The following is a 144,179-nucleotide window of genomic DNA, read 5'->3' on the forward strand; positions in this document are numbered from 1 at the left end:
TCTTTCTCGCTCATCAAAATAAGATATATTTTTCAATTACTTGTCGAAACAAATTCACACAACTCTTCTTCAATCTGTTCGACTAATTTGTCCTATCCCAGCGCAAATCACACTAACGCACCAATCAGAAAGCTCTACGTCACTCACACAGACCTATTCCAGCGCGTCTTTACACTAACGCACCAATCAGAAAGCTCTTAATTTGACCACGACTGGCCAATCCCAGCTTGGTTCTTGTTGACGTCAGCTCTACTCCTGCTTCTGCTGACCACTCCTTTACTAAAATTATCGGCACTGTTTTATAACACAATGATTTGACAAATTCGGTTAAATACAACATAAAACACATTTCCATTGTTTGTTTCTCTAAACAAAAGAGATAGTTTATTCAAACAATCAAGAATACTGTTCAGTTCGATAAGCGTAGCACTTCCCTCTACCTTACCCTTCTCTCAAGCAAGAAGTAAACCTGTTTCTCTGGGGATAAAACACACGTGGAGACTATACTGCTCCTGAGAATTAAGGCCAGAGTTTCACAAGAAAACCTGTCACTATTTCACTTAGCTCATTCATACATACATTTCCCTAACATAACACAGTCCTGTGTTATCACTAATTGAAATCAGACAATGCACAAGTCCATGTGACTTCTCTTGTCACATATCCACTTCCTACTTCCCGGATGCTTCAAAATTCCGACTACATATAACGTAACACAAACTCAACATGGAGTGTTAATCATAAAATTTTATATTCAATACTCACTAATCCCCTAAACTGATGTATAGAAACCATAACTCTGCTACCAAGAAAAATGATGCAGCGCAGCTATTATAAAACCTTTCCTTATGACACCAACTCAGAAAACCCTTACACCATTTATTCATCGGTGAGGCCCGTGACACCGAAACACACATTCATTCAGTTTACTAGATCAGTGATAAGTAGACGAGCTGCAAGACATACAGGGTACCTTGTTAAATTTTTACCTAACTTATAGCTATACACATTATATACACTTGGTTTTGGAATTCTCGGTTCTAATCATCAAGGTACTACGCTATTTTGGTCGATGGACCAACTAGTAGTAATAAGTTGATGGCGAATAAGTCCAGCTCAATCACAATTAAAACCTTTTTTCAAATTTTGATCATAACTTTAATTCTATTAATCACAGACTCAGTTTTAGAGTTAGCATAAAATTTTATCTAGATTCATTGAATAAAATTCAACAAGTAGAGCTTTATTAGACAAATATTCTAGACATTATCGCATAAGCATTTAAGTAAAGATTAAGTGAAACGGAAAACACTCATTACCCTTGGTCTTAGGGCCATGACGAGAATGGTTCACCCGAACGTGAACTGAAGATCACAGGATAGGTTCCCAATACTGACTGACTGTCCCTCTAATCTCATCGGACGTAATCCCTTCCGAGATAGAATCCCACGCCGGTCTCGTTCCTTTTCCCCATCAACGTTCAAAGTCCAAAACTGACAAAGTCTTTTCAGCATCAGAAGGAAAAATCGTCTCAACAGACAGCGTGTTGTGTTGAATAGATCGATGTAGAATAAGCTGTAGGTCTCATTGTAAATACAAGCTCTTTTACACTAACTTGCTATACCCGAAATTGAAACCTTTAGGGGCTTCTGATTGGTCCATTGGAGGGGTGGTGATGGTCACCTCATCATCCTCCTTGCTCGAACCGGTTCGCAAACAATCGATGCATACGCCATTTCCCATGATTCGTAAGGTCCAAATGTACTTCAACCTTGTTAATATATTTGCAACATTATTCGACAGTCATGAATTAGTTCATCTCCTGGAGTTCGATTCTCCCATCCGTTCCCATGCATTCATGTTGAACTCTTGGCACAACTCTTGTTTCAGGTCAGGCTGGCCTTGACACCTCTCACTCCGGCATAGGCCACACACTTGTGATTGGAACTTCCACTCTGCTCATGGGCCATCTTTATTCGGCGCACGCAATCACGTCTCTCTGTAGCAGCCATTTTCAGGCAAGGCCTAGCAGGCCCGAAGGCAAACTAATATGAAGACAACTTAGCAGAAATTAGGCATAGAAAATAAGCCTTTCTGTTTACCACCCACCACTCTAATGACCCATGTTAGGCGTTACCTAGCATAAGCGACATTTAAAGCCATTTTACTTACCATCTGCATTCTTTGCCACAATATAATTTTATTTCAAACGAAATGCATGCAATTTACATCTTTTTTCTACACAAATCACAAACCTATCTTAATTTTAATTTCATATTTGTAAATAAATTAGAATTTTGCAATGCCAGTTAGTTTCCCACGTGTAATATCTAATTAAAGGTGCATTTGTTGATTATTACATGGATTCAAACAGTTAGTATTTTTAGTTATGAGGTCATTAATTTCGAAGGGGTACAAATACTTTTTGTATTTCCCCTGCTCCATCAATGGTAAGCCACCACACGTTATGTAAAACAAAATTATGTTCCAATTGCCGCTTCAGAAGGTGCCAAATCTCAAGTAAACTTCTATTGCTTCTCGGATAAGGTCACACTGCATTAATGAAAAAAAAGATTAATATATATTTTTTTAACTAAATCATCCTTGCTAATTAATGCTGAATGGCAATTTGGCTTTCAACAAACACAATGGACAAGTAGAATCCAGTCAGTAGGATGCATGTGAGTTAAAATGTCTTTGTTGCTTTTCAGAGAAAGAGATACACATTTGTGACAAATACAGATACATGTAGATGAGATAAACAGTGATACACCAAGGTCACAATCCCAAACTTGTTTATTCAGTTCGTTCAGTGTGGTGTATGAGATATTGTGCCATAAATACACCCAAATCTCACAGCTGAGGTTCACCATCATAGATGAACTTTCAACCACGTGTCATTGTCATAATTATTCTGTCAAGATCATATAACATATAATACAGGAGGCACCTACACATAATGAGCATGAAGAGCCCCTGTAGTCAGAGACATTATATTACTATGCAAAGATCTATTGGAAAATACCTGAATAATGATGATGTACAAAATAATCTGTCACAAAATGAGCAACTGAACCAGACACATCTACCCCCATTCTATCAACCATTCAAATGCGTCATTTCACTTTAGGTATAGGATTAGTTATTTTTGATGGAATACGTCGCACACTAAGGGTCTAATTTATATAATGGGGGTATGCCTACTCTGTTGCAATTGCGATGGAGTATTCATTCTGCCAGGAAAGTGGTCCATCAGCCATATTTAAAAGTGGGCAAACCTTAGTTTAATCACAGCAGAGAATAATCTGTCTCTGCCATGAATAAACTCCTCCAACCACTGAAGGAGTAAGGGCCATCAGAGGCACACATCTAATTCCGCCCACCTAATTTAGGTGGGTGGAATTTGAGATCAGTTTTCACTGCCCAATACCACCGGAAAAAGACCCTGTTGGCAACGAGTAGTAAAAAGTGCTAAAAGTTCCCCTAACATTGGAGACAACTCCCATGATAAAAAGAGCATTTTCTTTTTCATAAAAAAAAATCCCACTTCAGGATTTTCTTAGTTAAAATAGAAAAGAAAACAGTTTAACAGCATTGTCAGCGTGACAGCACTTCCTGGCAACGCTTTAGAAGTGACCGCCTTCTAATTTTGATGGGCAGAGTTAAGTCCTCCTCCAGGCCAACTGAGATTACTCTATCTGCCAAATTACAATTCGGCCCATATATACTGGAGAGAAATTGAGTCAACAAAGTTCTACCTAGCTGCTGGTCAGCATTGTTCACTCTCCCGTCTTACAATCTGACTCCCTCCCTCCACATCTCCCTGAATAAATCCTCTAACCGATACCTCCTTAGATCTAGTTGATTGCACACCCACTGCATCCATCTTCTATTTTCCTGATGTTCCATTCGTCCACAGAAATGCATGAAATAATAATTTTCTGTGGTACTAATTTTATTAATACAAATGTGGTTCCTAAATAACAACTATCGGTCTGAAGTTTCTGAGTAGGAAACATGTGGGTGGAAGCATTCACCAAATAGTAAATACAACTGCATGCTGAACATTTCATAGTTTCCAGGATGAAGGCTGCAGTTTTTACATTTCTCTGTACTCAATGCACAGTATCTTTCATCAAAGCAAATCTTTGTGAGGGGAGCTTGATGTTCAATATTCTATGCAAAACTGGGTTGTAATACTTGGTTTTGCATTCCCTAAGTTAGAACCACAGGCACTAAAAAGAAACAGTTTTTTTGCCAGAAAAAAAGAAAAGATTTATAGTGCCTGATTTAGAATTTAGCACACGGGTACTCTGTTATATTCTAATTCTCTTGTAATAAGGCAGACAGGATACATGTCATGTTTGTAATGAGGTGCACATCTGGGCCTGGCTCAGCCAGGTCTTGCAGCCAAATCCTGAGGTGCACCACATTGTTTGAGTGTATAGTTTCCTGAGAACAAGCCATGTTCAATGAACAACCTCTACTGAAACAGAGGATGACCATGTGTCATATGGTCTGGCAACACGGCAGACTGGGTGTAGGACCTAGTCACAGGATGAGCTCTGAGGCTTGCCTATATTTCAAACAGTCAAAGGGCACATATGGAGGGGCTGGATATATGGAAGGTCAAGGACATAACCTGGCCACGGGCCAGGTCCTGCAGCCAACAACCACTGCTCATGGTCGAAATATGAAGTATGTGTGTTGGGTGACTTAATGAATGGAAGGTGGGAACAAGGTGTGTTCTAGCCCATGTTCAGTGGCTAAATCAAGCTGTGCATGGCTGAGGGCTGTCGAGATGATTTGCAATAGATAGGAGATGTGAGTAAGATATAATAAAGCCTTTGAAAAAACAAAAGCCACAGAAAACAAATGTGCTAAAGGAAATTTATAATTTCTTTTGCTCATAAGACATTGATGTATGCTGCTAACATGGAATGTGACATTTATTATCGATTAATGAATGAGCCAATATGAGTTAGCTTTTTACTATTTGTTATTATTAAGTTTCAATTAACATGTTTTATTGACCATATGTATTGCCACTGGCAATACATATGTTACAGCCATGTAAATTTGTTTGCTTTCATGACTTGTGAGAAACAGAAAGATTATTCATCCATACAATGTACTTATGCTGTTCGTTTCCTCATGCCCAATTATGGATGGCTCACTCTTGAAGGCTGTATGGAGTGCTGCATGGATGTGACCCCGTCCTCTCTTTTTCCAAAGACCCCCAACAAAGACATAAATGAAAGGGTCAACACTGCCATTAATGGTTGAACATAACATGCTGGCGTGCTGAGCACTGAAGAATGAAAATTTCCCTGGTGGGAGAACCTTATAGTAAAGGAGGAGTTCTAGGATGCGTGGGGGTACGGTGGAGATAAGGAAGAACAGTACTGATATGACAATGACAATGTACAGCTTTGGACGTTGGTGCTGCTGGGAGCTGTAGCCTATCTTGCAAAGTAGGGTCAGGTTGGAAATCACCATGAGTGGAGCAACAATGAGGAAACTAAAGCTAAATGATGTTATTAGCACCACAGAGCACTGAGAATCCTCAGTTTCATACATCTCCTCATCACAGAAGAAGAACTCGGGTCCAGTCATCAAACAGGAGAGTCCCCAGAGGATGACGCACACTATGACCGACTGATGCCGTGGGCGTTGACATTTGTACCACATGGGCTTAAACACCGACAAGCACCGCTCTAAACTGATAGCCGTGAGGAGATAGAGGCTGGTGTTGTAGCCTAGGATACGGAAGAGCCTCAGGGTCAGCAGTACATTCCTAGCTGTGTCAGAAGAGTGCTGTCCAGCTGGGTAGCCAAAGACATAGAGCAGGGTGATGAATGAACTGGAGAGATCGCTCAAGTCTGCCAGAGCCAGGTTAAGAATGTAGACGGTAAACTGGTTTGATGGAATTCTGAAGAATAGATTCCACAGGACAGTTCCATTCCCAAGTAGGCCAATCAGCGAAAAGATGAGAGAGAGGCACCTCAGGGTGAGTAAAAGCGTATGATCCTCCTCGCCAGGCCTGTCAAACATGTCAGGAACTTCAAACATGTCAGGAACTTCACCAGACCACTCTTGCTCTGAAGAGCTGGTTGTGGTTTGATTTGCCATAGTCACCGACTCAATGATGCAGTCACATTCACATTCTGCTCTGTAAACAAGAAGCAAAAAGACTATTATTTTATCAATATTGTATTTTGAGTGACTACAGTTTATTATATATTGAGAATGTGAGAAGTTGGCCTGGTATATGATGTTCACTAGTTAAAGTGACCACCTTGTACCATGCCAAGCAACTCTTATGGTGTGGTTGTAAGTCAACCTTTTCGGACTAGCTGCCCTAGTGGTAGCGTAGGCTAAGCAGTCTTTGAGGCTAAACTCGTTAAAGCGTGTTAAGCAGGCTGTTTTACCATATGTAACCCCCCTTTATACCAATGAAAGGACACCACACAGATATATATTCAAAATATATATGTATTTATTACTCAAAGTATCCCCTAGACTCTTCATGAGCACAGGAGCACAAATCGTTAAACAAGAAAGTATTACAATATACAGAAGTTGCACTTTATATGGATGGGCCCTGGTGGCCACTCAAAACCATATACTAAAATAGTGGTATAAGTACCACGAACAGGAAAGGGAAAAGGCCTAGGGCCTCTAGAATCGCTGGGCCTACAAGGAGCTAACGTTAATTAGTGACCAGGAGGTCCACGGGTCGCGTGTGCAGTGAGGAAAGTTACACGCGGGCTCCCATAGGTTTTCAATGGGTGCGTAAAAGTTTAAAAGTTACTGCAGAAAGGGTCTTCTGGATGGACTACGAACTTAAGACTTGAAACACAGACACTAGAGATGTTTCTCTACACTTGGGCACCGGAGTGCCAGCTTTACCTCACCCACAGGAAGCGGGTGCATAGGTCTCGAAGTGCGTCGGGTTTCGTCTATCGATTCAATGGAGCCTGATGACAAAGATGCTGCAGGCGGTCGGTCCAGAAGAGCTGCGTTGGATCCAAGGGTGGATCGGAGTTGTAGAAGACCTGAAAGCAGAGGGGACAGTGTTCACAGTCACTAGCCAGTGACCGGCGTGGCACCAGGTAGGTACCAGGCGATGTCGGGTGCAAACAGGTGATGAGGTGTAGCTTGTCTCCGCAGCCACGTGGTCCCCGAAGGTCAACGACGTCCAGAAGTCGAGTCACGAGCTGTCCCACGCAGGCTCTCGCTGTCGGCGGTGTCGGCGACTCAAAATAAGCAAACAAGCCTTGGCAAAGGCAGGAGTCGTGGAAAGTAAAGAAAGCTTGTGGTCCTGACCAGCAAGGTCAGAGGGGCTGCTCTTTTGGAGAGCAGCTGGGGCCAGTCTGGAGCAACCAGACCAGCATCATTGATTTCAAATTAGGTTGCCAAAATGGCCACTAGCCAACGGGCCAGGGACCGGGCAGGCGCGTCGAGATGCAAAGTGCAGGGGGGCCCCACGCAGATCGTGGAGATGCTGGAGGGCTCACCTTTGGTGCAGATGCTGCTCGGGTGTTGGGCTTTTCAGGACCTAAAGCACAACTTGGAGGGAGCCTCTGTTGTCGCGCTTGCAGCTTGTCGTCGGTCTTTCAAGATGGCTGGCTCCACGTGTCTCGGTGCCTCCACGGGTTCCTTCTTTTCAGGGACTGTGGATCGGGCGGTGAGAGGTCTGGAGGTCCAGGTCTTGTTGGGCTCTGGGCTCGGGCTCCGGCGGGAGGCGGCGGCAAAGCAGACGTCGAATAGCTGGTTGGTGCTTGCGTTAGCAAGATGGTCACTCCCTGACCATAGGGGAGATTTCCTTCTGTCCTCTGTGCAGCAGAGCGTCGAAGTTCCCGTCTTCTTCTTGTAGTTAAGTTGATTCCAGGATGTCTGAAGTCTTAGGACACAGCTCCTACCTGACCAATACACAAAATCCTGTCTGGCGTGGTGCACGCACCTCCCCTGGCAGGAAACCCTTTGTCCATGTCTCCCAAGCTGGAAGGACTCCCAGCAGCAGGAGGGCAGACTTGTGTCTGTGGTGGCAGCATCCATTTTGTGGAGCTGAGGCTATCTCTGATTTTACCCGGGTTTCAGGTACTGTACATGTCGTGTCCCTCTAGAAGGGTGGAATGCTAACCCCGTCGCCAGAATTGGCGAGGGGTTAGTATTCCAATTCGTATGACACCTTACTCGACATGTTTTGATAAAGCCAAACCAAAGATAGCATTTAACCGCGAGGTTCATAATGCACTTAAGAGTATATGGTATGACGATATCTGGAAACGGTAGAAGGGAGTTGTTCCAACCACTGCAGACAGGCTCAGCTCATGCCAGAGCACCATCTCACATGGAACCAAGCACTCTGCCTTCAGGATTGTTAAGGCCTGCCATAGGAGTGACTTATAGGTTAACATGTGTCCCATTTAAGGTTAGGTATAGGTATACTACACCTAAGTAAGAGGTGGTTACACCAACTTACCCCAGCTGAGTGATCAGCCATTTGTGTCAAAGTTGTTAGGCCAGGCCAGGGGTGGCCCAATACATGCTTCAGCCCCTGGTAGGCCTTAGATACACCAATGCCCTGGGTACCTAGTGTACACTGGTACAGGGGCTCACAGGGTGATCCAATTCCAATTGGTTATGCACCTAGGGTGCATAGTGTCAATTTAGTTAGAGAGAACAGCAGGCTGGGGGTCTGATTAGCAGGCCCACAGCCTCAATATGTCAAAAACCAGTGAAGCAAAAAGCAAAAATTTGGGGTGACCATAGGATAGCAGACCCTACTCTCCTACACAACCCCCCCCCTCCAAACGCAGGGACATTAAACTAGCCTTGACCAGTCTCGTCTTCATGTCCTAAGTGGAAGTACCTGGAGAGACCATCTGCATTCCCATGGTCTGTACCTGGCCGGTGCTCCACTGTAAAGTCCATCCCCTGTAGGGAAATGGACCACCTAAGCAGTTTGGGGTTTCACCCTTCATCTGATTTAGCCACAAGAGGGGCTTATGGTCGGTCTGAATCTTGAAGTGAGTGCCAAACAAGTATGGCCTCAGCTTCTTCAGGGCCCACACCACAGCAAAGGCCTCCCTCTCAATAGCTGACCAATTCTTCTCTCTGGGGGTCAACCTTCTGCTAATAAAAGCAATTGGTTGGTCTTGACCATCTACATTAAGTTGTGACAGCACAGCTCCCACACCCAACTCAGAAGCATCTGTTTGGACAATAAACTCTTTGGAGTAGTCAGGACTTTTCAGGATAGGTGCAGAGCACATGGCCTTCTTCAGGTCATCAAATGCCTTTTGACAGCTTACTGTCCACTGAACCTTTTTGGGCATCTTCTTGGATGTCAGATCATTAAGAGGAGTCACAATGGACCCATAGTTCTTAACAAACTTCCTGTAGTACCCAGTCAAGCCCAAGAAAGCTCGAACTTGAGTCTGGGTGGTTGGAGGAGACCAGTCCTTGATGGATTGTATCTTACTCTCCAGTGGTTGAACTTGGCCTCCACCTACAAGGTGGCCCAAATACACAACCTTACTCTGCCCTATCTGGCACTTAGTAGCCTTGATAGTGAGGCCTGCCTTTTGCAGAGCCTCAAGTACCTTCTTCAGGAGGATCAGGTGATCCTCCCAGGTGGAGCTAAAGACAGCAATGTCATCAAGATATGCTGCACAAAAGTCATCCAACCCAGTAAGGACTTGATTCACCAACCGTTGGAAGGTGGCAGGTGCATTCTTCAGACCAAAGGGCATCACCAAAAATTGATAATGCCCACCTGGGGTTGAGAATGCTGTTTTGGCCTTAGACTCCTCAGCTAATCTGATTTTCCAATAGCCAGCTGTCAAATCAAATGTGCTCAAAAACTTAGCAGAAGCTAGTTTATCTATGAGCTCATCTGCCCTTGGAATAGGATGTGCATCTGTCCTAGTGACAGCATTGAGTCCTCTGTAATCCACACAGATCCTCATCTCTCTCTTGCCATCTTTGGTGTGAGGTTTGGGGACCAGAACCACTGGGCTAGCCCAGGGGCTCTCTGAGGGTTCAATGATACCCAATTCCAGCATTTTGTGTAACTTAGCCTTTATACAGTTCCTGACGTGGTCAGGTTGTCTGTAAAGTTTGTTCTTCACAGGCAGACTGTCACCAGTGTCCACCACATGGGTACACCAGTCAGTTTGACTAGGTATCAATGAAAACATGTGTTGAAATGATTGTAGAACCTGTCTACATTCAATCTGCTGATGCTCAGTGAGGTTTCCTCCAAGGGTCACTCCTTCAACTGAACCATCCTCAGGGTTCTGAGACAACAGGTCTGGTAGAGGGTCACTCTCTTCCTCCTGTCCCTCATCTGTAGCCATGAGCAAGCCTATGTCTGCCCTGTCAACATATGCTTTTAACCTGTTAACATGGAGTACCCTGTGGGGACTCCTGGGAGTTCCTAGGTCCACCAAGTAGGTAACCTCTCCCTTCTTTTCCAGGATTGTATGGGGTCCAGACCATTTGTCTTGGAGTGCTGCTGGGGCCACTGGCTCCAACACCCATACCTTCTGTCCTGGCTGAAACTCAACCAAGACAGCCTTTTGGTCATGCCAAGCTTTCTGTAAGGCCTGGCTTGCCTCAAGGTTTTTGGATGCCTTCTCCATATACTCAGCCATCCTGGAGCGGAGACCAAGTACATAGTCCACTATGTCTTGTTTAGGCTTTTTGAGAGGTAACTCCCATCCTTCCTTCACTAAACATAGTGGGCCTCTTACAGGGTGCCCAAACAACAATTCAAAGGGGCTGTAGCCAATTTATTTTTGTGGGACCTCTATGTAAGCAAACAGAAGGCAGGGTAGCAGGATGTCCCATCTTCGCCTGAGCTTTTCAGGTAATCCTTTGATCATACCCTTTAGGGTCTTGTTGAATCTCTCAACATGCCCATTGCATTGTGGGTGATAAAGAGTGGTGAACTTGTAGTTGACACCACATTCCTTCCACATAGCTGTCAAGTATCCTGACATGAAGTTGGTACCTCTGTCAGAAACCACCTCCTTAGGAAACCCCACTCTGGAGAATACTCCCAGCAGGGCCCTGGCCACAACAGGAGCTGTAGTGGTCCTAAGGGGAATTGCCTCTGGATACCTGGTGGCATGAGCCACTACCACCAGTATAAATCTGTGCCCAGATGCAGTGGGAGGATCCATGGGACCCACTATATCTATTCCCACTCTTTCAAAGGGGACCCCCACCACAGGTAGTGGTATTAGGGGGGCCTTTGTTGTGCCACCTGATTTGCCACTGGCTTGGCAGGTTACACAGGAGCGACAAAACTCCTTGGTATCTTCATTCATGTGAGGCCAGTGAAAGTGAGGGACAAGCCTGTCCCAGGTCTTGTTCTGGCCTAAGTGTCCTGCTAGAGGAATATCATGGGCCAAGGTAAGAAGGAAGCCCCTAAATTGCAGAGGTATAACCAACCTCCTGGTTGCACCAGGTTTTGGGTCTCTAGCCTCTGAATAAAGGAGCCCATCATCCCAATACACTTTATGGGTACCTTGAGCATTCCCAGCAGCCTCAGCAGCAGCCAGCTGTCTGAGGGGTTCAAGAGATGGAGAGGTTAACTGAGCCTGCCCCAACTCAGCCCTGGAAGGTCCCCCTGTCCCCAGAAACTCAACCTGATCAGGTTCAAGCTCTTCAGGGACAGTTCCTTCAGGGTTCTCTAGATCATCTTCCTGGGAAGGGTGATCATCACTTGGAGGCAGGGGGGAAGGCACAGCCTTAATCCTCCTGTTCTTCTTCTTGGTAGGTGCTTGGTCCATTGTTCCAGGATCCAAGACCTGTGGTTCAGTAAGGCACTTTTTGGCCTGTGACCTGGTCACAGCAAGGACATGTGGTGATATACCTAACATCTCTGCATGTGTCCTGTACTACACTTCTGATCATAGAGAACTCTCTAGGTCATTGCCCAACAAACATTCTACTGGGAGGTCTGCACTAACCACAACCCTTTTGAGGCCAGTTACCCCTCCCCATGAGAAGTTAACAACTGCCACACTATGTGAAGTAGTGGCATTGCTGGCATTGGTCACCAGGTACTTCTCACCTGGTATGTATTGTCCAGGGTCCACAAAACCTGGTGTCACCATAGTGACACTGGCACATGTGTCCCTGTAGGCTTGAGCCACTTTTTCATTTATTAAAGGAGTCTGTCTGTACTTGCCCAGGTTACTGGGCTCACAGTCAGGGACAAATCCATGTCCCCATCACAGATCAAGACTGCCTGTGTCAGGGTTCTGTCTAAGTCAGAATCTCCTTCAGTTCCCATAGTGATTCCCACTACACCCTTTGTCTGGGGACCAACACTGCTAACAGTAGTACTGGGAGCAGGTGCCTTAGGGGCAACAGTGTTGGGGGCTCCACCCTTCTTACAATCACTAGTCCAGTGAGTTGTATTCTTGCAAGATTTGCACCAGGGTTGCTTTGGACCTTCTTTCTTCTTCCCTTTATGCTGGGACCCACCCTCGTTAGTACTAGTTTAGGGCCCTGTTGAAGACTTCTGGTCTTTAGACTTCTGATCTCCACCCTTTTGGTCTGTTTTCTTCTGATCACCCCCTTGGCCCTGGTTCTGGTTCTTTTGCTTAACCCTGGTTCTGACCCATTTGTCTGCCTTCTTTCCCAATTCTTGGGGAGAGGTCAGATCTGAGTCAACCAAGTGTTGATGCAGTTGCTGGTTCTGACAGTTGTTTAAAATCTGTCCTCTCATCATCAAATTGAACAATCCTGTATAATCAGACACCTTACTTCCCAGCAACCAACCCTCCAAAGCCTTAGTGGCACACTCAATGTATTCAGACCAGTCCTGAGTCTGTGTCTTCTGGGTGTCTCTGAACATTAACCTGTACTGTTCAGTGGTTAAGCCTAACCCATCAACTAGGACACTCTTCAGGGCTCTGTAGTTTCTGACATCCTCCTCCCTAACAGTGAGGAGTCTATCTCTGCCTCTTCCTTCAAAGGAGAGCCATAAGATTGCTGCCCACTGGTCTTCAGGAACCTGCTGCACTTTGCAGGCTCTCTCAAGAGCAGTCATCCATTTGTGGATGTCATCCCCACTTTTGTAGGTGGGCACAACCTTGGACAGGTTCCTATTGTCAAAGACCCTATCTTTGTCCTTAGGGACAATGCTGCCACCAGTGGGTATACACCCACTCTCTCTAGGTTGCCTAGCTTTACTCAGTTTCTCTTCCATCAGAGCTACTTCTAACGCCTGTCTCCTGATTCTCAGCTGAGCTTCCTTCATTCTGGCCTCATGCTCCCTCCTCTGAGGGCTGGTCATCCCCCTTCTGGAGCGACCTTGAGAGCCTCTAGAGGCATGAGAAGCATTGGACTCACCTGAGTGATTCCTCTGCCTCCCAAACCCCTGGTTAAGTCCACTAGGGAGATCCAATGGCATGATCCCATTGTCAGTCCCCAGTAGCCTTAAGTTAGCTGAGCCACGTATAACACTTGGCACTGGGCTAGTTCTCCCTTCATCCCCACTACCTTCTGTATCAGTACCCTTATCACTTTCATCCTCTGTAGTATGATTCTCATCTAAGGGGTGACTATTGGAAAGGGGTACCTCAGTAGCATCTTCAGAAGGGGGGCCTCCTGTTCCAGTCCCTAAGGGGCCTAACTGGGAGGCTTTCTTGAGAGCTCTCTGATCTTCATCAGCTTGCAAGAGTTCTCTGAGCTCAGCAGAAGTAGGGTTCTTGGGCTGTTTAAGGCCCCTGATGTTTGCCAACTGCCTGAGCTCATTTTGATTTAGGGTAGCAAAGAGAGTTGGTGCCCTCTGGGGGTCACTCTCGACAGAGATGGGTACCTTGGACCCCTCTGCCCCTCCATTGCTCTTAAGTATGGGTGGATGTGTTGCAATCTACCTACACTTGGGTTTTCCTACTAAACCTATCTAGTAGTTGTAGTCAGGGTGTGCTACTCCCTTTGCTCTACAACAACTAAGTTCAGTAGAACTTAAGTATATCTAATCTTGTTTTATATGTACCTAAAGGTACCTGTATGATCTTTCAATTGGTAACAAAGAGATTACAGAGGTAAAACACAGCAAGCACAAATCCAACCGCTGCTCACCAATGTTAGAAGTTGGCCTGGTATATGATGTTCACTAGTTAAAGTGACCACCTTGTACCATGCCAAGCAACCCTTATGGTGTGGTTGTAAGTCAACCTTTTCGGACTAGCTGCCCTAGTGGTAGCGTAGGCTAAGCAGTCTTTGAGGCTAAACTCGTTAAAGCGTGTTAAGCAGGCTGTTTTACCATATGTAACCCCCCTTTATACCAATGAAAGGACACCACACAGATATATATTCAAAATATATATGTATTTATTACTCAAAGTATCCCCTAGACTCTTTATGAGCACAGGAGCACAAATCGTTAAACAAGAAAGTATTACAATATACAGAAGTTGCACTTTATATGGATGGGCCCTGGTGGCCACTCAAAACCATATACTAAAATAGTGGTATAAGTACCACGAACAGGAAAGGGAAAAGGCCTAGGGCCTCTAGAATCGCTGGGCCTACAAGGAGCTAATGTTAGTTAGTGACCAGGAGGTCCACGGGTCGCGTGTGCAGTGAGGAAAGTTACACGCGGGCTCCCATAGGTTTTCAATGGGTGCGTAAAAGTTTAAAAGTTACTGCAGAAAGGGTCTTCTGGATGGACTACGAACTTAAGACTTGAAACACAGACACTAGAGATGTTTCTCTACACTTGGGCACCGGAGTGCCAGCTTTACATCACCCACAGGAAGCGGGTGCATAGGTCTCGAAGTGCGTCGGGTTTCGTCTATCGATTCAATGGAGCCTGATGACAAAGATGCTGCAGGCGGTCGGTCCAGAAGAGCTGCGTTGGATCCAAGGGTGGATCGGAGTTGTAGAAGACCTGAAAGCAGAGGAGACAGTGTTCACAGTCACTAGCCAGTGACCGGCGTGGCACCAGGTAGGTACCAGGCGATGTCGGGTGCAAACAGGTGATGAGGTGTAGCTTGTCTCCGCAGCCACGTGGTCCCCGAAGGTCGACGACGTCCAGGAGTCGAGTCACGAGCTGTCCCACGCAGGCTCTCGCTGTCGGCGGTGTCGGCGACTCGAAAGAAGCAAACAAGCCTTGGCAAAGGCAGGAGTCGTGGAAAGTAAAGAAAGCTTGTGGTCCTGACCAGCAAGGTCAGAGGGGCTGCTCTTTTGGAGAGCAGCTGGGGCCAGTCTGGAGCAACCAGACCAGCATCATTGATTTCAAATTAGGTCGCCAAAATGGCCACTAGCCAACGGGCCAGGGACCGGGCAGGCGCGTCGAGATGCAAAGTGCAGGGGGGCCCCACGCAGATCGTGGAGATGCTGGAGGGCTCACCTTTGGTGCAGATGCTGCTCGGGTGTTGGCTTCTCAGGACCCAAAGCACAACTTGGAGGGAGCCTCTATTGTCGCGCTTGCAGCTTGTCGTCGGTCTTTCAAGATGGCTGGCTCCACGTGTCTCGGTGCCTCCACGGGTTCCTTCTTTTCAGGGACTGTGGATCGGGCGGTGAGAGGTCTGAAGGTCCAGGTCTTGTCGGGCTCTGGGCTCGGGCTCCGGCGGGAGGCGGCGGCAAAGCATACGTCGAATAGCTGGTTGGTGCTTGCGTTAGCAAGATGGTCACTCCCTGACCATAGGGGAGATTTCCTTCTGTCCTCTGTGCAGCAGAGCGTCGAAGTTCCCGTCTTCTTCTTGTAGTTAAGTTGATTCCAGGATGTCTGAAGTTTTAGGACACAGCTCCTACCTGACCAATACACAAAATCCTGTCTGGGGTGGTGCACGCACCTCCCCTGGCAGGAAACCCTTTGTCCACGTCTCCCAAGCTGGAAGGACTCCCAGCAGCAGGAGGGCAGACTTGTGTCTGTGGTGGCAGCATCCATTTTGTGGAGCTGAGGCTATCTCTGATTTTACCCGGGTTTCAGGTACTGTACATGTCGTGTCCCTCTAGAAGGGTGGAATGCTAACCCCGTCGCCAGAATTGGCGAGGGGTTAGTATTCCAATTCGTATGACACCTTACTCGACATGTTTTGATAAAGCCAAACCAAAGATAGCATTTAACCGCGAGGTTCATAATGCACTTAAGAGTATATGGTATGACGATATCTGGAAACGGTAGAAGGAAGTTGTTCCGACCACTGCAGACAGGCTCAGCTCATGCCAGAGCACCATCTCACATGGAACCAAGCACTCTGCCTTCAGGATTGTTAAGGCCTGCCATAGGAGTGACTTATAGGTTAACATGTGTCCCATTTAAGGTTAGGTATAGGTATACTACACCTAAGTAAGAGGTGGTTACACCAACTTACCCCAGCTGAGTGATCAGCCAGTTGTGTCAAATTTGTTAGGCCAGGCCAGGGGTGGCACAATACATGCTTCAGCCCCTGGTAGGCCTTAGATACACCAATGCCCTGGGTACCTAGTGTACACTGGTACAGGGGCTCACAGGGTGATCCAATTCCAATTGGTTATGCACCTAGGGTGCATAGTGTCAATTTAGTTAGAGAGAACAGCAGGCTGGGGGTCTGATTAGCAGGCCCACAGCCTCAATATGTCAAAAAACAGTGAAGCAAAAAGCAAAAATTTGGGGTGAATATAGGATAGCAGACCCTACTCTACTACAGAGAATATTAACACTCCTAGCCCACAATTTCTCTTTCAGAAGGGTTGAACATCAACATTACTTCTTGCGAATGACAATAGCTTGGCCAATAGGCAAAGGGCTTGGAGCAACCACTTAACATGTTTAGCGTTTTGGGACACAGAAGTCAATAGGATTATTAATCTATCCTTACAGACCGCTGTTGTTCCTTTGAGCTGGAAACACCACTTTTGAAAAAACCTTCTTTAGACCCGTCCAAACTTGTTAGCTATCGCCCTATATCTCTTCTACCGGCACTGACATAGGTCTGTGAGAAGGTGGTCTTTCTACAGCTGGAGGCCTATGTGGAAACATCTGGTCTTCTCCATCCGGCGCAGTCTGGTTTTAGGGCAACTTATAGCACCTAGACTGCACTGGTGGAAATGGCTGAGGCAATAAGGGAGTGCCTGGACGCGGGTGGCAGAGCGGCCCTGATTTTATTTGACCTCTCTACCACCTTCGATACGGTGCCCCACCAATTACTCCTTGCTCGCCTCTCAAATATTGTCATTGCTGGCTCCGCCTGGGACTGGATGAAATCCTTTTTGGAAGAGCGTACCCAGCAGGTTTGGATGCCTCCTTTTCATCAACTGCCAAGAAAATGTCTACTGGAGCCCCGCAGGGCTCTACTTTGAGCCCTTTGCTCTTTAGTATCTATTTGACTCCTCTGATTTTTCTGGCCGAGGAAATGGGTGCAAAAATAACTGCCGATGACACCCAGCTCCTATTTACTTGGAAGGACTCCGACCTGTCCACAGAAATTGCCCAGAATTGTCTCTCTGCTGTGTTTAAGTGGTTGGCCCATGCACAACTGAAATGCAACGAGGCCAAGTCCGAGGTCCTTTTATATGGTCAGTTCCCGCCCGCCTTCAGAGAATCTTTATGGCCTCCAGACTTCTCCCGACCTAATTCTGAGGGTGCTCCAGCAAAAAAGTTGGGGGGTCTGGTTTGAAGAGGACCAGCGGTTCACGGAGCAAATTAAGAAACTCACTGGAGTTTGTTTGGCACCCTCAAGTCACTTAGAAGGTTCTTTCCCTTTGCTTCTGAGGCCGGCCAAGGAAATGGTCGTTCGTGCTCTCATTCTCTTCCACATTGATTATGCCAATGCTCTGTATGTGGGGATTCCTGGATACCTACTAAAAAAACTACAGACCATACAGAATGCCGTGTCTAGACTTCTGTTTAACATCTCTGGAAGATCTAGCGTAAAACAGCATTTACGCGAGTTGCATTGGCTGTCTGTGGCTCAGAGAGTGCAATTTAAAGCTCTTGCTCTGGCACACAGAGCTCTGTACGATCTTGGACCTATGTACATTAGGAAGCGTTTTGCTTTCTATGTCCCTAACAGATCGTTGCGCTCAGCCACCCACCGACGGATGGTGAGCCCACGTTTCCGCAGAACACGGCTGGGGTGTCAGTCTCTGTCTGTCAAAGCAGCTATGGCATGGAACTCCCTGCCCCTGGAATTACGGAACACTCAGGACCTCAGACTTTTTAAAAAGCAACTGATAACCTTCCTCTTCAAGCAGTCGTGTTAAAGTTTCGCTCCATCGGGACACTGTTATTTTGTGCGCCAAAACACTCTTGTGTATTTGTGCGCGTTATAAATCCATTATAACATATAACATAACAGAATTACATAAATACTATAGTGCAGGACATTTGCCATTCAGATCTATTTAAGGGTATATGCTGCTTTGATTTGTAAAGTCACAACATTGTCAGATGCTCAAGGTTGTCAGTTTAGACAAGGCATTTGTTCTTGCTAATTGAACAAAGTGCACACATGATGATCAGATAAACTCACAACATTTGTCCTGCTTTATACATTTCCTATCCTTTTCTTTATGGTGCCAGATAGTAGGCAGAGCTTTCTATCCATAGAAAGGCCTAGAGAACGGATTGGGCTGTGTGAGTGTCAAAATCTGAGGGCCCTAGATTTAAATTGCAAGTAACCCACATAGGGAACCCCACCCTAGAAATCCACACAGGACAAGATTCATTTACAAACCATGAAAGTGTATTTAAAATATAGAAATGATTACAGCAAGCAATAAGGCAAATGGTTAGTCCATTCAATTCATCTTCAGCCAATAGTGAAATAATTATAAAATCATAAGGACATCCTCATAATAATTTGAGAGCATTTTGCCTATTCTTTAAAGTATAAATCACTAAAAAGATTGTCATGAAGCCTGCCTTCAATGAATAAATTAAACATTCTCCTAAAATATTAGTACGGATAAAATACACAGATTAACGTGGAGTCTGTTCTCTAAGTAAAGCCAAGAAGGTCTTATTTACATCTCAAATACAGAGCATTATATATCTTTACAAACAGAAAAATCATGCTGTCAAGGTGCTGTGAAACACAATATCCACCGGTATGACAGAAAACACATCATGTGAAAATGACGTTTGCTCAATTACTAATGAATAATCTTGCATTATGCATCTAAGAGAAAAGACCTTCGAGCTCTGTTTGTGCTCCAGGAACATCATAAACACTAAAAAGAATGCAGCTTAAAGAAACATCAGAACAGGACCGTAAGGCAGCCTGAATTTAAAAGTATTCTACAAAATGTTGAAGGACACATTTGCAACTTTCAGTGCACAGACAAGGAAAGGAGAAACGTCTCAACTCTAAATATGTGCAATGTGCAACACATGAGAGTGGAGGCCTAGTTATGTCATGTTAAAACAACTTGAATATGTTAAATAGAGTGCAAGTATATTGTTTGTGACTCATTCATGTTAAGCACAATTTCTTATTTTTAAAATCACTTCTACATAGTCTTGCTATTTTCTCTCATTCCTGCTTATTTTCTCTGATCTTCCCATTTCATTTCTCTGGTTTTCACTTTCCCGCCGCACCTCATTTACTGCTCTGCTTTCTGTCTCATGCTTTTCTCTCTACCTGCCCAATTTACTTCTCACACCCCCTTTCTATCTCTGATATTCCACACTGCCCATGTCCCACTCCACTTCTCATGTCTCATTCGTACTTTCTCCAATGTGTCCTTCAGTGTCGCACTGCATCGGATAGATACTATTTCTTCCATCTATTCAAAGATTTCTTCCTGTATTAAACTGTCCTTCTTTGAATTTTCAAGCATTTCCAAAAGTTCTCAGTACTCCCCTAAATGATCCAAAGAGCACTTGTAGATTATGACACAGATTTACTTTGCATTCCTGTTGTGCTACATTTTTGGCGCAGCCACAACACTAAATGCTAGTCGAGATTTACAAAGCCTTGCCTGGCTTTGTAAAAAAAAAAAAAAAAAAAAGTGGCACAACGTAGCGCCTTGCACTGCCTTGTGTTAGAGTGCATCGGGTAGAAGTCACATGGGTGGACACTGTCATTCCTATGCATCCATCCATGTTTTTTGACGCAATCCCAAGGTTTAATTAAGGCAGTAAACCTGGGTTTGTGCCAAAACGGTGCGCCTACCCAAGAGAGGTATAACAAGGAGAAACATCTTCATTTCTCCTTGTTACGTCTTCCTTCAATGCGTACTGCATTCTGTAGCATACATAGAAAGAAATATGTCACTAGGAATTCTGTTTGTGCAAGAAGGTATCCCTTCCTGCAAATGATCAATCCTGCCCGTAATGAAGGAACCCTTGCGTTGTAGCACAAAAGTACCTGCATTGGCGCTAAGCAGCCAGATGCGTGTCAACACAGGGAGAGAGCTGATCAACGCTGTATATTGTAAATATGATACTGTTAAGCTCGCTTCTGTTAATGCAAAGCAGTGAAACAGCAAGTCTTGCTGCATTGCTTTGCGCAAACGTCTCGTAAATTTGCCATGGATGTCATTCTACAGTCTGGGGATGTGTGCATTATTGGAATTCACTTACAGTGAATAAATGGTAAGGGGAAAGCCTTTTACAAATTGTATCATTGTGCTGCCCAACAGCCCCTATGTAGGCCTTCAAAAGGTAGGCATGCCCAATGCTAATCTGTAGACCAGAGCCTAAGGAAGTGTACACTTTTCAGAAATAACACGAGAGTTCCCATCTAGCAAGTGTAAAGAATATTCCACTGTGAACCCTGAATATCAAAGATCGCGTGACCAGATACCATGGTCATATTGAGGACATGGCCACTGTTCTAACCCCAAAAAGTGTGATAAGTGATATTAAGAAAAGGAATGGTCAGAATGGAAATATTACTATCTCACACATCCATGCTGGTGTTGTGTCTTATGATAGAGGATTGAGAACAGATAATAACAATGGTCAATTTTAAATCTGTTTCAAATCTGTTCCTCGTGGATATTCATACATTACCTAACCTGGTTAATGAAAGTCATTACAATCTGCTAAACAGAATAGCTCAAAGGTTTAAGGTCAAAAAGAGTTAAATGACCATGTCCTTGTAGGAGAATAGATATGTAACCAGATGTGAACATCAAATATGCCCAATAGGACGGTGTAGTGTCATGTTGCATGGGCACTACCATGGCAGAAATTGTTTGAGCATATGCCTGTCACACCATAGGGGCACAGGTCAGCTTTGTCACCCATGGTGTCACGTTTGTTACCCTAACCCCCACAGAGGTAAAGTTCGTAAAATAAGAGAGTCTTGCCATTATTTGTTGAAAGCACCTTTAACATTGCTATGTTAGACATAGTTTGCTAACATTATTTGGGTTTAATAGGGTGGAACAGAAGTGAGGGACAGACTTCAGAAGGAGTATATGTGGATCCATCTCTTCCGCCGCCAGATCGCACCAAGCGCCAGAACCCCTGCAGGATTACCCACCCATCCTGATGTTAGAATATGCTACTCAGGTAAGGAAAAACAAGCACTTAATCCATTAGTTTACACAGCGAGGTGTGCATGTTATAAGTTAGCAGCACTCCCGGCTCTAAGAAATGGAGTTTGTCCCAACTATGGGCTTCCACATAATGGACCCCGATTTGCTCACCTATGGATCACCACTCATTAATCAGCCATCTGTCATAACCCTGCTTGAACAACCTGACCCCCAAGCTGCGATATGCGTTTATAAACCCCTTACCTAAACAAGGGTTTGAACTGGCTGTCTTTATAGATAGTCAGCAACCGGATGTGCTTGTTATAACCGAAACATGGGTGGGCGCATCGTCTAGCCCTGACTTTGCAGCGGAAGTTCCCCAAAGATTTTCAATCCACAGTCTGGATAGACCTCTGAAAAGGGGCGGTGGCCTAGTGATGATCTATCGCAAATGTTTTTCGGCTAAATTTGATATAGTCCCATCCCTTGGTTGCAAAGCACTCGTGTTCAGTATGAAACTTTCAAAAAAACAATCTTTTAAGACATGTTACTTCACTGACCGCCTGTTTCTAGGAGCAGCTATTTAAGATTTATCGGCTTACTGCTGAAAGCTGGCTCATGTGCTAATGACTTCCCCACCTGCGGTGATTTTAATGTTTATTTTGAGTCATCCTCGGATAGAGACATGAGGGCTTTCCTCGGAATTATGTGGACCCTAGTTCTGATGCAATAAATTAATACGCCCACACATCAGGCAGGGCACACACTAGGTGTCCTCTTCTCAAACAATCCCCATATTAGTGCAAATGATGCCTTGCCACTTGTCTGGTCAGACCATCATGCTATTATATTTTAAATTAATGTTCTACTAAATTTCCAACCAAGCGCTGCTCCTGGACGGCCATCCGGCTTTCGTGCTTGGAACAAAATTGACATTGACCATCTTACCCATCAGCTTACACAGTTACAACCTTCACTTTCTCATGATACTGAGAAAGCCCCCTTAGACTATGCTAACTGGGAAAATACAGCCTTCACCAGGCTAGTTCCATATAAAATCTCCTCTGATTATAGGAATAAACGCTCTTCGCCCTGGTTTACTGAGGGCCTTAGACTAGAATAAAAGGGCCAGAGACAGGAAAGATTATGGCGTTCGCAATATGGCAAGTTGGAGAAAGACTCGTATAAGTTTGCTCTGTCCAAATATAAATTCTTATTGAGGTAAGAAAAAAGGGACTACTTCACACAACAAATTGAACTTACAAAGAACTCGACCATAGATCTTTTCCAAGTAGTTACTAAAATAACTACACTCCCAGGCAGTAAAGTAGCAAACTGCAGTCAATCCTTCTGTGACACACTGGCTCATTGCTTCTGTGACAAAGTTGACCAAATCTACTCAAAGTTTGAGGCCTCCAAAAAACAGACCCCCATTAGAAAAACTATTCAGGTAAATCCTTTTCAGGAGACCTTTATTTAATTCTCCGCAGTCACCTGAGATCTGGTGGTAAAAATGATTCACTCCACAAAATCAGGTTCTCCTTTAGATCCATGTCCTCCCTCTGTGCTGAAGTTGGTTCCCGATCTGATAGCTGCAAAACTCACGTGTATCTTCAATTCAATGTTTAAGACTGAAGTTCTCCCTTCTCAATAGCAAAGAGCCTCTATTCTTCCCCTCACAAAGAAAGACCTCTTGAATACGGCAGACCCCAATAACTTTTGCCCCATCTCCTGCATTCCACTCCCTGCAAAAACCTCTGAAAAAGTGATGAACCAACAGCTTTCACAGTTTATTCAAGCAAATCATCTTCTGGACCCAACACAAATTGGGTTCAGGCCTGGTCCCAGCCCAGAGACTGCATTGATTAAGGCCACAGAGGAGATAAGGGTTGTGCTGGATAGGGGAGACGCTGCAGTTGTTATTCTCCTTGACTGGCGGCCTCTGATACGGTTGACCACAAACGTCTGATCGACCGTCTAGGAGATCTAGGAATCAAAGATAAGGCCCTAGCCGTGCTGACTTCATTTCTAACTAGCAGAATAAATACTGTAACTCTTGATCGTTATTTCTCTACTCCTGTCTCTCTTTCTTGTGGGGCCCCACAGGAACCCTCGCTCAGCCCGACGTTATTCAACATATATGTAACAGGGCTGGCTAATCTGATTGAAACTTTTGGCTTCACTCCAACATCCTATGCTGACGACACTCAAATTGTGGTGTCAGCTTGCAACATTGATAACATTTGCACCAAATCCCACGACTGTATGATTGCCATCTGTCTATGGATGAACCAAAATTGCCTAAAGCGAAACTCGGGAAAGACTGAGGTTGTGTAATTTGTAAAACTTTCACCTAGTTGGGCCTCATCCGGGTGGCCAGAGGAACTGGGACCCCCTCTTAGGAGACAAGGAACTTAGGAGTTGTTATTGACAATAAACTGAACTTTGGAAGCCAGGGTATTGCTGATGTTTCCTCCTTCTTCTTCACCCTGAGGATGATTAAAAAAATTATTCCATATATTCTGGCCAATGCTTTAATCTTGACTACTGTAACGGCCTCCATGTGAATATGCAGGAACAGTATCTAAATAGACCCCAGACTCTGAAAAATGCAGCAGCAATGTTGCTATTGGGTATTCCCAAATTTCAATTGGTCTCCAATGCAATTTACAAGCTACACTGGTTGCCAGTCAGAAGTCATATCAATTTCAAGACTCTCTGTATTACTGATAAGGTCTTGTATGACACTGGTCCAGAGTTTCTTAGGCAGGTCTTTGATTGGTACGAACCCATCAGAATTTTGCACTCCTCTGGGGCCAGGAAAAGTGTGGGCCCCAGATTCCAAAGGACGAACTGGGGAGGAAGAAGTTTCACCACAGGGGCGAGCAATTTCTGGAATCATCTTCCTCCACATATCAGGGACTTGCGCTCTCCAACTCCCTGTAGAAAGGAGCTGAAACTTAGCTTTTAAATAACTAAGGGTCTCATTCCAGTTGTTTTAGAGTGAAGCTAGCGCCAAGACATCTCCAGGTAAATGAGCACTCTATAAAGCTCTTTAACATAACATAACATAACAGTTACGCCAGTGGCAAGAGAAACAAACTAGTTTTAGAAATGAACCAGAAGTTAGTACTTCTTTTCTCAAAAGAAGGAATAGACCCAGAGTTCGGGCAGGATGTTGAGGTGCAGGAACATAACATTCATTATAAAGTTGGCCTGCCCCACGCAGATTGAGCAGTTGTTGTGAAGCCTTGGATCTCTGGAAACATTAAAATCATGTTATATTTACATTCAGTATTGGCAACACACATGCTAACATCATGTGGCCTCCTCCGTGTGTTCCACTGGAAAAAGATTCATTATTTTAAAATGTATCTGTATTTGTATTTAGTTATACAGGAAGTATTTCTATCCATGAAATATAGAATTATAAACAGACCCCGCAGGATTTCGCGATTTGCAAAAGAATCGTGAATTCTGCACTTTTGTAAAAATGCCACAATTTTTACAAAAGTGTCCGCAAAATATATTTTTTTTAAAACTGCTGTTCACCCTCTCTTTACTGGCTCTGTGCTGCCACTGAGCCAGTAAAGAGAGGGTGATCAGCAGGCCAGCAGGCAGCAGAGGTGTTAAATGCCTCTGCTGCCTGCCTTTGAAATGCAGCAAGAACCCCTCCGGAGCAATTAGCCTGCCGCCCCACACGTTTGGGTGCCCCCTGCAGACTAACCCCTAACCTCCTACGTCTCCTATTGTTTTTTTTACCTCAAACTTCTCCTCCGCCACCCCCACCCACGCATAAGTTGTCTGGTGCCAAAAAGAGCAGGTTTCATAATGTAATCTGCTCTTTTTGGTATCAAACACCCTCTGGTTCCAGGCTCTGCGCTGCTGGAGACTCTGCAAAGTTACAGACTGTGACATAGCACAGTCTCCAGCAGTGACAGAACACAAGCCTTCACTATTTTTGTGGCAGGAGCATTCTTTGCCCACTGCAATAATACAGCGAATTTTGAGGTTTTGGGCTGCAAGTTTTGTTTTTTTTGCAGCAAAATGTGCCACTCAAAACCACAAAATCCTGGGGGCGGTCTGTATACATTGGGAACAGTGAATTACGGGATGTTTTCGCCAAAGGGTTCTAAGTGACATCAAATAGACAATGAGAATGAAAACTGAGTTGTTTATTATGTCATTCATAACCCTGAGGTGAAAAATAGCCCCATATTTCACTTTTTACGCACCTATAATTTTAGGGTATGTATGGCCCCAAAATCATCTGTATCTGCTTTCAACTGCTACACAGAGATGTCTGGGGGTCCATAGGACTCACTTTCCCCCCTCCAGAGGGCTGCCATCAGGGGGCGCACTGACAGTGTGCTTCCAGGCAGATTATTTGCCTCTGGTATCAAGTAGTACATTAAATATACACATCAGACCCTGAATCGCCACTTCCTGGCATATATAAATTAATTAAACACTACTGATGCTAACAACACAGTTTCAAAAATCCTTCTGAAGCAGGTAACCACAAATCTTAGCTTGCATGTACCATTTCATGCACATGATTTCAAAGATGCATAAATAATTACCGTTCTTATGCAAATTCCCATTTTGGATGGGCACACCATGAACAATTGTCAGCTTTCCTGAGATCCATCTTTCTTTTGCAGCCACTTCATTTATATATTCTGAAATAAAAATAAAAAAAGAAGCCCAGTCAGACGACTGTCTGCTAAAGCAAGACAGCTGAGTATTGCTGGTTAAAATCATCTTTTTGAGATCCATTTTCTACAAATAAATAGCTGATATGGTCCTTGCAGATATTGACAGGAGGCCTTCTACCCAGAGTCTACATTCATCAAAATATGACCACTAACCTTCATTCATCTTGTGAAATTAAGAATGATAAAATACTTCACACTTACATATAGAGAGTGATTTCTCCAGCACACTAGTTGGTCAACGTATTTTTATTTTACACATATCTAGCTAACTTTTCAATTGCTGGGAGTTACACAAATTGATAATGACTTGCACATGAAGTCCATCATTATGAGTGGCGTGTGGATGGGATGACAAGAGGGGAGCTCTCCAGTATCCTTGGGCACAGATATACTCGGCCCATTAAATTCAGACCCAATAATTCTGCGGGAAGAGACACCAGTACCAGACCTTTGAGTGAAGCTCCTGGTGATGTGATCCCTACCTGAGTGTGACCCGTACTTACTCTCTGTGGCCAGAAGGAGAGATCAGCCATCACTTACTTCGCCTTCCCTGATAAAGCTCCACTGCTGCTGATTCAAGCCACCTAAAGTCCATGCTCACATTTACAACCTCCTCCAAGGCAATCCTGAAACCTCCTGATTTGTCATTAGGTGAGCTCCTCAATAATTGTTTGACCGTACTGGCGATGACCTTCCATGATTGCTCCTTGTGAAAGGCTGTCTTTGCTTGGTTCTCCCTAGCTGTGCCAGCTTGGATTTGTTTATTTTTTTTTTTTTTTTTTTTTTTTTTTTGGGATTATCTTTTTTTTTTTTTTTTTTTTTTTTTTTTTTTTTGAAAATTTTATTTATGAAATAAAGTGAGCTACCATACATCGTAAGCAAGTTATTACAATGGGTTCAGAAGGCAGTAGAAAGTAGTACAGAGGTGGCAAGGAGCATCACAGCAAACATCAGCATCACAATACATCCATAAGTCAAGATCGCATTTAAAGTTCTTAGCAACTGTGGAGTGTGCGACAAATCAGACCTGGATTTGTTTATTTCTTTTTGTTCTGTGACAAATTGCTCTTTTCCTCCTTATTCAAGTGCCATGAATTGCCTTTTGGCTCCTAGTACATTAGAACTACCTTTGCACCACACCAACATAATAGAGCCATTCATATACAGTGATAATGTGTAAACATATAAGTGCCAGGGCTCTCGTCAGGAGGCCACTGCAGCTTTCGCCACACATTGCCCCAGCCATGCTGCCAGTGATAGTAACAACACAACTACTAACCATCTCCTTCCTACAAATGTGACAATGTGGACTATTTCAGGCCCCCAAAGCTGTATAGATGGCTTGGGCAGCTGGTAATAGTAATTTCTTATGTATATTGAACTAATAATTAACTGTTGTTGTGGTTATTTATTAATTCGCCAGACAGTGCCTCCTTGTGGCAGACTGTCAGAAGCACCGGTGTGGGCAAATAATTGCCAGTGCCGAACCCTGGAAACCACTGGCTCAAATTAAGCACCACATTCATATATGTTGGCTTAAACACCCAAATACACACAACATTGCACCATAGCTATTTACATCACTGGTGATGCTGTCTAGAAAACAATCTACATCAGTCAGGGTATGGCCAGGAGAGCACCATCTCAATGAGGAGCATCGTTTTTCACACTCTTGAGTGCTTATAACTCTACAAGGTTCTTTAGCAGGATCAAACTCATTTTACATTAACAATATTCAATACAACTCATTACTCAACTAGACATTTACTAAATCTATACTAACCACAAACCACAACAAAACACAGCAAAACAACTATGGACAAACAATCAATCTCAGGACAATACAAAACTAGATTAAGAAAGTGCTTCAATGACATGGTATTTGTAGAAGCCCATAGAAAAATAATAATAACATAAACATAAAGAACATATCAAGAGATGACACCATACATAACATTTATATACTGATTTTCCACTTGTGACAACAAATACTGCATTGTCTTTTTCTGCATTGTCAATGTGCAAACAGGGCACTGCTCCATGTTTATGTTTCCAGTTAATCCGGCATTCTTTCGGGATACCTCATGCAGTTGTTTTAGGACTGGTGAAGCCCCTTCAAATCATGAGCTTGCTTGGGTGAGTGCCTTTCAGACATTGGCTTGTGACAATTTCAATGACATGTTCCATCAGCTCAAAGGAGTATGATAGGCTCACTTTAACACATAGGATTCTGTAATCCCTGTATAAACGGCAGTCTTTCATTTCTTTAAAATTGCACTCAGTCACCGATTATCAAATAAAGTTGTCAGAACTCAGCTGTTATAAGTTATTACAGTTAGGTTCTGACATCACGATGCCTGTGGCCAGAGCCAGCTGCTGAGGTTAAATGCAGGTCATGTCACGGAGCTTAATTGAAGCAGCTGTTTAAAGCACTTTCCTTTTCTTTCTTCTGCTCCATTTTAATAGTTTACAGTGAGAAGCAAGAGAATGTTTATTTTTTGCACTCCTTAGATAGATAAAAGTTTGACTCTTTCTGCACTTCTACACATTATGAGCTACTGCAGCTTTTCTTTTTTAACAACTGCCTTGTATTGAACTGTTTCTAATAGCTGTCTGCATCTAGTATCTAACATGTTTTTGAAGTGTTTAATTCTGCACTAGAGGTTTTATATTTCTGCTTCATGTTTGCAAACATGCTCACTCTTTCATTGGAAAGAGCTATGCACCAAGGTTGGTGATGGTGTAAACAAGTATTATATGGGATAAAGTACCCCCTGTTGTACATGATAAGGATATTGCAAGTCACCTGAGAGTTCTATAACCGTATAAAAGAACTCGGCCTTCGGCCTTGTCCCTCTATTTGGTTATGGAAATCGCAGCAAAAACTAAGTTCCTGATTTGTAATCAACACAGATCGTTCAAAGGTAGTATGGTATTGGATGGGACACCCCTAGAACAGATTGACAATTTTATCTATTTAGAAATTACCCTGCAGAAGGAACTGAGATGGAGGCAACATATTGACAACATGGCATTAAAACATTTGCAATTAGTGGGTGTCCTAAGAAAGGAATTTAAAACATCTTTGACCATGCCTCTTGGTCCGGTGTTGCAAATCTATAATGCCAAGGTGGTGAGCTCAACTATGGGGCCTCGAGAAACTCACACAGCTAGCTATATCAGAGAATAGGTATCTCTGAGCGATAACAAGCTTACCACAAAGTACACCCACATTTCCTCTGAGAATGACTTACGCAGAAAAGATCTGGTAGATTTAGCCAGGTTATGCCCAATTCTATATTGGCGCAGAGTCTGGTGCACACCTGAATTAGCTACCTTTGCAGAGGGTCTTAGGGATATTATCAACGCTGATCATTCTCACAAAATTAGCTGGCTGCATGATATCAGAAGTCTCTTTACCAGAATGGGCCTGTCGTATCTGTGGGAAACCTCATCTGGCTCCCAGTTTCCACCAAGAGCCTCAATCAAGGAAAAGATATTGGAAATTGATTGAATATGATGCGATTAGAAGTAGGGATTGCATATCGTTGATGGGGAGCCTTTCACAAATAAAACAATGAATGAGCTTTGAGTATTACTGGGACGCAATATCAAAGCCCCTTGATCGTAAATTGTATTTTCAATTGGGAGTGGGCTGTTTACCACTAAAGTCCTTTACTGCTAAATGGATTACATCAGGTGACAACAAATGCCCTAGTTGCACTGATCTAGAAGAAACCTATTCGCATGTATTGTTCTTCTGCCCTGCCTACTGTGTCCCCCAAAAAGTATGGTTGGGGCAGACATGCGGGAACATGGGCACAAGATCATGTAGTGTTGCCCTGTGCATTGATTCAACCATCAACTATGCTATCCCAGTGGCAAAGTTTTTAAGATGTATGTGTTCTATAAGATCTCAATTAACGACTGTAGAAAAATGAAACTGGAATCTTGTTACCTGTGAATGTGTAATCAGTTTTTTAATATTGATGTGTGGTGCTTATTAAGGATTTTAACATTTTAGCCATCAAATGATAATATAATTGCTCTTTATTGCATGATTTTGTTATATTGTAATGTATTGGGAAGAATTGATTTCCTTTAGGCCTATTTGCACAAATCTTGTACACATTTTAATTCCCTTTTCAATTGTTTTAACAGTGTTTTATGTTCAATGCTTTTATGACATGTATTGTCGAATAAAGCTTTCTTTGATTGATTTGTTATGGAAATCCTCTGTGACTTCCAATATCCTTACAATGTACAGCAGGGGCCACTTTATCCCTTATATCATTCTATTGGCTATATACTTCCACCTTCTAGGAAGTGCCTATATTAGAATTTATAATGGACTATTTTACACATAAAAATACAATAAATCATCATACTTTCTGTCATTACACAATGTAAGATAATATTGTTATTTGATACAATGATTTACTTTAAAGGAAATTCAATTAATTTCAAGGAATGCTAAAATGTTGATCCTCTGATGGCTTCAAATAGAGGAAAGAGTCTTAGGCATCCCACACAACTACATTCAGTCACTGGGCCACTGATAACATTCATATGAGTGACCGACTATGTGCAGCTATCGCCAGGAGGCTGTTGCTAAACGCAAGACAGACCTGTTGGTGGAAATACTTATTGCTTCTCCCTTTTTCTTTTATTTTCCTTAGTTCGTTTGTTTGTCCTGTTGCGGCAAAATTCTCTTTGATCTGCCATTTCTATGGGTGAAATATTTTAGTGCGTTTTGCAAGCGTCAGTAGAGGTACAGTACATCTTTGAAAATAAGCTGGGCTCTGTGTGCAATGTTAGTTTTTTATAATCCAGGGGAGTGTATCACACAGAATTTTCCATTGGTATGGTAACACATATCATAGTACTACAGTAGCACTGGAGACCTCAAGGCGCTTGATTCTTTGATTGTGCTTCCTTTCCATCTTATTCAGTTGATAGAATTCGGAACTGAACAACTGAATTTATCTGTAAACTGCCTGTGTCTATGGTGGTAATTGTTTAGCGAAATTTTGCCCTGCCCTAATCCCTCTTTAATTATGCATTCGCTGTGCTGTATTATTTTCTGCTTCTTAATGTTATTTTGAACACATCTCTGACAAAAAGGCAAAATATTCAGAAGGAAATATATATTGGTAAAATTGTTTGACTCCACATGTAGAAAGATGGCGCGCGCGAGAGAGAGAGAAGCAGATTTTGGGAGGGAAACCTGGCAAAGAGACAACACACAAAGGGTGTGACAAAAGACAGTTAAGATTGTTTACCGGGTGGAGATATTTCATAATAAAAGTCCAGAGAGCAGAGAAAGAAAGTACATCCATAAGAGCGAGAGAGAGATTTTATTTCACTGCTATTGAAAACAAAGAGAAAATAAATAGAGGAAGAGAAAAAAGGACAGTGTGAGAGAATATGTATTAAGATTCAGCACCAAGAAATAACTTTTTGTGCATAAATAGAAGTAATATAAGTAACCAAGTAAATTCCGAATAATGAACATTCATGATGCAGTATTTACGAAATAATGAATTCAGCCAACTTCCATTATCTGGGTTTCAGTGAGGAGTTCCCGGCTTTACTGACTTGGTCTGGTTATGGTTATTTGCATTTCACAATTCGTAGACCTATTTTGTGTTTAAATATTCATGATTTGTGGCGCAGTGTAACCCGAGTGACAGCCCTGCTGTTTAGGGCCTCAGACTCACAGATGTCTATGGACTGGCACTGCTGCCTGAGGCCTGACCTTGTAAGTTCGATGTACCCAAGAGATAGGTTTGTAGGATAAAGCAACCCCTGTACTTTCAGTGTCACTTTAGGTATAGCTCTGATGTATGTACCAGCACCAGTGAAGTTTACAAAACCTTTGCAATATCATCTCTGTTTAAAAAAGTAATAAATGTAATTTTAGTCAAACCTGCCAGATATTCTTCTTGTTATAAGCTACTGTCTGCAACATCTGTGGGTATGCAAGAAAGCTCTGCTGTGTGGCTCCTGAGCCTGTGCGTTCTGACATAGCTCTGCTGTCTAAGGGGCGGTGTAACCTCAGCCATGTGGGATCCGGAGGTGTATATTCTCTGCCCAGCAACTCCATGAATTAGTTGACATTACAATGGTAATGGGAGGGAGAGTGCATAATGTCGCTTAAAGTTCCCACGCAACCGTACCACTATACTTTTTTCTTTTCTTTACTGCTCTCTGTTGCTAGCCAGCGAGGTTTGTGCTTTAGAAATACCAAAACATACCTACATACATACCCCCCCTCCTTTGTTTGGCCTACATTTTGAGAAATCCTACCTTCTGTGCAGAAATAGATGATGAAAGACATTCCAAGAAACGGGCGCGAGAGGTAATGTTACTTGCAGTTGTTCATGTCCCTTCAGAGCCACAAAAGGGCTTTCAAATGGTCTTTCAAAAGCATCACAAGTGCGCGCGGGTGGGTGAACACTAAAGAGGCTGACCACACCTTCGAAACTCAACCACACCCCAACATCTAGAGAACATTCAGAGCACAGCTGCTCCCAAGCCTGTCTCTGCCCGTGGTAAGTCTCTGGTGATCTGGTGTGAGCCAGTGCTAACTTAACAGAACGTATTCTTTATCGTCAGACTTTGAATCAGTCAAAGAAACGGAAAGGAACAAGCATTGGTAAATGAGTCAGGTTTTGCCTATGGGATTAATCATAAGAGGTGAGGGGGCAGTGTATGAGTGCATGGAGAATGGTGCGAGTGCTCTCTGTGCAGGGTGAGTGGTGCATGAACGAAGGTTGATGAGTGTCTGAGTGCAGGGCGAATGTGCCTCAATGCATGGTGATTTATGTGTGTTCAGTGCAGAATGGGAATTGTGTGAGTGTTAAGAGTGAGAGATGTTACTCTGTTCAGGCTAAGATGTGTGTGAGTATAGGGTGAGTGATATGTCAACAGCATAAGTGCAGGGTGAGCGGTCTGAGTTCAGGGTGAGAGGTGGGTGGTGGGTGACGGGTATGCCAATGGTGTCTGAGTGCAGAGTAAGCACTGTGTGAGTGGTGGATGTGCAGTATCTGACTGATAGCGCAATGTTAGGCTGACTGTGTAGAGTAAATCGTGGGCAAGTGCGCAGGGTGAGCGGTGTCTGACAGTAGGTGAAAGTTATGTAATTGTTGAGCAAAGTTACAAAATGAGGCAAAGCTGTACTGTGTCCTCATATGCTGGAGCCAGCTGCCTGGGCCCTGCTCACCTCACCCAGCTCCTGGCGAGGCACAACTTGTCTGTTCAACAACACATGGTGTCTGAGCAGCGCAGTGCAGGGAAGAGAAACAAAGAAAAGAAAATCAGTAAAGGAAAGCACGAGAGAAGGAGGGACTGAGAAAGGAAGAAAGAAATGTAAGGATTTAAGAAAAAAGAAAAAGAGGGTCAGCGAGCAAATACAAAATCAATCAGCAGAGAAATGGGGAAATCTGGGTAGTGAAAAAGAAAGAACCAAAATTTTGGATGAATCAAATAAAGTTTTAGTATGTGGAGTTTTGGATGAATCAAATAAAGGGTTAAAATGTGGAGTTTTGGATGAATCAAATAAAGCTTTAAGATGTGGAGTTTTGGATAAATCGAATAAAGGGTTAGGATGTGGAGTTTAGGATGAATCAAATAAAGTTTTAGTATGTGGAGTTTTGGATGAATCAAATAAAGGGTTAGACAGTGGAGTTATGGATGAATCAAATAAAGCTTTAAGATGTGGAGTTTTGGATGAATCAAATAAAGGTTTAGGATGTGGAGTTTTGGATGAATCAAATAAAGGTTTAGGATGTGGAGTTTTGGATGAATCAAATAAAGGTTTAAAATGTGGAGTTTTGGATGAATCAAATAAAGGTTTAGGATGTGGAGTTTTGGATGAATCAAATAAAGGTTAAAATGTGGAGTTTTGGATGAATCAAATAAAGGTTAAAATGTGGAGTTTTGGATGAATCAAATAAAGGGTTAGGCTGTGGAGTTTTGGATGAATCAAATAAAGGTTTAAGATGTGGAGTTTTGGATAAATCGAATAAAGGGTTAGGATGTGGAGTTTAGGATGAATCAAATAAAGTTTTAGTATGTGGAGTTTTGGATGAATCAAATAAAGGGTTAGACAGTGGAGTTATGGATGAATCAAATAAAGGTTTAAGATGTGGAGTTTTGGATGAATCAAATAAAGGTTTAAGATGTGGAGTTTTGGATGAATCAAATAAAGGTTTAAGATGTGGAGTTTTGGATGAATCAAATAAAGGTTTAGGATGTGGAGTTTTGGATGAATCAAATAAAGGTTTAGGATGTGGAGTTGTGAATAAATCAAATAAAGGTTTAAAATGTGGAGTTTTGGATGAATCAAACAAAGGTTTAGGATGTGGAGTTTTAGATGAATCAAATAAAGGTTAAAAATGTGGAGTTTTGTATGAATCAAATAAAGGTTTAGGATGTTCTGGTCACAGCTATTGGCTTTGCCAATGTTTTGCCAATGTTTTATTTAGCCATGTGGTACGGCTGCACTGCTGCTGTGCAGCATATCTGAATGTCTGGGTCTGCGCATCAGAGCTTTTCTTTGGTTAATAGCAGCAATGCTGTACAGCAGCTGCGCAGCTGTAGACCATGTTCAAACATAATGATGAAGTTAATTAGACACTGATAGCCATGTTCCCTGCCAGGTATCATTCATGGGAGAGGCTCAACTGTACATGTCAAACATGCCACTGGAAAGGGGTGTGCAAAGACCAGCGTATTGGCATATTTCCAAAGCACTGTCTTTTTCAGGTGTCCTTTCGTGTCTGCTGGGAGGGAACTTGCTTTTTTGGTCTGATAGTGTGAAGGTGGACAAAAAAGAGGACCGTGAAGAAGAGATTTGGGACAGAGAAGAAAGCAAGTGCCAGTCCCCTATGTTCAGTGGTTTAATCAAGGGGTCTACGTTCATATTTTGTGCACCTGGCAGTGTGTGCCTGTCGTTGGCATAGGGATCTTCTGCACACATATACAAGTCAGGTGCAGAATAAATGCAGGGAAATGGTAGGGCTTGCAGACAGTGGCGCAGCTAGGCCTCTGGCCGCCCTTAGCGGTCCCTGAGTTAGGCCGCCTGCATCCTCCGAATTTAAGAGCGGGAGGGGTGCTGGTGATTCCTGCTTTTGCTGCCCCCTTGAGTGACAGCCGCAAGAAGGGGTCGGTGGTGGGTGGGGTCTTCGCCCCCCCCTTGCAATGCTACTACTTGCAGGGCGATGTGCACTGCAGCTACTCAAGGAGATGTGAAGCTGCTCTCATTTCTCACCCGTAGAGGAGCATTTGTACAAATTTCACCGTTCCATAGCAGCTAAAAGGGAAATTGAAAGTGTGAAATTGGATCAAGGGTTACGTTATATTCAATAGGCGGTTCAAACTATAGTGTTTTATCACAGGTCAATAAAAATTGTGCACATTAATACGGAAAACATGAGCACAATGGAGATCGCTTGCTACTTTGTAATGACAGTTTAAACATATGTTAATATGACGGGGAAAGATGAGTTTTAATCTCACTGGTAATGCAGAAACCATCTACCTGGCTCATCTCAGGAGACCATTTCAACGCAGGAGTCTTTAGAAGTTGCAATCATGGTCTATGATGTAAAACGGCTTCACCGAGCCAAGTGATCCACTAAGACGGGGCCAAGGGATCTGCAAAAGAGAAAGTTTGGCAATTCCCAAACAACCTTTGCTACCCTCATGAAGCCAGCTCATTCAGTCGCCAACACACACTTTCTGAAGCTGCTGATAGGAGGCATTTCACTTTCAAAGCCAAGTCCACAGCCCAGACGCAGCTCCCCGTACTTGGTATAGCAGGCAGATGCGGTCCATGCAAGTAAGCTTGGTGGAGCGTGGTAGGACGTTGACAGATGACGGAATAGGGAAAATTTAAATAAAAGAAATTCCTATTCCGTACTCTGTCGATATCCCCCTACCCCAACCAGCCCCACCGCGCTTACCTGCAGCTGATAGCAAGTGATACGGGGGTAAAGTGACCAACCCCATCCCACAAATAACACTTACAAAACATTTTTTAAGGAACAGCAGTCATTGACAAGCGACAGCATATGCACACTGCCCGTATCCGAGACCTTAAAAGCAGTAAAGAAGCAATGCCGGCCTCAAAAAGACACATATTAGCTTCCAGTTCTGCAGACAGCATTCAAATTCCCGAAGCGGAGTTGTTGCTAAGTGGTGGGTACTTATAATATGGAGTGGGTGGGTTATTATTTGTTTAAGTGGGATGATTTCAATATTTATTATAAAAAGTGTTTTTATCTTTTATATTGATTACAAATCTTTTATGAGGTGTTTCACGAAGATGGGCAAGGTGGGAGGCCTTCCAGCTTCTGCAGAGGAGCACACCCCAGACGTGTATTGGAGACAGGCTGCAGGCACACGGCTAACAGCAGAAAAATACTGTCTGACTAAAAGTGGAATTTTTTTTAATTTAAATGATAAATTTGACTTTATCATTGAAGAGGATTTATCTAGTTAATTCTATAGGTACTAAACAGGACAGCTCACCTCTGTTGAATGGAGAATTACACTTATTAGATGTAACAAGGAATCCCCAAAGTTAACTTATGAAAAAAAATTTTAATTACACAGCACCCTGCCTTATGGTCTATGTAGGGCCTACTTTAGCGTTGACTTATATGTAATAAAATGGGAGTTTTAAGCTTGGCAGTGGGTTTTAAATGCCAAGTCGACATGGCAGTATAAACTGCACACACAGGCTCTGCAGTGACAGGCCTGAGACTTGTTTTAAGGGGCTGTTTGAGTGGGTGGCACAATCAGTGCTACAGTCCCACTCATAGCATATAATGTACAGGCCCTAGGCACATGTAGTGTACTTTACTACGGACTTGTAAGTAAAGTAAATATGCCACTTGTGGTTATGTCAATCAAACCATACTTCGGGAAAGAGCACATGCACATTATACTGGTTAGCAGTGGTAAAGATCCCAGAGTCCTAAAACCAACACAACAAGATCAGCAAAACTGGAGGCAAGCAGGCAAACGTTTGAGGGAATACCACCCTAAGGCTTCCAGGTCTAACACCAGGTTTAGAACACTAGATCCAGTTAGGCTCACTGAACAAAGCACATTTAATCCTGGTGGTGGAGCATCACGTGTATCTGCTTCGAAGATGCGCCTTGCAGCCGAAGAGAAGCGTCAGTTCCTAAATGGGGGGAGGCTGTGGTGCAAGGTCCTGTTGTGCCGTTGTTGGGGATCCCCCCAGATGGGGCTTCCGATGTGAAGTCTTGGCTAGGGGGATGCAGCGCGCAGCTTGTGATGCTCTGTTTCTAAGAAGCTGCAATGCAGAGTCCACTGTTGTCTTTGAGACTGCTGTTGACAAAATATGTGAGGATCTGGGCTGTAGATGTGCTGAACCATTGGCGATGTGTAGGTTCTAAGGACAGCGGGGGTGATGTGGGATTTTGTGATGGGTCCAATCTATGCAGTAGCGGCGATACATCAGTTCTGCGTGAGGATGCGACAATCAGCTGAGATGATGCATAGGTTCTGCTTGGTGATGCGCTGCTCAGTAGAGAAGATGCATAGGTTCCACTTGCAAGAACTATAAGACCATTTCTAAGGGTCCAGGACTGAGGTGGCACACTTGGCAGAAGAGACTCACAGAAGGCAGAGTCCAGGTGCAGGTGCTATGTTGTTGGAAGCCTGTTATGTCCCTGAGGCGTAGGATCAGGAGGCCAGACAACCAGCCCTTGGAGTTACTCTGGGTTCTGGGTTCAAGAGATGCAGGTCCAGCCCTTCTCACCCAGGCAAGAGGGCAGGAGGTCAGCAAAGCAAAGCAGGAGTCCAGCAGTGGGGTAGTCCTTCAGCAGCATGGCAGCCATTCCTCCTGGCAGAGTATCCACACGTCCAGAAATGTATTGAAGTGGTAGTTTCTGAGGTCCTTCTTTTATACACAGTAGTGTACAAAGTGGGGAGAAGCTTCTAGAGGTATGCCTTTGAAGAGCACAGATGCCCTGCCTTCCCATCCCAAGCTCCAGACTAATTGCAGGTGGTAAGCAGCTCTTTTTGTGAAGACAGGACACAGCCTATTCAATTATAATCAACTCCCATTGTGTGTGGATGTTTATGAGGAATACACAAAGCCCAAATGGCGACTATCAATCAATCAATCAGGGTTCTTGTAAAGTGTGACTACTCACCCGTTAGGGTCTCAAGGTGCATGGGGGTGGATCTGTGGTTCAGTCAAAGAGTAAGGCCCTGAAGTCCTTCCTGAATTGAAGCAGAGACTGTGATTGCTGGGGATGTAGAGGGATTTCCAGGTCTTTGCAGTGAGGTAGGAGAAGGATCTTCCTCCAGCTGTAGTCTTGTGGATCCGTGGGATGGTGGGCAGGGCAAATTGGGCGGAGCAGAGATGTCTGGTGGGTGTGTGGAAGGAGAGGCGGTGGTTGGGGTATGCAGGTCCGGCATTGTGGAGGGATTTGTAGGCATGTGTGAGGAGCTTGGAGGTAATTCTTTTGTTGATCGGGAGCCAGTGGAGGTCCCTCAGGTGACCGGTGATGTGGCTGCAACGGGGAAAGTTCAGGATGAGTCTAGCGGAGGTGTTCTGGATGTTCTCTAAATTCTTTGGGAGCTTTTTGGTGGTACCGGCATAGAGTGCATTGCTGTAGTCCAGTCTGCTGCTGACGAGTGCATTGGTAACAGTTTTCCTGGACTATGTGGGGGTCCACTTGAAAATCTTCCAAAGTAGACAGAGTGTGTGGAAGCAGGTGGACGAGATGACGTTGATTTGGCAGTTCATAGAGAGCAAGGAGCTCAGAATGATGCCAAGATTACATGGATGGTCTGAGGATGTGGGGGTTCCGAGCACTGCGGGCCACCAGGAGTTGGTGCAAGCGGAGTGGGTGTAGTGCAGCATGAGGACATTTGTTCTTGTCTGAGCTGAGCTTGAGGCAGCTGTTCTTGATCCAGGTGGCAACTGCCTTGATCCCCTTGTGGAAGTTCCTCTTGGCGGCTGTGGGTTTGTCCGTGAGGGAGAGAATCAGCTGGTTGTCGTCTGCAAAGGAAACAATGTTGAGTCTGTGGCTTCTGGCTGCATGTGGGGTCACATAGATGATGAAGTGGGTGGGGTTCAGGGCAAATCCCTGAGGCACTCCGCAGCGGATCTCTGTTGGCTCTAAGTAGAACTTTGGAATTCTGACTGTGCTTTCGGGGCAGTGAGGAAGGAGCAGATCTATTCTAGGGCTTTGTCGCGGATGCTGGCATGAGAAAGTCGTGCGCAGAAGGTGTGATGGGAGACCATGTATAAGGCTGCCGAGAGATCCAGTAGGATTAGTGCTGCAGTTTAGCCTCAGTCAAGGAGGGTGCGGATGTCGTCTGTAGCATTCAAGAAGTGCTCTCTCGGTGCTGTGGTTGGTTCTGAAGCCCAACTGGGAAAGGTCCAGAACTACACCCAGTCATGTGATTTGTGACAGGCTGCAGGCATCAGATGACTAAGGCAAGTATAGGAAACTTTGTAAAAGTGGCATTTTTCAAATTGCAATTTAAAACTGATTCCAGATTTTAAATTGTGATTCCAGAGACACCATACTTGAAGGAGTCATCTCATCCAAGGTGTAAATTACACTTCAAAAATTTAATAAGGCAACTCCAATGTTATCCTATAGGAGAGATAGGCCTTGCAGCAATGAAAAATGAGTTTAAGAGTTTTTCACTACCAGAACATGTAAAACTTAAAAGCGCATGTCCAACATTTTAAATACACTGCACTCTGTCTTTGGGGCTGGCTAGGGTCTGTCTTAAGGGAGACATACGTATTTAAAGGGAATGGTTGGGTCTGGAAAAAAGTTAATTTTTCCAGGTCGAAATGGCAATGTAAACTACACACACAGATTCTCCAGTGGCAGCCTTAGATGTGTTTAAAGGGCTATGTAAGTGGGTGGCACAATTAGTGCTGCAGGCCTACCCGTGGTATTTCATTTACATGGCACATTTTGTGTACTTTACTAGGGTCTTATAAGTAAATTAAATATGCCTATTGGGTATGAGCCAATGTTACCATGTTTTAGGGAAAGAGCACAAACACTTTAGCAATGGTTAGGAGTGGTAAATTGTGAAGAATCATGAGGCCAGCAAAAACAAAGTCAGCAAAAACAGGAGGTCTGAAGACAAAAGGTTAGGGGAAAGCCATGCCAAGGAAGCCAGGTTTAACAGTAATCAGTTGTTGAGGTCAGCTATAGTAGCCCAGCACTTTGTACATGATAAGTCTGACGAGCAAGTTGGGATATAAACTGGGCAGATATTACTTGAGAAAACTCTGACCTTTGGGTCATATAAGAGAAAATCATTGTGAGAAGTTGGCCTGATATATGCTGTCCACTAGTTATAGTGGGCACCTTGTATCAGTCCAAACAACCCCTTATTGGTTATAGGTTTGTCACGAGTCCGATAACGAACTGCGGACTTTGTTGCCCTTCGATTCTGACCCAGTTGTTTCACCCTTTGTGCAGGAAGGACAAGAGCCCTTTAAGGGAATCTCTCAGGCGGAATCCCCGGGGGTGTGGCCCACGACATCATACCCAAGCGGCCTATCGGAGGAGCAGCGGGCGAAAACAAGAGGGCCGTTCTTCTTTCAGGAGACGGAAGCGGGTTTCCCCGGAGCAGGAGAGGTCGTAGCGTGGACAGCGAGGAACAGCGGAGGCAGAATAGCAGCGAGAAGAAGCGGAGCCGAAGAAGAGACCAAAGCAAGTACTGCTGTGGCGTGCAGAGATGACAAGTCGGGAGGCGAACGGGACTACATTTTGCCCAGCCACCCCCCTGGAGGAGGGTGGCTTACTAAGGTACGGGCGACGCTACAGGGGCTTACGGGACACGGGAGGGGGAAGGACGTTGTATAGAGGGAGGAGGGAGGTCACGTCGGGGCTCACTCGTGCTGGTCAAAAGTGACTTCTCCCCTCACTCCCCTTCCCTGAGAGAGAAACGCCACTTTTTCCCTGCGACTCACTCCGGTCTATTTCTTTTGTTGTTTTATCTCCATCCACCCACGCCATTCCATAAACGTTGGGGAGGTGACGTACCGAATATCCAACCCCAAGTCCAGGGGAAGACCTGGTGAAGACGGAACCTTTTCCAACCAGGAGTTCGGACCCCTGAAAGACCACAGACTTTGACTTAATTTTTGTGCTCTTGACAAATTGAATTTTGGAATAAAACAAAACTTGCTGAACTTTATCCCTCTCTCTTACAAACTTTCATTGGTTTGGCCAGCCTCCCTCTGGGAAAGATTCTGGATTGCGACAAAGTGGTGGAGAATGCGGGCATAGCTCAGTCGCTACAAGATGGAGAACCTCATCTACCAGTTGAAGGAGAGCCAAACCAAACTAGAATGGGCTATCGAGCAGAAAGGGACCGGACAACATTTACCACCGCCATACAGGCCCAAGCGGACAACCTGGTGAAGCTGGCCGAAGGACAAAACCAGCTCCTTCTGGGGCTGGGACAAGGGAGAACTCCCGCACCACCTGGCACGGTTATCCCACTACAAAAGTACGTACCTGGGGAGGATCCCATAGCCTTTTTACTTAATTTTGAACGGGCCGCTAGGGCCAGCGGGTGGCCCAGCGACAGATGGCCCTTTTACCTGGCTCCCTTACTCACAGCAGAAGCACAGGCAGGATATCAGACCATCAATCGGGATGGAACCGCCGTATACGGGGTGGTGAAGCAATACATCCTGGACTGCCTTGGAGTTGATGACGAGGCCCACCGCCTTAGATTTAGGCAAGAACGTGGAACAGCCGGTGACACTCCCAAGACACTTTTTTATAAGATGAAAGAAGCTGCCGACCGGTGGCTAAAGCCACAAGAAGGCAATATTGATGATGTAATGAACAAAATATACCTAGAACAATATGTGGAAATTCTCCCTTATGGTACTCAAAAGTGGTAACGCAACACGCAAACCTGACCATAGAACAAGCCGTCGAAATGGCCACTTCGTTCACCCGGGCCCAAAGCCGAGGACCTTTCAAAGAACCCAAAAGACCACACAAAGGTCCTCTCCCAACGAAGCCGGAAAGAAGGCTCGCCAAACCGTTCCCTGACCCCCCTAAAGCCAAACCCATGAGATATGACCCACCAGTCACCTCCAGCCCTCAGTGCTTCGAATGCGGCGAGTGGGGCCATATAGCTCGATTCTGTAGAAATAAGAAGGATAAACCAGATGACGAGCCCGGGTTGATGTGGTCCTTCGTTCGCAAATCGTAGAAGGGAGAAATATTGGCATACGATGTGTGCTTGGGGACACCCGGGTCTATCCCATAGCCCAATTACCAGTAAGCACCAAGGCAGGCACCCACACCACTATTACCGTAGGGGTTCTCCCTGCTCTTCCCGAGCCACTTATTTTAGGGGTAGACAATCCCTCTTTTCCCCTCCTCCTTGCTGGTGCCCTGAAACCTGAGACAGCCTCAAACAATTCACACAATGCTATACTGACCTCAGAACCATGGGCAATGGACAAAAATTTCAGGGCTGCCCAATTAAATGACGCGTCGCTTAAGCATGCCTGGCAGAGTGCTCAAGAAACGAGGAATGCCCAAAACAAGACCTATCCTTGCTTTCTAGAACAGCACGGGCTGCTTTACCGCATTGCTAAGGAGGGGGCCACACCTCAGCTTTTAGTACCAACGACTTTCAGAGACCAGGTCTTATACTTCGGCCACTCCCACTTGTTAGCAGGTAATATGGGAGCAGAAAAGACCAGTCAGGCCATCCTAGACAACTTCTACTGGCCTGGCATATATCTTCAAATAAGAAAGTATTGCCATGAGTGTGAAGTGTGTCAGAAGCGCAACCCTTACACCCCTCCAAAGGTACCCCTACAACACCTGCCTATTATTGGGCGACCCTTTGAGCGTATAGGGATGGACCTGATAGGACCCCTGCCTAAGTCCAGCAAAGGCCATCAATATGTCCTCATGATCGTTGACTATGCCACCCGCTATCCTGAAGCATTGAAGACAGCCACTACCACCTCCATTTCCCAGAAGTTGATCGAGGTATTCTCAAGGATGGGGTTTTCCGAAGGAAATCCTTACGGACCAGGGCACCCCTTTTGTGTCCCGTCTCATGAGGGAGATCTGTAAACAGCTAGATATACGGCACATCAGAACGTCCGTATAGCACCCACAAACAGACGGCCTCGTAGAGCGTTAAAATGGGAACCTGAAGCTTACGTTAAAGAAGCTCCTGTCAGGGGATGGAAGAAACTGGGATCAGCTTCTTCCGTTAGCGCTCTTTGTGATCCGGAGTACTGTGCAGTCAAACCTGGGTGTGTCCCCCTTTGAACGCTTATTCGGGAGGCACCCTCGTACCCTTCTTGAAATCACAAAAGAGACGTGGGAAGAACAAGGTGTTGCGGAAGCACACGCTCTATTGGACTATGCAAACCAAGTGAAGGTACGACTTCACAAGCTAAGAACCCTGGCCCACGAGCAGTTGGATAAAGCCCAAACGAGACATAAGACACAATACGACAAGGGGACAAAGTGGAGGGAGTTTAAAGCAGGTGATTGGGTTTTAATACTTCTCCCCTCCTCCTCTCACAAATTACAAAAAGAATGGCAGGGTCCCTATGAGGTCGTGAAGAAGGTCGGGAGGACCACCTACGTGCTCCACCTCTCCACCAATAAAACCCAAATGTACCACGTGAACCTCCTTAAAAAGTGGTTAGGTCCGCCTCCACTGAAACCCTGTAGTGTCTCTTTCACCACACCTGCAGAAACCACAGTGGGAGATACCATCCTTAGCCCCGAACTCAGTACAAAAGAGAAGGAAGAGTTACGAGCCCTGCTCCTCTCCTTCTCTGAGATCTTTTCCAACCGGCCAGGAAAAACATCTTTAGCAACCCATTTGATACCCACCCTTGAGGGAGTGATGGTTAAACAGAAACCCTATCGGGTCCCCGAAGCACGTCGTGCTGCCCTACAAAAAGAGGTGGCTGACATGTTGGCTCTGGGAGTAGTAGTACCCTCCCAGAGTAACTGGTGTTCGCCAATAGTCCTCGTCCCAAAGCCAGACGGAAGCACCCGCTTCTGCATTGACTTCAGAGCGATAAACCGCATTTCAAAACAAGATGGGTACCCCCTTCCTCGGGTGGATGAGCTGATTGAATGCCTGGGTGAGGCTCGCTACATATCCACCATTGACCTCACCAAAGGCTACTGGCAGATACCTCTCCACCCGAAGGACCAAGAAAAGACTGCTTTCTCTACGCTGGACGGGCTCTTTCACTTTACAGTGCTACCTTTCGGCTTTCATGGCGCCCCGGCTAGCTTTCAAAGACTCATGGACACCCTTCTGAAAAACCATCTAGGGTATTCGTCAGCCTATTTAGACGACATTGTTGTATTCAGTAAAACCTGGGAAGAACACCAAACCAACCTTTAAGCCATACTCACAGAGCTAAAGAAAGCTAACCTTCACATAAACGCAAATAAATCCAAATTTGCCTTTCAAAAAGTCAAATACCTAGGATTCCTATTAGGGGAGGGGATGTTTGAACCCCAGGCGGAAAAAGTAAGTGCCATCCAAGACACTCCCTTTCTCAGTACCAGAAAAGAGATAAGGGCTTTTTTAGGTTTGGTCGGCTATTATAGACGATTCATTCCTCATTTTTCACAAACAGCAGCCCCCCTCACTGACTTGCTAAAAAAATCTTCCACAGCTGCTCAAATCAAAAACCCCACAGAACAGGAACTCCAGGCTTTCGGGACCCTGAAAACAGCACTGACCACTCCTCCTGTACTTCTCATTCCAAACTTCCATAAACAATTCATACTCCAAACGGATGCTTCTGGGGTGGGAATAGGGGCTGTTCTTTCCCAGCTAGATAGCGAGGGCTTAGAACGTCCCCTTCTGTATATCAGCAGGAAACTTTTTCCCAGGGAAATGGCCTATCCCACAATAGAAAAGGAGTGTTTGGCACTGAAATGGAGTGTAGAGAAACTTTGTTACTATTTGGAGGGACGCTCTTTTTTGCTTTATACCGACCATGCCCCTCTCACCTTGCTCCAAAAGAACAAGGGGAATAACGACAGGGTCCTTCGGTGGTTTCTGGCCCTGCAACCTTTCCGCTTTGAAGTGTTACATCGCAAGGGCAAGGACCAAGGCAATGCGGACTACCTGTCCCGGTTTCCTCTTTCCCCCGATCAGAGAATCCCAAGGGGGGGCATGTGTCACGAGCCCGATAACGAACTGCGGACTTTGTTGCCCTTCGATTCTGACCCAGTTGTTTCACCCTTTGTGCAGGAAGGACAAGAGCCCTTTAAGGGAATTTCTCAGGCGGAATCCCCGGGGGTGTGGCCCACGACGTCATACCCAAGCGGCCTATCGGAGGAGCAGCGGGCGCAATCAAGAGGGCCGTCCTTCTTTCAGGAGATGGAAGCGGGTTTCCCCGGAGCAGGAGAGGTTGTGGCGTGGACAGAGAGGAACAGCGGAGGCAGAATAGCAGCGAGAAGAAGTGGAGCCGAAGAAGAGACCGATGCAAGTACTGCTGTGGCGTGCAGAGACAACAAGCCGGGAGGCCAACGGGACTACGTTTCGTCCAGCCACCCCCATGGAGGAGGGTGGCTTACTAAGGTATGGGCGACGCTACAGGGGCTTACGGGACACGGGAGGGGGAAGGATGTTGTATAGAGGGAGGAGGGAGGTCACGTCGGGGCTCACTCGGTGCCGGTCAAAGGTGACTTCTCCCCTCACTCCCCTTCCCTGAGAGAGAAACACCAGTTTTTCCCTGCGTCTCACTCCGGTCTCTTTCTTTTGTTGTTTTATCCCCATCCACCCACGCCATTCCATCAACGTTGGGGAGGTGACGTACCGAATATCCAACCCCAAGTCCAGGGGAAGACCTGGTGAAGACGGAACCTTTTCCAACCAGGAGTTGGGACCCCTGAAAGACCACAGACTTTGACTTAATTTTTGTGCTGTTGACAAATTGAATTTTGGAATAAAACAAAACTTGCTGAACTTTATCCCTCTCTCTTACAAACTTTCATTGGTTTGGCCAGCCTCCCTCTGGGAAAGATTACGGATTGCGATAAGGTTAAAGACAACCTTTATTGAAAGCTATCCTAGAGGTAGCTATGGAGAGCAGCCTTCAGGCTAAGTCTTGAAGAAATGTAAAGCAGCTTGTTTTACCAGTCTATAATCTGTTGAATGGCTAAATGAAAGACAACTACACCATGTATATATATAAAATATATGTATTTATTTCTAAACACACCCTCCTAGTCTCTTTATGAGGCTAGAGGTCAAAACACATAAGTTACACATCAAAATATGACAGTAATAGGCACAAATACACGTCAGGCCCTAGGGGCAAGCCAAACCATATACTAAAATAGAGGTGTAAGAACCACGACTTAACTAGACACAAGGCCTAGAGCCTGTAGAATCGCTAGGACCCCAAGGAACCACCCAAGGTAGTAACACATGGGACCCACGGGGGCCGTGTGCAGTGTGTGAACACAGCCGCGAACTTCCATTAGCTTCTATGGAGAAAGTCGTGGTTACATTTTTAAAGATTAGGGACACTTAGAAGTGAGTCAGGACCTAACCCTTTGGTACTTAGGAAGTTTTAGGGTCAGCACCCACAGGAGCACCAGAGTACTCGTGTTACCTCACCAAGGGAAGCCGGGTGCATAGGTGTCAAATGGTGTTGGGTTGCGTCGTAGATTTCAATGGGAGCTGGCGAAGAAGTGCTGCTGCCGGGAAGATGCGAAGTGTCAGAAGAGATCCAAGCCTGGATCGAAGATGTGAAGAACCTGAAAGCAGAGGGGACAGAGTCTGGGTCACCAGCCAGTGACCATTAAGGCGATAGGCAGATGGCCACCGATGTCGGGTGATTTCAGGTGAAGAAGGTGAAGCTTGATTCTTCAATCACGAGGTCCCGGAGGTGTCAAGGACAACCAGGAGCTGGATTCGAGCTGTCCCACAAAGGATGTCGAGTGCTGCAGCATCGGTGCCCAGATTGGACACAACAAGCCTTGGCAACAGCAACCCACGCAGAAACAAGAAAGATGCTTCGGCGTAGACCAGCAAGGTCTGTGGGACTCACCACTTGGTAGGGAGTCGGGGCACATCTGGAGCAACCAGGTAAGCACAAGGAAATTCAAAGTTACCCCCTCAGGGACCCACCAGTCAACGGACCAGGGATCGCAAAGGGATCTCAAGACGAAACACAAAATGGTGGCCCACGGGTCACTCGGGGTGACTAGGCTGACAATTTTCAGTGGATTTTGTGCTTGAGGTGTGGGCTACAAGTGAGCCCAAGCACGACTTCAGGAGACGTCGAGAAGTCAATGCACTTGCAAAAATGCACGCTGACCAGGAGTTCCGGTTCCACGCTACTCACGAGGGCTGCGGGTCTCAGCTTTACTGGGGACTCAGGTCGACCTCTGAGATGTATGGAAATTCTCTTCCTGGGCTGCAAATACTTTGGAGTCTGGCGGGAGCTTCGGAAATACAGACCGGCAAATGGCTTCATTGGTGCCTGCCAAGCAGGGGAGTCACTCCTTGACCCCAAGGGAGATTTCTTCAGTCCTCTAGTCTTGAGCAGAGCGTCGAAGTTCCAGGATTCAGTTTCAGAGTTTCATCCAGGGATATCAAAGTTCTGGTTACAGAGGTTCCTTACTTATACCTTAGGAAGGGGTTGGACTAGCTGTGGGGACCAACTTATGGGAGGTTTTGGAAAGAGGGGTGGCTACACCCATTTCTTTTGCCCAGTTTCACGCCAGAGCAGGGGCTGGAAGCCCCTGAACTGGTTTGAGCTGGACAATGCACAGGGACACCAAATGTGCTCCCTGTGCAGGACTTCAAAGCACTCAGGGCCCGATTCACACAACTAAGTTAAGACAAAATCCTAAACTTACTACCATTTTCTTATTCACAGAAGGCACTTACTCATTTTGGTATTCACAGAAGACACTTAATCACTTCGGTACTCACAGAAGTTAGGAGTCCTAACTTTTGGACTCCTAAATGCCTTCTGTGAATACCAAAAGTCTTAAAATTAGGATTTTTCTCAGTTTAGGAGTTCTAAAGTTAGGACTCCTAACTTTACTACTACTAAACTTAGAAAAATCCTAATTTTAAGGCTTTCGGTATTCACAGAAGGCATTCAGGAGTCCTAAAGTTAGGAGTCCCAACTTTACTACTACTAAATTGAGAAAAATCCTAATTTTAAGACTTTCGGTATTCACAGAAGGCATTTAGGAGTCCTAAAGTTAGGAGTCCCAACTATACTACTACTAAACTGAGAAAATCCTAATTTTAAGACTTTCGGTATTCACAGAAGGCATTTAGGAGTCCTAAAGTTAGGACTCCTAACTTCTGTGAATACCGAAATGAGTAAGTGCCTTCTGGGAATACCAAAATGAGTAAGTGCCTTCTGGGAATACCAAAATGGTAGTAAGTTTAGGATTTTGTCTTAAGTTAGTTCTGTGAATCGGGCCCTCAGAGAGCGCCCCCACCCAGCCCCAATACACATAAGCCTGTCTGGGAGGTGGTTACACCTCCCTGTGACAGGAAACTTATTGTCCAGGCCTCCCCTGCCGGAGTTTCGGTCAGCAGCAGGAGGCCAGACCCGTGTCTGTGGCTGCAGCATCCATTTTGTGATGCCAGGGCTCTGTTAAGTTTCTACCGGGTAACTCAGTACTGCCATGTCTCTCCCTCTAGAAGGGTGGGATCATACTCCTACACCCGTTACTGGTGTGGGGATATGATTCCAAGGTGTTTGACACCAAACACGACATTTTTCGTGCAGCCAGTCCAAAGTTAGCATTTACCATTTGGTTATAATGCACTTAAGAGTATATGGTCAGGCTGCACCACTGATAACCCCGGAGCAGAGATTCCGAAGGCTGCAGAGGGGCTCAGCTCATGCCTGGGCACCCTCTCACATTTAACCAAGCACCCTGTCTTCAGGACTGATAAGGCCTGCCATAGGAGTGACTCATAGGTTTGTATGTGCAGGGATAGGTGAGGTACAGTGAACCTATACCTCAGTAATGGGTGAATGCACCACCTTACCCAGGCTGCAGTTGCAGACCTGTGGTGTCATTTTGGGTGGCTTTCCAGGGGTGGCATAATCCATGCTTCAGCCCCTGGTAGGCCTCTGGGGTACCTATGCCCTGAGTATATAGTATACCATACACTAGGGACTCATAAGGGTACCTCAGGATCCAATCTGTGGTGTACCTAAAGTACATGCAATCAATTTAGAGAGGAAGCAGCTAGGCTGGGGTCCTGAATAGCAGGGTCCCAGCCAGACTAAAGTCGAAAAACAATGAAACACCAGCAAAAAGTGGGGGTAAACATGTGAAAAGGATGTTCTAGTTAGATGAAAATGACAGGTACAACATACTATTTTATACTAAATAAAACATTGAAATTCTCCAGTTATTGTTATCTTAAGTAACTGTAACTCATTCCCTAAAGTAACTATGACTCATGCTCCTGCCATGCACAGTGCTGTTATCAGTGAAGTTGTTCAGATGTTATCAGTGTATAATGATTTATGAATGATTTAATAGAAAATGTCATGATTGGTGTAATATGTGAGGTCATAAGCAGTTAAATTTAATAATTTTGCACAATGTATCAGTAATAATAAATTACAAATATTTACATATAATTTAATATACATCAATTATATAGTTTAAACTTTAGAATTTAATGTAATGTATTCATGATATTTCAAGTAGCTAATATGGTAGGAACAAATTGAAACTGAACACTGGAAAATAACAAGACAGCAAAACCATAAGGTACCGATTAGAACACACATTGTCACCCGTGCCTAAGAAAATTAATGTGTCCGTCTGGTGCTCATGTAAAGCACTCTGATACCTTCAGGTCAAGTTCGCCCTATATAAAACTCAGATAAAATATATGTATTAACAATTTTGGCTTCTATTGACATAAGTGTCACCCGATGCTCTATCCAGGAGCGTGTGGCGATGTGTATTCTACTGCATACCTTATGATTTTGCTGTATTGTTATCTTCCAATGTTCAGGAGCTGGTTTGCTCCCACCATATCAAGCTTCTGTTAACATGTTACATTGCCCACTGGGGCCTGAGCTTTTGTTGACTATATTATGCATGGTTGGAGGGGGTTCTGTGGCTCGGGGGCTTGGCACTTGCTTGATATTGACAATTACAGATATCATGACATTAGCACTCGTGATTGTTAATTGTGTGTATGGTATGAGCCAGATATAAGCAAGATGTATGGTATTCAGAATATAGCCCTGCTCGAGCAACTCTTAGCCCTGATCAACTCAGTTTGAGGCGAGTGTGTTTTTAAACGTGGCACTAGCAAGCTCTGCTCATTAACTATGTGCCCTGAGTTCTGATTCTGAAGCGGGGACATTGTTTTTAGGGTTTTATTGTGAGCCACTATTTTACCCGATTAGTCCCCTGGCTCTCCGGTCCACCACCTGATCTTTTCTGGGTTGTGTGGAGGGAGCTAGGGGGTGGTCTCCACACACTCTTCACTTTCAACCCATTTCCGGGCCGACCGCCATCTTGGGGGTTGGCGCTCTAGTCTTCCTCTCACTTCCAGCCATAAATGCTGGAGAGGGACCTGGCACACCAGGCACTAGTACCTCTGCCTCGCCAACCAGTTACATGGGGAATAAACTCCTTGCTTTACGCCATATCAGAATTAATAGCCACTGTCACCCTCATGACTGGTGCAGCGGCTCAAACAAATAAAGGTGTCATGTGTGTAATTTCACCCCTTGCGCAGGAGTCTGGTCAGGGCCTGTTACCCCTGGAGCACCCATCAGAGAAATAACAAACAGGCAGATGGCCGCAAAGACACACTACTGTATGCTCCTTAATACTCAATCACTTATTAAGAATAAATATGAATCTGCCGACCTCATCATCCAGCATGATCCTGACATTACCTTTCTTACTGAAACCTGGGCAGACAGTATGTCTGATCCAGACATTAAGACTGCTATCCCGTATAGCTTCAACATTGAAAGGCTAGACAGAACAGGTAAAAGAGGGGGGGCTAGCAATTGTTTATCGTAACTCACTTGGGGCTAGTTTCACACCAAAAGTTAATCTAGACTGTAAAGCGCTCAGTTTTAGTATTAAACTGAACAAATCATACACTTTTCAAGCACTGCTAATTTATCATCCCCCAAGAACGGGTTTCATTGACATAATCCAGTCCATTATGGAATCCCGCGTAACGCATACAAGTTTCAAGCTTGTAGGGGATTTCACTTTCACCTAGTGTTGTCCTCCAATGCGGACACAGGGCACCTGATCGACACTCTCAATAGCTTCAACCTACACCAACGAATTGAAGTACCCACTCACACGGCTAATCATATGCTGGATGGAATCTTCACAAACAATGTAGAATTTGAAATAGACAAGATCCTGCCACTCCCATGGTCGGATCATAAGGCCATCTTCTTTTCAGTCACGACCCGTGCAACAGACCTGAATTAAAAAGCACAATTAGAATCATCAAATACAGGCCTTGGAAGTATATTAAGTTGGAATCTCTTCAGGATGCTCTTTCTAAATCAGCTCCCTCTCCCGTTAATAACATAGACTGGGCAGCAATCAGCTACACGCGCTGGCAGGATGCGGCATGCACAAAGTGGTGCCTGGAAAAATGCTGAAGAGCCATTGGAAAAATCCATCAGCTCCATGGTTCTCACTGGCACTGAAAACAGCAAAGCTTAAATGCAGGCATCAGGAGCGCATTTGGAGGAAAGACTACTCTTCTGATGAAAAAATCAAATATAAAAAATTTCTTTTGGAGTATAAAGGGCTAATTAAAGCTGAAAAGATGAAGTTTTTCTCAGGAAAAATCTAATTAGCTGCAAACTTCACTAGGGAACTCTTTAAAACAGTCAAAAATGTGTCTAAATGGAACAATAGTAACATCTTCATACCGGATGTATCCTTCTGCAATAAGTTGGCGGATTTCTTCCAATTCAAGGTCAACTCTATCTTTCAAGCATTTTCTCTGAATGCACTTAGTACTGACCTTTCTCTTCATCAGGTAGAGACTATGAACCATGGCGTGTCCACAGGGTCCTGTGTAACTCCTATCTTTGAGAGGTTTTCTCCTCTCTCGTTGGATAAAACAATCAGTCTCATGAGCTCTATCAAATCAGGAGCCCCCTCGGACCCTTGTACCCCACTGATTATCAACAAGGTAGCCAACCTGGTGGCTGGGCCACTCAAAGATCCACTAAATATAGGCACTTAGCTTTGGGCACTACCCAAACATCTGGAAAAAAGCTTCAATTCTTCCCCTGGTGAAGAAACCTTCCCTGGACCCTAAGCTGTTGGAAAGCTATAGACCAATTTCCCTCCTTTTGTTCCCTACCAGGATGCTAGAGAAGGTCATGAATGAGGAAATCCTAACTTTTCTGGACACTCATCAGTTGCTTGATTCTGCTCAACACGGTTTCAGAGCAACCCATTGTACGGAGTCAGCACTGATGGCCGCAGCAGAGGAAATAAGAGTCAGGGTGGATAAAGGTGGCAGAGCAGCATTAATACTTCTGGGTCTCTGTGCTGCCATTGATACAGTCCACCATGCACTACTTATTAAACGTCTGCACTACTTAGGCTTTAAGAACACTGCACTAACTCTGTTGAGCTCATTTCTAGCAGACAGAAAACAGTGGGTAGAGATGGGAGACGCAAAGTCCAGCCCTTTCTCCCTCCCCTGCGGGGTGCCACAGGGCCCTGCATTTAGTCCCACTCTTTTCAATGTGTATGACACCCCCCTGCTAAAGCTCTTCCATAGTTTTGGTCTGACCGTACTGTCCTACATGGGCGATACACAGATAATGGTATCCATCTCATCACAGGCTGAGAAAGATGTAAACAATTTCTGATGATGTATGGCGGCAGTCACAAGTTGGATGCGGAGTAATTGTCTTTAGCTAAACTCGGACAAAACTGAGGTATTTCTCTTTGGGAAAGAGACCTCCTTTTGGAATGCATCCTGGTGGCCGTCAGAGCTGGGCAATGTGTCAAAGCCAGTACAGAAGGCAAGAAACCTGGGAGCCATCTTCGACACCAAATTGTGTTTCTCTGCTCAAATTAATGCGGTGACCTCAGGTGGCTTTTTTATGCTGCGAGTTCTCAAAACAATCCTCCCGTTCATTCTGTTTGACTTACAGAAGACTGTAATGTTGGCCCTCATTCCAACTACTGCAATGCTCTTTATTTAGGCACCTCAAAATAACTGGTAAAAAAACTGCAGTCCTTACAGAATGCTGTAGCAAGAACACTTCTGAAGATTCCCAAGTTCAAACCAGTCTCTCACCTATTGCATCGCCTTCACTGGTTTCTGGTGGAGAAGAGAATCTCCATTAAGGCTCTGTGCCTAATGCATAAAGCTTTTCACAGGACCAGCCCATCTTATTTCCAAGAACGGTTCACTTGGTACACGCCTAACAGAAACCTTAGATCTAGCTCTGTGCACATGGTCCCAAAAATTAAAAGAGTAAACTAGGGCAGTAGAACGCTTGCTTACCTGGGGGGAAAGTTATGAAACTCCCTTCCTCTTGCGCTCCGTTCACAACCTACCCTGCAGCTATTCAGAAAGCAGTTAAAGACCTGGGTGTTTCCACTTTAAATAACGGAGTCACCTGTGCTGTACCCTCAGCATGCTGCACCTCTTTTGGCTTTTGATCAGCTCAGCGCTAAGACACCCTCGGGTAATGCCCGCTCTATAAAACTATTTCAATCATTCATTAATGTACATTGGGTAATTGCATATATACATGGGTGGAGGATGTTCCATGACATTGTCAACTATAAATAATATTAAATCATCATTCAATTTGGAATTTTGATTATGATATTGCCCAGTTGTACATATGATGCAGCAATGTTGGTGAGGTTTGGATCCGGTGGTGCCCTCGACTCCATGATCTGTGGCCCCGGCATTTGCTCTGCCGTGTATAGACAGCAAGATACAAGGATGCATTACTCTTTGGCCTTGAGAGATGATCAATCTCAATGTAATCAATTATTTTCTCATTTCTTTCTGGTGTTATTACAAAGTGGGCAATTAATTTCGATCTCTATTGTGTGCATGGGATTGGATCTCATATGTACAACTGTGTCCAGGGGAAAATACTGGCTTAGCCACCATCATCATCAACCTTATGTCGGTTTTTAAAAAAACATAAAAGTACAGTATAAAACTGTAAAAACACATAAACTACAAGCTAAAACACAGTTAAAAAAAGTGCATACACTACATTTTTGGATCATAGTTCAATTAATTAAGGACTGCTGCATTTTGGTAAACCTCCAATCTGTCTCTAATTACAGGAGACAAGGTGATCGGTAAGAGTCTACAGGAGGACCCAAAACTGGTCCTCCAGGCAGCTAGTATGAAGCCAAGCTATCAATGTGGTACCTCTCCTATTTCCCCTAGTTGGTCTCAAATTAAGCACTGCATTTCACTCTTATAAACCAAACTGAACTTAACTAATTTGAGACCGAGTAAACAATGCTGCTACTATTGTCTGTTTTACAAATTCTTAATGCATGATATATGTCTGTAAGCCCAAATAGCCAAGAGGAACAATCCAACAAGCTTGTTGCTTTGTATAAGCACTGCAGAAAAATAATGCATGTTTAACATTTTCCACAGTCTTGCAGCCCATAGGGCATGAGGTAGATACAGATTGATTTTTGGACTATGCACTAGTGAAAGAATACAAATGGAAAACCCCTAGCCTAATTTTAATGTACAGAGCTCGTGCCGTCGGGATGTTGACGTAATCTAGGAATTCCTCTAATTCAGGGGTGCATTTGAATGACAAATACATTTATCTACCTCAGGTTCTTCTTAGAAAGCTTTGCGGTAATCCGTAAAGAGGGGGACGAGAAAAAGGGGGTCCCAAAACACGTTTATCGCATTCAGTTTTTCATTGGAAAATTTGATAGAGCTACAGCCAAAACTGGTGAACGAAATTACACTAATGTTGGTAGAAAGCTAAATCTTGGCTGAGAAAGCTTGCTTTTTGTGATTTGGTGTAATTTTGTTCAGTACTTTAAGAAAATAAGATTAAAAAAATATAGATATTTCATACCGCAGAGGATACGAAGAGCGGAGCGACCTAGTGATTGGATCAAGACAATACCCTGCGGCCTGCTGCTGTTGGAAAGTGGATTATTAGTAGTGGTAAATATGCATCTACTACTGGCAATATGGCCACTAACGCGATCTAAGGTTTAACATAGGTCTCAGAAAATTATTCCCATCTCAGCCTTTGGTAGCTTGGCTGTGAGCAGGCAGGCTTAACCTCAGAGAAAGGTATGTAAAGCATTTAAAAACAGCAATTCAGTAAGTAATTAAGACACAACACACAATAAAAATTCAAAACAAATTTTTAAAAATAGGAATATTTTTATGTTTAAAATGAAACAATCCAATGTAGGGAACCAGAGACATGAATTTCTGAAGATTTAGCACAATATAGCACATAGAACCCAATAGCGCCTATTGGGACATCTGGTTGCACTGGACCAGGACAAAGTCAAAGTTACAGGCCACCCACAATGGAGCCCTGTGCGGCTACCCCTCGCAGTTTTTACGTTCTGACTTAGAAACTTTCCTTGAGCTTTTTCTTCAGGAGTTTCTCAATGCTCTTCACCAGGCCGGGGACGATGAGGGTTTGCCTGGCTTGCCTTTCGACGAGCACCCAGTCAAAACTATGGAGGTCAGACCTCCGAAGCTTTCCAGCGGGATGAGCCATATATCCAGGCCGGTGCACGGTTGAAGGTTGTTGGCTTGACTCTCACAATTGGGCTGGTCCCAATCCAGCAATAAGAATGCGACCAAACACTGTTCGGTCGCAATCTAATTCTTTACAATGCGAGCATGCATTCTAGTCGGAATGCATGCTCTCATTGTAAAGAGAAGAGGTGCAGCTCATCCCTGCACCCTGTGGCAGGCACAAGGTGCTCTGTAGCAGGCACCGCAAAGGGGTGCAGAGATCAACAGGGTGCACCTCGGCCCGATGGGGGTCCTGCTGGGGGCCCCAAAGTTGACTTCCGACAGCCTTTCTGTGTCTGAAAGGCCGGCACAGGAAGGCTGTCGGAATCAGACATAGTAATCCCTAAGGCAGAAAGAGCCACCCTTGGGATTACTGGAGACTTTCCGAATGGCAGACTGACTCTGCGAGCCCATCGAAAGCCATTCGGAAATCCAGTTTGGATTCCTTTCAGAGCAACTCCATCTAAATGGGTCGGTAGGAAATGATCTAAACAGCTGATTACGATGCAGTAGGCACAGATCTGACCGAGGTACGGAGCCATTTACTACGGCATCGTAATCGGCCCCTTAGAAACTTTTACGGAGCTTTTTCTCAAGGGGTCACTCGTTGCTCTTCACCAGGCTGTGGACAGTGAGGGTTGCCAGCTTGGCTGACCAGGTCGAGTCGGTCCCCTTATGGAGCTTTTTTTCAAAGTTGCACATAAGTTATCCAATCTTTTGGAACTTCATCCTGAAGTTCCTTTGATGGTCACTGTGGGGCCGATTCACAGAACTAACTTAAGACAAAATCCTAAACGTACTACTTTTGGTATTCACAGAAGTTAGGATTTTGTCTTAAGTTTGTCTTAAGACAAACTTAAGACAGACTTAAGACAGACTTAAGACAAACTTAAGACAAACTTAAGACAGACTTAAGACAGACTTAAGACAAACTTAAGACAAAATCCTAACTTAAGTCTGTCTTAAGTCTGTCTTAAGTCTGTCTTAAGTTTGTCTTAAGTCTGTCTTAAGTCTGTCTTAAGTTTGTCTTAAGTCTGTCTTAAGTCTGTCTTAAGTTTGTCTTAAGACAAACTTAAGACAAAATCCTAACTTCTGTGAATACCAAAAATAGTAAGTTTAGGATTTTGTCTTAAGTTAGTTCTGTGAATCGGGCCCAAAGTGTCCAAAACTTACTCCAAGGTCCTGGAACCTCCATGATGGTCCTTGAAAGTTTGGGACTTCAGTTCCCACAATCCACTTGGACAAAACCCTTACAAATACATTGTACTCCAGGCTGGTGATTCTTAGTGGTGATGATCCAGGTGAGCTCTGCTAAACTACAGCTTGCCGGGAATCCACTCTTTAGTTTTCTTGATGCAAGTTAAGTCCTCAGGGCTGTAATTCCAGATTGTGCAGCAGGCGCAGTTAGTTAGAGTGCAGGGCCTGGTTGGTGCGAATCAATCTTCCAGCATGGACCCTTCTTCTTTCTTAAGTTTCAAGAAACAGATCTGAGAGGCACTAACCCTCTCAGATAGTTATTCTGTGTTCTCTGGGTTCACACAGGATAGCACTCCTGTCCAATGAGGTGCACACATGCAAGTGTAGAAAGGGCTTCTGGCTTCTAAACTACCATGCCCTATTATGCACTAGAGACTTAAAGGTAGTTTTCATCCCCCCGCTCTTTTATGTACTAGGGCCTTATATGGGAGGTCATGCCAATCGTAGGGGTACCCTATGATTGGTGTACACTAGTGTATGTAGGTGTTTTCACTGTATTCTAATTGTGTTTTCAGCATTGTAATGGCTCTGGGCCTGGTTAGGCAGAGCCCAAGGACAGTCAGAGTCAGTTACCACCAGTACCAGTCAGCAATAGCACACCATGATTTTGCAACAGCTGCCCATAGGTATAGATGTGGATACCAAATACATGACACCCATAATGACACTGACCTGTTAAGAAATTGGTGAAGTGTCCCACTTAAGGGCTAGGTCACCGGAGCAAATAGTCTGAAAATTCAATCTCCTGTTCTACTGCGCACAAATGTTATAATATTGACACTACAGACTTAATGGTATGAGCTAAGATTGAAACAGGAGACTCTACCTGCATATGACTTAGACACCAGTGAGGGGCATATTTATCATTGAGTTGCGTCACTCTTGCAACAAGCAAGGGGGAACAAAGGCAACGGACATACTAAGCCAGATTTATCAAGCCATGCGAGGCCACCTAGTGTGGCCCTGAGTGGCTTGATAAATCTAGGGTAACACGACATAGGTCAAATCACTCCGTTGGGTTAATCTGCTCCAGGGAGTGGTTCCATGGATGGATTGTGGTTGTTTCCACGCATCCACCCATGGATTTCAGCGCATTCCCAGATTTACCATTATTGATAGACCTGGAAATGTGCCAAAATTCCACGCCTTCGGTGAAGAGTAACGAGGAGAAATATCTTTAAAGTGCCTCTGAGGATTGTTTTTGTGCAGGAAGGTGTGCCTTCCTGCACAATAACAATCTTGCTTATAACGTAGGCACCCTTGCAACATGGTGCAAGCGTGCCTGCGTTGACACAAAGCAGCGCAAGGAAAATAATGTAATGCGCCGTAAAAAAAAGTTGCATTGTATGAATTCTTGATAAATCTGCCCCTTGGCTGGGCAACATTTTGTGTATTGCCACAGCTATCCAACATGGAACATCACATATTAACAACATCTTGGGCCACAGCAATATGGAAGATGAGAGTAGGATGCTTTGCAGAATAGACTGTATTAGCAGATATGTGCTATACCTTGACTAAAGTATGCTATGATATGGAGTTTGAAGATGAAGTGTGCATTAGCATTAAACTTAAAAGGCATACACAACAAATATTGAACTGTATGATTAGTCTAATATGTCTGTGTCTAATTACTCTAACGTTTGCATGCTTTGATGTTGTGAGCAAGATAAGTTCTCTCTAAACCCACCAATGTCTTATTATGAGAGCAATGTAAAACAATTTAATGTGCAACTGTGATTAGTGAATATCACTGTTTGCTAAGGCATACACCATGCATGTCCTAAACAAAAAGCCTTAAGTCATTATTTATTATTTTTTGTGTCAGTAAAATAAATTATTCAAAGAACATAAAAAACATACACTGGCTTGGAACTGCAAGCTTCACATTGTCTGCTGACTAGCAAAATGGTACATGAGCCCTACCATCAATAGCTAAAGGGAACAGAAATGGGACAGGGTAACAATACACCGGGCACGATTCACAGAACTAACTTAAGACAAAATCCTAAACTTACTACAATTTTGGTATTCACAGAAGTCATTTACTCATTTTGGTATTCACAGAAGGCACTTACTCATTTTGGTATTCCCAGAAGTTAGGAGTCCTACCTTTAGGACTCCTAAATGTCTTCTGTGAATACCGAAAGTCTTAAAGCTAGGATTTTTCTCAGTTTAGGAGTAGTAAAGTTAGGACTCCTAACTTTAGGACTCCTAAATGCCTTCTGTGAATACCGAAAGTCTTAAAATTAGGATTTTTCTCAGTTAAGGAGTAGTAAAGTTAGGACTCCTAACTTTAGGACTGCTAAATGCCTTCTGTGAATACCGAAAGTCTTAAAGTTAGGATTTTTCTCAGTGTAGGAGTAGTAAAGTTAGGAGTCCTAAATTTACTACAGTGCCTTCTGTGAATACCAAAATGGTAGTAAGTTTAGGATTTTGGCTTAAGTTAGTTCTGTGAATCGGACCCATCAAATGCCACACCCTTAATGCGCAAGCCAACCTAACAAAGGAAAACCATGAAAAACATGTGTCATGTACTTTTTCATGAACTAATGGCATGATGTCTATCACTCAGACAAACTGCCTGTGGCTAGACCTAAAAAGTAACCTAAGGTGGTTCAGTATGACCTTATTACTTTAGTGATTTCTCTCATTGCTGCATTTAAAGTTGTGCGCCTTTTTCAAGTATTCTTTTATGAGGTATTTAAAAAAGGCCAATGGTATTTATATAGTATTAAACAATATGATGTATTTATTTGAATTGATGGAGTCCACTTAATTTCACTGATAATCATTCTTTTTTGTGCAATTTTCTCTTTTGTGGTTGATTCAATGTTTATTTGCCTGGATTGTTTCTACAGTTATTGGTTTTATGGTATTTTTTTAACATTTCCATCTGTATTGATCCATAATATTTTTTTGACCATTTTATCTGTATTTATCCTTATTTATTTTGTGTTTTGTGTATAAATGAAGGTATAAAACTGTACATTTCCATATTTATTTAACTGATAGACGTGCACTCATACTTTGATGTCTGTCGTGTTTTAGCTATTTAAGCTGCCAAATATTACATACCAATACATCCACTGGTAAATACTAGCATTATACCACAAATGCATATTGGCACTTGACGTTATTTAAAGAAATGTCATCCTGTTTTTTAATTTCCCATGCTGTCCATCTGCTCAGCTGTTCTGCACTAATTCATGAGAGAGCACGGAGAGTTACTTAGGAGCAGCACAATTTTCTGTATTTATCCACTTTTAAAAATAAATGCAGACAGAAAACTCATTGTGTTCTGTCTATATTAATCTGTACAAATCAGTAAAAACAGAAAACAGGGAGCCTGAATTGTAGAGTCAGTATGAGGTATTGCGTTGTTTGTAAACTTTGCCTCTAGTATGCTAAACTAGCTTATATTATTCCCACCATTATGCACACAACAAACAATTTACTTACCTTCGGTAACAATATATTTGTAAGAAACATTAGTTAGTTATAAATTCCTTACCTTAAAATTACCCCAGGGGTCAGACTGGATACGGAAAGATTTTTTGGTCAGCAGTACATCTGCGAGTCGGATGGTGGCATCGGTCGGCTCCACATCTGTCGACGTTGACGTGGTTGCCGGGATGACGTCGCAGCACTACTTAGACGCCGCCCTTGCACATTGACGTCAGTTCTGTACACGACTTTCCGCACCAGTACCGCATAGCCATGCAAGACACTGACCACTGGTGCACAAAACTAGGGCCCTGATAAGGATTTTGGTGGGTTGGCTCTGGGTATCTCTTCCGGCTCCCCACTGGACCCTCTTCCTCATAAAATCTGGAAGGAATATGCTTCTGATCTTTTTCCTAGTCTTAGACAGATTTGCAACTATTCACTTTCCAGTGGGGATGTGCCATTTAGCTAGAAACAGGCCGTAGTTACACCTCTCCTGAAGAAGGCTACTCTTGATCCAGCCCGCCCAGAAAGTTATCGACCAATCTCCCTCCTACCTTACCCTATGAAAATCCTTGATCGCTGGGTCAGCAGATCTCTGTCTGTGTTCTTAGAAAGTAACAACAGGTTAGTGGACGTTCAATTTGGCTTCCACCCAGAACACGGTACAGAATCTGCTATGGTGACCGTGATGGACGATCTTCGCTTGCTGGCAGACAAGGGACAGTCGGCTATATTAATATTGCTCGACTTGTCTGCCGCTTTCGACACGGTCAACCATAGTATTTTACTGACCCGCCTTGAGGAGCCTGGAGTGGTAGGTACTGCCCTGGGCTATGGCGCTCTTATCTTTCTGTTAGGCATCAGGCAGTGGCCCTTCCACCGTTTCAATCTGCGTTTATTAATATCGGCCATGGTGTCACCCAAGGGTTTGCCATCAGCCCGGTTATGTTTAACATCTATCTTAGTCCTTTGATAAGATATAATCCAGGCTCACAATGTGAAGCTGATAAACTATGCTGATGACACTCAGATTATTCTATCCATGGATGGCACCCAACCTTCGGCGCTGGAGTATTTTCATGCTTGTATGCGTGATACTGCGCATTGGCTACGGCTGAATTTTCTACAATTCAATTCTGGGAAAACCGAAATCATGCACTGCGCAGTCGGGAAGGTTCCTTTACCTCTCCCTCATAATTTTTGGCCATTAGGTACTTCTTCCCCCTTGGTTCCAGCCAAAACGGTCCGTAATCTGGGAGTTCTGTTTAGTGCCAACTTGTCCCTGGAGGCACAGGTGAACAAAATGGCAGGGTGTTGTTTTGGTCTTATTAGAGCCTTGAGAAAGATCCTCCCACTGCTGCAGGCCTCTGCCAGAGCATTAGTAGTGCATGGCGCTATTTTAAGTCGCCTTGACTATTGTAATGCTCTGCTGCTGGATTTTCTCAAATATCTGATCCAGCGTTTGCAACGTGTTCAAAATATGGCGGCAAGATTAGCTCTGGCTAAACCTCGAGACTTTTGTGCCTTTAAATGTTTGGCCGAGCTACACTGGCTTCCAGTGTTACAAAGAGTACAGTTTAAGTCCTTGTGTATAATGTTCAAGGCCTTGCATGGGTTTGGTCCAAAACCACTGCAAGAAAAATTACTTTGGTATATTCCTACTCGACATCTCCATTCTTCTTCGGCCTTTCTGGCAAAGGTTCCTAGGTTCAACCGGGTCAGACTGGGTGGACGAGCCTTCAGCGTTACTGCTGCAAGGCTGCACGGTCTACATCTGGGACAGGAACGCGCTTGATGGCTCCCTTGGCCAAGAGAGCTGTAACTTCCTGCTGGAGAAGGGCCAGATGATCCTCCGACATGCAGAAGTATCAGTGGCATGGCTGGAGGTGTAGTCTCAAAGGGGAGGGAGAAGCCCCTTAGGACTATTTGCAAAACCCACCTGTCTGACTTGATGGCGCACCAGTGGGGGAGGTGATGGCAGATCCTGCCGCCCACTGGCATTTGATGGGACTGAAAGGTCGGACTAGGAGGGTTTGGAGGCTGCTGCAAAAGCGGGGTTCGTGGACTGGCCCGCCCGCTAGCTCCCGAAACCAGGATGGTTGTTCCCATGTCCCTGGCCGCGCGAAGGTTGGGTAACTTGCTGCGGCCTGTGGCTCTGGGCGGGACATAGCAGGGCACTCCTTCTGTAGCCATGAAAGGGGCAAAAGGCAGACTGCGCAGGGTGGTGGAGAGGCCAAGGACTTGGCCATGCCCGTGAGTCCTTGAAACGCTCTAGAGCGTTGTCTGCTTTGTCACCAAAAAGGTGACGGCCATCAAAGGGCATGTCCATCAATGGTTTCTGGACATCCCCTGAAAAGCCAGTGGACCTCATGCAGGTGTAGCGACGAAGTGCTACCAACGTGGAAATAGTTCTGCCCAGAGTGTCGGCGGTGTCCTGTCCACAATGTATTGTGAACTTTGATGCATCCCTCCCGGCAGCAACAGCCTGGGAGAGCACTGCCTGGGCCTCCTCCGGACACTAAGGCAGCACTTGCACCACCATAACCCACACCGAGTGGGAATAACGGCCCAAGAGACATGCAGTGTTTACAGACCGCAGTCCTAAGCTGGTGGAAGAGAAAATGTTCTTACCAAGGTGATCCAGCTTCTTGGATTCCCTTTCCGGTGGAGCGGTTGGGAAAGGCCTTTAGGAAGTGGAGGCTTGGACTACCAAACTCTCCGGGGTGGGGTGCTGGGAGAGGAAAGTGGGGTTGCCCGGAGCCGGGCGGTGGCATCGGGCAATCATCCTATCCGTTGAAACCCCAGTGTTGGGTTTCGACCACGTGCCCAAAAGGACGTCAGTAAAAGCCTCATTAAACAGCAGCAGGGGCTCCAAAGAGCTCGCCGACGGTTGAAGCTCCTCTGTCAGGAGGTTAGTCCTGACCGCCACCGTAGGAAGCTTGAAGTTGAGAGCCTCAGCCACCCTACGCAACACCACTGCATATGACGCTCCCTCCACCGTAGCCACGGTAGGAGGAGACAACATGCCAAGGTCAGGTGAAGTGTCAAGACAACTGGCATCCCCCAGTTCCTCTCTCCAGTCCTGGTCAGAACCTAGTTGATCCGTTAAAGGGTCAGCTGACCCTCCCAGTCCTCCTCATTGTCTGGATGCTACTTATGTTGAAAAGGGGCTCCAGGAGTGAACATGGGTACAAAAACCCCGCTCGGCACCGGATCCGGTGTCGGATGCTACCGGTCTGGCTCCTTGTCAACTTGGAGACGGAGGCGGGGGTCGATGTCGGCCAGGGGGCCGACCGGCGTCGAGTGCGGTAGTGGTGCCATTGGAAGCGGTGCCGGTGGAGGCGTAACAAGGTCAACCTGCGCCGATCAGGATCCAGGCCTGGATCCAAGGAGGGCCTGTGGTGCCAGGGCCAGGGCCGCCAGCAACGAAGACCTAGGACCCCCAAACGAAGCCACAGAGCCCGAAGGTGCGCCGGCGGGGTCTGTCCGCCCAAAGACGTACGAAGCTGGGCAGGAGTCGCTCCTTGTCCCGGAGAGCGAGGGAATCTCGGAGTCAACTCAAAGGGCTCCGCGCACAGAGCCGCGGTCGGGGCACCACACCGCGTGCCTCGTCGGATTGGCCGACTGACGAGGAGAAGTTGAAGAGCGACGATGCTTCTTAGACTTCTTCTTATGCTTTGACTTACCCGACCCTGAGTGAAAAGACTTCAAAGATTTCGAACCGATATGGTGGTGGCTCCGCGACTGGTCCCTCGACCTTCCTCTTGTCCGGGACCTCGAACGGCGTGCAGATTTCAGGACCGGACCCGCAAAGCCTTCGGCACTATCGACCGGCAGTCGGAGCACGACTTGGGGTCGTGGTTATGCTCCAGGCAAAAAAGAAGCATGCAGTGCTCATCCAACACCAACATCATGAGATGACAGGAACTGCAGGCCTTTAAACCGGGCATCCCTCGTGCACCTTCGAAGTCAACAAAAGTCGAGAAAAATGTACTCAAAAAAATGACTGCGGTACCACTCTTCCCGGAACTGCGTTAGCTGGTGTGGAAAAAGAAAGAAGTGATGTCAGCGTGCGAGGGCGGCGTCAAAGTAGCTGCCGCAACGTCATCCCGGCAACCACGACACCGACGACGGATGCGGAGCCGACTGACGCCACCTTCCGACGTGCAGAGATACTGCTGACAAAAAAACTTTCCGATCCAGTCTAACACCTGAAGGTAATTCGAAGGTAAGGAATCTATAACTAACATGTTTCTTTCAGATATTGCATCGTAATTAGCAATGGAATGTTGTCATTGGCCTGGGCGCTGAACCACCGTGTTCAGACGGGGACTGGGAGGCTTTGCATGTTCTTCACCAGGCTGCGTAATGCAGCCTGGTGAGGAAGATGCAAAGTGCGCAGGGCTGTGTGGCCAGCCCAAGAGGGCCAGCCAAGCAGTCCTGCACACTAAAGGAGTGCAAACCACTCCTCTTCCTGCTCTGGCCAGCCTCACCCCACCCAGAGAGCCACTCACTTCAATGGGAGAAATAAAATGATTTATTTTCATTTTCTTTTTCCTAATGAAGTCAGTTAGGTGACGCTCCTCTGCCTCATCGGAGGAGCGGCCACTGATATATACAAAATACTCATTGCCAGGAAATAGACAGTTATACATACAAGCCAAAGTTCTTCAGCACACACATCTATACACCTAGAACACTATGAATATCTACCAAGACTGAACTCATTTAACGTTCACAAACATCTTTTATATTAAGCATTAAACAAACTCTCAACAAACTTTACACAGTAAAACACTAACAACAAGGCGCAGTCTGTTGATGGTATTTCCTGAATGAAAAGTCTCCTAGCTTGAGAATGAGCTGAAATGCAATAATAATGTTATAAACACTATACAATACCAGCAAGCATTGTACATATTAAAAAGTGGTATTTATCAATGTTTGTCAAGATCGATGCTGTATCTTGTACATTTCTCCTCTAGTTTTTTCTGTTGACCAATAAGTTTAAACTGGTGTTGTTTAAATGTGGCGCTGTTTTCTTAGAAACAATGCTGCGGTCCCCAGAGTCATATGATGCTGAGCTGAGATGCTCCTGGTGCTGGGGATCGAACCGTGAGCCCAGCGCTCTGAAGTCAGCCGCTCCAGACACTTAACAACACCTCTCCCTACGGTAATGCACTCTACGCAGGAATCACCACATGCTTCCTAAAGTGATTACAGACAATACAAAGCGCAGCGGATAGACTCAATCTCGACCTCCCCAGATGAACACACATTACACCCCACCTTAAGAAGCTACTCTGGCTCCCGATCCACAAGAGGTGCCAGTTCAAGATGTTGACCCGTGCATACAAGGCCCTGCACAATGAAGGACCACCTCACATCAACGAATGCTTGACCTTCCACCAACCAACCAGACACCTATGTTCCACCTCCCTCTTCCTTGCAGAAACCCCCTGGATCTGCCGAAGCAACAGTAGAGGACACTTCTTCTCACACCTGGTGGCCAAAGCTTGGAATGACCTTCCCCTGCACCTCAGGACCACCCCATCGCTCCAGCAACTCAGGAAAGGACTTAAGACCTGTCTGAATGAACAGAACACCACAAATCTAGCAGCAACCCCAGTGCCTTGAGATCCACATGGATGATTTGCTGTGCTTTACAAATCTTTGACTAAGTGGTTATTTGTACGTCTATAAATTTATACTAGCATATGATAGCTGTGGATTTTGCACACCAACTCAGCAACTGGGTAAACCTAGCAAACCTGCACATGCTTTAAAACTAGGCACCTGGAGGAATTTAGGGTGGGGTGACTTGCATGGCTCTCCCAATGTTTTCTTACCCAGAATCCCTAGCAAATCTCAAACTTTGCATACAAAATACCTTTTCCACACATTTATGTGATGAAAGGTTCTGGAAACTCCAGAGAGCCACAAACTTCCTTCCACTCAACATTACCCCAAGTTTCATGATAAAAAATTGTATATAAATTGTATGGACAGACTTAGTGCCTGAGACCAGAAAGTAACCAATTTGCAACATAGGCTAATCACATTTTTCCACTCAAACCTGACACTTTTTGCAATATGGGTAGCTGTGGATTTTGTGCCCTATCTTAGCTGGCATGTAGGGAAACCTAGCAAACCTGTATCCTAACTTGGGGTAAAGATAAAAAGCATGTACCTTATGACTGTCATTTAACTGCTCGTAACCATTATCAGTTCCATATGAAGTCAGAGTCACCAAAGTAATAAGTAATTCCACTTTTCGATGGACCTCCATAGGATCTGCACTCTGCTGACCAGCAACAACAGTGTCATCCAGCCTACCTATTACTCATGACATGGGTCAAATTTGCAGCAAAATATAGCAAGTCCTTCAGAAACTTGAAATTAAACGCAGGACTGAACTTAGCTACTGCATCAGGGCCATTATAGCCTACAGCTACATAAAAACCGTTTCCAATACACCACCATAAAAATGGGCATTTTCTTCCCTTTCCAATGCTTTAAGCACATTTACTTCTGTGTTGCGAGGGGTGTTTATGTGCGTTTTCAGAGTGGAAGAAGGAATTAATGGTGGTAAATAACCATAAATTTACAATTTTCTGGGTGTCGACGGAATTGTGCATGCCACTTCTACTACACCTGCTCTCCCACACCTAACCATACTTTATTCATTACAGTACTAAATTGCATCTGCTGGTGTAAATGTCTTCATATCCTCATTCTATGAATCACCTGCAGATGCAATTTTGCACACCTACGTCCAACGTTTGAGAATAAGTCCCTGTGATAATACAATATTAGCATTCAGAGGACGACAAGTACTGATTTACGCAGAGGTTCTCATGACAGATGTTCTATTGCTTTATTTTGTTTTTTAAGTCAGCACTATTTGCATAAGTATGTGATACAGCCTGTGATGTTTAGGTTTTAGATGAAATCTATTGTATTACATATATAAGGGGCTTACAACCCGCCTTCACTTGTTGTTGGTTTGTGTGCTTGTCCCTTTACTTTTCCTTATTTCTATTGGTTGTAGGTGTTCCGTTTCCTGTTGTTTCTTGTGTGTTTCTCTTGTCTGTCTCCTGTGGCCCAAGTACTCATCTGATATGCCCGCTTTGATGGGAGCTTCTTTTATTTGCTTATGACTGCATAGTGTGTATTTGCTTTGTCTGATGACTGCACACATTTAAAGTCTGCTTTCTGACAGTTTTCTTTCTGCTTTCTCTAATGTCTTTGATTTAAAGTTTTTGTATTAGCACTCATTTCAAGTGTGCTTATGAGCTGATGACGAGACTCGCACCTGGATCTGCACTCCAAGGTCGGCAGTACAGGCCTAAAACCACATCTTCCATCCTGCCCTTTGTCTTGTATTTTAATTACTCTTGTTTCTTCCATAAATTCATACTGTAGCAGGAGCGAGGGGCTTGGGGAATGAAATAGCCCTGCTCCAAACTGACTGCACCCAGCCATTAAAACTTCCCATCAGACATCAAGGTAAGTTTTTTAAATAGAGTAACTGCAAAGAAGGGGGTGTTCGGATGACTAAATACAAAGTGTACTAACGTAAGCAGTGCTTTAATAACTGTACATAGTGACCAGTTTGTGGACTCTAAGCACTGTTTTTGTTAAGTGCTGCTGCTTCTGTATCTGTTTGCTCCTTTCAATTTCGATCTTCTTTTCGGCGACTCTGGGCTGAAGCGGTGTGAGACTGAAGCCTCTCATGTACTGACTAATACAGATTCACTGAGTGACAGCTCTCGACTCATCGAGAGTGCCCTAACGAGCATCCGAGCTTTCTAGTTCCCAGTGTCAGGTCTGATTTGTAATTCATGAGCACTAGTTGAATTGTGTCTACCTTCTTGCAGAAGTCAGAGCAGAACAGTTCTTGTGCTGGTAGGCGAACACTCTTGGGTGAAAAAGGTGTCAAGAGCAAACAACTAATTAGTCTATGAGAAGGCTAGGAAAATTAAGAGAAAAAAGGCAAAAGAAAGAAAACATCAAGTAATAATATAATATATTATTTTATAATATATTTTCGGTGAAGTTCTGAATATATCATATCACAAGGGTTTTCTATTGGGTTTGCTATGTTATTACATGAACTAGTGTTGGTTTCTGCTTATGAATAGGGGATCAATGTCTTTGTTCTTTACTTACTCGCCCCTTTTCTGAGTATTAGGGTAACTCCCTTATGGTTTTGTGATAAGAAAATGAATAAACAATTACAGTCCTCAAAGATAAAGGAAACAAGCAGGTGGGACAGTTGTTTGAAGTATTTATTACCAGGCAACCTTTGTCTGCAAAGTCTTGAATGTAGAGGGGGGATTCTTTTTGCAAAAAACGTTTTCCATGTGGAACGTTCTTTTCAGACCTCATGTCTTTTGATAATTTCCTGATACCTTTCATTTGCTGGAATCTTCAAACACTTCCTGTACAGTTTTAAACAACATTCAAAGTGAACACACAAAATATCACTCTAAAGCTACTTCACCTATGGAAAACTGCCCGCATTTGCAGGTGGTTCATCATTTACATCCTGCCCGAAGCCGCAGCCAGTGCAGGTAAGAGCAATGGGCCGGCTGGGAGGGATTTCGAGAAATGACCACATGGGAAAATCAATTCTTAATTTAAATTTTCCCTTGTGGTGGTCTCTCGAAAACCCCTCCAGCCGCCCTTACCTGCCGTGGCCACGGCTGCCTGCCCGTATCTACTTTCCAAACCATTTTTACAACATTAGTACGCACTTTTACTATTGGGGATTACTAAAACTTCATTTTTCATCGTATAGCTCCTTCTATTACAACTTTAGGCAGTCATTTAATTTGGTCGTCACTTTAACATATTTAATAAACAGTACTTTCACTTACATTGCACAACTGATCAAATGCTTGTTCAAAAATGTTACTGCTATTCTTTGTTTGTTTTTGTCATCAATGGACAATAACCAAAGAACAGCTTTGCATATACCGTTCTTAATATAGTTTATTTCACATTTACAAAAACAGCGCTTACGCTATGCTGTTTTTTTTTTTTCATCCACCCTTTACCTGTTCTTTCGATAGTTGCACCAATTTCACGCCTACTTATCAGGTACATGTTTTTGTTTTATCATAGTAGTAACTCATTTACCTAATCTCCCCACTTTAAAATAGCACGAGTAACATCACACTATATTGATTTTTTTAATAAAACAAATCATAACACTTGAACAGGCTTTCAGTATCTTTCATTGCACAACTATTCACCCGGCTACAACTTACAACAAAAAAACAGCATATTATTTGTTACATAGGTGAAACCTAATGCATTTACCAATGTTTCTTCTTTATGCTCTGGTACTTGAAGTCCTGAATTTATTAAGGGCTAAACAAAACTACAAATACTAGAAGTCAATGAAAAACAAGCTTTATCCAAGCAAATTGCTATGGTTTTTGTAAGTTGGTGCAATGGTCAATTAAAAAAATATACATTACTAAATAAATAACAAATAAAATAAATAAATACATAAATAAATATCCATTGCATGTAATTTTAATAGAGGAGTAGACGTGTTTCTTAGCTGGCAGGTGTACTTAGAACAGTTGTCATTTTAAAGCCTATCACAGGAAAATATGATTTCTAAAGAGGAAAAGAAAAGGTACTGTTGATTTTTAGTTATTGTAACCTAGAAACATAGTTTAAATGCAGAAGGAGAACTAAAATTAAACAAACATTGGTAAATGCATCAGGTTTCCCATATGTGATTAATAATAGGCTGCTTTTTGTTGAAAGTTGCAGCTTGCTGAGTAGTTCTAAAATATAAGTTACAGAAATTCTGTTAAAGAGTTATGACTTGTTTATCTACAAAAAGGCAATATAGCGTGCTGTTACTAGTGGCAAGTGCAGGTAAGTAATAGCAAAATTCTGAAAAATTAAATGGAAGAGGAAAATAATAGAATTAATTGATGTACTAGCAGTATGATTTGCTTAGAGGAGTTATGACAACTTTTGGACCTGGTGCCCCTGCACCTGCTGCACCATTCAAATCATGACCCTATTGCCAGTAAGGTAACTGCACCTGTGATTGCCTGTTTAGTGGTAAAGATTAGCATTTTTCTGTATATAGTGAGACCTTTAGAGCTCTTGGTCCCTGTGCCACTGCACCTGCTGCACCATTCAAATCAAGCCCCTTTTAACTGCAAGATAATCTAATTAGCATCTGCCTGTATAGTCGTGAAATATAGCAATATTAGGTGTTTAGAGGAGTTCTAACATCTTTTGGGCCCAGTGCCACTGCACCTGCTGCACCATTCAAATCATGGCTCCGTTGTCAGCAAGGCAACTGCACTTGCAAAGTTCCTGTTTAGTAGGAAGATACAGCAATATTAGGTGTTTAGTGGGGGGGGGGGGGCTAGAGATTTTGGTCCTGGTGCTACTGCACCTGCTGCACGATTCAAATCATGACCCTATTGCCTGCATGATAACTTCACTTATGACTGCCTGTTTAGTAGTAAAATAGAGCAATATTTGGTGTTTAGTGAAGTTATGACAACTTTTGGCCCCAGTACCACTGCACCTATTGGACTATTTCAGTCAAGCCCCTTTCAACTGCAAGGTAACTCCAACTGTGACTGCACGTCAAGTAGTAAAGTATAGCAATACTAGGTGTTTAGTTCTGACAACTTTTTGGTACATTGCCACTGCACCTGCTGCACCATTTAAATCATGACCTTAGTGCCTGAAAGATAACTGCACGTGTGACTGCGTATTTAGTTGTAAAATTTTGCAATAATTTGTGTTAAGTGGAGTGCCTGGAGCTTTTGGTCTAAGTGCCACTGCACCTGCTGCACTATTGAAATATTATAGCCATATTAGGTATTTAAAGGAGTTCTGACAACTTTTGGGCCCGGTGCCACTGAGGGTGCTGCACCATTCAAATCACGATCCTGTTGCCTGAAAGATAACTGCACTTGTATCTGCCTGTTTAGTAGTAAAATATAGCAATTTTTGATGTTGAGTGGAGTGCCTAGAGCTTTTAACTTCAGTATAACTGCATCTGCTGCACCATTCAAATCAAGTCCCTTTTAACTGCAAGGTAACTGCAATTGTGACAGCATGTTTAGTAGTCAAATATAGCAATATTGACTGTTTAGAGGAGTTCTGGCAACTTTTGGGTCTGGTACTACTGCACCTGCTTCACCATTCAAATCATGAACCTGTTGTCTGCAAGGTAAATGCACTTGTGGCTGCCTGTTTAGTAGTAGAAAATAGCATAGCTCTTGTATATTAACTTTATTATTAACTCCCACAATGTTACTTACAATATTTAAAATTTGTTATAATGACCAAATGGATTATGTTGAAAAAATCAATCCGATCATGCCTACAAAGGGCACAGAAAGGTACTGAGGCATGAATAGGAAATTCCACAAAGGTTTTAAGGCTAAAGCATCTGCTTTAGACAGCTAAGCAATTTAAAAAGCAAGCATTCCAGCATACTGTTAGAAGCTGTCACCCTTTTCCGTGGGAAGAGATCTTATCTTGAGAGTGAAAGAGGCTTAAACAGTGTGAACAGATTTAGTAGAAGTATCGAAAATGTGTGAAGCCTGGGGAAGTTAAAAAAAGTTCCACACAAAAGCGAATGAACACAGTAATTCGGCATTGGGAACTGATAAGAACTCCCTTTTAAGATGTATTAAATACAATAGATTTCACAAGCACAGCACAAGAGATGAGCAGGCAAACCTAAAAAGGTTTAGAATGGAAATAAAAATTCATTGAAAATGTATAGGACTACCAGCCCTAAAACTGTGCTGATGTGCACATATGATCAGACAAAATGCAGTGACTAAAAGTGCAAAAGAGTCTGTGCTGTTTTATTGTATGAGGATGGAGAACAAGCTAAAGATGTTTTTAATCCAGATCTAAAAATTGGATTGGATCAGTATCTAACACGCGGAAAAAGAAAAGAAAACAAAACATTTAATTAGCCCCTTTTTAGGTCTCGCGACCTGCGTTGCGCTTGTGCGTGTGCGATTCCTTTTGTACTATGTGATTTCCTTTGCGTGCGTCTTTTTATAAAAGACTGCATGCAATTGGCCAAAGGCGGGCGCATTGCTCCGCCCATGGCCTATTGGTGTCTATTACGCGCTTGGTGCGCGTAATAGACACCAATAGGCCATGGCTCGCAGTGGCGCGCGCGCGCACCAGTCACGGGCTTCCTTGTGTTTTTTTCAAGCGGAAGGGAAAGCGAACGCGAAGGGAAAGCAAACGCTTTTTGTGTATATGTTCTGTTGGCGCGAGGCCATGAGCGGATATACCTGCACACTAAATGTTATGTAGTGCAGTGCAGCACTGCAATGTACTGGTGGGTCTTAAATATTATGTCCCGGCTCTCTTCTGCTTTTAATCTCACAATCACACCAAGCCGAATATGCCTTGGTTATTTTCGTCCACTTCCAGCTCAAGTTGTGTGCACGCTGTCTGGTGTTTTTGTTTTAATTCAGAAACGTTCTTCTCACTTGTTATAAATCTAGTGTATATGTATGTGCTCGCGTAGAAGTAGTTTGGACAGGAGCCAAAACACTCCGGGGTTCCCATTAACGAATGTTATGTTCATGTCTGCATTTGAGAGTGCACAGCCACCGAGCACACCCAGCAGGAGATGGGGAAATCTGAGGTCCCATCGGGTATGTGTTGGAATTTAGATTCAATAATTGATGTAAAATTTAAATGTAAATTAAGTAAAGATTTAACTTTCTGAAATCTATGTATCTCTTACGCAATGATGACTAATGATGTATGTAGAAATGTAAAGTAGTGTAATTGTGCGATTACATGACGAGGTCCACGCGCTCACCTTTCACTTAAGACGCACAAAAACAAGTGTGTGAACTTGCGCCGGAGCGTGCGTGTGTTGGGGGTGGAGGTGGGGTCGGGCGGTGTGCGAGCACATGTCAGGGAAATAAATATCGCTCTATGGAACATGCTATCAGAAACTAGTGTACCAACACGCCGGATTTCACACACTTCTTACTACATTGAATGATGCCACCTTGACAGGGCGCTTGTTGGCACACGCGCGCTGCACGCTTAAGACTCTTATTTACCTGGGTTGCTAGCGCCTTGCTCGCTGACTGCTGTTCATGAATGAGTGCATATTCTCAAGGCGCTCTACGCTGCATTAGCCGTATTTTTCCCTCCTGGTGTGCGCGTAGTTACCTCATTGCGCTAAATATATCAACGTGCGCCTTGTGTGTTGCAGATACCGCTGTGCACAACAGGGAGCTGAGCGTGGAGCAGCCTCTGGAGGAACAGGTAGTGACATTGGGATCCTGCTGATATTCGCTCGGTTCATCTTCTTTTTGCACACACAGATGGTAACATATATTTTGAGTTCGTTGTTCATGTACCATGAAGAGTGTAAAGCGAGCAGAAATCGATGGCGCTTCCTGACTGCAAACAGAAAGGCTCTGCACTAAAAGTTTGTGATGCGCTCATTCCTGCCAGGCCTGCCTCGCGGGATCCCTGCTGCGTGGCTGGAGTAGGTGTAGTCACAGGTTATAGTTTTATTTTGGGGGTTTACGATTCTGGTTATTTCTTTTGTATTCGGTGCAAGACCCTTGTTTCTAGCACACAGCTGTGCCTGGCACTGCTTGAGGTAGATTATGTCACATGGGTTCCTTCTGAGATGTGGAACATACAATGAGTACCTTGGCTAAACCAAAACAAGCATTTGCAATGCAATAGGTCTCGCATTATTAAAGTTTGAGCTATTGGCATTGCTAAATAATGCAACACCAATAGCTCAAACTTTAATAATGTGAGACCTATTGCATTGCAAATGCTTGTTCTATCTGCTATGTCTACAAAACAAGGGGCCTCATTTACAAAAAAAATGAGGCAGCTCAGTGTCACAAGCCATGTTGCTGAATTGAGCTGCGTCATTTTAAAAGCACAGGAATGCCTCGTATTAGCAACAGTACAAAGCATCCATGTGATTTCCCTGCGCTGGCACACAATTGGCTACCATGAGCCAGGGCAGGCCCCCTTTTTATTGTGATGATTATTATTGTGCAGGACGGCACACCTTCCTGCACAAAAACAATAACTGATGGCATTAGCATAGAAAGAGGAAAAAACAAGGAGAAATAAAAGTATTTCTTTTAGTTGTGCCAGTCCTACGCTTCCCCTGGGGAGACATAGGATTCTGACGCATTCCCAGGTTTACAAATCTTTGTAAATCTGGAAATATGTCACGTACCATGGATGATGCATTGGAACCCCACATGCATGAAGGGGGCCATATTTACAAGGCCTTGAAAAGTGACGCAGGGTGCCTAAAAAAAAGTGACTCACCGGCGGCGCAATGATTCTTAGTTTTTGGTGCTGTAAACATTATTAGCACAGCAATGAGAAATAGATCAAAAGAGTTATTTTATCTCCCTTTTAGGTTTTCTAAAGTTTTCACAGCAAAAATCAACAGGTTTGTGCAAAATACAAACATTGTTAAATCTGATAAAAATCACTGACCACCATTAAACGGAATGGAGAAACTTAAACCACACTTACAAGAAGTAACCTGATGCAAAGCAACACTGACGGGCAAGTTAGTAACTCCACCCGGGCAGTTTATGTGGGCCTCAGAGTTACACACTCTGCTCCCTCGCAAAGTTAAGTGATTTTGAATAAATATGCAGTTTGCCTTTTTCGAGCAGAGAGTCCTGGAAAGCTAAACACTACATCGTGAGAACTGGTCTGGCGCGACTGCTGGCATTTCATGCCGGTGAACCACACCTGAATATAATGGAGCCCCCCTTCTTAGGGTGACCAGACGTCCCCGTTTTTCCAGGACGGTCCCCGTTTTTGGAGAAGTGTCCCCGTGTCCCGACACTTTTCTCCAAGTGACTCAAATGTCCCTGTTTTCAAACAGTGTCCAGGTTAAACATAGAAATGTCCCTGTTTTTCATTGTTCCGGTTGAGCATACGCGCGCATGCTCTCTTTGCACTGTTTACGGCATGTGTCGTCACTGAGGTGAGTGCAGTAGCAAGAAGGGAAATCCTTTGAAGAGAGACATTTTACACGCAGCGCCACCTACGTCATCGTGCCAGCCAAAGTTTCTACTTTGGATAAAACAATATTTCTTCGTCCTGTAGCTTGTATTCATAGCCATACAAACTTTTCAGTAGCCCCTATGCATACCGTGCAAGGATTATTGCATTGCTCATTGCATGTTTTATTCACAACCAATTGATGCATGCTCTGTGTTCTCCATATCAAAGCTATGACTTGACCTTTTGACTGACCTTTCAGATCACTGCAAAGAGTTTAGCTGGAAAGGACTTAAAGGAGCAGTATTAACGCATGTGGAAGAGGCGAGCAGCGCTGCTCGAGCTTTTTGCTCAGGTCTTCACACTATTGCGCTATGAGAGGATACCAATGGCTAGAGTGCACTATACAGCCTTTGCGACCTTTAAGACCCTAAGGCAGTAATACCTGGAGAGAAGTATTTTTTTTTACATTGGTCCATGGCTGCCATTTGGCAATTTAGCATTCCGCAGTTTACCTTCCATGCTTTTCTGTCATGAGCAACTAAGCAACATTGGTGAGTTGTACTTTATGTGGTGCTGACGCGCAGCTATAGAAACGAGCATTGATAAAGCTAGTAAATCTGGCGTTTGCTAGCCTGTGATGTTTTATTGATTTTTGGCAAATATATGCTATAGTCCTTAAAAGTGTAAATGTAATAAAAAGTACTAATGCTGCTGTGTAAAGCAGAGGGGTGCCAATAAAAGACCGCGGATTTGTTGTCTGTAATGCTTCATCTCGGTCTGTGGAGGGAGCTGTAATTGTAGTCCTTTTTCTATGTCGATGACAGCTGTCAAATAGTCCTACTTTTATATCGATGGTTACTGCAAACCGTAGTCCTACTTCTATGTCTATGACCTGTCCCCGTTTTTTGTTTTGAGAATCTGGTCACCCTACCCCTTCTTCTCAGGCCTCCTCCCCCACCCTCCACCGCCCCTGCTCAATCTGCATACATTAATGCGTCCATAGTCAGCCCAAAACAGCTTTTTATTATATCAATGGGCCAGCCCAGTGGGGGGGCTGGCAATGACACCCCCTAGGTAAAAGGGGGGTGACAGAGGCCCATCTGCCTCCAGCTACAGACCTCTGGAAAGGCTGCTCTTTGCCCCCCATGGGGCATGAGGCTGCTCTTTGCCCCCCATCAGCACAGACAGATCCCAAATCGGCCATCGAAAGATCAGCCCCAGCTGTCAGCCCCAGCTGCCCACTGCCGGTGTGCCTTACCCACCGACCCCGTTTATGGACAGCCCCAAAATCATTTTTGTCAACATCCATTCCACATTACGGCGATCTCACAGCTCTACAGGTTATGTTTTCAGAACACAGGCAAGACCAAAAAACAAAATACAATAAAGCAAGATAAATCTGTAGAGATCGTTTAATCTAAATAGGAGTAAATAGAAAACAAAAACCAATAACAGACGGCACAGAGAAATGCACGTTACCTGCTGGCGAGGGCACCGCGTGATGCTGCAGTTTTATTCCTATGTGGTGAACCACTGGTAGAATTCCGACAGGCTGCTACCTCCCCACCCCGACACCAGGCCTGGAGCCATAGAAACTGAACGCAGGTGGGATTGGGTTCCAAGAACGTCCAATCGGAAGAAAGACCTCTCTACACAGAGAGCGCACGTGGACGCCTATTCAATGGGACAAATAACAGGTGGGTGTAACTATAGCAGGACACCGAAGGCTCGGCGGCCCCACCCCAGGAGACATCTGAGCTGCGTCACTGAACTCCATGAATGCCTTTTCCAAAGGGCTGATGGCTAGAAGCCTTCTGCTGGGGGTGTGGCGTTGCGCTGGGAGGTGCGGGGAGGGCGTAGGTGTTTGCGCCCTTTGGGAGCCTTGGCGGGTCTAAGATGGGTGGTCAGGCGACAAGGTCTCCCAGTATTTCACAGTGGACAGCCCAACGACGCTGTACAGTCCACACCCACAGGAAAACAGATTGTCCCCCATTCGGATTGGACCAGGAATACAGATCTAGTCATCTTGTGTCTTGAATTACCAATAATACTGGGAGCTTAAATCATCACGTAAATCTGAGATGCTGGAATACTGGAGTGCCCCGTGTGGGGCATGAAGATGGCCTCAGAGCTGGTATTGGCACACTCAAGTAGTAGTCCATCACTTTTCATTCTTTTGTTGTCCAGAATTTTCACAGATCATGTGATTTTGTTTTTAATCATGTGCCAGGGGCTAGATTGTTCACGTTTCTTAGACAGCTCTCTAAACACTTTTTAGTTAGAAGTTAGAAATGCATAAATGTACAATGAACAGGAAATGTTCATGTAATTATTTTTCGTGCATTTGATTGAAGTGTGCTGTATACCAAAAAAAACTTGCAAGCCCATGGGTGAGTTAGATGTCTACCGCGTTGACTATGACTCTACGATTTAACCATTCACCTAATCATGGTCTCCAATGAGTCGCAGAATGGAAGAGAAAATGCCATCATAATAGTATAGGATGAAGAACTCATTCATTATTGGGCCACAACCTGAATAAATCTGCTGCTTAACCAATCAAATAGTTTCTAAGAGAAGAGAGCAAGGCAGCCACCCATTGGTCCAGCACTCCTCAAATGATGCTGTCCTAATCCATCTGCCAGCCACCGTTTCCACAAATGATGTATGTAGTACAGTACAGAAAAGTGGAGCATTGCCTACAAAGACCCCCTCCCATGAAGTGTGAATTCGCAGGCACCCAGAGAGAGCACTAGGGGATGGAGGCATCCAGACCTGTATCTGCGGTTTTCCTCTCCCTGGAGTAGGAGAGGGGTCATGTTAGTCTCCTACATTTCCCCAGACCACTAAGGTGTTCAAAGTCTCATAAAAAGCACCAGAGAAATAATAAAAATTAGCAGAACCTGAGCATTTGGGAATGCTGACATCAAAAGTGTTTACGGTGCTGCTGGGGAATTGTGCATTATTCAGGGGGAAGCAATTTTTTAAAAAACACAACGCTGCTAATCTGTTTTATCTATTTTGTGCCTCCTCTATTCCAGTTTTAAAAACATTTCGCTAGCCTCATTGTTCCCTGCTCCTTGGTGGGTGTGATTCACCGCTTTTAGCGGCCATTTTGCCTGTGCCATTTTCCTTCGCGAGTAGCGTTCTAGCTCTCGCACGCTGCACACGTCCACTTTAACCCTACTTAATGGGCGAGGCTCGGACGCGCAGCAGACGCGCGCAGCGGGTGCGCCGCTGGCGCGCCACAGGGGCGCCTAAGGCAAGCCCGTCTGCGCCCGTCCGCGCCAAGTCAGCGGCAGAGGCTAGTTATGCTGCCCATTTTGTTCCCCCTGGCGGAACTATCATCCTGCTGTCGAGTGAGTACCTTAAATCATTTCGTCCACCTCCTTGTCCCTGTTTAGGGACTGGGCCCTTGCTCCTCACAGCCGATTTTAGGAGTGCTGACTGTGGCTTTACAAAAAACAGAAGCACATTCCCCCCACTGATATAATCTAAATAGGCAATAAGTCCATAAATATAAATGTGCCCACAGACCGAAAGGAATAGTTAGATTATTTTTCTTTCATTTTCATTTATTTGTCTAAAATGATGCTATACATAATAGTGTTGTAGAAAAATCACTGCTAATTAGTTACATATAAAACCAAACATTGTAAATTCAATCATGACATAATAAGTGATTTAGAAAACACAGTCATATGCCCAACACAAAATACTATAAAATACAATACATATATCAAATTCATACATGTAAAGACAACAATAAACAACAAGGCACAATACAATATAGCATACATAAAACACAATAGTACCAAACATACCAAAACAGAAAATAACATTGTATGTGTCACCACCCATTCTAACATCAATCATAAGGTGCGTCAAATTATAAATACACAGTGGCACATCCTCAATTCAGACTCGCATAAAAATACCCTCCCTAAACCTATCTTTGCGTTTCGCCGCAATAAAAATCTGAGAAACGTTCTGGTTAAGTCAAGAGAGCCACAAAAAGATAGGTTTGTTCAGAAATCTATTGTTGGAAGTAACCCCATCATGGGAACACACAAATGTGGCCATTGCCATGCTTGTGAGTTTGCCATTATAGGCCATGTTCTCACTTGGGGCAAACGCACTTTCACTTTGAAGAACATGACCAATTGTCGTACCAGTAATGTGATTTATCTCATTCTGTGTCCCTGCCATAAAGGATATGTGGGCGAAACTGGCAGGGAACTCAGGGTGAGATTTAGTGAACATAAGTCAGCCATACTTAATCACCGCACTGGAGCCCCGATGGTTTCCCATTGGTTGGAATGTGGACACACAGTGGAAGATTTGCGTTGGACCATTCTGGAACACATTTTGCCACCCAAAGATGGGAATACTGATTCCTTGAGGCGCAAAAGAGAGGTATTCTGGATTTACACTCTCGATACAATTGATAATGGATTAAACGAGTCTCTCCCTTGGGAGAACGCTATTATCTGAATTGTATCTCTTGCCAGTCCGTGTTTTATTAGAAGTCCTATTCGATTAGACCGCTATATGAATACTAATTCCTTTCTGTATATATTCGGTTTTAGTATCGTAGTCTGACCACACTACTATTTCAATATGGCCGAACTTTTTCCATTAATTCGTTCTATTTCCTGCACCATTAAGATCCGCTTTCTATTTTTTGCACGGGTCACGTGATTAATTTCTCGCCGGGTATTTCAGCAGTGCACTTTTACCCGAACTCCGTAGCTATTGGCGGTAAACTGCGGGACTCTGTATTCTCACCAGGACACCGGTTTGAGGGCTGTGGCAGTGTATATCAGTCCGGGGAGGTACGCGGTAAGGTTTTAGCACACTTGCTAACGGTGTCTCTTTAAACATCTTAAGGCTCATTAATTCCTTTTACTTACTTTGTGGTTTGATTCCAGAGCCGTAAACTATGTCTGTGGGACCCTGCACCTTCGGAATTTGTATTTGATCCTCTCACATCTTCGAATAGCCCATTTTTGCCCCTGGAGTTTTAATTGGTGAACTGGGGATCCTGTATCTTTTCTGGGATACCGGCTTGGGGATTCTCGTGTTACGATTCCGACTTGGGGACACAACCGGTAAGATTTTAGTACACTTGCTGATGGCGTCTCTCTTATTTTCCTAGGTTCGCTAATCCAATTTACCTAACGTGTGGTTTCTTCTCTTTGTTTTTGGGGGCTTGATTTTAGAGCCGATTACGATGCCTGATGGACCCTGCGCTCCTTTGACTTTGATTGTTATTTGATCTACTGATATCGTCCACTAGCCCACTTCAATCTTCTGGAGCTTTTTATTGGTGAGTTTCCACCATGTCCTTTAGTATTCGGGACACGTCTGAGACGAGTCAATCCTGTTTATCTAGGACGGAACGACGATTTCCCTTTTCCTAGACATGACTGTGTAATGTTGTATATAAACCTGTTATCCAGCCACCCTTAGTTTGTGGTTTTTCTGACCTTGAGGTTTATTAGTCTTCTACTTTTGTACACTGATTGACTTGAGCGAGTTATCAGGCACCTACCATAGACCCGGCTGTATATCTGCGCAATTTTGTGCGGCATGTACCTTATTGCTTTGTTCTTAACTTTTGGATATATTACTTTTCTTGACTTTTGATTTATTCCTTTTCCAGTTGATTAGGCGTCCACCGGCTTGAGTTTCCAGCCTCTTTATGATGTATTAGGTGTCCAAGCTATGCTCACACCAATGAATTACTAGCCTTGCTGAGATATCTCTCTTCTCCTAAGTATGAAACTTTTTCAAGCATGACTTTTGTTTGCTAATTTTTCTTTCTCTACATTTTTTGTTCTTTCAACAAAGAATGCTTTATTGTTCTTATCATGTCACTATAAACTCTATATTGCACACGATTCTTTGGTGATGGTTCTTTCTTATCTTCAACTTTTTTGTGGGGATTGTATCCTTGTAACAAAAGTGTTTTTGTGCGTTGTGGATTACTTCATTATACTAAAATTTTGGTTTTTGTGCTCCACAGACCGACCATGTGCTTATGTGCTCGAAGCCCGACATGTAAATTAGCATTTAGTCTCTAACTAACTATTTGGACATCGTGATTAAGATTCATATGTCAATTGCGCCCTGAGGAAGGAGCTCATTGCAAAATATTTTGGGATCTCCGAAACGCGCGTTGGCGCTTTTTTGTTTGATCTATTGTGTTTTATGTATGCTATATTGTATTGTGCCTTGTTGTTTATTGTTGTCTTTACATGTATGAATTTGATATATGTATTGTATTATATAGTATTTTGTGTTGGGCATTTGACTGTGTTTTCTAAATCACTTATTATGTCATGATTGAATTTACAATGTTTGGTTTTATATGTAACTAATTAGCAGTGATTTTTCTACAACACTATTATGTATAGCATCATTTTAGACAAATAAATGAAAATGAAAGAAAAATAATCTAACTATTCCTTTCGGTCTGTGGGCACATTTATATTTATGGACTTATTGCCTATTTAGATTATATCAGTGGGGGGAAAGTGTGCTTCTGTTTTTTGTATTGATTATTCCCTGACTCCTTTCCCCTCCTACTTACTTACTCAGGGTCCCTCGAAGTTTTTCTACTGACTGTGGTTTGCCTTTAATGCCGAGGTCCCTTTGGCCCTCTCTAATGCTCCGGAAAGGCAGCGTTTGAAAGCCGCTTTGATAAACGCTAGATCAGTGAGGAGACATCACTTTGAGGTCTCCGAAGTATTGACGGACAATGCTCTTGATCTACTGTTTATTACAGAGACCTGGCTGGACGATGCATCCAACCCCATTATTGCATTGGTCACACCTACTGGCTTTAATTTTTGCAGGATGGACCGTCCGGCTGGAAGGGGAGGCGGTGTAGCAATCCTTTATAGAGAGAACCTATTATTGAATAGCGAGGTTTCCTCCCCGTGGGATGGATGTGAGGTCTTGGATTTTAGTGTTCATCTTTCGGATCACTTTACCTTAGGCGGTTCACTAATTTATCGCCCTCCTGGTTCAGCCAGCGCATTTTTGAAATCATGTGGGGATGCGCTGGCTGAACGCTCGCTTCGGTTCTCCCATTATGTGGTTCTTGGGGATGTAAATCTTCACCTTGATCAACAAGATGCTAAGGAGTCGATGGCCTTCCTTGACCTTCTGCAACTTGCTCACCTTACCCAGTGGGTTTCTTCACCTACGCATCAGGGTGGCTATATCCTTGACCCTATCTGTTCCAATTTTCCACTGGTAGTGGATGAGCCTGTGCCGGTCCCTTGGTCAGACCATTTTCTTATTTGCTTCTCTTGGGACATTAGTCGGCAGGTTCAGTCTTTGTGCTCTCTCCGTCCCCCGGTGTTTACTAAAATTGATCCATTGCAATTCAAGCTGGCCTTGGCTGCTTCTAGGCCCCCTGCAAACAAGATCTTACTGGGAGTGTGGCCGAGTTCACAAGATGGATTGCTGATGCAGTGTCCTCTCTTTCGGCGCCCCGCCCACCCAAGCTTTCTAGGGAATCGCCCTCTAAACCGTGGTACCTGCCGGAGCTGAAAATTCTGAAACATGATTGTAAAGTGTTGGAGAGGGCCTGGCGCTCGAGTGGCTACTGCCCTTTGGCGAAGCTCACGCTGAGATCTAAACAAAAGAGCTACTATGCAGCGGTTGAGGTGGCTAAAAGTCAATACTTCACCAGGCGGATTGACCAGGTGAAGAACAACTCTAAAGAAATCTTCTCAATAGTAAACAGCTTCATGTCTCCGATAGCTCTGGTACGCCCGGTTCTTGCTACAGAGGACTGGTGTAATATATTGGCCAAGTTCTTTCAGGATAAAATTCTGGATATTCAATCCACATTTTCCACTAACTTTCACACATCCGTTCGAGACCTTTCTGTCTCTCGACCACTTGTTTCCTCCCATAATTTCTCCTCTTTTTCAGTGGTTGATCTCTCTACTTCTTTCAAAATCTTGATGGCCCTAAAATCAGGCTCGCCCACAGATCCCTGTGCGGCCAGGCTCTTGGCTGCAGTTGCGGACTGTGTTAATCCTGAGGTCAATCGGATTATAAATATGTCATTACGGGAGGCCTGCGTTCCATCTTTTTGGAAGCAAGCTAAAATTCTGCCTCTCATCAAGAAACCATCTTTGGACCCTCTCTCCCCTGGTAACTACCGCCCTATCTCTTTGCTTCCTAGCCTCGCCAAGGTTTGCGAAAAGGTGGTCATCAATCAGCTCACGGATTATGTAGAGGCCTCTGGCCTGCTCCATCCGGCCCAATCAGGGTTTCGGACGTCTTTCAGCACGGAGTCTGCCTTATTGGAGGTATCGGAGGCAATTAGAGAGTGCCTTGATGCCGGGGGGAGGGCTGCGCTGGTTATGCTCGACCTCTCGGCAGCCTTCGATACGGTGCCCCATGCCTTACTGCTCAATCGCCTCCTCGAGATTGGAATCTCAGGGTCTGTTTGGGGCTGGGTCAGGTTCTTTTTGGAGGACCGGTCTCAGCAGGTTTGGCTTCCACCGTGCGCCTCAGCACCACAGCTTGTGGCTAGTGGCGTCCCTCAGGGGTCATCCCTTAGTCCCCTTCTCTTTACCATTTATGTTACTCCGCTTATCTATCTGGCCGAATCCTTGGGGGCCAAGGTGATGGCCTATGCAGATGACACCCAACTGCTGTTTTCCTGGGGTCATGATGAGATCTCTGTCCTCCCTGCGCAACTGTGCCTCTCCTCGGTTTTTCGCTGGCTCGCCCAAGCTCAGCTTAAATGCAATGAGGAGAAATCGGAGATCCTCTTGTATGGCTCCTTCCCGGATGACTTTAGAGGGAAATTATGGCCTCCTGGGTTTCCTCTCCCTTGTTCTAAGGGTGACTCTGCTAAGAACCTTGGGATTTGGTTTAGCGCGAACCTGATTTTTTCCTCACAGGTAAAGAAGTTAACAGGCTCTTGCTTTAGTATCCTCAGGTCTCTTAGGAAGTTTTTGCCTTTTCTGCCCAGAGCGGCCAAGGAAACTGTGGTTCGTGCGCTGATCCTCTCACGCCTCGATTATGCCAATGCATTGTATGCTGGCATTCCAGGTTACCTGTTGGATAAACTACAGGTGATCCAAAACACGGACGCCCGGCTTCTGCTGGGCCTTTCAAGCAGATGTAGTGTGCGTGCCCACTTGCGATAGTTGCATTGGCTTCCTGTAAAGGATCGTATAAAATTCAAAATTTTATCCATCGCCCACAAAGCCTTGTATGGTTTGGGCCCTACCTATCTTCAGAATAGGCTGGCCTTTTATGTCCCGGGACGACATCTCCGCTCGTCCTCCCAACTCTTGGCAGAGATTCCTAGCTTCAAGCGTGCAAGACTGGGCGGCTGCTCTTTCTCTTGGCTGGCGGCTCTAGCTTGGAACGCGCTGCCATTGACTTTGAGGGGCATTAAAGATCCTGTTATTTTTAAAAAGCATCTGAAGACCCTCCTGTTTTAGTCTCCTTTCTTGGCTGTGTTATCCTTGTTGGGTTCGCGCCGGGACACTCCTTGGAGTATCTGTGCGCGCTACAAGTGCATATAACATAACATAACATAACACAACATAACAAAAGTTGTGTATTATCAGATGTATTCATTTAAGTAATGTATATATTTGCATGCAACTGTAACGGAATTTTCTGCCTTCTTCCCCAGTTCATCCTTAGTATACTGGTGTGGCTGTACCACAATTGTTCTCTATCGGGTTGGTCAAATCACTGAGAAGCAATCCATTATTTTAATGTTTTAGCCAATCAGGTTTGATGAAGACCATGGATCCAAGTGACATGACCCTCCTAGCAACACTGATCATTTTCAGGTCAGCTGCCAGCAAGGTCTGTAACACTCAGAATATCCTCAGAGATCACTCGTTCCATCTACTGCTTGTAAAACAAGTATTTTCAATGCAATAGGTCTCGCATTTACAAGAGTTTGAGCTATTAGTATTGTAAATGACAATGCCTTTTATTTATGTTTTGAAAACCTGCAACCGGTGCGTAAACGTGCACTTTGGGCTTATAATCGTTGCTTACGAGAAGCAAGGCTGGCAGTAAAAGAGGCGCAGTTACTGCCAGCCTTGCTTCTCATAAGCAATGACTAGAAGTACAAAATGTGTGCTTACGCGACGCTTGCAGGTTTTAAAACACATTAATAAAAGGCATTGTCATTTATAATGCCAATAGCTCGAACTCTAGCAAATGCGAGACCTATTGCATTGCAAAGGCTTGTTTTCTTTACTTTTAGCCATGTTGCAACATGGCTAAGAAATCTTGGCAAAGTCAACAGTTCTCACATAGAGAGGACTTATTGGCTTTGTCAAATGATTCACCCTTCACAGAGCGGTATTTTTTTAATGCTCCGTGCAATAGATGAATAGCAGCTGGAAAGAGTATGCTACATGTTCACCGCCAGGGTCTCTTGGAAGCAAGACTCCTGCTGGTCATTTTTTGATGTCTTGGCTCATTGCATCTTCGCACACAGCATTTATTTCAGGTTACAGATAGTGTAGTGAGTTAAACTATCGCCACTGAAACATGCAGTGATATGAAGGTTACATGTTTGAATCCCCGCAAGGCCATCTGAGCCTTTCTTCCTTTGAAGTCGGTAAATTGATTAACTAGCCTTGGTAAAAGAAACACCTTTTATTTGCGGCACTTGGACACCACAGAAATGCAGCGCGACGATCTATACAATAGCAAATGCTGCTTTCAAAACGATCTTTTGTTTGAGATTGTGTTCTATTTTTGGGGGGGGCATTGCATTGTGGAGACAGCCTGATTTCTAACCCCGATTGGAATGTTGCAGTCTCCATAAGTGTAAAATGGCGTCCTTCGCTGCGGCTGAGCTTCTCTTAATGTTCTATAGCGTGGCCTGCCACTTTATAAACTGAGAGGTGAGCAAGTGTGGTTAGGATATAATTCTCACCTGATGCTAGATTAACACTTTCAAGGCCCAATCCTTTCGTTCTGCTGTGTAAGCATTACTGCGGACATACATTTTCCCAATGGGTAGGGAGGATGTCGGCAAGAAGCTATAATTGCGTTTTAAGTTGTCACGTTACATCCGGTCTCTGCAATTTAAGGGACATATCAGCAAGGGCCGGCGATAATTATCGCTAAGCGCACTTAGCGCTAGGATAATTATCGCCGGCCAACTCTGAATTTTATCGCAGTGATAGCGTGCTATTAGCAACGCTTATCTCCAAAGCGATAAAATTCAGAGCGCAAGCTGCCAAATGTGCGATTATCGCTGGAAATCCAGCGATAATCACACAACTTCTGGCGATAGCTTGCTCATAGGGCCTCACATACTTAGCCATGATATCCACCTTCCATAGGATATCATGGCTAAGTCAGTTTCAAAGCAGGTGTAAGGAAAGTAGCGATGCTGCTTTGCGTGAGGCTTGATAATAGGAGAAATGTCGCTTAGCGACATTTCTCCTGTTATTCTGGGGATGAACGCCCACTTTGCATCTCATTAGAGATGCAAAGATGGGCGTTAGGGAAATGGCGATGAGCCAAGGTTTCACGCGATAGCGTGACCTTGCTGATAAGGCGATAAAATTATCCCCGCTTTTCGTCCGAAAACGGACGCAAAAGCGGCGATCATTTTTTATCGCCTGCTTGCTGATATGCCCCCATGTTTTTTAGAAAATGGAGAAAAAAAAAAGCTGAAAGGTGTTTGTGATTTATAAGCATTATCAGCAACTGGATATTGAACTTACTCGGGGTAAAAGTTATTAAACACAATGTCTGTATTCATCCTCTAGATTTATACAAAAAAATGTAAAGTTCAGAAGCGATGTTTGGCGAATATTTATTTTGTGAACTAATCTTGTGAAACGCTTTAAATGAAAATTTTAGGAATCTTCTGTAACTGTCAAAATATCTGCCCCTTAGCTTGCACACAACTAGTCTTCAAAGCCTTGCCATCTGTTTAAACAGATAATGACAAAGCTTCCTGTGTTCAAGGTGAACAGGAAACGTACAGAAAACAAGCATTTAAAATGCAATGGTCTCGGCATTGTTAAAGTTAGAGCTGTTGGCATTGCTCATGACATTCTTGTTTTTGTTTTTAAAACATTTAAAGAAACGGCATAGTTATTTACAATGTTAATAGCTTAATCACTCTCCAATGCGAGACCTATTGCATGTGCACTCACACACAGAGCCACACACACACAGCCACCCAAACACAGAGCCACCCACACACACAGAGCAACCCACACACAAATAGAGCCACCCACAGAGCCACCTACACACACAGTTACCCACACACAGACAGAGCCACCACGCATAGAGCCAGACACACAGCCACACACACAGAGCCACATACACAGAGCCACACTCAGAGCCACACATACACACACAGTGGCTTCCACAAACCTTCCAGCACCTGTGACAAGATTAGCAATAAATCATCATTTAACAGTGTTTAAGGCACAAGAAACCTAAAAAGGGTGCCAGGTAGTTGAAGCTCCCCCCACAGCCGAGCATCACAGCGAAGACCTGGTCTCTTGGTAACACCCACTAGGAGATATATGTCCCTTCCACTCTGGAACCATCATGCCCCACACCCCCTTTCCTGTCACACGTTCAAGGGTACCCCCTCGCCCGCCTGGCAACCGCATCCCATGCCCACCCCTTCCGTGCCCAGCTCATACATTCACAAAGCTTCCCCAGCTAGAGCCCTCCTACTACCCCTCCTTCCCTCCTCTCATTTTCACCTTCAAAAGATGGCGGGCAGGGAAGAAAAAAATTTCCCTCCCGTGAGATAGTAAGGAGAAAAGCAAGACAGAGAGTATTCCAGCAAGCAGAGAAAAGACTTTGTACACACCATGCGTCAGTAGCACATCACTGGCTCAAAATCTACCAACACCATTATAGCCATGCGCACAGAAGACGCACTGTTTGTAGATAGTGGACAATCCTAAACTCCCCACCCAACAATGAAAACATACTAGTCTGGGACAACCCACAGTTTGTCAATACTGAGCAGAGGACTCCAGTTCAATGCGAAAATATACCTCTGGAACAGCACAACTCCGGGCCATAAACACACAAAGCAAAAAACAGAGATGTTAAAGTGTGGAGATCAGCAAATTGCATATTCGACAGCAACACATGCTGTGACAGTCACAGGTCATGCAAATCACTCATTACATCCACGTGTCCCATGTCCTTTGCGTGTATTTTACCACTGTTCTATTTTGCAAATGAAGGACAGGGCGGTGATTCAAAGTGGAGAGGAGCGACGGAGATCCCGAAAGGAAAAGAAAGGGATTCTTGTAGGGAAGCTCGAAGGGTCAGTGATTTGTGGCTGGTCAGTAATCCAGGGGAGGGTAAAGGGGGCCTGCGGATGAGGTAGGGTCTTCTAAATATGCGGGCGGTGGGGGGACATCGGCGCTTAAATGGTGGTACAGAGGCAACTGCCAGGGAATAGCTTCTAAAACGAAGAGAGATACACAGTATGAAGGAGTATACCAATTATTTATTCCAATAGAGAGGGGCCTCGTGATTGCCAAGGGGGAGCGGTAAAGTTTCAACCCTCACTTTAATTTAAAAAAAAAAAAAACATCCGTTACAAAATGAGAGCTACTTTCTTAGATCATGAAACTAAGTGCTGACCATGAGCGGTGAATCCAAGGGGGTGCCGACTTCCAGTAGGCAGCAGAGTTCAGTGAGTTCGATCCAGGTGTTGACCATGAAAGGGGGAGGGTAGAACCAATCACTGGGAGCAATGATTTTGGCGGGGCGGAAAGTGATTCTTGGTTGAAGGGAAAGAGATTCCTGGAGGTACAGCGACTCCCGTGGGTTGGTGTTCAGTATCCTGCAAGGCCCCTCCCACTAGCCTCCATCAGTAAATTTGCTGAGACAGCAGCTCCGGGTCTCCGTCGGGCAGTCGCCCCGCCTACCCCGCTCTCTGGTTTCGCTGGAGCCCATTGTTTACAAACTGTCCTCACACGCACTTGGCTGGGAGTCGCGCGAGAGTCAAGTCCTAGTTTGTTTCCAGTAACCGGCCGCGCTAAATGTACAGGGAGGAGGGAAATGGGGACACCAAAAGGACGCCGAATGGGGCTATGGGAGGCGGCGTTAAACGCTGAAAGGACGAACGTGAATCACAGCTGTCGCTCTGCGGAAAAGTCGCTTGGAAGGGGCAATTCTATGAGTGGAATCGGCAATAAAAACAAATCGAGGTTACATAAAAGGGACCTGCAGAAAGTGTAAAATAACCCGGGCACTACCTCCTAATCAGATTTTCTAGGCTCAAACGTTACGATTCCCGTTTGCCCATGTACAAAAGAGCAGTTAGTGTCCACATAAGCGGTCTCGACATTTCGCTAGTACAGCAAGGTGGGTGAGACATTTTTACGAACATAACATGGGTCCCTGCAGCTCTTGCGACGCAGGGGGTCCCCGACCATTCTGGGGGCCCTGAATCCTTCAACCCAATGCAAACAAGGCAGAGCAAAAGGCAAGCACACCACTGCCTTTCTCCGAGGCAGAGCAGAAATGCCTCGGAGAAACGCAGTGGCGTTTTCGGATTCGGGGGCGTGTTTTGCTTTTATCTCCTCTTGCCATTGGCTGGAGGAGATAATTAGACTTCTTGAAAAAAACACGCCCCCCGATCCGAAAAGGACGGGGCCTAATCGGAATGACGGACCTCTTCTCCAATGGCTGGCCAGCATTCAAGAGGCCAGTCAATGGAGAACAGGGGAGAAGAGGGGCGGGTTCAAGCCCCCCTTCTCCAAGTCATTAAATCTCGGATCGAGACTGCGCAAGCGCAGCCTTCGAGCCGAGACCTAAAAAGCATCTCTGTAGCAGGCACATTAACCAGCTGCCCGGACCCGCAGACAGAGCTGGCAGTGAGCACTGCCCAGGACATGGCTTCAGTGAGAGGAGCAGCGCTGCATCTACTCCGGTGAAACAACTAGCGCACACCCTATCAATGCAGCGAAAACATACCCACATTCACCACCAAAACAGGACTTTTAAATAAAACTCGTTTTAACAGTAAAAAACATGCTGCTCACTTATATTAAAAATGGTTGGGAAAAATAACAGCAGGAGGAACAAGGTGAAAGAGTTCACATAAAGAATTAGGGCGACGATTTACCACTTGCTAATGCTTGGGAAACGGTAAAACAGAATCCGTGTAAACAAGCCCCTCGGAAGCCAGCGCCTGACATTTGACCTCGCCTTTTAATGTGCAGCAAACGTGACAACATATAAGAACAAGCATTTGCAATAAAATAGATCTCGCATTTACGAAAGTTTGAGCTATTGTCATTTACAATCAATGCCAATAGCTCAAACTCTTGTAAATGTAGACCTATTTCAGTTCAAAGCGGCCGCCATTGTGGGCTGCTTGAAAGTAAAAGCGGACACGGCAAGGAGCGTCATGGCTACTGTAGGAGAAACCCATTAAAGAAAAAGAGTGCTTACAAACTAAAATAAGGCATGCCATGTCGCATCCAAAGTAAAGGGGCCAGTCGCCATGTGTGTTTACAAATGTAGACAAGGTGGTACCAAGGAGGGACTAACAACCCCAACAACAACTCACAAGCCAGTGTTTAGAAAGGACAATCACAACCGCCAATGAAAAATATGTGCGGAGAGTGGGCGGAGCTTCAAAGCCATTCTCTACCACAAGAAGTCTCACAGAGCAGCGCATGTGCGCTGACTCAGGCTCAACCTAAAAAGCTGGTTTTGGCAGATCACTCCCATTTTTTTGTACTGATCTTGTTGGTTTTTTGACTGGGCACTGGGAGCCTACTTATCAAGCCCCAGTGTGTGTGCGCTGACCCCTAAAAACTTGTCAAATTGGCGAAAAACCTTCATTGGCACATCTAACTTACTTAAAAGTCCTTAGTATATGCTACATTGTGTACTTTGGGCATGTAAGGTAAATGTTATAAGTGGATTACAGCACTTATTGTGCCAGCACAGAAGTGACCATGTAACACATGACCGTAGACCCGCCACACCAGCCTAGCATGGCAGTCTTCAAACTGCTATTTCAACATATTAAAATAACCCTTTTAACAAGCCTAAACCACCTTTTTTAATACTTATGTGTCACCTCTAAGGTAGACCCTTAATGCCATAGGGCAGGTGCATGGGATTTATAAAGTAGTACATGTGCACTTACATTTTACATGTCCTGTCCGTAAAAAATCTTCAAAGTCATTTTACACTGTGGAAAGGCTGACTTCCTGTAGAAAAACACTGAGGTACACTAAAACACCATATAATGCAAACCTTCAGTTTGGGAATGGCTAACACCATGGCTTAATGGCTCAAAATAATGATAATTTAAAATCCAATCTGATGGTCAAGTCAAAATTGCTATTTTGAAAATTGCACTTTTAGAAAGATGCCACTTTGCTGCCTGAGCTAAATATGCCTTTCTGAAAGTGTTCAGTGTCACCGATTACTGGCTCTCCTGTGGATAGAAGTGTTGCTCCCAGACAGTGGACAAAAGGGCTGGGTTTGGGGAGGTGTTTTCTCCCTGAGAGGATGACATCTCGCGTGTTCCCAGGAACTTATTTAAAATTTAAAAAGTGCCTGAGCTGCCAAGAGCAGACGTAACTGACACATAGGCCTGCCCCATAATTGACATGGCAGCCAACAGGGCATCAATCCCAGCGGGAGAAGGGCTGGTTTAGAGTGACCACAGGAGGGGCAGGGTTTGGCCATTTTACCAGTCACACCTCTGGGTGGGCCACGGAATGTATGCGCAAGGGAAGAAAGATTTTGCCATATTGGTTTTAGGTAGAGAAGGGCACTGTGGCATAGTTTAGAGTAAAGCACACAGGAAGTGCATGCAGAAGTGATGCAAGAGTGGGTTGGGGACCCTCATGGGACATTTTACCCCATTGGCTAGGAAGTGGCCAGAACGTTTCCCCACCCACCTTCTTGAGAACATCTCTATGGACCTGCCAAACACAGAAGGAGTACTACAACGGCTGTTGAACCTGTGGAGAGAAGCCCCATTGGCTGATCTTCTCACACATGTACCTTAGGCTTCAAGGGTCAGTTAGCTGACCTCTTGTTAAGCTACACAAAAGCTACAGGAATCCCATATTATTATTATTTTTTTTTCTTTTTTTTTTTTCCCAAAACCTTTATTGAGCATGGAGAAATAGTACACAGCTGTACGCCTACATCCTGAATGATCAGGCCGGCAGCGACAACATGCAGTGGAGGCATCAGTAAGCATAGGTTGGAAAGCAGCTACTGGGTTACACAGCATGTCGCCTACAACCCAGACGGGCCGGCCGCGTAGTATTGGAATTTGAGCTGTTTAAGCATGTAGTAGTAAACAATCATAGCTGCATGAGGTGATCAAGCATGAGGAACATGAGGTTTCTTTCAACTTTAGTAACTTAACCAAAAAGTGCTACATAACCTGTGCCCTCCCAGAAGATATCCTCCATACCCAGTTTGAGGCATAGACAGTAGTGTGGCGCAGTGCTGTGCAGGCCGTGCATCCCACTATGGAGTGCAGGCAGCGACCGGGGCGGTGTCGCCCTACGCCCCAAAGCACCATCAAGTGATCTGGGAGGATATGGCAATGGCCCAAGTAGAGAACATGACATAATGCTACTTTCTGTAGTGTCGTGCATGCTATGCCGTAGTGGGGTAGACTCCACCCTCCCCCGGTCCTGGGGGGGGACGATAGGCCCGCAGCTCCCGCCACCCGTGTAGCCTGTGGATGGTGGGCGAACCCACGGGACGTGTGTAGCCCTGCCGGGTGTAGCAAGAATGCATGCGTAGTATGTATGGGAAACTAAAGGAGTGCGGGAGGGGAGGGGCTAGGAATCCCATATTACTGAAGAACCGAGCTGAGAGGTTCCAAATGGAACTGTCTTAAGGCCTTTTGATAAGTGTCAGAGTGTACTCTTCCTGCCCAGCCATAAAAGCTGGGACTTACATACTTTTCCAAGGATTGTTGCCTGACAAACCAACAGACGACATAGACAAACCTGGGAAGTTGATCTGAGATTGTGCGTTGTCGCTGGGCCAAAGATCCAGGTTGCTCCTGCTCACACCTTTTTTGTAGAAACAAATCTGTTTCAGTGGGAGATCAGGGAGACGCTATCTGGCCTCGTGGATCCATGTTTGGCAACAGCTTGCAATCCTGCCCCATTGAAGGAACCTGAGCTCCTAAAAAGCAACTAAGTCAGAGAAGGCCCTTATATCTTGACAGTCGGGCCCTCTGTCCTCAGTGATGGTGGTTTCAATCCATCCATCATGCTGGCAGAGGTTCTTCCACCTGATTTTTATATTTGATGGGAGCACCTTCCTCAGTACGGACGGAGGTGGATCCGTTCATCTAAAGCTTGTCCTCTGTTGGTGGAGTACATTTGTCTGTTTCAGAAAGTATCCCATCTGCATTGCCATGGTGGTTTATCTCCCATCAAATTTGAATGTGTCCTTCATCACAGCGGTGTTGCAGTGGTCTTGCGAAGGAGTAAAGTCATGACGGACGTGTTTACTGTATACCATTCACGTATCCTTCCTTGATGAGGGATGCATATATTTTGTTTTATGTCCATTTTGTTCTTGTAATATTTATCATACATTTTTATTAACACTGTTGAACCTGGCCCTTTTTGCAGGTTTATCCCAGAACCTTTTGCCTTCCTCCTGTATTTTTTCTGACCTGTTTTTGTTGGTTTTATGACTCTGGGCACTTTACCACTGCTGATCAATTCTAAAGTCCATGTGCTCTCTCTTGGTAAGATTGGTCTACACCTGTTTGGCATATTTAATTTACCTGTAGGTCCCTTGTACAGTGGTATCCCATATGCACAGGGCCTGCAGTGCTGCTTGCACCACCCACCAAAATACCCTTTCAAACCTGTCTCAGGCCTCTGCCGCTGCCTGGCCTGTGCGAACAGTTTACTGCCACAGCGACGTGGCACTTAAAGTGTTTACCACGTATGAAACTCCCCTTTTTCTACATATAGGTCATCCCTAAGGTAGGCCCTAAGTAGTCCTATGGGCAGGGTGCTGTGTAGGTAAATGGTAGGACATGTGCCTTTGTTGTGTGGCATGTCCTGATAATGACAGACAGGTTATTAGGTTTCTCACTGTTGTGAGGCTGCTCCTCTCATAAGTTTGCATTGGGAATTCCCTTATATGTGTTTCACAGGGCATTTCTCATGTGAAAGGGGTAGCGTGCCATGTTTGGTATGTTTGAAATAGTGTTAATAAATTGTGCTAATTGGTAAAAGCAGATTAGTTATTCCTATTTTAGAAATGCCACATTTAGAAGTGGGCATTTCTGTGTGCTTATGACTCTTTGTTCCCTGCCTGGTTGTGTATTAAACATCTGGTTTAGACTGACAGCGACAGGGGGTGTGCATTCTCTGTAGACATTCACAAGGGGGTTGTGGTGTGTCCTGCTTTTACCCATAGAGGCCTGAAAAGGCCTGGTCTGCATTTAGAGTGGTGGGAGGAGTTGTCACCTGCACCTGAATAGGGTTGTGCCTACCTTACACAATGCTATCTCTGCCCCCCTGTAGAGTGTCTGGAGACAGGGCTGGGGCTTGAATGGGGCTGTTGGGCACTTCTGAAAAGTGTTTGAAGTGCCCCCAGAACAACGCATTTTGGCAAATAAGTACAGGAGCTGTGACCCCATATTTTTAGACACTGCATGGGACTTGTAACCAGCCGCTGCTGGCTCTACAGACGTCACCGGGCCAGATGGAACTGTTATCTGCTGCCAAGAGGAACAACCATTGAACTCCCTTGTCTGTTGTGCTGACCTGTGGTCTGCTGGGCTGCAAGAAGGACTGTCTGCTTCCCTACAAGGACTCTGTGTGCTGGCCTGCTGCATCAATCCATGCTTGATGCCTCCAGTGATCGCCTTGGGCTTGGTGGCCTGCCCTGTGGTTGTGAGAAACTAACGCGTGGTGAGCGCTTTATGATTTTACTTATTCAGCGCATGGGGAGTGCTGTATGGTCCACTTGTCAGTGCAATCTAACTGGCTCAATATCCCTGCAATCATCATGTGGAGAGTGCTTGATTCTGGACCTTTGTTAATCCCTGCAACTGGGCAGGTTGAGAAAGTGCGGGAGGAGCACTTTCCCTGCCTCAAAGGAACAACCAGAGGACATTGCGTGGTGAGCACTCCTCTGCCTCATCTGTGTGTAAACAGTGCATCAAGACCCATGATAAGCACATGTAGAGCGCTTTCGACCAACAAATCCATGGCAATCGGAGGCACCACTCATCAGTTGATGTCCTTGCCGTCTGAAGTCCCAATGCAACGTCCAGCAGGTGGTGGGCCTGTAGCAACCCTCATCCCTCCAAGTGAAGCCCGCCTGTTGAGTAGCTGCAGTGCCCTCAACGGAAAGGAAAGCCCAGGCTGGGTTTCCCCCTTTGCCTAGCAACACCAACTTCACTGTCAGCGGGCCCAGCGTTTGTGGAAGGCCGGGGTGAAGGCAACAGAGCTGACAGAAACTTCACTCCGTGTCCTGCACCCAAAGGGAGGCCTCGTCCAGCACTCCAGCACTGAAGGGGCTGTGCAGGTCAGGGCTGGTTGGTGAGTGACCTGCCTCATCTGACGGCCTGGCCAGACGAGGCCAGTGCGGAGTCACTAACTCTCACCGCAGTTGTTCTGCAGCGCACTGCGCGTCCGTGGGCATGTGCCTTGGGCGATTTTCCCATGCGGGAGGTGGGGACTGAGGTAGTTCTCCCTATCGACTTGGGAAGTGTGTGCGCCCTTCTCCTTCACTTGTGACCTACCTTTCGGGGGGGCACTTGTTCTTTGGTGGAATACCTTAGGGGAGCATTTTCAACTCAGCAGGCCAGATGGGAAGGAATCCTCAGTGGAGGTCCCGGTCTTGCTGAATCTGTGTACTCTAAAGATTGTTGTTGGGGCGCAGTCTCCTATAGTCTGGCATTACCTACCATATTAAGTGCTGTAGGTGCACCTGTGGTTCCGGGCTCCATATGCTGGGTCTGGGTACGGGTCTGGGTACCGTGGGACACCTGAGAAAAGCACATGTAACTATGTTATGACTCCTTCTATTGTGATTCATTTGTCTTCGTGTTATGACCAAACTGCCGCATATCATGCCCTGATGTTCTAAAATATGTCATTTTGATCCCTACAGTTTCAGGGTATAATTTCAGGATCTGCATATTATGTACAGGGATTGTGGTTTTATAACATGTGCAGCAATCTATGAGTCTTTACCCAATTAGACCATCTATGCTGTTACGACAATTGCCTAGTGGCAAAGTGATTTTATGATCTATATGACGTCATGACAAGTGCCTAGTGGTATTGTGATTTATGGGATAATGGTCTATAGTGTATTTTGTACAATACAAAGGATATTTTTATATAACCTTGTGTGCATTCTCTTTTTGTGGTCTGCCTAGTTTGTCACTTGTGTGTGTGTGTGTTGCGCAAATGCTTTTTACATTGCCTCTGGGATAAGCCTGACTGCTCTGTCAAGCTACCAAGGGGGTGAGCAGGGGTTATCTTGTGTGTGTAGCTCCCTTTCCTTGACTAGAGTGGTGGGTTCTGCCTGGCTTAGGTGCATAAACATATGTCACCTCTACAGTAGGACCTAATAGCTTCGAGGGCAGGGTGCATTTTAAATGAAAAGTAGGACAAGTATTTTTAACTCTAAACATGTTCTACTATTGACAGTCACCTAAAAGCCATTTACACTACTGTAGGTCTAGCCTTCCTATAGACTAACAGTGGGTTACTTTATTACAATTAATAAAAGCTAAATTATTTTGGGGAGGATGTTATGTTATGTAATTAACTGACCACTGCCCTCGGATGGAAAACTCCTAAACTTGTGAGGGATGCATGCATAAGGAAATCGCTGATCTTCTCTGCTGAACTCTGGTTTCTAGTTCCGGATCAGAGCACACACAGACAGACACTCGGACAGACAGCGGGCAGAGTGAGTAGCAAGGATTGAGCGAAGAGCTAGATAGTCCGCGGTGTTTTTTTTGCTGATCCACGGCTCCCGCTAGCGGTTCCAGGCTCCCAAGATACTCTGCGATGTTTTTTTGGGCCGATTCATGGCTAACGGCTCCCGGCTCCCGGCTCCTGCTAGCAGTTGCAATACACGGGGGATCCACGAGCGTAGCCAGCAGCAGCAGCGAGCTCCCCTGCAAAACACCCCGCCCCCACGCATCTGACACGAGGTGGGGGGGTGATGTGAGAGTGCACCTCATTACAACACTCTGCACTGTGCTGTTGCCAGGGGACCAGAGCGATTGGTGCACCGTAGGAAATTTTAGGAAATTTTGGGATTTGAGACCAGGACCCTGTCACCACATCAAAGGTCAGCAGAGCAGAGAGGTGTGCAGAGCAGAGAGCGTGGCCGCCTTTTAGTGGCGGCTGCTGAGTGTTGAGCCCAGCAGACCGCAGAAGTGGCCCAACTAGGTTGGGTGCGGCTTGCGGTTTGCTTGAGTGCCCTGCTCCTGCTTCGGCTCGCCCTTGGAGTGTGCTTGGAGCACCCTCTCCATGTTTTTCTCCCCAAAAACTCACCCAACTCCCCTTCCACCTTTACTTCAACCTTCAAGCAGTACATCTTTATGGAAACTTAGGACCGGGTGTTGTTGCCCAGCCACCGGGCAATTAAAGAACATTTGCCACAAGCGCCACACTACTAATTAAGAAGTAAGCAAGAAGTAAAGTAAAGGAAGTACAGGAAAATAAAAGAAGTAAAAGAAGCAAAGGAAGTGCAAAAAGGAAGTACAAAAGTGAGGGAAAAGGGAGCCTCTAGGCTAGCCCCAAGATATGGGATCTGGGAGAATTAGAACTGAGGTCAAGCCGAAGAAAAAAGTTTGAGAAAATAGCAGGAGAACTAGCAATAGAGCCCTTGTTTTACCTACAGAAGTGACGCAATTGGAAATAAATCTGGAATTACCATCAGTATCGTCGCCAACAGTATTACCAACAGTGTTATCAACACCAATAAAAAAGCCAGCAGGAAGGAACTCAAAAATTACGAACTTTCTATTTTCCCCAAGTTTCCGAGTTCAGGCAAGAACAACTAGACCTCAGAATCCAACTACAAAAATGTTTAGCTGGATCCACAACCACACCCGACATGGCGAGAGCACAGGGATGTATGTCGTTACAACGCACACTTTTACAACGCATGCACTTACAACGCATTTTTTACAACGCAAAATCCATTACAACGCATTCCATTACATAGCATGACACTACAACGCATTTTTAAAAACTACCTTTACAACGCATTCCATTACAACGCATACTACCTTTACAACGCATACCATTACAACGCATAATATTAAATTGCATTTAAGGTAAGTATTAGATAGTATAGGGGTAAAAATTACTTTTCTAACTCCAGGGGGTGCAACAGTAGGGTAAGTGTTGGATAGTATAGGGGTAAAAATTACTATTCTAACTCCAGGGGGTGCAACAGTAGGGTAAGTGTTGGATAGTATAGGGGTAAAAATTACTATTCTAACTCCAGGGGGTGCAACAGTAGGGTAAGTGTTGGATAGTATAGGGGTAAAAATTACTATTCTAACTCCAGGGGGTGCAACAGTAGGGTAAGTGTTGGATAGTATAGGGGTAAAAATTACTATTCTAACTCCAGGGGGTGCAACAGTAGGGTAAGTGTTGGATAGTATAGGGGTAAAAATTACTATTCTAACTCCAGGGGGTGCAACAGTAGGGTAAGTGTTGGATAGTGTAGTGTAATATTATGCGTTGTAATGGTATGCGTTGTAAAGGTAGTATGCGTTGTAATGGAATGCGTTGTAAAGGTAGTTTTTAAAAATGCGTTGTAGTGTCATGCTATGTAATGGAATGCGTTGTAATGGATTTTGCGTTGTAAAAAATGCGTTGTAAGTGTAGTGCGTTGTAAAAGTTGCATTGTAAAGGTTGTTCCCCGAGCACAGATCAACATTCCATTGGAAGATAGCTGCAGCACTCCAAAGACTTTGAAAACAACTGGCAACCAAGTAATCGTGACAGCTCAGATAAACGCAAGTGAAGCACCACAAAAATCACAAACGAGTCCAATAAAAGTAGAGCTAGAGGCAACTATGAAGAGGCAGTCTGCAAGTCTTGGGGCACTCCCTTGTACCCTTGGGGCCAAATCTGGTGAAGGCCAGGCACGCGTTTCTTCCAAAGCCAGAGTGGACTGTATGGGCAGGAGAGACGAAAACATTTTGGGCGGACAATCAGCGGGTCTGCCCAAACAAGCTTTAGAAACTCAGGAATGCCTAATAAGTTCATTTGGCCAAAACATGAAGTCCAGATGGCAGAAACTCCTCTTTTCACCCCAAATGAACAACCATTAACAGGCCTCCTTTATGATTATGAATATAATACCATACTTCCAACAATAAAGACACGACCAGGGACTGGACTCATAGTTCACTCAAGACCAGATCAACCAATAAAGTCTCGATTGAGGTCTAGTCCCATTATTCAACCAAGCACAAACCCGATAGGAGACCTCAAGGATAACACTATGATCAAACCAGGAGATGATACCCACCTTAGCCAGCGACTGGACACCAATCAGACAGACCATCTTTCACTCTTACAAGCTCCGTTATGGTTCCCATTCATTAACATAATGGAAACCATTTCGTCAGCATTATTCCAACGTTCAGAAAAACTAGAGTTGCAAGTAGATCTCTTGCAAGCTCTCGAGCTACATGTTCCCGGCATAGATAGAAAAATCCAAGTATTAAATTCCATAATTGAGCGGGTGCAGAAAGACCATCACACGACGTATCATGAGTGCCAATGTTCAAGAACCATGCATCAACTAAAGTCCATCCTGGTGATTCTGACAGACATAATGGCAGAAGTAAAAAAAACAAACGGACATTGTCACACCTGTTGATAGCATCCCTACTAAAACAGCTGAAACTCAACAGAACCCCATATTTCCTCCGGGCACCTTGGAGAGCACGGAGGAAACGGATGGGACCCTAAGAGATTCAAACTCAGATACGCAGACAGAAACATCCAATAACACCTCAATACGAAGTTATCATCTAAACAACCACCATTGTGGCAACCTAACACCTGATGTGGCTGCTTCAAAATCACAGCAACAAAACCCCAGTAATCCACTAACAAAACAGGAACGTAAGTGACTGAGAAAGTCAAGGCAAAACAAGAAAAAGAGATGCCAAGCTATAGCACAGATTTTCCAAAAACAGGCACGAGAGCGATCCGCTTCAAGTGGCCACCAGACGGATCTGCACAAAACAACCTCCGGAAACGGGCTCGTTGAAGACAAGGCAAATAAGCACTATACTGAAAAGTCATCTGCATTCAGACACCAGTCCGATATTCACGGAATGAATATTCCTCCATAAGACCCAACAACAACGCAGACAACCAATCACAAAGACCTCTGGCAACCATTCAAAGATCAAAATAAAGATGGCCGATTACTGGTAAATCCACGGGTAGAACAACAAAGTATATACCAATACTTCCCCAAACAATTAAAAGCCCAAATCAGCAAAACTGTGGTAGAATTGCAGCAACCACTAAAACCCAGGCACGGTTTGGCAATTCAGATAGATCACTCCCCTCATCAGGAGACCAAGTCAAATTTCCCCCCCAAAAAAGCAGATACGATCAATCCTGTCGTGATAAAAACAACTTGCCCCCAAATTTCAACCGAGGGAAACATACAGTCAGGAGAAACCATACTCAGTGGAATTTCTGCAAGTCTACATCGCCATAGAGCTGATCGCCCGCAAAGCAATGAAGGACAAATTTGCCCAGAAGGTCTAGTAATGTTAGAATTGATTCCACATTACATTTCAAGAGGAAACCACAACATTCTTAATCGTAGTGCAATATTAAAGTTTGCAAATTCCACTAAAACATCTAAATACAAACCACATTGTAAGCATCCAATTCAAAATACTCCCAAATGTAAAAGGGAGAGAAATGACGGTCGTAACTTGGAGTGATTAAAAAATCACAACGGAAGTTTGGAGTCACGGAGATTTCTTTGCCAAATGGGGAACTGAAATAAGAACAACGGAAATAGAATGATACCCATGCCCTCTAAGCCCAGCAGCCGAGTTAAGATCAGCAATGGACAGCGGATTTCTCCGGGGGGGCAGTAGGACCCACAGTAAATTAAGTAAAGTAACTTACAAATTTGCTTTTGGAATATCAACGGCTTTGGCAGAAAGGCAGACGAGGTAGATTTGCAAACTTTAAAAAAAATGGACATTTTCCTACTTCAGGAAACCTTCAGGAAACCTGGACCATGGCACCCCGCCGATTAACAGTTTTAAAGAATTTCAGAAAAATGCCACTAAAGGTATAGTATCAGGCAGACCATCTGGTGGTCTATCAATCTACCTTAGCGCAAGCATACCATGATCCTACAAATTGATTGAGCTAGGACAAACCTGGATCGAATGTATAAAATATTTTACTATCGCAAGATCCACTTAATGGCTTGCAACATAACAATGAGGAAAAGCTTTTAATTATATGTAACGTATCCATTCACCCAGCATCAAAAGCAAAACAAGAGAAAATCATGACCCTCACATCGTTGATCAAATCACTGCAAGCAACTTTTCCACGGGCAGGTATTGTGCTGTCTGGCGACTTTAATATGTTCTTATTTCAAGGGGACCAGGCAGAAAAGAAACAACAAATTAAATTCAAAGGGAAAATGATCCCTTCAGTAATTACAAATTATCGTAAAAAAGATCGCCATGGCCAACTCTGTGCTTCAATATTAGCCGATACAGGAATGATAACTTTAAATGGTCGCTTCCCGCAAGACCAACCAGCGAAACCAACCAGAATATCTAAGCAGACACACTCTGTCCTAGACTACACAATAGTGGACATTGGGCTATTACAAACGATCTCTAGCTATCAAATAATTCATAGACTAGAGAGTGATCACAGCCCTCAGTTATTCGACTTCCAGATTTACACATCAAGAGCAGCAGAAAGTAATGATCTGCCCGAAGTCCCGAGTCCGTAAATTTAAAAAGACTTGCGTGGAATGGCAAAAACGCCGGTGTAATTATGAACTACCTAAAAAATTCACCGTTGATTACACACGAACAAAACTTGACACAGCCATGGTTAACTTGGGACCATATGATCATGATGCTGAGTTCTAAATTTCCATCACAGAACTGACACCATGGTAGTAACCAAAGGTCAACAACAACAGAGCCTTCAGGCTCATTAGCGGTGAAAAAAAGGGCATTCGAACGAGAAATGAGAAAACTATGTGGAAATGCCCTAACAACGAGTGAAGAGGAAAAGCAACAAATACATTAGTTAAGGCAGAATTATAAAAAAGAAGTTTGGATGGTAAAGAAAACACAACAAACCGAAATTTGGTTAAAACTACTGGAAGTAAGTAAATCAAATAATAACAAAAAATTCTGGGCGGAAATAAATAACGTAGTAAATGGATCTTTCCGTCAACATAACGCAAATATTCTAAAGGGAGACTGGATAGCCCATCTAACCAAAAATAATATGAACAAAAACATCAATTATCAAATTAAGAATACAGATCAGAATGCAGTGCATCAACCAAAAAATGACAACTCAGAAAATTTGCTTGAGGAAAACTGGATCCAAACTAACCAGTTCGAAATGGTCATAAAAGTCTCAGATCCAGCGGAGCCCCAGGCACAAACTGCTTACCAAATGGGCTTTTTAAACAAGACGAATGGTTTTGGACCAAATATTTTACTCCATTATTCAACCACGCTTTTCAAACAAACATCATACCAGCGTCTTGGAGAGGTAGCGTTCTGCATCTGATATTCAAAGTGGGTGCCAAGTTGGATCCTGTGAATTTTAGGCTAATTGCTTTAATTGATGTAGAAGCTAAACTATATGCGTCAAATCTCCTGATAGCTCTGGAAGAATGGGTCACTTCTAGTAAGATCATTCCAGTCAGACAGACGAATACGATGTGTAACCTTCTCGCCTTGAACATCCTTGTTGAAAAAGCCAAGGAAAAATACACCAAACTGTTCACCTGCTTTTGACAACCTAAAAGCAAAGTTCGACATGGTACCCAGAGAACTCATGTGGCAAAAAAATTGCAAAATGTGGCGTTCCTCCACTACTACTATGGGCCATCGTTAATTTGTACACATCCACTTGGGTTCAGATAAAACTGGGTAACGGAGAAAGTACCACAAGGATCCCCACACATATCGGTCTAAAGCAGGGATGTGTGCTGGCTCCTAATCTTTTTAACATCTTCACCACAGACCTAGACAAGAGGCTATCAGAAGTTCAAAGTGACTCAACCGAAGATTGCTGACTGCAAAATAAGAAGCTTGCAGTATGCAGACGACATCATTCTATGCAGTCAGACACCAGTGGGCCTCCAGCGCTTGATCACAAAGCTGGTGGAATATACCAAGGAGCTTGGTTTGTCACTCAACTATAACAAAACCAAGGATATGTGTTTTTCAGCAAACACAGCGCCCAACAGAAAAAATACAAGTGGTATGGAGCAGGAAACAGAATAGTGCATAGTGCCTCCTACAAATACCTGGGAGTAGTGGTAGACACAAGGTTCACACTTAAAGAACACTTAAACACTTGAAGAGCTCAAGCAAACAAACTACGATTCGCATTAAATATGTTAAAACTGAAATCAAAGTGTCCATCAAATTCCCATCTACTAAAAGTCACTGTTGCCAAGTTACTCCCAACTCTTACTTATGGCTCCGAACTATTTAAAGGGCAAGATGCCAACTTCCTGAATCTCCAGCAATCAGGTCTATTTAAAAAAATCTTCCAGATTCCACAGTTTACGTCTCAAGCTCAAGTTCGCATGGAATTCGGGTTATCAAACCAACATCCGGTCAGACAAGCGGCAATAATAAAAATGTGCTGGAAATTAAAAGCAGCACAAGAGGATGCCTTGTTGGGGTATTGTTGGCCGAAAATGAAGAACCAACCTAAAGGAAGAAAAGCCTGGCACACCGTACTGGAACAAGCATTAACAACGCTTGATATGCATGATGCCTGGGACACCGACTATAGTTTTAATGCATAAAAAAAAATAGCCAACAACGCAGCGAAACAAAAGGCTTGGATAATGGATAAAGTTGCTCTATCAAAGAAAAAACATGGCTGGATGGTTTTATCTTCATATGAGATTCGATCGCCCCAGCCATACCTCATCCAGCATATAACTCCATCAATCCAGCATCAGCTACTTTTGACGAGGTTGGGAGGTTTCACCTCAAAAGACCAGGTTCCACCATGGAAACAATCATGGCCAACTATGCTTTGCAGACTTTGTGGCCAGGCTGAAGAATCTCTCACTCACCTAGTGTGTATTTGATCAACTGTGAACAATTTGAGGCAACACTATTTACTTCATGTATTGCGCTCTTTTCAAGTTAAATCATGTCGACCGGTAATAATGCTACTACTGAACAGCTATTCGCTACAGACCTCATGCAGGACAGCCAGATTTCTGCTGAAAGTTAGTTCATTATTATTGAAATCAAATACATAGCGTTTACATGAGTGTTGTTTTCGCAGCATATTGATAAGTACACCTGCTATTTGCACATTATTTTTAACCATGAAATAGATGACTGTTAAAATCTTGAAATTAATTTGTTTTAAAGCTCACATAGTACATGATATCGGGCAGGAATTTGAGGGCTTGTAATACCTAGTTTACATTTGTACCTTGCACATGATTTTAGCTATGCAGTTGAGGATTCACGCAAATTTGCACTTCTAGCATACAATCACTGTAATGAAATCTGATGACCACCTACAATGAGCGTCACATTGTATAGTCGTATTGCATTTTCGCCCATGATCCCAGCTACGAAGAAGAGGATCAGCAATATTTGTTATATACTTGTGTCTCATACATGATTTTATCTATCGGACAAAAGATGGTCAAAACTGAGAAATAATTTGCACACTGATCAATGCTGATTAATGCTGATGAATGTTGAACTTCGCAAAAGGGACATGTTCTCTTTTTATTATCCGTTCATTGTTTTTGACAAATTGATGATTTTAGCATAAAGCTTTAATGGTTTTAATTAACTACAAGCAATAAATATATTATTATTACGTATGTTATGGGAATAAGATTTATAGAGCATGTGGCTAGCCCCAGCAATGGGGCTTTCCAGCACTAGGCAGCAAATAGCTATGTTTTTTGTCTAAAACAGAGATGACTCTGGGTATTCCTAAAACAAGGAGCATGCTGTTCCGGAGGGCAGGAGGCAAATCCCGGAATGAGTAACCTCCCAGTTTCTGTCTATTGAATCGGGGGATCATTGTCAGAATAATTCTTCTGAGCAAAGTGCTCTGCAGGTCAACAGGTTAGTAAGAGCTCTGAAAGAATAGGTGCTCCTGCAGCATTCATAATCTTGTGAGTAGTGCTAAGAACTTTAAATTGAATGTGTTTCTCGATTGGCAGCCAGTGAAGCTTCTGATGGAGCCCAGAGGAGGAGCAGAATTTAGGAAGAGAGAACAGTAATCTGGCCATCGTGCTTTGGACAGATTGCAACCTCTTTAATATTGATTTCCTGAAACCCAAATACAATATGTTACAGTAGCCAAGGCGAGAGAAGATAAGAGATCGAATGATCAACTGTTGAATGTGAGGTTGGAAGAAGCCAATAATAGGTCTAAGGCCTCTCAGAAGGCCAAAACATGTGCTTGCTAGGTTCTCACTTAAGTCTCATATGAGAGGGAATCGTCAAGTCAGATACTTAGATGTTTTATAGAAGGTTTGGGTTACAGTGGGGTCCCCATGATCTCCGGGCCACCAGTGATGTCCCCACATTTGGATGTGCTTTCCAAACAACAGGATCTCGGTTTTATTTGAGTTCAGTTTAAGACAATTATCATCCATCCAGCTGGCCACTGCCAGCATACAATCCTGAAACTTAGCGATGTCTTGAGAGGCATGAACAGAGAAGGAGACACTAAGGTGAGTATCATCTGCATGTGATACTATGGAGACACCAAGGACTCCACAATCTCCACAAAGGGCTGACATAAATGTTGAAAAGAATAAGGTTCAATAAGGAGCCCTGTGCAACCCCATGCTCCAAAGGTCTGGGTGAAGAAGAGAAAGGAGGAGAAATGACCTGAAAGGAGTTGGTGCTGAGGAAGGAGGCAAACCAAGAAGAGCCTTGACACCGACACCTATATCAAAGAAGCACTGGAGAAGCAGCCTATGTGATCAGGGTAGAAGACGGTGCTGATATCCAGAAGGATGAGGGCTGAGGAGCCAACTTTATCTACTACTCTTTGAAGAAACTCTGTCATGGTTGGGAGAGCAGATTCAGAGCTCTGGTTGGATCTGAAGGCATTATGAGACATGTCCAGAATGTGATTGCCTTCTAAAAACTCAGGAGTGTATTAACATGTTTTTCCACAACTTTACCCAAGAAAGGAAACATGAAATAGGTCTGTAGTTTTTGGGATTAGCAGGGTCGGGAGGCACTTTCTTTAGTAGGGGTTACTTTCACCTGCTTCCAAGTCTGAGGGATTGTGGCCAAGGAAAAGGAAAGATTGCCAACCTCAAGAAAAGTAGGAACGATGACCTCATGTAGTTTGGTTTGATGACAATGTCAGGTTTAACCTCTTCGCTGCGGCGCAAGTTCTGCCGCAGCGCTCCTGCAGTGCTGACATTCCGATCACGGGCGTGGTCATGACGTCTCCTGGCCGTCGTACGCACACGCCCATGGTGACTCATGACGGCCGGGAGACGTCATGAGCATGGAAGAGGTTAAGAGGGTCCTCCTGAGAGCCAGATTTCACTAAAGGGCATAGAGTGGAATAAGAAGATAAGTCAAGGAGGGTTAGTTTGTTAAGTTCTGGTCCAGGACTCATCTGAATGGCCCGGACAAGCCTCTTCATCAGTGAGGAACTTGGGCAGGAAGTGGGAATAGATCTTATGAATCTTTTCAATAAAGAAGTCTGCTATGTTGTTACATTAGTCAGTTGAGCCCTCAACTGGCTAAGTTTTCCCTATGGATTTGTGGTACAATTTGATTGGCCTCATATAACGAGATTTTGTCACTGTGTGTTAGAAATGGGATTTTTGGTCGGCTAGTGCATGTGCCAAAGTTGGACAGAAACCACCACTCTAGTCATGATAAGGGAGTTACACTCCTAAAATAAAACCTGCTCAACCCCTTGGTAGCTTGGCACGAGCAGTCAGGCTTATCTTAGAGGCAATGTGTAAAGAATTTACACATAACTAACAGTAATACAGTGTAAGCACTACAAAAGGACACCACACCAGTTTAGAGAAATATCCAATATTTTTATATATTTAGGACAAGACCAAAAATGATAAAAAACCACAATACAGTACTTAAAAATCTTCAGTTATCGAAATATGCTTGAAAAATAGTTCCTTGATGTCGATAGCTCCGTCTGGGGCTATCACGGCGTCGTGAGCAAACAAATCCAAACAGTTCTAGCTGACCGCGGCGTCGCGGGCCAGCTACGGTGTCGGGAAGACTTGCAAACAGTACCGTTTAGAAATGCAGGGCATTGGCGACCTCTTGTTGAGCTTCCGAAAGCACGGTGTCCGCAGGCATCGGTTCCGGAGGTCGGTGCAGGAGTCGATGGGGCCCTGAAGTCACACGCGTTGCAGATCGAACTCCTCTTTGTTGAAGTCAGGAGTGCTGGTGTCGGCAGGCGTCGGGTGCTGCAGTGCAAAGTACATCGGTGCGGTGTGTGGTGCTCTCAGGTCGCGGTGCAAGCAGCGGTATAGATTTCGGCATGGAGTCTCGTCGTTGGGGATACCAAGTCGTGAAGTGAGGCAGTGCGGAGTGCAGTGCCCACAGGTCGCGGTGCAAGCAGCGGCTCGGTGGCGGCATCAGCAGGCATCATCGATGAGACCAGGGTCACGGTCCGGCATTGTGGCGGTGCCCTCTGCGATGCCTTCAGCACACAGAGTCGACAGTGGCGTTGTAGACATTGTTGGGTTGCTTTTCTTCTGTTGCAGCACAAAACACAAAGTCCCCAGTGCTGAGGGCAGAAGAGCTTGAAGTCTTTGTTGTTCCTGAGTCTTCTTGAACAGGGGGCAACCTCTACCTCAAGCCCTTGGAGAAACTCACAAAAGTAGATTGAAGAAAGTTCAGTCCAGTCCTTTCATTGCCCAACACAGAAGCAGCTGGAGGATATCCTCTGCCCGGAGGAACCGCCGCGGGACCCAGCTGCTGTTTCCTGGGGGTCTCTGCATGCTGGCCTGCCTGGCTGTGCTGTGCTGTGGTCTCCCCAGCACCAAGGACTTTTATCTTTCTCTGACTGCTGGATTCCCTGTCCAGCCTTTGCCCTGGACGTTCTTTTTGGGCATAGCACCTCGTGAGCGCTGTGGAGTGTGGAGGAGAAAAAGTTAGAGACCAAGAGGGTACTAGCGCAGGAGAGGATGGTGGAGGCCGAGAGGTCCTTCGCCAGGGAGAAATTAGCACAGGAGGGTAGATTATCCCCTGAGTGCAGTTGTAGATTTTTGGAATCCCCAGTAAGGGTGGGGTCTAGTGGTGGCAGCAATATGGAGTCCAGTGCAGGAAGTGCCATTCTTAGTTCACAAAGTATGGTACCTTGTACCCAGGAAGAGGCGTACAGGTTGAGATTCAGAGGTAGTAAGAAACTGTCTCACCAGTCTTGGGGGGAGTTTGTGGATGAATTTGGTGATGCACTGGCCGATTGGGTGATGGTTAGAACAGTAGATGATTTTGATTATGACGGGCTGGCCAATTTGGTTGTCAAAGAGCACATGCTCACTCATTGTTTTCCGGCATTACGCCTACACCTGTTGGGGTGTGAGTCCTCTGATCCAAGGGAGCTTGCACGGGAAGCAGACCTCTGGATAGTGGCCAGAGCTTCTAAAGTGGCATTAGGGAGTGATCATAAGATGAATGGTTCAGGTATCTTCCAACCCAGTGTGGTGGAAGTGGTTCAGAGTAGCCCAGCTAGGTCCCCTGATAGTGAGGAGGTTGTAGGGCCTCACATCCTGTCTCGCTGGAGTGGGAGTGAAACTGGGCTGTGTCCCGCAGTGCCCTCACCTCAGTCTCCAGGACTGGATGGTTCCTTAAGGGAACACCAGGTAGGGAGCCTAGTCGGTCCTGATGGACCTTCCATTGAGGGGAATCACCCCGTGTTAGGTGAGCTGGGAGTGCCTGTAGTCAGACCTCCATCAGTTCTGGTGTCTGGCAGTGCCACTCCTAAGAGGAGGGTGCAGATGTCCGGATTGAGGGGTGAAATGGGGATATAATCCTCAGTGGAAGAACTATTGGTCAGAGGCCAGCCAGAAGGGCTGAGTCACCAATGATTGACCATGGTGATGCCACTTCGGTCCTGGGGCATCTTCACGCACTGTCAGCGGGACTGGAGGTTGTGAGCTCTGCACCAGGCAGACTGTCACACAACACATTCATTCTGTGTCACCCTCGGGGGGGTATATGTACAGAGGCAGTAAGAAACTGTCTCACAAGTCTTGGGGGGAGTTTGTGGATGAATTTGGTGATGCACTGGCCGATTGGGTGATGGCTAGAATAGTAGATGATTTTGATTATGACGGGCTGGCCAATTTGGTTGTGAAGGAGCACATGCTCAGTCAATGTTTTCCGGCATTGCACCAACACCTGTTGGGGTGTGAGTTCTCTGATCCCAGGGAGCTTGCACAGGAAGCAGCACTCTGGGTGGTGGCCAGAGGTTCTGAAGAGGCATTAGGGAGTGACCATAAGAGGAATGGTTCAGGTATCTTCCAACCCAGCGTGAGGGAAGTGGTTCAGAGTAGTCCAGCTAGGTCCCCTGATAGTGAGGAGGTTGTAGGGCCTCACTTCCTGTCTCGCAGGAGTGGGAGTGAGACTGGGCTGTGTCCCAAATTGCTCCCACCTCATTCTCCAGGACTGGATGGTTCCTCAAGAGAACACCAGGTAGGGAGCCTAGTCTGTCCTGATGGACCGTCCGTTTAGGGAATCATCCCGTGTTAGGTGAGCTGGGAGTGCCTGTAGTCAGGCCTCCATCAGTTCTGGTGTCTGGCAGTGCCACTCCTGAGAGGAGGGTGCAGAAGTCCGGATTGAGGGGTGAAAGGGGGAAAGAGTCCTCAGTGGAAGAACCATTGGTCAGGGGCCAGCCAGAAGGGCTGAGTCACCAATGATTGACCATGGTGATGCCTCTTCTGTCCTGGGGCATCTTCACCCACTGTCAGAGGGACTGGAGGTCGTGAGCTCTGCACCAGGCAGACACATTAGTTCTGTGTCACCCTCGGGGGGGGTATATGTACTCCCCAGGAAGTCCTGGTTCGCCGGGCAATTGTCCAACCAAAGGGTACCGTCCCTGGGTTGGGAGGCCAGGTTCAGGTGTTTCCTGACTTGGAGGGAAGGGCATCTGTAAATAGTGTCCTGACTGATGTAGCTTCTAGGGGCACCACCCCAGTTGGGAGGGTGCAGTAATCTGGAAGGGCGTGCAGAGGGAGGGAGTCCTTGCCTCTGTCCCCGGTGCATCTTGAGGGTTTAGATCCCAGATTGGTAGACCAGTTGCTGGAGAGAGGTCCTGAACCGGTGGGATAGTTGTGTTCTGAGAGTGCCTCTCAAAGGAGGAGAGTGTGGAACCGTAGAAGGAGAGGTAGGGGGAGGAGAGCCTCACCCGTGACTTCTGGTCAGCCTGAAGGTGTGGACCCTAGGCTGGAGGATCAGTGGCAGTTTAGAACTGCCCTGATGAGGAGTAGAGTGCAGAATGGGTACTATGTGCCTGGGGCTACAGCCCCCCACTCTGTGAGGTGACAAGGACCAGATACATCTGGATGGCCTAGGGCCCGGTCCTGGCCCCGGACAGCTAGGGAGTACCAGTGGGGTAGCTTAGTTGGTCCTGGAAGCTTTTACAGAGGGAACCACATGGGTTCAGAGTGGCGTAGAACAGAAGGGTGTCCCTGCAGTTGCGGGCCCACGTCTGTGTTCTATCGCCCAAAGCAGGGAAGCCCATCAAGGTGGTGATTGGTCTAACCTGCGTTTTGGCTGGAAGGGGGTTGTATTGGACTCGGCCCTTTTGGCAGGTTCACCCCTAAACATTTTGCCTGTCTCCTATCCTTTTCCCTGTGTAGTGTTGGTGGTGTTAGGCCTCTAGGCACTTTAGCACTGTGGTCCAGTGTAAAGTGCGTGCGCTCTCTGTGTTACATTTGAAAGGTTGGCCTGCCCTCCCATAGGAATGCATTGGGGATTCCCTGATCAGTGTGTGTCGGCACGTAATTCCTGTTATGAGAGGGGCAGTGTGGTCAAGTCTGGTATGTATGAAATTGTGTGAATAAATGCTGCGCAATCGTGTGCGCAGATGTATTGTGGTTATTTAAGAAATGCCACTTTTAGAAGTTGGCATTTCTGTGTGCTACATGTCTGCCTGCCTGATGTGAATTGCATGTCTGGCTTTTGAGTGACTGCCGCTGGTGAGGTGTGGGTGGCTCCAGGTGGGGCAGGGTGAGTCAGCGCTAGGCTGAATGGGACATCTTCATTTTGAGTAGTGGGAGGAGAAGTCCCTGGTCCCTGAATAGGAGTGTGCCTGCCCTAGTGAATGCTGGCTCCGCCCCCTGTGGTGCATCTGCTCACCTAGCCCCCACCTGACAAAGGGGAAGAGGAGCTTGGAAAACAAAGTGCTCCAAATCCCCCCTGTACCAGTTGCATCTGGTTCCCCAAGCCCTACACTGCAGACAAAGGAGGGAAGTAGTATAAGTAAAGGGGCTGTGTTCCCATGAAGGTGTGCTGTGTTTGTGCTTACCTGAAGGAGACCCTCTGCCCGGAGGAACCGCCACGGGACCCAGCTGCTGTTTTCTGGGGGTCCCTGCGTGCTGGCCTGCCTGGCTGCGCTGTGCTGTGGTCTCCCCAGCACCAAGGACATTTATCTTTCTCTGACTGCTGGATTCCCTGTCCAACCTTTGCCCTGGACGTTCTTTTTGGGCATAGTACCTAGTGAGCGCTTTGTTTCCATTGCCCCAGAAAAGAGTGAGGAGCTGGTGGCGTGCAGAGCGCTGCTGCTGTGATCCTAGAGGGAATCCCGACATGGGGATTCCCCCTCATTGCCGGTAAGAGCGGGTGCCCACCCCGAGTTTATGCCACATTTTTTTCCTTTTTCAATTCGCGGGTGCCCACCCCGCATCTTAGTCACCTTTAGCGGGTGCCCTCCCGTCATCTCTGACTTTTTGTTTCAAATACACTTAGCGGGTGCCCACCCCGCAAGTGTCTTCACTTAAAACGGGAGCCTACCCCGTATTGCCCCGCAGAAGAAGAAAAGAAACCGCCGAGAACACTGAGGGCCTCCGCGCTGCCCGCGGCGACCCGGAAGCCAGGCGCGAGCCGCCTGGTTGGGGGTGGAGCCTCGCGCCCTGGGCGGAAGTTGCAGCGACTGATTTGCGGGTCCTCCCATGTGGAAGGGAGAGCCCCTCGGCAAGCAGCGGTCAGTGTCTACGGTGCAGGGGGGCCCGAGGCACATAGTCAGTGCCTGTCCCCTCTGCACCAGAGGAGACTGGAGGGAATCTTGATCGGAGTTGGAGCCTCGCGGGCTCAGTGTTGCAGACTACTCGGCTTGCCCCCGGAGAGAAAAGTCTCCCGCTGGAAGGAGGTTCAAGACCGGAGGAGTCCAGCAGAGAGCCCCGGTAAGTGGGGCTGCGCCTTGGCGTTGTTCTGGGTGCCTGTTGTACCCGAGGAGTCCCCGCAAAGGGGAGGGTCTTGCCCAGTAGAATTGGTGCCAGTGCGTGTGTGTTGCCTCCAGCTGCCCCGCATGACAGTGGGCAGCTGCGACATTTTGGGGGCATTTATTTTGCGATGGCCCAGAGTGGGGCTTCACAAGGGTGCAGTGGTGTCGATTGGGCTCCATTCAGTGGGAGAGCCCCAGAGCAGGCTACCGAGCACAGCGCCATTTTTCCAGTGAGTGCCCACATTGTTGCCTGCACCACAATTAGCGGGCAGCTGCTACATTTAGGTCAGTGCATTGCGCACTTTTTGGATGTTGCTGCATTTGCAGCTAGGCCCTGACATTGCTGGACAACAGGCATTGGAGCCCTAGAGTAGGCCATTTGGCCTGGGGACCGTTTGGCGACATTAGGTAGATCACAATGTGGTTATGCCTACTATGATGGTTGCCCAATGTGATTTATGCCTCTAATGTATTTATGCTTGGGATGTTCTCCATAATGGGGTTATGCTAATGAGGTTTGGGCCTAATGTGGATATGCCTCATGCCATTTTATGATATGTTAGGATGGTGTCTAATGCTAAAGTGATAATGCTGAGGTCATTTTTATACCAGTAGTTACTGGTTGTGTTTTGTAATTATTTACTTACCTGTTCTGATGGTTCTGACCGTGGCCCGATTGGCCTGGTTCTGTATATAATCCCCTGTAAATAATGCCCAGTGCCAGTTGGCACAGTGTATATTGTGTGATCACTATTCTAATGTGTTTTATGATAATATATAGGCTATGTTTGACATAGCCTCGTGTGGAGTTCCTTTTGTGGTGTGCCTAGTATGTTGTTGCTTTGTGCGTGTTGCGCAAACGCTTTACACATTGTCTACGGGATAAGCCTGACTGCTCGTGCCAAGCTACCAACGGGGTGAGCAGGGGTTATCTTTGGCGTGTAACTCCCTTGCCCTGACTAAAGTGGTGGCCTCTGCCTGGCTTTGGCGCAAGCCTTAGCCAACCAGAGATCCCATTTCTAACATTGGTTGTCATCTGTGAGGTTAGGACTTGCGTTTGTGCAGTATGACAGTGACAACTGGTTGCACTAGAAGCTCTGCATTTTAGAGAATCACGTGTTTGGGGATTATTTTTTCTGAGTTTTATTTATTTGTTCTCCTAAAAATTTCATTTTTAAATTACGAACCCCTGTTGCAGCTCATGCACCTAGGTCTCCTGTGTGGCACTTGTGTCTGAAGCGCCCTGCCAAAATGGAGTCTGCCTTTAATTTTGATGATCTGTTTGAATACAGTGGGCCCGATTCACAGAACTAACTTAAGACAAAATCCTAAACTTACTACCATTTTCGTATTCACAGAAGGCACTTACTCATTTTGGTATTCACAGAAGACACTTACTCACTTCGGTATTCACAGAAGGTAGGAGTCCTAACTGTAGGACTCCTAAATGCCTTCCGTGAATACCGAAAGTCTTAAAATTAGGATTTTTCTCAGTTTAGGAGTCCTAAAGTTAGGACTCCTAACTTTACTACTACTAAACTGAGAAAAATCCTAATTTTAAGGCTTTCGGTATTCACAGAAGGCATTTAGGAGTCCTAAAGTTAGGAGTCCTAACTTTACTACTACTAAATTGAGAAAAATCCTAATTTTAAGGCTTTCGGTATTCACAGAAGGCATTTAGGTGTCCTAAAGTTAGGAGTCCTAACTTTACTACTACTAATCTGAGAAAAATCCTTATTTTAAGGCTTTCGGTATTCACAGAAGGCATTTAGGTGTCCTAAAGTTAGGAGTCCTAACTTTACTACTACTAAACTGAGAAAAATCCTAATTTTAAGACTTTCGGTATTCACAGAAAGCATTTAGGAGTCCTAAAGTCAGGAGTCCTAACTATACTACTAGTAAACTGAGAAAAATCCTAATTTTAAGGCTTTCGGTATTCACAGAAGGCATTTAGGTGTCCTAAAGTTAGGAGTCCTAACTTTACTACTACTAAACTGAGAAAAATCCTAATTTTAAGATTTTCGGTATTCACAGAAAGCATTTAGGAGTCCTAAAGTCAGGAGTCCTAACTATACTACTACTAAACTGAGAAAAATCCTAATTTTAAGACTTTCGGTATTCACAGAAGGCATTTAGGAGTCCTAAAGTTAGGACTCCTAACTTCTGTGAATACCGAAATGAGTAAGTGCCTTCTGTGAATACCAAAATGGTAGTAAGTTTAGGATTTTGTCTTAAGTTAGTTCTGTGAATCGGGCCCAGTATGTTAGAGTTGGTGGGGTTCTGTGAGGAGAGAGACATGGCAGTGAGTGGGTCAGACACCGAGTCAAAACTTCAGGAAAACCTGATCCAATGGCAAAAGGATGAATGGGAATGTGAGCACGATGAGGAGAAGAGGGCCTTGGCCGCCCACCAAGAGGGTGGTAGGTCTGAGGGTGGCCCTGAGGAGTCTGCACAGGAGGAAGAGAATGACAGGGCAGGGACATCAGTAGAAAGTGAGGACCCCATAGATAGGAAGTCCCTTGCTGGGTCCAGGGACAGGGGCAGCACCCCATCCCTTTCCCTGTCCCCAGAGGAGTGGGTAGATAGGAGGGAAGAAAGGGAGCATCAGCTGGCTTTGGAGAAGCTCAGGTTAGAGCATGCCAAGGAGATAGCGCAGCTGAGTGTGGAGGAGAAAAAGACAGAGACAGAGAGGGTCCAAGCGCAGAAGAGGATGGCGGAGGCTGAGAGGGCCTTCGCCAGGGAGAAATTAGCTCAGGAGGGTAGATTATGCCCTGAGTGCAGGTGTAGTTTTCTGGAATTCCCAGTAAGGGTGTGGTCCAGTGGTGGCAGCAATATGGAGTCCAGTGCAGGAAGTCCCATTCCCAGTTCCCAAAGTATGGTACCTTGTTCCCAGGAAGAGGCGTACAGGTTGAGATTCAGAGGTAGTAAGAAACTGTCTCACCAGTCTTGGGGGGAGTTTGTGGATGAATTTGGTGATGCACTGGCCGATTGGATGATGGTTAAAACAGTAGATGATTTTGATTATGACGGGCTGGCCAATTTGGTTGTCAAAGAGCACATGCTCAGTCATTGTTTTCCGGCATTAAGCCTACACCTGTTGGGGTGTGAGTCCTCTGATCCAACGGAGCTTGCACGGGAAGCAGACCTCTAGGTAGTGGCCAGAGCTTCTGAAGAGGCATTAGGGAGTGATCATAAGATGAATGGTTCAGGTATCTTCCAACCCAGTATGGTGGAAGTGGTTCAGAGTAGCCCAGCTAGGCCCCCTGATAGTGAGGAGGTTGTAGGGCCTCACATCCTGTCTCGCTGGAGTGGGAGTGAAACTGGGCTGTGGCCCGCAGTGCCCTCACCTCAGTCTCCAGGACTGGATGGTCCCTAAGGGAACACCAGGTAGGGAGCCTAGTCGGTCCTGATGGACCTTCCGTTGAGGGGAATCACCCCGTGTTAGGTGAGCTGGGAGTGCCTGTAGTCAGACCTCCATCAGTTCTGGTGTCTGGCAGTGCCACTCCTAAGAGGAGGGTTCAGAAGTCCGGATTGAGGGGTGAAAGGGGGATATAATCCTCAGTGGAAGAACTAATGGTCAGGGGCCAGCCAGAAGGGCTGAGTCACCAATGATTGACCATGGTGATGCCACTTCTGTCCTGGGGCATCTTCACGCACTGTTAGCGGGACTGGAGGTTGTGAGCTCTGCACCAGGCAGACTGTCACACAACACATTAATTCTGTGTCACCCTCGGGGGGGTATATGTACTCCCCAGGAAGTCTTGGTTCGCCGGGCAATTGTCCAACCAAAGGGTACCGTCCCTGGGTTGGGAGGCCAGGTTCAGGTGTTTCCTGACCTGGAGGGAAGGGCAACTGTAAACAGTGTCCTGACTGATGAGCACCACTCCAGTTGGGAGGTTGTAGGACTCTGGAATGGGGTGCAGAGGGAGGGAGTCCTCGCCTTGGTCCCCGGTACAGCCTGAGGGTTTAGATCCCAGGTTGATAGACCAGTTGCTGGAGAGAGGTACTGAACTGGTGGGAGAGTTGTGTTCTGAGGGTGCCTCTCAAATGAGGAGAGCGCAGAACCGTAGAAGGAGAGGTAGGGGGAGGAAAGTCTCACCCGTGACTTCTGGTCAGCCTGAGGGTGTGGACCCCACGCTGGAGGATCAGTGGCAGTTATGAACTGCCCTGATGAGGGGTAGAGTGGAGAATGGGTGCTATGTGCCTGGGGCTACCGCCCCCTACTCTGTGAGGTGGTAAGGACCCGATACATCTGGATGGCCTAGGGCATGGCCCTGGCCGCGGACAGCTAGGGAGTACCAGTGGGGTAGCTTAGTTGGTCCTGGAAGCTTTTACAGAGGGACCCACATGGGTTCAGAGTGGCGTAGAACAGGAAGGTGTCCCTGCAGTTGCAGACCCGTGTCCATGTTCTATCGCCCAAAGCAGGGAAGCCATCAAGGTGGTGATTGGTCTACCCTGCGTTTTGGCTGGAAGGAGGTTGTGTTGGACTGGACCCTTTTGGCAGGTTCACTCCTAAACTTTTTGCCTGTCTCCTAGCCTTTTCCCTGTGTAGTGTTGGTGGTTTTAGGCCTCTAGGCACTTTAGCACTGTGGTCTAGTGTAAAGTGCGTGCGCTCTCTGTGTTACATTTATAAGGTTGGCCTGCCCTCCCATAGGAATGCATTGGGGATTCCCTGATCAGTGTGTGCCAGTGGTAATTCCTGTTATGAGAGGAGCAGTGTGGTCAAGTCTGGTATGTATGAAATTGTGTGAATAAATGCTGCGTAATGGTGTGCGCAGATTTATTGTGGTTATTTTAGAAATGCCACTTTTAGAAGTTGGCATTTCTGTGTGCTATGTGTCTGCCTGCCTGATGTGAATTGCATGTCTGGCTTTTGAGTGACAGGGGCTGGTGAGGTGTGGGTGGCTCCAGGAGGGGCAGGGTGAGTCAGGCACAAGCCGCCTGATTTTGGGTGGAGCTTCGCGCCCTGGGCGGAAGTTGCAGCAACTGATTCGCGGGGCTCCCATGTGGAAGGGAGAGTCCTTCGGCCAGCAGTGGAGTTAGTGTCTACAGTGTAGGGGGGCCCGAGTCACATTGTCGGTGCCTGCTCTGCTGCACCAGAGGAGACCGGAGGGGAGCTTGATCGGAGTCAGAGCCTCGCGGGCTCCATTTTGCAGACTACTCGTCTTGCCCCCAGAGATGAAAGTTTCCCGCTGGAAGGAGGTCCAAGACTGGAGGAGTCCAGCAGAGAGCCCCGGTGAGTGGGGCTGCCCCTTGGTGTTGTTCTGGGTGCCTGTTGCACCCGAGGGGTCCCCGCAAAGGGGGGGGGGGGGGGTCTTGCCCAGTAGCATTGGTGCCAGTGCTTGTTTGTTGCCTCCAACTGCCCCGCATGACAGTGGGCAGCTGCAACATTTTGGGGGCATTTATTTTGCCAAGTCCCGAAGTGGGGCTTCACAAGGGTGCAGTGGTGCCGATTGGGCTACATTCAGTGGGAGAGCCCCAGAGCACGGCCCCCAAGCTCAGCACAATTTTTCCGGTGAATGCCCACATTGTTGCCTGCATAGCTGCACCGCAATTAGCGGGCAGCTGCTACGTTTAGGCCAGTGCATTGCACTTTTTGGATGTTGCTGCATTTGCAGCAAGGCCCTGACGTTGCTGGACAACAGGCATTGGAGCCCTAGAGAAGGCCAATTGGCCTGGGGACCGTTTGGCGACATTAGGCATTACAATGCGTTTGGCGCCTAATGTGATGCTGTGCATAATGTGGTTTAACACACAGGCTGATGCTAAGTACACTGATTTTCCTCTTACACCACTCCATCTTCATTCCTATCTTGTTGAATCAGTCCTGTTCTGAAGTAACAACCTGTTCCTCATCGCCTCACTTCCCTGACTGCACATTAGTTCAGATCTCTTCACCCGACGTCTGGAATATGTGCCCCCTTCTTCTCCTTGTAATTCTCCTCACCACCGCTTTCCTAGTAACACCCTTCTCATATCCCCACCACCCTCCTCCTCCTCAGTTTCCCAACATGGCCACCACTCGAGTTAAGTCTGGAATTGATTGCTACAAAATCATTTGCCCTTCTAACCTGACTAAAGCTTCAGCAAAACGTTTCAAGCATAACACCATTGAATGTTTCCCTGATTCCCTTTTTGTTGATCAATTTTACAATGGTCGTTATGGGAGGCTCAAAAACGATTTCATTTTTTTCACTCACGACATCCCCTCTTGGTCCACCAGCTTTTACAATTCCCTTAACGTCACCGCCTCCTCCTCTATCCCTCATGGAAAACAGCAACAAATTTCCCCCTTTGCGTGTTTCAATGGCTCCCTCACTATTTCACTCTATAACAACAGTACTGTCATGATCCAAGCCAAAGACACCTGTCTCTCTCTCTTCCCTACTCCCCTCCCCTGCGACCGGGTTATCACTTGACTCTTCACCTAGCTCCACCAATTACTCCCTATCACATCCCCTGATCCCCCCACTCTCCAATAGGCTGCACCCTTGGGAGGCACAGGTCGACCCTCTTCCCTCCCCCTCACCTGTGCCCCCCCCTTCCATTCTTCCCCCCTCACAGTATGCCCCCCTCATCACTTCAGCCTTGCCTCTAGCTAACAAGCTCCTCGTCCAATCTGCACCATCCCGGTACTCCATTCTCATCTCCTCCCCCTATCCCTACCTGCCACCCCCCTCTTTAGTTCACCTCTCCTCCAGCCTTCTCCCCTAGTTAACTTTCCTTACGTTCCCCTTATTCCCTCCTCCTCTCCACTTTTCCACCCCCTCCTCCCCTCACTATGTACCCCGATTTCCCCACAAATCCATTGCATCTCTCTCCTTCCCCCCACTCCTCCAGCTACGCTGTGCTACCCCCTTTCCCCCCCTGGTAACCCTTTCCCTCCCTCTGGCCTAGCAGAACCACTTCCTTTCTTCAACTTCCCTATCTCCCAACACCCCTCACTCTGCCAGATACCCGCTCCCTCACAGCCACCTCACCTAGCTGACAGGACCTCTCCAACCCCCTCCCCTCTCTTCCTCCCAAACCTCCTTCATCCCTATGACTCCACACATTCCTCCCCTCTCCTTCTGCCCCACTGCCTCGCTCCTCTCCTATCTCCCCCTGATTATGTCCTTAATTCCTATCCTTCTTGCAACGCCAACAAAGACAACTCTCCTTCCACCTCTGGTGCACCAACGCCTGCTCTCATCCACCACCTATCCCCACCTCTGAGCCCTGTACCCCTACTCCCCTCCCTTTTCCCCACCTCTCCCTGCCTTCCACCGCCAAGTGCACCCCTCCTGTTTCCATCGAGCCACCCAACATGCCGTGCTCTGCCTTACTCTCTCTGGAAAATAAGCTAGGCTCTCTAATCACCTCCATCTCCCAACTTGAAGCTACCATTTCAGTTTTAAGCTCCGAGATTTTGACTTTTCCATACATCTCAATTCCTTTGGAAAACACTCACCCTCCCACGAGATGGACCTCGCCCCCACACCCCATAATAGCCAAGCATAACCTGTTGTCTGCAAACTCACACAAGCCCTCGAACGCCACCCTTCTTCCACTTTCATTTCCAAGCAACCCTACTATCTACACTATTCCGACCATCTCCTCTGTCAGAACCACTCATCCACCTAAACCCTCCAGAGCACCCTCGTATAAGTACAATATCCCCATCACCCCTCATAGCCCAAATGCCCCCGTCACCAAAACAGTCTCGACAGAGCTGCGCTGTATGCTCCACAACTTCAGATCTGCAATAAAACACAAACTTGAAATCTCCGATACCATCATCCTGCACAATATTGACATGCTCTTCCTCACAGAGACCTGGTTCAACGTTACCTCTCACTCTATGTTTGATCTCCTAGTACCCACAGGCTATTCTATATTTAGAAATGACAGAATTGACAAAGTTGGGGGAGGTGTTGCAGTCATCTTTAGAAACTCCCTTCAACTTAAGGCTTTTCCTAACAGCTGCTTCCGCACTTTTGAATGCCTATCTCTTGAGCTTCAATTGCACCACCGCTCACCTCTCAGATTCCATGCTATTTACCACCCGCTTGGTAGCAGCCCTTCGTTTATGGAGGAACTCACGGACTACATCAGCGACCAATACTCGCAAAGTGACAATCAGATCTTCGTGGGTGACTTCAATGTCCACTGTGGCTCGCCTCAAGACACCTCTGTGAATTTGCTGGCCACCTTCCTCTCTGCAAACGATCTTATCCAACACTACACAGAAACAACACACTCTAAGGGCTCAATCCCGGACCTTGTTATTTCTAAAGCAGGCTTGCTGACTATCGCTACCCCTATTCATGTAGGCTGGTCTGACCACCTCCTCATCCCATTCTCTCTTCACCTATCACACTCTATAACTCTCGGCCAACCTAAGAGGGCTACTTCCTGGTTCCGTGACACTAAAAATATTGACCTCGGTACCCTCTGTGATTCTGCTTTATTATCACTTTTAAGGCTAGACCCAGACCTAGATGTTAACGAACTCACCTCCCAATGCCTCACAGTCCTTGCAGTCGAAATCAATAATGTCGCTCCTCTCCAAAGCAAAAAGAAAAGGCCTACTCCCTCAGCACCTTGGTTCAACAAATCCCTCTATGAAGAAAGGAAGTACCTAAGAGTCCTTGAGAAACAATGGAGACAAGCGCCCTCCACTGATAATTTGGCCACGCTTCGTTCAGCAAGATCCAAGTACCACAAGCACATCTTCCTTGGAAAAGCGTCGCACTTCAAATCCCTCCTCGACTCAGCCAAAAATAGACCCAAAAAACTATTCGACCTCATCAAGAACCCAAACTGCTCTCCCTCAACCTCCAATTTGGAGGATTCTACTAAGAAAGCAGCGGAATTCGCTATATTCTTTGACCAAAAAGTAAAATCACTTGTAGATCAGGTCATTCATCCTACCCCTACAGAGGAGTGCAAATCCTTACCCATTTGGCAGAACTTTGACCCCATCTCTGAAGATGCCCTCCTTAAATGCATCCTCGATACAAAGCCCTCTAACCATTCTCTTGACCCCATCCCTAGTGCCATTGCCATTGACTTCTATACCCATTCTCTTTCCTATTGAACCACTCTGGTCAACCTCTCCCTCTGTCAAGGCTCCCTTCCTGTTTCCTTCAAAACTGGGCAGGTCACCCCTCTGCTTAAAAAACCCACCGCTGATGCGAACGACCTCAACAACTACCGCCCCATCACTAACCTACCTTTCCTTGCGAAAATCACAGAAAAATGTGTAGCGAAACAACTCTCTTGTCACATCAAGGACAATGATCTTCTTGACAATTTCCAGTCCGACTTCATTCAAAACTGCAGCACTGAAACAGCCCTGCTGCAAGTGATTGATGACGCGCTGCGGATACTCGATTTGGGAGAGTTTTGTCTTATAATCCTCCTTGACCTTTCTGCAGCCTTTGACACTGTCAATCACAACACTCTCCTTAACACTCTTCAACAGAGAATGGGCATGGAGGGCACTGTGCTTAAATGGTTTGCCTCCTTCCTCTCTGATAGATCCCAAATGATCAAAATAGCGAACAGTCTTTCATCTCCTTCGGCGGTCGGTCAAGGTGTTCCTCAAGGCTCTATACTTGCACCCACATTGTTCAATCTCTATTTAGAACCTTTGGGAAATCTCCTTAGTAAATCCGGGATCCACTATCATCTTTATGAGGACGACACTCAAATCTACCTTAAGGTGGCCTCCACTCACGATCTCTCCTTCCTAAGCTCTACTCTCGACTCCATTCAAAACTGTATGTTAACTCATCAACTGATTCTGAATCCCTCCAAAACTGAATTCCTCCTCCTCTCCTCCTCACTTTCTCCTCCCCCAGTTCAATCATGGATGGATCAGATGAATCTACTTAACAATAAACCCATCATTGTCGACAGCGCAAAATCCCTTGGTGTCATACTCGACAAAAAACTCAATCTACTCTCCCACATCGATTCCATTGCAAAGTCTGCTCGATACCAACTGCGCCTTCTTTGGGGGATTTGTCGCTTCTTCCCAGAGCACGACCTTAAAACCCTGGTCCAATCGCTGGTTCTCTCCAGATTGGACTACTGCAATTCTCTTCTTACTGACCTCCCCAAATCCCACCTGTACCCCCTGAAGTCTGTTCTCCATTCAGCAGCTCGTTTCATATATGGGGCCAAAAGAAGCTACCACATTACACCCATTTTATCCACCCTCCGTTGGCTTCCCATCGAGGCGAGATAAGACTGCCTGTATCACCCACAAAGCCTTGCACTCCTCCTCCTCTCTCTACCTGGCGACTAAACTGAAACTCTCTGGAGGCTCCAGACCATCACGTAATGCAGAAAATGTATTGCTTGAACTTCCCACTTTCAAGAAGGAAAGATTGATGGCCCAATCCTTTTCAGGCAACGCGGTGAGAATCTGGAACTCACTTCCGCCTCAACTCCGGACCACCACCTCTTCCCAGGCCTTCAAAACTGACCTCAAAGCTCTCCTCCTTCAAAGACACTTCCAAATTTAATTCACGCCCTCTATTATCTGAAGGAAGTCCTTCCATTATAGGAAATTCTGTTCTCCATGCCTATAGAAGTACCTTCCCAGTGTGTTCTTGTGTTTTGAGTGACTGCCATTTAGTGCAGTATTATACCTCTACTTGTACTTTGTACTCTTTTGTAACATGCACACATGTCACCTTTCCTTTTGTAACGTATCGTTTGCTACCTCTTGTATTTTGTTTGCTCTTGATACTTGCACAATTGTCACTATTTCCTCATGTAACGTAACGTTTGCTTTTGTAACATGCTCACTCGTAATTTTTCTCCTCATGTATCATTACTGTTCCTACTGTGAAGCGCTGACATTGCTGGACAACAGGCATTGGAGCCCTAGAGTAGGCCATTTGGCCTGGGGACCGTTTGGCGACATTAGGTAGATCACAATGTGGTTATGCCTACTATGATGGTTGCCCAATGTGATTTATGCCTCTAATGTATTTATGCTTGGGATGTTCTCCATAATGGGGTTATGCTAATGAGGTTTGGGCCTAATGTGGATATGCCTCATGCCATTTTATGATATGTTAGGATGGTGTCTAATGCTAAAGTGATAATGCTGAGGTCATTTTTATACCAGTAGTTACTGGTTGTGTTTTGTAATTATTTACTTACCTGTTCTGATGGTTCTGACCGTGGCCCGATTGGCCTGGTTCTGTATATAATCCCCTGTAAATAATGCCCAGTGCCAGTTGGCACAGTGTATATTGTGTGATCACTATTCTAATGTGTTTTATGATAATATATAGGCTATGTTTGACATAGCCTCGTGTGGAGTTCCTTTTGTGGTGTGCCTAGTATGTTGTTGCTTTGTGCGTGTTGCGCAAACGCTTTACACATTGTCTACGGGATAAGCCTGACTGCTCGTGCCAAGCTACCAACGGGGTGAGCAGGGGTTATCTTTGGCGTGTAACTCCCTTGCCCTGACTAAAGTGGTGGCCTCTGCCTGGCTTTGGCGCAAGCCTTAGCCAACCAGAGATCCCATTTCTAACATTGGTTGTCATCTGTGAGGTTAGGACTTGCGTTTGTGCAGTATGACAGTGACAACTGGTTGCACTAGAAGCTCTGCATTTTAGAGAATCACGTGTTTGGGGATTATTTTTTCTGAGTTTTATTTATTTGTTCTCCTAAAAATTTCATTTTTAAATTACGAACCCCTGTTGCAGCTCATGCACCTAGGTCTCCTGTGTGGCACTTGTGTCTGAAGCGCCCTGCCAAAATGGAGTCTGCCTTTAATTTTGATGATCTGTTTGAATACAGTGGGCCCGATTCACAGAACTAACTTAAGACAAAATCCTAAACTTACTACCATTTTCGTATTCACAGAAGGCACTTACTCATTTTGGTATTCACAGAAGACACTTACTCACTTCGGTATTCACAGAAGGTAGGAGTCCTAACTGTAGGACTCCTAAATGCCTTCCGTGAATACCGAAAGTCTTAAAATTAGGATTTTTCTCAGTTTAGGAGTCCTAAAGTTAGGACTCCTAACTTTACTACTACTAAACTGAGAAAAATCCTAATTTTAAGGCTTTCGGTATTCACAGAAGGCATTTAGGAGTCCTAAAGTTAGGAGTCCTAACTTTACTACTACTAAATTGAGAAAAATCCTAATTTTAAGGCTTTCGGTATTCACAGAAGGCATTTAGGTGTCCTAAAGTTAGGAGTCCTAACTTTACTACTACTAATCTGAGAAAAATCCTTATTTTAAGGCTTTCGGTATTCACAGAAGGCATTTAGGTGTCCTAAAGTTAGGAGTCCTAACTTTACTACTACTAAACTGAGAAAAATCCTAATTTTAAGACTTTCGGTATTCACAGAAAGCATTTAGGAGTCCTAAAGTCAGGAGTCCTAACTATACTACTAGTAAACTGAGAAAAATCCTAATTTTAAGGCTTTCGGTATTCACAGAAGGCATTTAGGTGTCCTAAAGTTAGGAGTCCTAACTTTACTACTACTAAACTGAGAAAAATCCTAATTTTAAGATTTTCGGTATTCACAGAAAGCATTTAGGAGTCCTAAAGTCAGGAGTCCTAACTATACTACTACTAAACTGAGAAAAATCCTAATTTTAAGACTTTCGGTATTCACAGAAGGCATTTAGGAGTCCTAAAGTTAGGACTCCTAACTTCTGTGAATACCGAAATGAGTAAGTGCCTTCTGTGAATACCAAAATGGTAGTAAGTTTAGGATTTTGTCTTAAGTTAGTTCTGTGAATCGGGCCCAGTATGTTAGAGTTGGTGGGGTTCTGTGAGGAGAGAGACATGGCAGTGAGTGGGTCAGACACCGAGTCAAAACTTCAGGAAAACCTGATCCAATGGCAAAAGGATGAATGGGAATGTGAGCACGATGAGGAGAAGAGGGCCTTGGCCGCCCACCAAGAGGGTGGTAGGTCTGAGGGTGGCCCTGAGGAGTCTGCACAGGAGGAAGAGAATGACAGGGCAGGGACATCAGTAGAAAGTGAGGACCCCATAGATAGGAAGTCCCTTGCTGGGTCCAGGGACAGGGGCAGCACCCCATCCCTTTCCCTGTCCCCAGAGGAGTGGGTAGATAGGAGGGAAGAAAGGGAGTATCAGCTGGCTTTGGAGAAGCTCAGGTTAGAGCATGCCAAGGAGATAGCGCAGCTGAGTGTGGAGGAGAAAAAGACAGAGACAGAGAGGGTCCAAGCGCAGAAGAGGATGGCGGAGGCTGAGAGGGCCTTCGCCAGGGAGAAATTAGCTCAGGAGGGTAGATTATGCCCTGAGTGCAGGTGTAGTTTTCTGGAATTCCCAGTAAGGGTGTGGTCCAGTGGTGGCAGCAATATGGAGTCCAGTGCAGGAAGTCCCATTCCCAGTTCCCAAAGTATGGTACCTTGTTCCCAGGAAGAGGCGTACAGGTTGAGATTCAGAGGTAGTAAGAAACTGTCTCACCAGTCTTGGGGGGAGTTTGTGGATGAATTTGGTGATGCACTGGCCGATTGGATGATGGTTAAAACAGTAGATGATTTTGATTATGACGGGCTGGCCAATTTGGTTGTCAAAGAGCACATGCTCAGTCATTGTTTTCCGGCATTAAGCCTACACCTGTTGGGGTGTGAGTCCTCTGATCCAACGGAGCTTGCACGGGAAGCAGACCTCTAGGTAGTGGCCAGAGCTTCTGAAGAGGCATTAGGGAGTGATCATAAGATGAATGGTTCAGGTATCTTCCAACCCAGTATGGTGGAAGTGGTTCAGAGTAGCCCAGCTAGGCCCCCTGATAGTGAGGAGGTTGTAGGGCCTCACATCCTGTCTCGCTGGAGTGGGAGTGAAACTGGGCTGTGGCCCGCAGTGCCCTCACCTCAGTCTCCAGGACTGGATGGTCCCTAAGGGAACACCAGGTAGGGAGCCTAGTCGGTCCTGATGGACCTTCCGTTGAGGGGAATCACCCCGTGTTAGGTGAGCTGGGAGTGCCTGTAGTCAGACCTCCATCAGTTCTGGTGTCTGGCAGTGCCACTCCTAAGAGGAGGGTGCAGAAGTCCGGATTGAGGGGTGAAAGGGGGATATAATCCTCAGTGGAAGAACTAATGGTCAGGGGCCAGCCAGAAGGGCTGAGTCACCAATGATTGACCATGGTGATGCCACTTCTGTCCTGGGGCATCTTCACGCACTGTTAGCGGGACTGGAGGTTGTGAGCTCTGCACCAGGCAGACTGTCACACAACACATTAATTCTGTGTCACCCTCGGGGGGGTATATGTACTCCCCAGGAAGTCTTGGTTCGCCGGGCAATTGTCCAACCAAAGGGTACCGTCCCTGGGTTGGGAGGCCAGGTTCAGGTGTTTCCTGACCTGGAGGGAAGGGCAACTGTAAACAGTGTCCTGACTGATGAGCACCACTCCAGTTGGGAGGTTGTAGGACTCTGGAATGGGGTGCAGAGGGAGGGAGTCCTCGCCTTGGTCCCCGGTACAGCCTGAGGGTTTAGATCCCAGGTTGATAGACCAGTTGCTGGAGAGAGGTACTGAACTGGTGGGAGAGTTGTGTTCTGAGGGTGCCTCTCAAATGAGGAGAGCGCAGAACCGTAGAAGGAGAGGTAGGGGGAGGAAAGTCTCACCCGTGACTTCTGGTCAGCCTGAGGGTGTGGACCCCACGCTGGAGGATCAGTGGCAGTTATGAACTGCCCTGATGAGGGGTAGAGTGGAGAATGGGTGCTATGTGCCTGGGGCTACCGCCCCCTACTCTGTGAGGTGGTAAGGACCCGATACATCTGGATGGCCTAGGGCATGGCCCTGGCCGCGGACAGCTAGGGAGTACCAGTGGGGTAGCTTAGTTGGTCCTGGAAGCTTTTACAGAGGGACCCACATGGGTTCAGAGTGGCGTAGAACAGGAAGGTGTCCCTGCAGTTGCAGACCCGTGTCCATGTTCTATCGCCCAAAGCAGGGAAGCCATCAAGGTGGTGATTGGTCTACCCTGCGTTTTGGCTGGAAGGAGGTTGTGTTGGACTGGACCCTTTTGGCAGGTTCACTCCTAAACTTTTTGCCTGTCTCCTAGCCTTTTCCCTGTGTAGTGTTGGTGGTTTTAGGCCTCTAGGCACTTTAGCACTGTGGTCTAGTGTAAAGTGCGTGCGCTCTCTGTGTTACATTTATAAGGTTGGCCTGCCCTCCCATAGGAATGCATTGGGGATTCCCTGATCAGTGTGTGCCAGTGGTAATTCCTGTTATGAGAGGAGCAGTGTGGTCAAGTCTGGTATGTATGAAATTGTGTGAATAAATGCTGCGTAATGGTGTGCGCAGATTTATTGTGGTTATTTTAGAAATGCCACTTTTAGAAGTTGGCATTTCTGTGTGCTATGTGTCTGCCTGCCTGATGTGAATTGCATGTCTGGCTTTTGAGTGACAGGGGCTGGTGAGGTGTGGGTGGCTCCAGGAGGGGCAGGGTGAGTCAGGCACAAGCCGCCTGATTTTGGGTGGAGCTTCGCGCCCTGGGCGGAAGTTGCAGCAACTGATTCGCGGGGCTCCCATGTGGAAGGGAGAGTCCTTCGGCCAGCAGTGGAGTTAGTGTCTACAGTGTAGGGGGGCCCGAGTCACATTGTCGGTGCCTGCTCTGCTGCACCAGAGGAGACCGGAGGGGAGCTTGATCGGAGTCAGAGCCTCGCGGGCTCCATTTTGCAGACTACTCGTCTTGCCCCCAGAGATGAAAGTTTCCCGCTGGAAGGAGGTCCAAGACTGGAGGAGTCCAGCAGAGAGCCCCGGTGAGTGGGGCTGCCCCTTGGTGTTGTTCTGGGTGCCTGTTGCACCCGAGGGGTCCCCGCAAAGGGGGGGGGGGGGTCTTGCCCAGTAGCATTGGTGCCAGTGCTTGTTTGTTGCCTCCAACTGCCCCGCATGACAGTGGGCAGCTGCAACATTTTGGGGGCATTTATTTTGCCAAGTCCCGAAGTGGGGCTTCACAAGGGTGCAGTGGTGCCGATTGGGCTACATTCAGTGGGAGAGCCCCAGAGCACGGCCCCCAAGCTCAGCACAATTTTTCCGGTGAATGCCCACATTGTTGCCTGCATAGCTGCACCGCAATTAGCGGGCAGCTGCTACGTTTAGGCCAGTGCATTGCACTTTTTGGATGTTGCTGCATTTGCAGCAAGGCCCTGACGTTGCTGGACAACAGGCATTGGAGCCCTAGAGAAGGCCAATTGGCCTGGGGACCGTTTGGCGACATTAGGCATTACAATGCGTTTGGCGCCTAATGTGATGCTGTGCATAATGTGGTTTAACACACAGGCTGATGCTAAGTACACTGATTTTCCTCTTACACCACTCCATCTTCATTCCTATCTTGTTGAATCAGTCCTGTTCTGAAGTAACAACCTGTTCCTCATCGCCTCACTTCCCTGACTGCACATTAGTTCAGATCTCTTCACCCGACGTCTGGAATATGTGCCCCCTTCTTCTCCTTGTAATTCTCCTCACCACCGCTTTCCTAGTAACACCCTTCTCATATCCCCACCACCCTCCTCCTCCTCAGTTTCCCAACATGGCCACCACTCGAGTTAAGTCTGGAATTGATTGCTACAAAATCATTTGCCCTTCTAACCTGACTAAAGCTTCAGCAAAACGTTTCAAGCATAACACCATTGAATGTTTCCCTGATTCCCTTTTTGTTGATCAATTTTACAATGGTCGTTATGGGAGGCTCAAAAACGATTTCATTTTTTTCACTCACGACATCCCCTCTTGGTCCACCAGCTTTTACAATTCCCTTAACGTCACCGCCTCCTCCTCTATCCCTCATGGAAAACAGCAACAAATTTCCCCCTTTGCGTGTTTCAATGGCTCCCTCACTATTTCACTCTATAACAACAGTACTGTCATGATCCAAGCCAAAGACACCTGTCTCTCTCTCTTCCCTACTCCCCTCCCCTGCGACCGGGTTATCACTTGACTCTTCACCTAGCTCCACCAATTACTCCCTATCACATCCCCTGATCCCCCCACTCTCCAATAGGCTGCACCCTTGGGAGGCACAGGTCGACCCTCTTCCCTCCCCCTCACCTGTGCCCCCCCCTTCCATTCTTCCCCCCTCACAGTATGCCCCCCTCATCACTTCAGCCTTGCCTCTAGCTAACAAGCTCCTCGTCCAATCTGCACCATCCCGGTACTCCATTCTCATCTCCTCCCCCTATCCCTACCTGCCACCCCCCTCTTTAGTTCACCTCTCCTCCAGCCTTCTCCCCTAGTTAACTTTCCTTACGTTCCCCTTATTCCCTCCTCCTCTCCACTTTTCCACCCCCTCCTCCCCTCACTATGTACCCCGATTTCCCCACAAATCCATTGCATCTCTCTCCTTCCCCCCACTCCTCCAGCTACGCTGTGCTACCCCCTTTCCCCCCCTGGTAACCCTTTCCCTCCCTCTGGCCTAGCAGAACCACTTCCTTTCTTCAACTTCCCTATCTCCCAACACCCCTCACTCTGCCAGATACCCGCTCCCTCACAGCCACCTCACCTAGCTGACAGGACCTCTCCAACCCCCTCCCCTCTCTTCCTCCCAAACCTCCTTCATCCCTATGACTCCACACATTCCTCCCCTCTCCTTCTGCCCCACTGCCTCGCTCCTCTCCTATCTCCCCCTGATTATGTCCTTAATTCCTATCCTTCTTGCAACGCCAACAAAGACAACTCTCCTTCCACCTCTGGTGCACCAACGCCTGCTCTCATCCACCACCTATCCCCACCTCTGAGCCCTGTACCCCTACTCCCCTCCCTTTTCCCCACCTCTCCCTGCCTTCCACCGCCAAGTGCACCCCTCCTGTTTCCATCGAGCCACCCAACATGCCGTGCTCTGCCTTACTCTCTCTGGAAAATAAGCTAGGCTCTCTAATCACCTCCATCTCCCAACTTGAAGCTACCATTTCAGTTTTAAGCTCCGAGATTTTGACTTTTCCATACATCTCAATTCCTTTGGAAAACACTCACCCTCCCACGAGATGGACCTCGCCCCCACACCCCATAATAGCCAAGCATAACCTGTTGTCTGCAAACTCACACAAGCCCTCGAACGCCACCCTTCTTCCACTTTCATTTCCAAGCAACCCTACTATCTACACTATTCCGACCATCTCCTCTGTCAGAACCACTCATCCACCTAAACCCTCCAGAGCACCCTCGTATAAGTACAATATCCCCATCACCCCTCATAGCCCAAATGCCCCCGTCACCAAAACAGTCTCGACAGAGCTGCGCTGTATGCTCCACAACTTCAGATCTGCAATAAAACACAAACTTGAAATCTCCGATACCATCATCCTGCACAATATTGACATGCTCTTCCTCACAGAGACCTGGTTCAACGTTACCTCTCACTCTATGTTTGATCTCCTAGTACCCACAGGCTATTCTATATTTAGAAATGACAGAATTGACAAAGTTGGGGGAGGTGTTGCAGTCATCTTTAGAAACTCCCTTCAACTTAAGGCTTTTCCTAACAGCTGCTTCCGCACTTTTGAATGCCTATCTCTTGAGCTTCAATTGCACCACCGCTCACCTCTCAGATTCCATGCTATTTACCACCCGCTTGGTAGCAGCCCTTCGTTTATGGAGGAACTCACGGACTACATCAGCGACCAATACTCGCAAAGTGACAATCAGATCTTCGTGGGTGACTTCAATGTCCACTGTGGCTCGCCTCAAGACACCTCTGTGAATTTGCTGGCCACCTTCCTCTCTGCAAACGATCTTATCCAACACTACACAGAAACAACACACTCTAAGGGCTCAATCCCGGACCTTGTTATTTCTAAAGCAGGCTTGCTGACTATCGCTACCCCTATTCATGTAGGCTGGTCTGACCACCTCCTCATCCCATTCTCTCTTCACCTATCACACTCTATAACTCTCGGCCAACCTAAGAGGGCTACTTCCTGGTTCCGTGACACTAAAAATATTGACCTCGGTACCCTCTGTGATTCTGCTTTATTATCACTTTTAAGGCTAGACCCAGACCTAGATGTTAACGAACTCACCTCCCAATGCCTCACAGTCCTTGCAGTCGAAATCAATAATGTCGCTCCTCTCCAAAGCAAAAAGAAAAGGCCTACTCCCTCAGCACCTTGGTTCAACAAATCCCTCTATGAAGAAAGGAAGTACCTAAGAGTCCTTGAGAAACAATGGAGACAAGCGCCCTCCACTGATAATTTGGCCACGCTTCGTTCAGCAAGATCCAAGTACCACAAGCACATCTTCCTTGGAAAAGCGTCGCACTTCAAATCCCTCCTCGACTCAGCCAAAAATAGACCCAAAAAACTATTCGACCTCATCAAGAACCCAAACTGCTCTCCCTCAACCTCCAATTTGGAGGATTCTACTAAGAAAGCAGCGGAATTCGCTATATTCTTTGACCAAAAAGTAAAATCACTTGTAGATCAGGTCATTCATCCTACCCCTACAGAGGAGTGCAAATCCTTACCCATTTGGCAGAACTTTGACCCCATCTCTGAAGATGCCCTCCTTAAATGCATCCTCGATACAAAGCCCTCTAACCATTCTCTTGACCCCATCCCTAGTGCCATTGCCATTGACTTCTATACCCATTCTCTTTCCTATTGAACCACTCTGGTCAACCTCTCCCTCTGTCAAGGCTCCCTTCCTGTTTCCTTCAAAACTGGGCAGGTCACCCCTCTGCTTAAAAAACCCACCGCTGATGCGAACGACCTCAACAACTACCGCCCCATCACTAACCTACCTTTCCTTGCGAAAATCACAGAAAAATGTGTAGCGAAACAACTCTCTTGTCACATCAAGGACAATGATCTTCTTGACAATTTCCAGTCCGACTTCATTCAAAACTGCAGCACTGAAACAGCCCTGCTGCAAGTGATTGATGACGCGCTGCGGATACTCGATTTGGGAGAGTTTTGTCTTATAATCCTCCTTGACCTTTCTGCAGCCTTTGACACTGTCAATCACAACACTCTCCTTAACACTCTTCAACAGAGAATGGGCATGGAGGGCACTGTGCTTAAATGGTTTGCCTCCTTCCTCTCTGATAGATCCCAAATGATCAAAATAGCGAACAGTCTTTCATCTCCTTCGGCGGTCGGTCAAGGTGTTCCTCAAGGCTCTATACTTGCACCCACATTGTTCAATCTCTATTTAGAACCTTTGGGAAATCTCCTTAGTAAATCCGGGATCCACTATCATCTTTATGAGGACGACACTCAAATCTACCTTAAGGTGGCCTCCACTCACGATCTCTCCTTCCTAAGCTCTACTCTCGACTCCATTCAAAACTGTATGTTAACTCATCAACTGATTCTGAATCCCTCCAAAACTGAATTCCTCCTCCTCTCCTCCTCACTTTCTCCTCCCCCAGTTCAATCATGGATGGATCAGATGAATCTACTTAACAATAAACCCATCATTGTCGACAGCGCAAAATCCCTTGGTGTCATACTCGACAAAAAACTCAATCTACTCTCCCACATCGATTCCATTGCAAAGTCTGCTCGATACCAACTGCGCCTTCTTTGGGGGATTCGTCGCTTCTTCCCAGAGCACGACCTTAAAACCCTGGTCCAATCGCTGGTTCTCTCCAGATTGGACTACTGCAATTCTCTTCTTACTGACCTCCCCAAATCCCACCTGTACCCCCTGAAGTCTGTTCTCCATTCAGCAGCTCGTTTCATATATGGGGCCAAAAGAAGCTACCACATTACACCCATTTTATCCACCCTCCGTTGGCTTCCCATCGAGGCGAGATAAGACTGCCTGTATCACCCACAAAGCCTTGCACTCCTCCTCCTCTCTCTACCTGGCGACTAAACTGAAACTCTCTGGAGGCTCCAGACCATCACGTAATGCAGAAAATGTATTGCTTGAACTTCCCACTTTCAAGAAGGAAAGATTGATGGCCCAATCCTTTTCAGGCAACGCGGTGAGAATCTGGAACTCACTTCCGCCTCAACTCCGGACCACCACCTCTTCCCAGGCCTTCAAAACTGACCTCAAAGCTCTCCTCCTTCAAAGACACTTCCAAATTTAATTCACGCCCTCTATTATCTGAAGGAAGTCCTTCCATTATAGGAAATTCTGTTCTCCATGCCTATAGAAGTACCTTCCCAGTGTGTTCTTGTGTTTTGAGTGACTGCCATTTAGTGCAGTATTATACCTCTACTTGTACTTTGTACTCTTTTGTAACATGCACACATGTCACCTTTCCTTTTGTAACGTATCGTTTGCTACCTCTTGTATTTTGTTTGCTCTTGATACTTGCACAATTGTCACTATTTCCTCATGTAACGTAACGTTTGCTTTTGTAACATGCTCACTCGTAATTTTTCTCCTCATGTATCATTACTGTTCCTACTGTGAAGCGCTCTGACACCTTCTGGTAAAGTCCGCGCTATATAAAAATGCATTAAATAAAAAATATATATTTTTTAAAATAGGTAGAGCACCAGGCTCTACAAACCTGCATAATGTGGTTATGCCTACTATGATGGTTGCCCAATGTGATTTATGCCTCTAATGTATTTATGCTTGGGATGGTCTGCATAATGTGGTCATGCTAATGAGGTTTGGGCCTAATGTGGATATGCCTAATGCCATGTTATGATATGTTAGGATGGTGTCTAATGCTAATGTGATAATGCTGAGGTCATTATTATATCAGTAGTTACCGGTTGTGTTTTGTAATTATTTACTTACCTGTTCTGATGGTTCTGACCGTGGCCCGATTGGCCTGGTCCTGTATATAATCCCCTGTAAATATTTCCTAGTGCCAGTCGGCACAGTATATATTGTGTGATCACTATTCTAATGTGTTTCATGATAATACAAAGGCTATTTTTGACATAACCTTGTGTGGAGTTCCTTTTGTGGTATGCCTAGTAGGGAAACATCGTTTACAACGCGAGGATTACATCGCGATGCCATTACATCACGGTTTTTAAAACGCAAGTCGTTACAACGACTTGCGCTAGATGGCGCTCTAGGACAAGGAATAGTATAATTTACTATCCAACACCTTCCCTACTGTACGTAGACTGGAGTTGGAATAGTAAATTATACTACTCCTAAGTCCAGCGCCCTCCAACGCAAGTCGCTGTAACGACTTGCGTTGTAAAAACCGCGATGTAATGTACAGTGATGTAAATGTATGCGTTGTAACGTCATAAATCCGCCTAGTATGTTGTTGCTGTGTGCGTGTTGCACAAACGCTTTACACATTGCCTCCGGGATAAGCCTGACTGCTCGTGCCAAGCTACCAAGGGGGTGAGCAGGGGTTATCTTTTGCGTGTAACTCCCTTGCCCTGACTAGAGTGATGGTCTCTGCCTGGCTTTGGCGCAAGCCTTAGCCAACCAGAGATCCCATTTCTAACAATGGCCAAAACCGAAATGGCCGCCTGAAATGAGGATGTGGAATAGAATCAGGGTAATGTGCCCAAAATACCAGTAAAAATACTCCAGCACTCCCACCCAGCTCACTATCCCTCCCAAGTGCAAATTTGTTAATGAAATACCCCCACCTAAGGGGCAAAGAAAGGCAACCTATGAGCCTTTCCTTTAGTGCAAAACGCATATGCAGCAGTACTGTTTAAAAACGTTTCAACACAATTTAAAAGCGTTTTTAGAAAATAAGACAGAGTAAAATAAAAACACATTAAAAAAGGAACCACGTGTTAAAAGGTAAAAGTAGTCCACTGACAACCCTCTCTTAAAAGCGTGTAAGGGATAGGAAAATATTTTTTCCACTATTTTAGCTAATAATTTAAAATTCTCATTAATATTACAGTTACATTTTACATTCTAAGTTTCAAAATGCTACTTCTCGAAAGTTGGCATATTCATGCCTAACATTTCTGAGGTCTCCATAGGAGTTTGCAGCCGTCCTGTGGTGTGTATGGCTCCCCTGGGGTGTTTGGTGCATTGTGCGCTGACAGTGGACAATAAAGGGTGGGGGTGGCGAGACGTGAGGCATCCTGGAGGATGAGTGGGAGGGGTAGTGTCCTGGCCAACTTTGTTATCAAAGGGGTCTGCTCCCCGCACACACAAAGGAACATGACACCAGGCCAGAGCCTGCTTTGTGAATCTAGAAATCTTGGCATCTCCACAGAGGAAAGAAAGAATCTACCCCTCGAACTAGTCTTTAGTGCAAACAAGGGTGGCCCCCACACACCGGCTGGCACTGCCCTTACAGGCAGCACTCTCAGAGGCAGAAATGGGCACACTATTGTACCTGAGAAGACCAGAAGAATGACTGCCCTGCTGTCTGAAACCTGGAATGAAGGCTGGTCTTATGTTACAATGGCCACAATAAGTGACTCCAATGGACAGCTATATGTAAGATAAATCATAAAGGCACATAGTACAAATGTCATCATTAACACATAGTTAAAAAAAACATTTAAAGGAGGAAGAGTAAAATGTATCACTATGAACACATTAGAAAAAGTGACCGCACCCCCATCAGGTCAGGCAATAGTTTAAACCATCAGCTGGCACCTTTATAGGGGCAAGCAGAGGGGAAGCCTCAGCATGACTTAGTTACATTTGCAGCTGGGGGACAGTGAATTGACAGTAAGCCACGTGGATAGAAATCGTGAGATGAATATTTAAAGCCGTGTCCTCTGGGTTCAAGGCAGCTATGATGCTCTGCCTGCGAGTCCGGACTCCCAGTTTGTCCACTCTGGTCTCAGCATTGTTCTGCGCAAAGACAGCCATGCTGGGCAAATACAAACAATGTGCTCCAGGGATTCGTCTGATGTGCTTCAGCCTCTGCACGTGAGGTTGGTTGAGGGGCACCGCCGCAGAGGTAGATGTTTCAATAAAAGCCACTCGCCCATTCCAAGGGCCAAGAATCTCTGTCCGAAGGCCAGCTGACTGGTCTCCTGTGTGATACGGGGACACTACAGGTTTCCTGAGGCCTAAACTTCTACAACCTTAGCAAAACGTGTCTGCCCGTTCCAGCTAATTTGGCTAGTTTATGCCTGTCCTGCAATCTGCCCAGCTGAGTCCTAACTACATCCTCACTAGGCCCTGCTTAGTTTTAGACCCCCAAGAGGTGCCTCCTAGGTCCTGGATCCTTTGAGAGATGCTAGATTATACTCCACAGCCTGGTTCCTAACGGATGGGAAGAAAGACCGCTCTGAGCCCTCCCTACTCGCCTTTCCGCTAATGGTGCATCGCTGGCTGGAATGATTTGCACCCAACTCCCGCTGAAATATTCTGAATTCTGGAAAATGACTAACTCCACAGGAAGAAATCTGCAGACGGACCAACCCGGTCCTTGTATCCAACCTTTGACCATCTCGTTCAGCATTAACTTTAGACTTTGTCCTTGTCCTGCTCAACATGATGCCTGTGCTCTGCACTATGCGCTTTTAGGCACTATTATGCAATTTCAATTTTAGCAATTCATATCTCGAGTTCAAATAATTGTATTTTTGTCATTTTGGTGTCATTTTATTGAATAACAATCTCTCTATTTTAAAAAAAAATTATTTTTCGATTTTTCTGGTGTTGTGGTTTCACTTTATTACTGTTTGCGTGCTGCAAAAATAACTGACACATTGCCTCCAAGTTAAATATGACTCCTTGCTGCCAAGTTACCATAGGATTAAGCACCAGTTTATTTTTAGACATTCATTTTTCACCATGACAAGGAATTGGGTTACTAATACTTGAAGTGAGTTCTTACCCCCCTTCAGCAAATACCTCAGTTTCCTACAATATTCAATTTTGTTTTGAGAACATGTTCATACACACTGGAAGTCTGTGTGTGCGTGAACAATCCCTTTGTCTAGCAAAAATAGTCCTGTGAGTTCCAATCTCCTTACTAGATTTGTTTATTACATAAATAGTGACACAATAATGATGGGAGTCCTGGTGTCTGATTTGTTTTTTTGTGTCAGCATATGGCAGTGCCCTTCATAATGAAAGTGGGGCAGGAATCAGCTCTACCACAGGCATTCAGACAGAAGAATCCTCTCTTCTACATCCCCAGCACACTCTGGAAAATGTCCTGTCCCAATACACATTCCATGAGATTTTAACAAAATGGATTTATACTCATGATGTATATGGAAGAGCAATGTTAGTCCGTGGGAATGGTATGCCCTACACCAGTAAAAAGAGGTTTTTTAGGTTATTTTGAATATTAGGACATGCTAATTCAGTAAATAAAGATGTTCTTCATTTAGTGCACATGCATTCTGCCCTATGGTCTGTGAGGATCTAACTTAATGTGTGTTCAAGAAAATATACATGGAATCCCCTTTTCATGAGTTTGTTTCTAAGATTTATTCTTATTTATTCATTCCCTAGGTCCTTTTCATATCAATGCCTCCTAAACCATGTAAACACTGATGTGCCTCTTCAACAAGAAAAGGTTACACATGATACAGCCCTTCCCTGGGATGCGGGGCATCGAGGAGCCAGATCAATTTTACATTGACAAAAAGCATTTGCAGACGCTTTATCTCCTTAGGGTTATTTACTGCAATTGCTAAGCAGAATGCGCCCTCTTGTGGTCGGCTTTGAAGCAGCACGTCCAATGTATTGCAACAGTAACGCTTCAAGCGCTCACACGGGCTATTTATTAGCAGGAAACGTGCCATTCAATAACTCGTGAACATGGTCAAGTATCCCAACTGTATCTGATATTGAAGTTGATGTCTACACAGTTTCTAGCTACTGCAATTTCTCTATTTGATCAGAGGATTGTTTAAATACCACAGAAATCAACTTAATCTGACCAATGTACGTTTGCGAGATGGTTTGTAATAATGCGTGGTTATCTACCTTTCAAATGTTTGTACGAAGCATTTTACCGCTCTTAAACAGCCGTTTACGACCGGTAAAATTATTTTTGGCTTGTATCAACCCTATTTTCGAGTCGGTAACCTAATACCGACTTGCAAAATAGTGAGTCGCACTAGTATGTAGGAATGTTTTGCGACCAGGAATGCGGTCGCCAAACATTCGCTGTTACCATCATCTTCATGTTGCTGTTAACCCATTTGCAAACAGGAAGGGGTCCTTTGTGAATGTGGGCATCAACATCCCTGCCTACTCTTAAAAAATGAAAAGGTAGCTTTTCATTTTTATTTTTGAAATGCATCCCGTTTTCCTTTAAGGAAATTACAAAAAAAATGCTTAATTTAAAAAGCAATCACAGACATGATGGTCGGCTGACCCAAGCTGGCCACCATCCCTGTGAGTGCAGGCTGTTCTCAATAGGTCACAAAGTGAGACCTACCTTATGAATATTAATGAGGTAGGTCAATTTGCCACCCACTGGGAATCCGCAAATGTGTCTAAGACACATTTGTACATGGGTGTTTGCGATCTCCTAATTGCAAATGGCAATAATTTGCAAACAGGAAATCGCAATTTGCAATTTGCAATTTTTGTACATCCTGCCCCTGGAAACTAAGGGCCACATGTATCAAACAATTTAGCCCCCCAGGAGTGGCCCGTGCAGGTAAGAGGGGTGGGGTGGGGGGTAGGAGGGGGACTCAAAAGACGAAGATGAGGGAAAATGTATTAATTAATTATTTTTCCCTCATCGTCTATTTAGTCCCCCCACCCCTCCGCACCACTCTTACCTGAAAAGGCCCTTTTTGCTTCATTTGGAATGGTGTGAATTGGTATTAGGTAATCGCAAATTCAGTAATGCGAAACCATTCGCACCTATCAGCCTTTAAGTACTATTCCCTAATAGTGATTACCTAATGGCGAATCTTTAGGAATCGCTATTAGGTAATTGCTATTTTCTTCCATACCATTTTGCATTTCTTAAATATCGATTACTAAAATTCACTATTTAAGGAATGCAAAATGGATTTTTGATACATGTGGCCCAAAGTTATTCAACTCGTCGTGTTACAATGCAACAATGTTTTTACCATTCTGCATGTGCTTCGTATCGATCAATGATTTGGCAACAACATGTCTTAACACAAACCTTGTCAGGGAGAACCAAAAGTCCCTAAATTAACCTGTGCTCAACCTCTGGTAGCTTGACACAAAAGCAGTCAGGCTTAACTTAGATGCACTGTGTTAAGATTTTATGAAGCACTCAGACAGTGATAAAGTGAAAACACAACAAGAAATAAGTATCCAACACCAATTCAGAAAAACAGAGAAAACTTTAATAAATAATTTCTGACCAAAATGATGAAATCCAATCAGTAGAACTGGAGATATGCTGTTTCAAAGCCTTACCTAAGAATAGCACCTATAAGTGCAAAGTGTCACTCGTGGTCACCTGGTCATGCTAAAAGGGAAGAAAGTTAGAAGATCATGTGTTGGAGTGCAGACCAGATACAGGGATGAGGTTAGACCCGCTGAAAAAGTTACTGTCTCAATGTTCAGCACAAAGAGTCCAATTTGCTGTGGAGGAGGCAGCGAGGAGCAAGAAGTGTGTCGCGTAGGGTTGGTGCTGTAGCGTGAAGAGCAGACTAGGCGTCATGTACGGTTGTTGCTGTAGTGCGAACACCCTGTCGGGCATTGCAGTTGGTTGTTGCTGGAACTTCATGTTGGTGTCAACCTAGGCTGTCATCACTATAGCACAAAGGGCAGATCTTGCATTTTCGGTGGCTGCTGATGGCCGCTGTAGCATAAATGGTCAGGATTATCAGAGGTTCTCGTTGGCAGTTGTGGCAGGCAGCAAGATCTCATCATAAACTGTCTGTTTGAGGTCGCAATGAACCCAAAAATCAGAATTTCTCCCTTTCTTTACAGGAGGAGCTGACCTGATGCCAGCCAAGGGTCTAAGAACTGGTGCGGTACCTCTTGGGGATCAGGAACTTACTCCAGCAGAGGTCAGCAGGGCCCAGAAGGTTCAGTTGCAGGTCCCCTTCACCCAGGGCCCTCCGAATCTGTCACAGGAGGTGCTCATGGGTCGCCCGATCCAAGCATGCACAGTATGGTGGGCACCATGGGGTGCCCGCCACAGGATGTACGCTTTTCCCCATCCACCCCTTTTTGCTATGGAAGCCTGTGTATGTGTCCTGTATACAGGCTCCCACAGAGTTCAATGGGAGTCCGAGCGAACCAAGTCTGTAAGCATATGGATGCATCGTACTCGCTCGGTCAAACTCCTGAAGCACGTTTCGCTCAGAAAGCCCTCCGGATCTGACTCATACGGATGGCTTTCCTAGCGAGATTGGAATTGGCCCTATGTGGGAGGAACACCAACTACACCCAATCATGTGACTCAGGGCACAAGGTTAAGTCAGGAAAATGGCAACTGTCTAAAAGTTTAAAAGGAATAGTGAAACCCAATAAACCCTTTGCTAGTTTTGGTATCTAATAGAATACAGGTAAATGGCCAACAGGGGGATCATTTACAATTGCATTTGAAACTTCTTAGATGTATTTAATGTGCCAAGCAGTGATATTCAGACTCAACCGCACAGAGCCAATCACTAGAACTACACTAATCATCAGAATGAATTGAAGCATCAGCATATCTGGGAATTAAACCAGTGAAAATAACAGGCATGTGTGATGAAAGTAATAATACGTTTCATAAAATGAGTAGAAATTGCAAGAAAAAACATGAGGTATATTTTCAAGCAAAACAATCATCCATTAATCTGTACAAGGTGAATTGAAAATAATGTTTAAAGCATAGGTCGATGTACGACCAGTCCACTCATATATGGAATCAGTCTAATATGTGGAGCAAGTGATTAATGGATTTTAGTTCCAAAGATTAATTTACAGAGAAGAAATGGACACACCATTGACGTTTTGGTCTCAAATGTCAGAAGTACGAGAGACCATCCTCAGGTCTGTTTTAGCTACAAGAGAAATGTGTTGAACCCTAATAGAAAATAATTAAATAAATGAATAGTAAACAAAAAAAATTATTACAATTATTAAATTGTGCTCCTGTAAAATAATTAGATGGTCATGACGCAGCAACTGTGAAGAACACACATGCTACACTGCACACTAATAGTGATGTGTCAAAACAGCGCTTGAAGAAGTGAGATTAAAAGCATTTTATAAAATTAGGCATCTTCACACCTAATAAGGCAATTACCTTACACTGGTTTTTTTGTATTTATTTTAAGGTCACATATATGTAAATAACTGTCGACAATAGCAAACATTGAGTTGTTTATGGTTTTTCTTTTCCGTTGGACATCCATCTAACCCCTTGTTTCACTGCCATTGTGCTTACTTCCATTTATTATTTACTATATTATCCACAGGAACCATTGTTTTTGCTTCATAATAGGGCTGTGAACATTTTTGGGAGGGTTTGATCTGTTACTTTTTTTTTTGAAGGAAAAAGAGTTGTTGTTTTTTAACCAAACACATATTTTTTTTTCCTAGATGTTTTGATTATCCTAGAGCTCCTATTTTTTCTTTTTTAACTTTTTGGGTTTTGGATGGATTCATTGGATTTTCAGACTGGTAATTTCCACCTATAATTTTTTTTAGATTTGCTTTGGGATCTGTATTTTTGGGTCTTCATTTTACTGACCAGAAGAAAATGTAATATTGTTTAATTTGTTTATGTTATTTTGTGAGCAATGTTAGTTATGTATTTATATATATTCACTGAAAAAACCATAGGTTTCAGGGACATTATAGTTAGAAATTTGCATTTAAAAAACCTTAGAAATTCACTGAAAAAAACACAGGTTTCAGAGACGTTATAGTTAGTTGGACATTTCACTCGTACAAAACCAGAGAAATTTGGCCCGTTATAATTAGTTCAGCTAACTATAACTCGTGCCCCCGCAATGCACTGCTAATGACGTCACATATTACATCATTCATGGCATTGGCAGGGACATCACTGATGACATCACTGATGGCATCTCAAATGACTTCACTGATGACATCACTGATGACATCATCCATATGATAATCTGATGTACCTCCTCATACCCTAATATAACCTTTGATACACCCACTCTAAAATACAGACTACCATTTTCGAAACCATAGGCACACCAATACCAGTTAGTACACACCCATCACTAATTCCTAGGTCTACACACACATCCACCTAGTCACCCATACATGCAGTCAACCATCAATATGTCACTATCAAATGCACTCACATATCTACACAGACACTCACACACCGCCACTCATCCATGGAGTTACTTGCACACCTAGTCAGTCATGCAAAGAATCATTCACACTCCCTTTTACTCACCTAAACAGTTACAAACACTCCACCTCACTTATTCAAATATATACTAACACATATTTACACTCTTATACAATAACTAATACAAGCACAAACTCATCCATACAGCCACTCTCACAATCACTCACTCTCACATATAGTCATTTATATACTCCAACACTCACATATACTGCCTTTCACATATGCAGTTACTCACAAATGTACCAATGAGGCATCCATTCACTCACCAACACACCCATACACACACTCACCCACCCATACAGCCCTACACAGATGCGCTCGTGAACCCATACACCCAGTGAATCACCCACTCACACATCTATGCACAGAGTCACATCCCCCACCCACCCACACAACCCACCCACACAGACACTCAGGCACCCATACAGGTACTCAGACAACCAATCAACAACCCATATAGACCCTCATTTAGCTACTCACCAACCCATGGAACCGCTTACACACCAACTGACAAACTAAACCGTGTGAATGTCTGTATCAGTCACTAACCCATGCATTCAGTAAGACATATTTAAT

General features: G+C 45.3%; 1 protein-coding gene across 1 annotated transcript; it reads right to left on the reverse strand.

Moving 5' to 3' along the window:
• Positions 1 to 1,327: 1,327 nt before the first annotated feature.
• On the reverse strand, positions 1,328 to 77,370 carry LOC146853836 (proto-oncogene Mas-like). The gene is made up of 3 exons (XM_085651837.1): positions 77,235 to 77,370; positions 26,031 to 26,129; positions 1,328 to 6,172 (listed from the first exon to the last, which is right to left on the reverse strand). Exon 3 carries the CDS (start codon positions 6,130 to 6,132, stop codon positions 5,119 to 5,121), a length of 1,014 nt encoding a protein of 337 aa, XP_085507963.1. The 5' UTR covers positions 6,133 to 6,172; positions 26,031 to 26,129; positions 77,235 to 77,370; the 3' UTR covers positions 1,328 to 5,118.
• Between the last annotated feature and the right edge of the window lie 66,809 nt (positions 77,371 to 144,179).

The sequence above is a fragment of the Triturus cristatus genome, chromosome 4_1, assembly GCF_964204655.1.
Source record: "Triturus cristatus chromosome 4_1, aTriCri1.1, whole genome shotgun sequence".
Taxonomy (NCBI): Eukaryota; Metazoa; Chordata; class Amphibia; order Caudata; family Salamandridae; genus Triturus; species Triturus cristatus.

Bases quoted from the DNA above. Each gene is read 5' to 3' on its own strand.
- LOC146853836 (XM_085651837.1), bottom strand. From the start codon at position 6,132: ATGGCAAATCAAACCACAACCAGCTCTTCAGAGCAAGAGTGGTCTGGT.